Raw genomic sequence first — 144,179 nt, 5'->3', positions numbered from 1 at the left:
TATTTTGATACCATGGCTTGCTTATTTAAAACACGCAGACAACTAATGGAAAAACTTACCTGCTGCCTGAAGAAAGCCAGCTTTGTTCTTGCTGTTAGCACAGGCCCAGGTGACTCCGAAGGACTGAGGCTTCACTGAAGTTGTTAGCAGGTTGTTTCCTGCCCAGTTCTGCTGTATCTTGTGGGGAAAAAATGCTGCTTTTTTGTAAGTGAGAAGCAAAAGTGCAAATGCACAAAGCACTGCACCAACTTAGTAAGGAAACCGTGAGGCACAAATGAGACATTACTTCAGCTACAGCAGCAACGGAGCAAGGAGACAAAGCACAGCTGGGCTATGCTACACCATAAATAAATACCTCTGTGTTTCCATTTATTAACAAAAGGGGAATGCACATCTGTATTACCTGTCTTTTTTCCCCTGTTCCTTCTTCACTCAGATCCTTTCATTTTATGCCAGCTTCACAAGAAACAGTTACTCTGAAAGGCTACCAGATGCTCCAGTTAAGGGCAGCAGTGGTAAGAGAATGTTAATCCACCAGCTTTTTGGACTAGAATCACATTTCTACTTCAGTTTTTCCACCTTTAAAACAAGAGGCATGGCATGATGAAAAACACAAGGGGTTGGAATCCTTTTACTGAGAGATTAATCTTGTCATGTAAGTTTTGGTATTAACGACAGTGAAGTGTACGGATGAAATACTCCATAAGATAAATTCTAACAAGTAATCATCTCTTTTAGTTCTTGCCTAATTTACAAGAGATGAGAACTCTAACAGCTGCACATCTGGCTCTAGGTTGTGCCCATGCATTGATTAAACGACAAGAGATTTGGCTTTAATATTTGCAAAGCATTCTGAGGGTAAAAGACACCAACCACCTTCAAAGTACTATTCTGGAGGTGAATGGAAAAACTGAAGATACCAGCAGTACTAGTATGTTCAAACCATAACATTAAAAACCTGATTTCTCATTTTGAAAAGTATCTTCCTTACTGATGCCAACAGAGCCAAATGTTACCCTGTACGATAAATGCATATGAAAATTTTGGACTGCAAAACAGAGGATCACAGTGAGGTAGACTTCTTTATTTTCAGTTCTACCTTGCTTCACAAAGAGCTGACAGAACTGGACTGACTTAGGCTGTCTGAAGAGCAAGTTTCCATCTCGTCTAAAGAGAATTTGTCATTGCGTGGTTGAGTTTTATTTACAATTTGAGCTCTTTCTCACTCTAACATAGTCCCATAAAATAAACAAGCAACTACAGACTCTGAGTTCTTCTAGGCTTTTACTTGCATTTTTCCTTGAAACACAAAAGCCTCATTTTTATTTTTCTGAATTGCCAGCGTTTACTTGCACAACTCCCATTAATATTGATGGGAATTAAACATCTCAAAAATCCCAATGCACACAAGAGAGAATAGACTCCTAAGTGAATGCTTCTTACAAAATGACAAAGAACTGTAGTCTTTGCAAAAGCCGACAAAGAGTATTCTTCAGTTTAATGCTCTAATAAGTGTCCTATTATCCATTTAGTTCAATTACACTGAATGAGTCTGGCTTTTCCAAAGCTTTTTACTTTGTTACACAGAGTACAGAGAGGCTGACAAGAAAGATGAGCCATTGCTAGCTCTTGGGTAGTTATACTGATCTCTCTGTACCTCAGAAAGAAATAGGATCCACTCATTAGCAGAAAGGAAACAGGTATCACAATAGCTCCCAGTAGAGCCCTCAAGGCACAAATATGACAATGATCCCATTGTAAACCTCTTACCACCAAAATGTTTGTACTCTCATCCATTACCAAACCTTTAGGGACACAGACTTAGAAAACAAGGAAGAAATGTCTCCCATCTGAACTGTTCTGAAGAATATTAGACCACACTGAACAATTTAAGCCGAGAGCTACAAAATTTTTGATATGCTTTTGAATTCTGAGAAATTGGTTTTGTTGTTTTTAAGCTACAGTGACTTCTTCTAAAAGATATCTACTTTCTTTTCAGAAGAGGGCCTTCAAAAGGCTACAGAATGGGATGCAAACACACGTTACTTTCACGCGAAGAAAGTCCACAGAGATTTTTTAAGTGTAAGAGACACAATAATGAAACTATTTAAACTTATCAAAAGCGTCAGTATTTGAAAATATTGGATGGAAAATAACTACAGATGTTGAAGAGAATTTTGGATTTTCTTTTTTACATATGCTGTATATGTGTAAAGTTAGAGTATATGTAAATACTTCTGTATAATCTTTGTCTTTTAAAGTTCATTCTTAAGCAATTCATCCAGCTTGTAATGTCTGTAATTACTGTACAGATAGGTAACTACTTTATCTAGGCAGACAAGCAAACACTGCATAGCCAGTACCCAGGCCTCCAAGCTCCACTGTCATGTTAGATTACTAGCAGTTCTGAAGAAGCCAGTAGTCTTCATACTGGAAGTACAGATTTTAACAGTGACAGATGCAAATTTTCAGAGGAGACTAGTGGTAGATATATTGCATGTACGTAGTCAATTTAGTAAATACTCCAGTTTCTTTAATTACTTCAATAAGTATTTATGCAATGGAGTGCCACTACTTCACAGAAATCCCTATGGCATCTCGGGTAGTAACATGTTTTTTGAAAAGTCTCTTTTTTTTCTTTTTTTCTTTTTTTTTTTGTAATGAGGTGCATAACAACAGTAACTTGAGAGGCTTACAATTTATACAGCAAACCATAAAAAATTTGAAAAACTATATTGGTAAACAGACACACACAGAAAGATATATACATACATATGCACTACATATATATATATACGAACATACATGTACATGCAAGAAATTCATCCTTGATATGGTTATTTGAGTTTATAATAAGGACTGATTAAAATACCAGACAATTCTCTTTTTTTTAGCCATTCTTGATTGTGGGCATGTCAGATTACTGTTCGTTTCTATGTACTGAAAGAATCTAAGAGATACAGCAGTTGGATTCTTCATCCCTTCTATCTTTGACTTAGTTTTGAATGCTGCTGGGGTGATACAAACTATTACAGATTTACCAGTTTTACCACTTGCTTTCCAGTGTCTACTTGTTTAAATAGAACCAGACCGTGTAAGCAGGAACAACTTTATGATCACCTAAATATTTCAATCAGAAGAGTATTTCCACCATTATAATTACAAGGATACTGTGTCTACTATAGATGCAGTTATAGTTACACCATTTTGTCTTCTGTCAGTTACTACTCTATTGCCCCAAGGAATAAGCCTTGTTTGAGTTAAAATTTCTCTCATTATACATCGATACGTCAAAACCAAAACGACTTCTTTATGGAAATATTCCAAGCATGTAGATTTATTCCACATAATGGAGAAAGTTCATTTGTCCATGTATTCTCAAGTGCATTTCCCCCCAGCAAATATCCCACCTTGCAGCAGGAAAATATGATCCTTGCCTTTCCCCACGAGAAACACTGAACAGTCTCATCTACGCTATGGCATTTGCGTGTGAAGGAGAGGAATTGAACTGACTTTCAGCTTTTCATACTAAGAATGACCAAAATGTTGGAAATATTGGTCACTTCTGGTGCACAGAGGGATAAGGCACATGGCTGTCAATCACATCTGCGGGAAGTCAAGGCTGAAGGCATAATGTGCTCGAAAGAAATTCTCTTAGTAGCAGAAAATGTATTGCATGGTTTAAGGATGTTGTCATATGATAATATCTTTCAAATGTTTCATAAAATGTGCAGTGGCAATAAGCATTTGATGCTGCACTTGACCATCAGAAAGAGCTTTCCAGAAAAATGCTTTTTCTATTGAAGTCAATTCTTGTTTCCATTAAGTAGCAAACATGTTAACAAAAGAATGAACACGAGCAAATCATTCTCTCCATCTGTGATTATATAAAACACATCAGTTTTCAGAAATCTTGAGATGTAATTACTTATGGTCTCACTGATCTCAGCTCTTGAAGTTTTTTGCCTTTAAATTCTTTTTTGGTATATCTTCAGTGATTCAAACCAACTTCTTGTCTTTAGACAGACAATAATAATTTGAGAGTTAGATTCTAAAATAAAAGTTCTCTTTTCAGTAGAAGTGTTTATCTGTGAGAAATGAAATACCACATGGAACAATATCAAAAAGACCAAAAAGAACTGGAAAAAAAAAAAAAAAGCCTCTTTTATAATTTATAATACTATTTCAGGCTTGGAAAACCATAACATACTTTAAAGACAGCAGGAAATCTGTACTGGGAAGATGTGTCAGAAAGACGTTTTTATCAGTTAGACAAGTGTTGTTTAGTAGGTTCAACTCCCCAAATACTGAAATCAATACAAAAACTTCAACTGTCATTACCGAATATTGTTTTGATCTGAAGAAGAATTGCTGTCTCTCCATTTGTATTTAGAAGCTAATGCTTCACAATCTGTACTGGCCAAGTCAAAATCTTAATTTTTCAGAATAAATGTATTTACCAAGTTTCATGTCCCTTTCCTTTCCTTTCAGTAACTGGTAAGAAGAAAAAATGTCTTGTCATAACACATTCTCCATAATACTTTTAGCTGATTGTGGCTTACATACAATATACAAATGAAATTGAAAAACTGGAGGCTCGCTGCTCTTACCAACCTTATCCAGAAATAATTGAAAGAGCGAGTACTGAATTTATCTTTACACAGGACATATGTTTGGGCATAATCATTGAATTTACTTTTCTTTCACCCATCTTCCAAGTGTTCTTGTATTAGTAACTTGCTTATTATCAGTGAACTGTGAAGCGTATTTTAGGAGCACATTCATAAATTACAGTTTGTTTTGTTCCATTGAAATCTCGTTTTCTTACACCTTTCCATAAAAATTCGGCTAAGAGAGTAAAAATAATGTCATACTGATCTGGGCTTCTTTATGTATAGCATAAAAAGCAGTCAAGGATGCCAACGGAACAACCAATTTTCAAGTGATCTTTAATTTGCCATGAATTTGAGAGAAGGAGAGAAGCATTTCTGGTAAACATAAAAATATTCCAAAATATTTTTGATCAACATTCTGATCAACATTCTAACTGTAAATGGCCTGCCAAAAGAATTTTTCAAAGCTCTGCTTAACAAGGGTTTAGATACAGGCAAAATTGCTTTGAAAGAAATGAAATTTGTTTCCCTGCTTAACTTCAGTATCATTATTTGCTGAACGAAACAGAGATCTACAAATTAAATTCTTGCAATTTAGACTCAAATTAAAAACAAACAAAAAGGAATTGTGTAATGTTTTCAGAAATAGATGTAGTGTGTTTAGAGATAGATTTACTGATTTAACACCCCTGGTACTCCATGCCAATTTTTCAGGAGGCTTTAGAGGACAGGTAGAAATAAAAGCTTTCTAATACCCAGTCTGTGAACAAAGGCAATGCCAAATCCAATTTGCTATTCCCTAAAACATGTTTCAAATAACTGCAAAAGGCAAATTTAACTGTAGTTACTCAAGGGATGAGGCCAGTCCATTGGTTCCTTTTCTAGAGGCCATGACGCTGAGTAATTATTAGAATGTTTCTTATTGTTAATGTTTGAAGGGAATAAATGACTATGTACAAGTGTTTACCTGAGCACCGTTTATTGATTGGTTGACTTCCAAATCATCTGTGGCAGAAGATCACTTCTAGTCTCAGCAGTAAGCAGAACACGAGATATTTGGCAAATATATATCTCTATAAAGCCTCTCCTGGCCATGCCTATGGAATCTGGAGGCTTCACAACATCTGAAATGTATTTTCAGTAGTATTTTCAAGCTTGTATTTGGTATGATCAGAATTGTAACTGAGGATTCACAGAGTTTAGAGTTTAAACTCTGAGACTAAAAGTGACTATTAACCACATAAAGCCTGTCATTCTAGTCTCATGAAAATTTGATGTGCCATCAGTGCATAGGTGGAGAGACTGCATAAACTTTATGGCCTGTATTAGACTTTCTGACTGAATGGAATAATTTGGATAGCTTTTGAAAGGGATCTCACTGCTGAGAATTCAGGCTGTCTTTTAGAATCCAGTACATTTCTTGATTTTTATTCTAGAATAGTGGGTGCTAAAAGAAACAAGGAAATCAATATTATTTTCACCTTTAGAGCATTAATAGCATGTCTATTACCTCTATTTTCCCCTCAGTATCCCCTCTTTAATTCCACCATGGCACAATTTAATTACATTTTAAAAACTGTGGGCAGGAACTTCCTTTCCTGAACATGAGCACACTGTTGGCTCATGTTCAGCCGAGTGTCAACCAACACTCCCAGGTCCCTTTCCTCTTCACACTCATCCAGCCACTCATCCCCAAGCCTGTAGCGCTGCATGGCATGTTGTGCCCAAAGAGCAGGATCCGGCACTTGGCCTTGTTGAACCTCATCCCATTCACCTCAGCCCAGCGATCCAGCCTATCTAGATTGCTCTGAAGGGACTCCCTACCCTCAGGCAGATCAACACCACCTCTCAGCGCGGTGTCATCCACAAACTTACTGAGGATGCACTCAGTCCCCTCATCTAGGTCATCAATAAAGATATTAAACAAGATGGGCCCCAGTACCGACCCTTGGGGGACACCACTTGTAATGGGTCGCCAACTGGACTTAGCTCCATTCACCACTACCCATTGGGCACGGCCCTTAGCCAGTTCCTTACCCAAAGAAGGGTACACCTGTCCAGGCCATGGGCAGCCAGTTTCCACTGGAGAATACTGTGAGAGACTGCGTCAAAGGCTTTGCTGAAGTGTAGGTAGACTACATCAACAGCCTTTCCCTCATGTACCAGTCTGGTCACCCACACATTTTATGGAAATGGTAGATCTGATGACCAAGAGATCAGTATTCATGCCTATTTTCACATCTGTTTATTCTTCCCAGCCCTGTCTTCCCTACTTCTAAAGGTTATTACCACATGCAGTTTGAGACTGCACTTTAGGCCAGATCTGGAGAAAGATCTAGCTGAAAATAATTCCTAGGAAGAAAACAGTAACTACAGAAATGAGATCAAGCCCTGAGAGAGGAGTGGTATGTAATAATCTCCAGCCTCTATAGGCTGGATAGACTACAATGTTAGCACAATAGGTTTTGCCAGCTGGGAGAAAAGTGATCCAGAAGAAAAATAACAATTAAAAATGAAGATGTGGGCTAAAATAATCTCCCTTAAGAAATTCTGTAGAGAACAAAGTGCTTTGATTCAACTGTAGGATATGAAGAAGCAAAATCTCTGTGACTCTATACCATAGGGCAAAGGCCTTAAGGGTAAGACAGCAGGCATACAGCTCCTTCACTGCATTAAAATACCACTTTCTTATGTTATGTTCAAGCTATGCAGACTAAATATATTGGATGCTGAACTCAGAGAGGATGCGAATCTGTGTCCTCTAATCCTTCAAAGTCCTGAACCTCCTCAATACAGAGATGAGTGAAGGCAGTAATGCAAGTCAAAATGAAAATTTGCCTACAGAAAATTCAGTACATATTTCAGCTATGTTTAAACACAGACATCCCCCTCCTCCAGCAGTAATGATCCATTTGGTTTGGTATTAAAATATCATTTAATCCTCTCAAGTACATAGAGAATTCAAAGCATTTGCAACTTTGCTATTTCCAGTGCATTGCCCAGAACATTTTTAGCCAGGTTATTAAATTCACCACACTCTTTTAACAGGGATGACTTTCCAGATTCACCATGATGACCAAAATGCCTCAGCTGACTGAGTCATCTTCCTTGTGTCACAAAAAGCAGCTAGACATAGAAAAAATAGCTTTCTGCAGACAGGCACAGTTGGCTGCACAGTCAGCCATATGTGTCAGCTACTAATGTATAGATTAACATGCTCTCTGGAGGAAAAAGCATTATCAGGAGTCTTTTAGAAATAAGAATATTATAGGGACAATGTAGTTACATTACTAATGGACAATACTGCTAAGAAGAGGCTTTTTATTAAAGCCTATTATTTGGTTTAGTGAAAATTATAGCTTAACTGCTGCTCAGACTGCTTCCCCCCTGAAGAGCATATTATTTCAAGTATTTCTAGATGTGAAATGAGGGCTTTATTGTCTCAGATTTTGAAGAAGAAAAGATGAGAACAAATCATAATGTTTCCTGACATTTTTTCTATACTTGTATCACAAGGATTTAAAAAATACCTTATACAATAGCTCTGAGTACCATTTTCCTGTAATACTTGCTTCCAAATAAAGTGAATTGCTATTTCAATTGATTTGGATATTATGGGTAGCCCCCTTATATTTTGATCCCTTGAGAGTCTTCTCTTTAACATCGAGTTCAAAGTTGTTGCGTTATTGTTTTGTTTTGTTTTTTCAAAAATGCTTTTCCCCCCCCACAAATAACTTTGATCATTTGTCTCACTGTTGACATTCATTAATTATACACACTGGGACGAATCTACATCTAGCTCGGCTACCAGAAAAGCCTCTCTCTTCTCTCAGGGAATGGCAGTGGGACCACATCATATCATTGTACAGAAAAAGTGGGCTCATTGCTGTGGACAGACAAAAAAGTGAGAGGATTCACAGCCAACATTGTGTTAATTCAGGCTGTGAATTCAGGCAAAGTCTATTCATGCTATAACTCATGTTTATTAAGAAAAAAAAAAAAAAAAAAGGAATGGCTGCAAACTCAGAAAAATAGCTGGTGCTTTCTGGCTGTGTTAAATGAGCTCACTGCAGTGGAAAGATCCAGTTAGTCAACTATGTATTTAGGAGGCATGATAAAGCACATTTTATAAAGCTGCTTGATACAAATTCCCTCATATTTTTGCATCTAGCTTAATAATCTCTAATGGTAAGGAAAATGTTACTCTTTGGAGTATGGTAATTGCCAGTAACAAGGCCTGAGTTGGTATTGTTTTACATAATGATAGCGTGTCAAACTTTCTGTCATTTCTTCTCTGTAATGGAAATTCGCAATGGTAACATGGTAACATGCAGAGAAGTTAGCAAAGTAGTATTGAAATAGCTTTTACTTGCTAGGATAAGAGTCAAAACATGTATCTTATTAAATCCAGAATCAATGTTTCCCCATCCCATAAATATTTTAGAGATCTCAAGTCTAACTTCTTCACAAGAGCAAAAGGTGGGACTTCTGAACAAGAGAAAAAGCAAGAGATTGGCTTTTGAAGTCAGCACAGTGAAAACAAAGCAACAAAATAACAACAACTACAAAAAACAGATATAAATTGTGCACTTCAGGCATGATCCAACCAAGGTAACAAAATATACTGCCAACACTTAAAATATAAAGAAATAAAATTATTAACTTTTTCTTAACTATTTTATGGCCCCCTGAGCAGTCACAAAAATTAAGAAATGATCTTATGTTAATGGACTTAGGCAAGAGCAATGCACACTAAGGGGATAAAATACCCATGGTAATAAAAAATTATATGCCGCAATCACAGAGGTGAGTGTCTTGCAGGTAAATGTCTACTTAAGGCAGCCACAACTTGCTGCCTGCGTGGAAAGCATGAGCTCACTGAAGAAGAGCAGGGTGAGGTGAAGGAGGGCAGACTGCTTCCATCTGCTCCTTCCATTTCTGGGAAAGGAGAGGGAAGCAGGAGGTGCAATATGTGCTCATTCATCTTTGTCTTCTGTCTCTGGACTTAGAACTTGAACTGGATTAGAGTTTTAGCATAAGCAGGATGGAAAAAGTGGTAGAAAGAACAAAATATATATGCACATTCAGATTCTACATTAGAACACAAAGAGATGGCATGGCCTCTAAGTCAGTGAGATAGTCAAGGGGAGCAACTGGGGAAGAAGAACCTTAACATCAATCTGCTTCTCAGAGGATGGCCATGTACATCCAAAGGGCATGGACCGGAGACATATAAACATGATTGTTACCATGAAGTCATTCTAGAATCAAGTTGCAGCCCTCAGACTATAGTGGAAGGAAGAAGATTTTATTTCTACACACTTTCCCAATACTACTAGGATGACATTTCCCACTCTCACTTTTCCAAAACCCAAGTAACCTATTTCAGATACACCCATGACCACAGAAATGACCATTGCTACTACCAGTAATGAGATCACATAAGCTACTCTTCCTCTCATCCTGAGAGAGGCAGAACTTAATTTTGCTTATACTCCTCAGTAATTTTGAACTTGCTGCCTACTTGTGTAGCAGTATTTCCTCAAACTCTTATCAGTGTTAAGAAGCATTTTACCATTACCTGTTGGTAATATAAGAGAACCAGCCATGAAAAACTCTGTCTGCAGTATTGTGAGAATTGGTCTCTGTTTACTTACAATGAAAGGTAATACTAAAAACAAATCAAAACTTCTGTTTTCAGTATACGTAATAACCAGCAAGTAATTATTTGAATTGAGTTATTCATCCCTGTCCTTGGGAAGATGATGAATCAGCTTGTTATGAATGTCATCACCAAGCAAGTGGAAGAAAAGGAGGTTATCAGTAGTAGTCAACATGGATTCACCAAAGGAAAATCATGCTTTACCAATCCAGTAGCCTTCTATGATGTCATGACCAGCTGAGTAGATGAGTGGAAAGCAGTGAATGTTGCATACTTTGATTTCAGCAAAGCTGTTGATGAACTTCTATAACATCCTCATGGATAAGCTTAGGAAGTGTGAGATAGGTGAGTGGACAGTCAGGTGGGTTGAAAATCGGCTGACTGGCAAAGCTTGAAGACTTATGATCAGTGATGAAGAGCCTAGTTGGAAGCCTGTCATTACTGGAGTTCCCCAGGGATCAATACCATGTCCGTGCTGTTTAACATCTTCATCAAAGAATGAAGGGATAGAAAGCAAGCACCCTCAGCAAGTTTGCAGATGAAATTAAACTGGGAGGAGTGGCTGACACACCAGAAGGCTGTGCTGCCATTAAGTGAGACCTGGATAGGCTGGAGAGTTGGACAGAGGGGAACCTGATGAGGTTCAAAAAGGGCACATCCAGAGTCCTATGCTGGGGAGGAAATAACCACATACATCAACCAGTACAGATTAGGAAGTGATACGCTAGACAGGAGCTCTGCAGAGAAGGACCTGAGTGTCCAGGTGGACAACAGGTTGACCATGAGCCAGCACTGTGTTCTTGTGGCCAAAAATGCCAATGATATCCTGGGATGCGATAAAAGCGTTGGCCAGTAGATTGAGGGAGGTTGTCCTCTTCCTCTATTCTGCCCTGGTGGGACCACATCTGGAATACTGAGTCAGGTCTGGGCTCCTCATTTCAAGAAAGACAGGGAAGTTCTGGAGAGCGTCTAGTGAAGGGTCATAAAGATGATGAGGGACGTGGAACATTTCTCTGAGGAAAGGCTGAGCCTTGGGACTTTTCAGCCTGGAGAAGAGGACTGGGGGCGATCTTATCAATGCTTATAAATATCTCAAGTGTAGAATTCAAGAGGATGTAGCCAGGTGCTTTTCAGCAGTGTCCTGTGACAGAACATGGGCAATGGGCACAAACACTAGAACACAGGAAGTTCCATGCAGACATGAGGAAAAACTTATTTTGATAGTTATTTTATTTTGAAGGTTATGAAACATTTGAGAGCTACATAGCGCTGGAATAAACTGCCCGAAGAGGCTGCGGAGTTTTCTTCTCTGGAGATATTCAGAACCCACCTGGACTCTTTCCTTTGTAACCTACTGCAGGGAACCTGTTTTTGCAGGCAGTGGACTAGAACTGGCATACCCAACCCATGGCTGAGCACAGCCCATATGCAGGAGAGCTCAGCCCAACCTGTGGCTGCACCCTGCCCTGCACCATCATGGTGGCAGCTCTTCCCCATCAAGCAACCCAACCCAGCCCAGAGTGTGCACTCATCATTCAGCAACAACCAAACATCAGTATGCAACTGAAATTCTCTGGGCTGAAACCAAGGCATGGGGAGGGCACAGTGCAGTGCTAACTCAAGATATAGCAAATAATCACACGCATTTTGAAACACTGCCTGAGATAGAAGAGTCTTGCGCGCAAGGTGCCCTTGTGCAGGGGCTTGCAAATTCCTCTCCTCTTGATGTCAGTAGTTACTTTGTAAACTCTCACCAAATAAGGCGTTGGTTACAAAGGTCAATTGGCAACTTGAACTTATGAACTTTGGACTTACTGTAGAAACTTAATAACCAATTAATGTTAACGTCTCCACCCTAGGCAGCATAAAGTTGTAGGGAATTACGCATGCGATATGTGTTACGAAGGGAGTCACATACAAGGGGAAACACATATTTGGCAAACTGGAAAGTTTGTATCCTCCAAGTACTTCAGAAAATGAAGAAAGGGGAAGGGACAAGGCAGACAGAAAGTAAGGATAAGAGGAGTCAGTCCTCCAATACTTCAAGAGACCTTTGAGGGCGGTTCCCATGGAATCTCCCTTTATTCAAATAATGAAAACTAAAAACTTTCCTTTATCTCTTTTTGGGACAACTGAGCAAGCCTATTTGAGAAAAAGTTTTGCCCACAACTTGGAGACTTGTCCAGGATCCTTCCACTCTCTGGAATCAATGAGCATTTGGGTGAACTGATGGGCACCTTCACTGATTTATCACTCTGGGGACTGTCAGCACTAGGGGATTGATTGGGCTTTCTAGACTGTCCCAGAGACAGATGGGACAATGGACTGGGAAGTCCAGTGAAGAAAGAAAAAGAAGGTAAAGGAGGAGGTGAGGATTCCATGAAGAAATCTCACCGGTGAATTGATATGAGGAAGGATGCCTGAGGATGCAGCTCTAGGTCAAGTATGGATTTTCCATACCTGTGCTAAGGCCATACAAGCTCCAGAAAACTGGATCTTCAAGTTGAAAGAAGACAGAGGATTGTGGATAACTTTTAAATGAAGCCCATCGTCTAGTGGCCCTAAGCAACTAGTTTCCAGAAAGCTTGAGAGGATAGTGGCAAGGGGGCGCATGAACCGGAACCACCATATTTTGAGTTTGGATGTTAATTTCTTACAGATAGGAATTCAGAGCAATACTTCCAGGAAAGTATCTACCCCAGGGGAAAAACAGGTGTGTATGGTTAGCTTGGAAGGCTGTCAATACCTCAGCTTTTTGTTTAGCAGGACAGTCGGTGGATGACACAGTGACCACTTGCATGGTGGCCATATCAACCCAGCCCCAAATGATACAAACTTGATCTTTCACTGCATTTGACATTAACATCATGTATTGGATGATCAGTAACTGTGGGGGAGGTAGCTACCCAGTGGCATGCCAAAACATACAAATTTAGGTTAGCAAAAGTAACTTATGCATCATGTTGTTCGTAGGTAGTGAGTTGCACAAGCCCCAGTACAATTTAACTAATCCAGAAGTACGGTGTAATGAGATGATGAATGCAACCTTCATCTCGGTGTATGTAGCTTTGCCAATGGGATGGTTCTTTCTCTGCAGGGGGGGTCACATACTCCTGTTTTCCACTAATACTACAAGTGGCCCCTGCACTTCGGGAAGAATTATCACATCCATATCTCCTTATGATCATTCCTATATCTATAGAGGCTGGTGATTCAAATGGGTGAGACTCTGCAATTTGATGCAAAGTGTGATAGTAATGTAAACCTATTGTCAAAGGGGAAAGCAGTTGCCCTAGCCCTATCTTCAGTGAGCGTCCCAGGACTAACCATTCACAACCATTGACAGCTTACTGTAGTCACTTGTACCCTCACAAAAACAATTAATTTTACATCTCAGGCTCTTGCAGCCTCAAATAAGGAATTAGGAGAAGTCTGGCATGCCATCTAACAGTGCTACTCTTCCCATTCTGTCACTAAAACACAATCATGGGTGCCGGGAATTTGAGAGAATGAGTTGCTTTAATATTAGTGTTACTTTCTAGTTGAGAAAAGGGAAGACTGAAGAACTAGAACATGTAATGGAATAGTCATAAATAAGATGAGGGGGAATGGCTCTCCAGTCACTGGGATTAGCTGGCCTTTTTCATCACTCCTATTATCTAGATGGGGAGCTTGGCTGGCAAAGATCAGAACCATGTTGTTGACTGGGGTTTGCTTCAAGATATGGGCCTAGTGAGATGCATGATAATTCACATACTCTACTCCACTGAATAAACTGGGAGAGTACAGAAGGTAATGGCCCTAAGGCGTACCTCCACACCCAGAACTATACTATAAATAATAAAGGCTATGTTAGAAAAAGTTTGCAAGTACAATTTTTGGGATAAAGATGATTGAATTGGCTTCAAGCCGCACCAGGGGAGATTTAGGCTGGACATTAGGAAATGCTACTTTTCTGAAAGAGTGGTCAGGCACTGGAATGGGCTGCCCAGGGAGGTGGTGGAGTCACCAACCCCGGAGGTGCTCAAGGAACGTTTGGATTTTGTGTTGAGGGGCATGGTTTAGTGAGAACTATTGGTGATAGGTGGACTGGATGATCTTGTAGGTCTTTTCCAACCTTGCTGATTCTGTGAACAAGCCTATTTGAGAAATTTTATTTCCCAACATTGGCTAAACACTGTTCTGAAAATAGTGAAAAACAGGCATTTTCACTTCACATTTTTATAAGAGAATTTGAGAATAGGTTTCAAGATTAAAAAAAAAAAAAAAAAAAAAGTCTTTTTTTTTTTTTTTTTGTATATTTGTGATTCCATTTTCAGTCAACATCAAAACATTACCTGCACATTCTCAAATGGAATGCATAGAGTTGCAATCAGACATTCAACTCAAAAACTTGATCATGTCTCTTTACCTGGCTTTTATTAGACGTCTTTTGCCATGGAAAAATATCCCTCATTTCACCATCATGCCTTATTCATGTTATCACTTTCTGGCAGTACAAACTTGTGAAGAACTATTTTCAAGGATGAAGTACAGGAACGGTAAAGTTTCATCAAAAATCTCTGACACGCACCTTGAGAGCCCAGTAAGAATTGCATACTCTGATACTGAGCCAGTTTGATGCATTAGTCGTACAGAAACCACACCAGTTGTTCTCCAGTATTTTTAGGTCTTTGTTGTTCTCAGTTTCGTATTTTAATAAAAATATTAAAGAATACAATAAGTTTTGTTACTTATATACATACAAGGGCTGCTCTGAGTGTAATATTTCCTATTTTATTATGTTGGCTCACAACATCAGAAGCAGATGCTGGTATTACAGAAGTAAAGGTTGAACCTTCCTGCCAATATTCCATTATGTTGTATTGCTGTGATGACAGCAGAGGGGCAGTCCAAGAAATGGGTCTGACATGAAAGTGCATCTGAAGTAAAGGTGTGTCACTGAATTCCTCACTGTGGAAAAAATAGCACCCATTGATATCCATCAATGCTCGCTGAATGTTTATTGAGACCAAACAATAGATGTGAGCACAGTGAGGCAGTGGGTCTCAGCAAAAATGCCATCATAGCAGCAGTGGAACAGTGGGTCACCTCTGCTGGTGCAAATTTTGACAAGCACAACATGCAGGCCCTACTTCATGGCAGGTGAAAATGTATAGCTAATGGTGATGAGTATGCTGAAAAATAATGGTACCTTACTGAGAATATGCTCTATCAAATAGTGCTATTGTGCTCTTTGTATGGGTTGTAGTAACCAAGGAAATAAACAGGAGGCTTTACTGCATCCTATGTAGTCCAAGATAATTCCTCTTCATTCAGTGCAGCCCAGGCAAGCCAAAAGATTGGACAGTCATGGACTAGATGGTTTCCAGAGGTCCCTCCCAACCTCTGCAATTCTGCAAGTCTGTGACTAAAAAAAAAAAAAGGGATTAAAATGGAGAAAAGACCTACTAATCATATACAACTAATACAGCTGTACTCAATAGAAAATCTTCTGAAAGGACAAGCTATTCACCTGACTGGGGCATGAAAGATCATCTTCATCTACTAATTCAATGACTATTTGTATCTACTGGAAACACTGCAGGAAATACTGTCAAGTAGGAGCAGTAAGGAAAAATGGGGCAATGGAAAGATGTTTTGCTTCAAGACCATATTGTCTAGCTACAAAAAAAAAAATAAAAATGTTACGTAGGCCTTGTTACAGCTACGTGCAGTGTATGAAGAAGTCAAATGCTCAGATGCATTTAAAACTAAAATACATTCTCTACCAGGGTTGAGTATTGTTATCATTCATGTTTTCTACTTACAAAACAATGTATGCATATTTCTAGTAGACAAGGCCTGGGGGAAGAGAAAATTCAAATGAGATGTGCCATAGTTTGGCTGTCTGAGTCAGCCTGATTAGACTTTCATAAACTCAGGAAGATTTACAAATGGATTGTGTGCCTTTATTTTGAAAACATCCTTGTCTACATGACAATCAGCAAATCCAAAACAGCTGCCCTTTCAAGGACACTTGTCCTGAGCACAGGAAGGTGGAAAAAATATTGATAATGGAATTGAAAATGTTTCTAGCTTCCCTGAAGGAGGAAACAAAAGGCAGTCTGGAGGCTTTGAAGAACTGCAGCTTAATATTAAACATGTATTCTATTGGCTTTGAAAGTGGATTCAGTTGTAAATACACAAAGAGAAATTCATAGTTGCTTTTTTTTTTTTCTACAACTCCCTCAAAACATAATCTGTATTTTTCTTAAAATACAATTCAATGTCTTTTTGTAGCATTTACACTTCACGTAAATTTACATCCCTCCACAATAGCTGCCCCAGATAGATTCCAGTATCCTTAGGTCTGTCCTTAAGAGCAGCTATACAGCTGGTGTAGATGTAAGCAAAGCAGAAAGGACCCTTGACCAACCATATTCACTGCTACCCTCTCATGTCTTGAGAGCCTGGCACCAGCCCATGAAACTGCTGTCTGATTTCTTTTTGTTTTATGGACATCTGTCATCCTACTGACAGCTGAATTTCAAACCAAAAAATTTGGCCTTCAATGAGATTTCTAACTGTAACATTTATGCCTTACCTCATTACAGACTCTTCAAACCTTGCCAGAAAAATCTGTTGCCTTTCTTCTCACTTTTTTAATGACATCATTTTTATTTGTCCCTTCTTCAAGACTCATTCACCTGCCCTACCATTTGGGGTGTGTACTTCATACCCTGCACCTGAGCCCTGAGAGGTGCCAGATGTCAGGACACCGCACCAGCTGGCAGCTCTCTGGGAGCAGTGGAGCTCTCCATAGTGTAGCAGGGCAAGGGAAGACCTAGACCTAGAAATCAGTCTCCTCTGTGGGAGCAGTGATGGGACAGGACATCAACAGGGTTGCACGCTGGCACTGCTGAGGTGTGGCTGGGCAGGGACTGATGTCCCTGGGCTGGAGCTGAGGATAAAATGGGGTCCTGGGTGGGAGGGTGCCCCAGGTGGTGCTGGGCAAGGCCAATAAGACCTATTAGGCCCCCTAGCATCTGACATTGCCTCATAGACAGGTTACTTGTACTGTGAAGGTCAGTGAGACATAGAAAACCCTATATCGTGTTTAGACAGGCTAAAGCTGGCTAAAAATCCAGCTGCTTTTTTATGCTAATATTCCCTATATCTCACATCTGGTCACTGAGGCAGACAGGTTTACACTAGAGAAGCCTGTATAAATTACAAAGGCATTTATGAGATACCTTCAGAGCTACAGAGCACTGGCATCAGCATACAGGAAAGACATGACCTATCCATCCCAATCTATGCTGTGCTCTTTGCCCTGGAAGCCAGAGGGTGATCTTTCCTGCACCCACCAAATCAAATTAGACATAGGCTCTGTTATTCAACCCACTTTAATTTGTGGATTCATGAAGTCCCATGGCAACTAAAGCAGGATTGCCGCTGAACAAAAATAGCTTCAACGTAGGGTTTAATTCTGGTCTTTGTGCTGCTATTCTCTTGAGCTGGCAGAATTGTTTCTACAGCTGGATGGTGAAAATTGTTTCTACAGCTGGATGGTGAACCTGATCAGAAAGCTCACCTAAGTTGAAACCAACGTGGTAAGAAAATATAAATTAGCATTAATTCACACCAGTTCTCTAACCTCAGCTGCAGGAAACATCTGCCAACACAGCGGAAAGAATAGTTCAAACTGTGAATGGTAGTAAGACTACTTTCTTTTTCCTCTTTTTGGCAGCAATGCCAATTTAAGTTATTATAAAACCATAGTCTGCCCTATTCAGTAAGACCTGTGGAGCTAGCTGGAAATACAAGATGTTACATGTCTTGTGATAAACTCTCAGAAGAGAGTTACACCAGAGAAAGATCAGGATGAATGACCTACCCTCATTATTTTATGATCAATATTTTGTGTTTTATTTTTTTTAATAGAAGGACAACATTTCAGCCTGCTACCTAATGATTTAAAGGCTAAATCATTACTTTTCATGAAGAGACTCTAGGGAAAACTGGTGTTACAAAGGGTACAGTGATGATATGTAACTACTAAATCAGCTACAAAGTTCCTTTATGAAGTCCAGCTTTAACCGCCTTGCCTCCTGGGCTCGAAAGATTGACATGAACAGAAAAATACCATAGTTTCTGGAATGATAAAGGATAGTGCTTTTCCAAAGCCTGAAACCATGCTACTGATAAAATGATCAGTATTTTTTTTTTTTCCCTTTTCCATCAAGTTAGAAACATCTTGTTAGTGCTCCTTCCTAGCCCTCCCCCACCCCATATCAACGAAATCTCCTTAAAATCTCACCTGTCAGCTCTATTTGAAGACAATACAGAAAAACAAAACCATTATAGATTTTTTTTTCTGTGGACAATCAGAAACTCACAGTGATATCAAGATTTTTTTCACCATATTTTTTTCAGTGACTTCACTTAAAGAAGCATTTTGAGCTACTGCCACTATCCTCAAGTGTAAGTGAGGAGCATTTAGAGCAATGAACAGTAGATGGATGTGGGAATATGGTCTCCCATTACTTTAATATGACATTTACCACTAAGTGTGTGTGAAGTTGCTGTTAAGTGCAACTATTTAAACACAGAAGTATTCCTCTATGTTCAAACTGAAGAGACAGATATTCACTTGTTCTCTCCTAGCAAAAGAATAAAAAAAATTGAAAAATGGACTTCCAGTCCCATGGGTGATATGATTTCCATTATTTAACAAGTAGGGGAGCTATTATGAAGATTGTATGGGTATTCCAAGAACATATAGAGATCAAATAAGAACTCCAAACATCCAGCATGTATCTTCAAAACTGTGACAACTGGAGAGTGTTCTAAAAGTTTAATACCTTTCTAAGGTTGAAATATGTTCCTATAAGCCTTTTGTTATTAATCTATTGTGTCCTGTAGGTCTTCGATCATCTTTCTATTCACTGATATGGTGATTTACCACAACACAAAAGAGGGCTGCATCTTGATAACAATGCCTAGAGAACCTAGTTTCCCAAGTATGGATAAAATGATTTAAAACATACTCTGTACTTTGAAATTCATTAGAAGATATTTTTATCACAAATCTATAACTAAAATTAGTTTGCTTTTCAAGATTTAAAAGGAAAGAAATATCAAGATCTGATAAGAAAATTTATTCCTCCCTCCCTCTTTGGTATTTGAATGACTGGCCAAAAATATATCTACTGGAAGAAAATGCAGAGGTTATATACACTGTAATGCATTTACATTTGCCAAAAACTCTTTATTTATATAGACATGCAATAAAACAGGTTAGTAGCACAAGCAGACATTTTTCAAATGAATGGAGATATTTGCAGTGAGATTAAATGCAGATAAAAATATTACACCAAACTGCAAAGCACTGGTCTAGACACCTCCCTCATATCTGTGTGAACAATAGAGATATTTATCAACAAATTCAGAAAAGTCAAATACTTAAAAGCAAGAAAATGAGTATTTAAGTCTGCAGAAGTACTGGTATAAATAAATGTCTATTTCATCATAACAAAGCATCCTTAGCTATAGAATTCAGAATAAACACTACTATCTGCGTAAACATTGCACAAAAAGTCCTGGAAAAAAAGAACTGTGGAAGTATGCAATATAAAACATTGTTCAGTCTCAAAGACAAGACACATGTAAATATTTTTACTATAAAACAGAATTGGAGACTGTTCATCTCGGACTGTAAGTACATTATTATCAAGAAATAGTACATATAAATATTTTATCAAGTATTTGTTGACAAAGGACTTTTTTTATCAGCTGAAAGCATGCCCACACTAATTTATGTGGTGCACTGCATATCCATATAACAGCAGACACTATCCAGAAAGTGTATATCCCATAACGCCCTCTATACCACCTTCAAATTCGCTGCCTTGTAGAAAAGAGCTCTCATGCATCAAAGAATAGTTACTGTATATTGTAGATACCCCATATTTCCATTCAGAAAAAAATTGTAGTTTTCCTTACACTTGATAACATCTTTAGATTTACTACCAGCAGGAACCTGCTTCACTCCGCATACAGCATGATGATACTCTCATAACACTTCGTTTTTCCCTCAGTTAGTGAGAGACTCAAGCCTATTCAAATCCTGCTCTAAAAATAACAGTTAATTTTCTCCTTACCTTTTAATCACCTCAATATTTTTAGCAAGCGTGCACCTGATTGCCTCTTGAGTGGTGAACTTGTTCTCACAAATACCTAGCAGATACTGAGAATATTAGTGGCAGCTGAACTCCTGAAATCAGAAGAATCTACTAATTTTAAACATTGCAATTGAGGTATAACTTCCAACAGATGACAAGACTAGCAAGGAGAGCATCTTGTGGTGTATGCTTTCTAGAGGCTATGGTAGAACTAGGCAACTTCCTTGCAGCTTTTTCCTATCAGTTTTCAAATTTAAGGGACAAACTGCTATTTCTGTCAATCTGAAGTACCTCTGAATCCCATATCAGTGAATTTTACGCATTTTTATGAAAAAGTGTGTGGCTTTATGTCCATTTGAAAATTGTAAAGTCTTACTCAAAGTGCTAAATGCCTTTTTTTTTTTTTTTTTTTAAAACAAGTGATCGCTATTGACTTCTTCTCATTTTTCATTGCCAGATCATAGATTACGATTTGCAGATGTCTCAAAAACTTATGGCTGTAAATTCATTCTGTTCTCAATATGCCTAAATATATAAAGTACTCAGTAATACTAACAGCTGTAAAACAAATCAAACCCAAACCTGAAAAAAAAAAAAAGAAAAACACAGCTTCAAGATGTCTCTTTTATCAAACCGCCTATCTTCCTTCCAACCCCGTGTTTTCTAACTCATCATCAAAGTTGATGATTAGTTGATAATGTCATTAGAGAGCTCACTTCTGCACAGGGTAGAGTAACACAGGGGATGTGACACCTATATCAGTTAGATAATTGGAACACAGGGCAAAATGAAAATACCATAATATATTGCTTTTAGATGCAAGATGCCTCATAAGCTTGAGCACTGCACATCTGCAGTCTAGGATCCTGGATAATCCACCCATGGATAAATAAAAACAGATTGACTGTACACCATTGCAAAGATTATGTATGATACTGATGATTACTGAGAACCTTGAAGAACTCCAGAAGAAACCTTATCTCCAAACTCCTCAAATTCCTGAATTTTTCACCAATTCTCTCAGTTCGATTTGCTATCAACCCTAACAATAAGGGATGATAAGCAAGGTACTGATGATTATGCAGAAGTTTAGAATCAAGGCTTAGACATATGCATAAACACCTTGCTAAGATAATATCATTACTTTCGCAGAACAAAGCCAAATGAGGATAAAAATAACTATTTGTTTGTAAAAAGAAAATGAATAACTAATTTTTTTTAAAGCTTGTTATCTTCCCTTAAGCTATTTATTTTTGCTGTATCAGCTTTGCAAGACATTTTCCTCAGTAGTGACTTAAAATCTCAAATTAAGTGCTTAGATGTCCTGAAAGCTCAGTAATTCACTTCCCTTAGGTATTAACTCTTCTAACAGAATATTTTTTAATATATTAAGAGTAAAAATACAGCATCTTATGTAGAAATACCATTATGCCCCCTTTGATTTTTGCAAATAATACTGAAGTTCAGAGATGAATCAGAAACAATTATTTATATAACTGCTTGCTTTGTTTAACTTGTCTTCATCTTGCCTTTACCTCGTTGCCCTGGAGTAAATGATATTTTAAGTTTGTAAATTGATGAGATAAAATAACCTTTGACTTTCAATACATTTCAAAACCTGCAGGGATTTTTGCTGCTGTGGTCAATAATACACTAACAGTCCAAGGTTGAATGCAACCTGTAACAAAATCAGATTTGTTTTATAAGCCCCAGAAGAAGACAAAACCACAGATTTTCTGGAGTAGCCCAAAACTCTGTCTAGCAGTGCAGATGGTGTATAATTGATGGATATCAAGATGTTACAATCACAAAATAAACAAGAGAATTAGGCAAAGTGGACTATGATAATAAGAGAAAACAAATGGAAGGCTTACGCTTATGCTGAGCTCACCACAAAACACCAGAAGGAGGGATCTCCAGAAGAGATCCTTCCCCTCTGGTAGCCAGCCCTTAAATAGGTCTAGGAGGAGTGGAGCCTGGCTCCACCCCTTCTGGTAGCACAGGTGAATTGCCTTCAGCTGTGCTCCTCTAGCTGACTCACGGCTTGCCTCAGGTGATCAATCAGAGGTTCAGGCCGTGACTCAGTAGTTCCCATACAGTATGGTAAGTACCATTTTCTGTCTTACACTTCCTCTTACTACAGACTCTTCCATTATCTTGGGATAAACACACATACCTAAGTTAAGCAAGACAAAAGACAACACTTTGTGGATGCTGATAGTGTTTTCAGGCACATTACCTCTACACTGGAACAAAGGGAGACGAAGAAGAGCAAGTTTTTAAAACAGACAAGCAAGTTTGGTTTCTCTGTGAAAAAAATTCTATTGAAAATAGCAGAAGAACCACAAATTCCATTCTGCCCAAATTAGGTGGAGTATGACACTTCTCACTGTATCAAATTCCATACCTGCTATGTAAGAAGTTATGAAAGGAAGTAACAGAGAGACTAGGGACAGAGTTCAATTTTGAGATGAAGACACGTGATGTAGGTGACTACTTGCAGATGATTACGTATACCTTCTGTGTATATGTTTGCATTAGAGCAAATGGAGATACAGTTAGTATTATTACAGTAGCATCTAGAAAGCTTGTGGGCTGACCATACAATGTCTAATTTAAAGCAACCCAATGCTTCAATGAGAATTTAGAGCTGTCATGATATTATACACCTATAGCACACACAGAGTCTCAGACTTAACTGAGAGCTTTAGAGCAACAAGAGAGATTCCAGACATTAAGGAAATATCCTTCTTTGTCGACTTAAGTGATTAGCACCACTTACTTCTGCAGAACTGCTCATCTCCACACAAATTAGGTTTCATACCAGGTGAAACCCCTGGCCTATAGCATGGGATGGAGCAGAGGAACCCTCATCTTGCTGTACAAAGCAGGATATAATGACTTTCTACTAGCAGAGGCCCCCCCATGTGAACTAGGTTTGAAGAACAGGGAAATGCAATGTATTAGAACTGGACCTCTCTGATCAGTGAGTTTGCATCCCCTTAAAATGTACTTATCTTTGAGGAGGTCTATTAGGTTAAGGTCAAAATCATACATCTCCAAACTTTCATTGACACCAGCCTATGCAAGCAATACAGAAACAATGTAATTGGCCCGTTGTGAGTTTGGTTTCACCAGGAATCTTGCTAGGGAAATATATTTGTGTAGAGAGGAGCGAAGATGCAGAAGAGGAAAGAGCTTAAGAAGAAAAGACGCATGTCAGATTGTTTGGTGACTGTGTTAAAGATTTAGAGTTCTGGGAAATAAAGAACAAGATATAAACTCTGACAAATGCATTTTTGTTTGGGGTGTGAAATTGGAATGAATCCTCTCAGGTTCCCACTTGCTAAAATATCTCTAAGAACTCTATGAAAGGCATCAATGATTTATGGTAGTACAAAAACCACAAGGACATAAATTAACAGTGCTATCATTAGTAGGGTAATGATGAAGAAGGAAGATTTATGTAACACACAAAAAGTCATGCACCAGCAACAATTTTGACTTAGGTGTTTTATGAAGTCAGCCTCACAGACTGCTGCATTCACAGGAAGCTAGGAAAACATTAAGGACAAGCAAGGCTCAGCACAGAACTACCTATGTCACATAAATTGAGAGATCACGGTAGATATTAATGGGGAAATCTACTGACAAAAAGAATCACCACCATTCTTCTGCCTCAGAGTTTTGTGCTTCTACTCAAATGTGCACACAGAGTCCTGGATGCAAGGCCACAAATAATGGAAAGAAAAAGAGCATTCAACAACTTGCACTGAACTAATTGCAGAACACCTTGGGCTTCTGAAAGTTTGGCAATGCATGACAGCTAAGATATTTATATGTAGTGAGAAGCCTGGTCTTCTTTTAGCATGTTTTTTACCTAAGTGAGTATACAAAGTCTGATTTTCTTGAACGGTAAACTTGCTCCTTTTTTTAGAAAAAATATATACATACTACTTAGAAATCTTGTGCGTAAGAATTAGGACTTAGAACTTAAAAAAAAAAATATTATGAACTAATGATTCATAAATAAATGTGCATCTGCCTTGCTGTCCAGCAGGTGATGTCACCAGCTATCCAGAGCACTTCATGCAGAGTGTCTTGAGATTTTTGGCTTAGAACTGGCAACAAATGCTATTAAGCAAATGGGGTTTGCTGCTGATTTCTCCCCTCACCCCCAATATTCTTTCAGTCAATAACAGATGGAAATTTATTTTTCTAACAATTACTATAGGCTTAGAATAGGCCTCGAATAACAACTCTTATTTCCAAATGAGAAGATGGAAAGCAGCAAAAACAGCTTCAAAAAAAAAAAAAAAAAAAAAAAAATCCCACACAAGCATTCTAGCCATCTGGACACTGAAATGCAGCAATAATGTTTCTCTACAGATAGGCTCTTACAACATGCGTACTCACCGTCCCACTGTGGATAGAATTAGGCTCTGTATTTCTATAAACTGCCGTACGTAGATAAAAACATATCATGTTATCATAAAGAAACAGGTTTCTATAAATACAGAAAATGTTAATAAACCTGATGGTTTCCTAAAAATTCATGGAAGTCCAGCCAAAAATATGGCATCTGTTTGTAAAATGAGAAAAAACTTATATGTGAAAAATAGCTCAAGTAATTAGTATTTTTTAAATTAAGATCATTACTGTTACAAAGATCTGCAAAGTCGGTACAAACTAATCTTTCGTTTGAAGTCTGGTAGAGCAGAATTTGCATGACAGTCAGAGAATGACAAAAATTGACAGTCTTGACCTATTTTGCAGCTGAGATTGAAATGAAGAGTGCTTTAAGCACTCTTAGAGTGCTGAGATACATCACTATGACAAAATATTTCAGTGCTTTGTATTGTTTCACCTCAATGCTGGTATGTTCGTAAATATTAATTAGGACTAATGACCCCACTTTGAAGTAAGTAATTACTATTACAATGATAATAAAGTAGAGTTCTATTAACAGAATAATCTTGAAAATGGCATGAAAGAAATCTCTTTGAGAACAGGGGTAGCATTTCCACAAGCATTTTTATAACTGAGTTAGCAGAGGTCAACCGCTTCCCCCAGCAACACAGGGAAGAGCGCAGAGAAATCTTCCTCCCTTTCCCTATCTGTATCCCTTTCCTTGCCTTCCCCCTTCCCCTTATCTTCCATTCCCTTCCCCCTCCCCTTCCCCTTCCCCTTTCCCTTTCCCTTTTTTCTTTCTTTTTTCCTTCCTTTTTCCTCTTCTTTCCTCTCCTTTCTTTTTTCCTTATTTCTTTTCCCTTTTTCTTTTCTGCCCTTTTCTCCTAATTTCGAATTGTTAAACATACACAAAAAATGAACAGAAACATGTAATTCCATGTAACAGGAATATCTTGGGGAATGAACTATTCCTAATTACACTGCTCCTATAATATAATGACACTCCTTAAGATGTTGTAGAGCTCTGCATCCTTGGGGAAATGGGTGTTAAGCCTTCCAGAGGTGCTGTGATAAACATGCCTTACATTCAGACTCCCAAAAATACATATAATGTGCTAACTAGCCTACAGAGTGTTCTTTGGTACTTGGCAGCAGTGGGAATGAACACATCAGATATAGTTTCTAGCAAAGAAAATTCTACATTGAGACTACAGAAACAGCAGTTGTGCTCTCCCTCCAAAAGCACTGTGAGAAAGGTGAACTCTCATACATTCGCAAAGGTCTTCCTCACTAAGGAGGAGAGCTGTGTTTGGCACATTGGTTTTAGAAGAACTGCAAAAAATTGTTTTGAAAACACTCGCTAGTGGTAACTTTGGGTAAATTAAAAGGGAGATGACTAATAGCTGTAGTCAGCACACCTTATGAACCACTGGAAGAAATTTTGCAGTTTCTTAGCTATAGTAATGAAAAAAGTTTGGATATTCTTGTGGAAGTGCAGTTTATTTTTAATCTTTTTGTAAGAATTACATTTTATTCTCAATTTTTACATCAACTTGCACATTTCTAAATAAATCAATATTTTAAAATGCAGTTTCTCACATGACCCTTGACTTCCCAGTTATGTTTTTAGTTTTTCAGGAGTAGTACGAACTGCATTTCATTTCTACTTTCTCTCTGAAGACCAAGAGACAACGAGGTATTCTGAGAGGCTAATTATGAGATCAGTGGTGACACTTCAGCAAACCCAATTCACTGCTACAAGATATTTCTCTAATTTCCTCTTTACTATTTTGGACCAGAAATAAAGTCACGAAAGCCAAGTCTTTTCGTAGATAGCTTTGTTGATGTACCTGAAGGTTTAATGGATAAACGCTGCAAAATGGAGACAATGACAAGAAGAAATCATTGCAATTCTGGATCAACACTGAGTTTGTTACCTGCCAACAGAACAGTAAGTTATAACACCTGTATAATTACACAGCATTAGATATTTTCTAATCATCAAGTCTTTTACATAGTATAGAATAACACATACATTTCCAATTAAAATAGTTGTAAGAGATAACTCAGAAACCTTCTGGATAACAATGCCCAACCATACAAGCATGAAAAACAGAACCAGTAAATGCCTAGCATCCTTCTAAGTGACCCCAGAAAACTTCCTATTGAAGGAACATTTTATAAATGGACCTTTTCTTAAGCACTAGGGGTGCTTGAACTACAATGAATGAGAGTTGACAGACAAAGCAATCCAAAAAGCTACAATTCTGGAATAATAAAATGTGTAAACAGCGGATAAAACCTATATTTTAATAAAAATGTATTTAAAATTATGTTTTCTTTCTTTCCCGTTGGTTACTTTTTAGAATCACATCTATATTTGATGTTTGGGGTTTTTATCAGCAAACTACACCTGAACCCCCTCATCTTCTATAAAAACAGAGGACCTGTCAAAGCCTCAGACCATACTCTGACTTGGCATAGTGGATGATGCAATCATGTGGGCAGTGACCTTTTCAGTTTAAATAGAGTGTCTTTCAAGGGCAATGCTGGATTTGTCTTTCAGTTCCTCTTCACATGCTCTCTGCCCCCTACTGAGACAGAATTATAATCTTTATTTTCAGCTTTCAGGCCCAAGACAGAGTTGGACAGAAAGCCCTGCCTGCGGATGACTTTCGTCTTGTCTCATAAGGTTATTTCTCATTATTTTTGCTGCTAGAACAAGATGTTATTTAACATTTTCTATCATGGGACTTGAATTACACCTGTTTCCCCTGCAACTTGGCTCATATTTTCACAGTGCTCTGGAGTAGCTGCAGTCTCGAGTCTTGGCTCAATCTGGCTGAACAAAGATTTCAGCTAAAAATGTTGGAGTGAATCAGTATTTCTACAACATATTTGCAGTCAGTGTTTTAATTGGATCCATTCTGAATGTTTCACAAACAAATTCTCTGGGGAAATTTTCCCAGATCACTGTATCTGCTCCCCTGTACTTTTTGATGAGTTTTTTCGTACATTTAATGGGTCAGAATTTCTCCTGTGCCAAAATCTGCTAAGGGCAGGCTATGGTTCCCTGAGCCCTCAGTGTACACACGAATCATGGGATTGCTAGCGCTTGTGCCAGCTGGCAGAGGGAACCAGTGGGCCAGCTGGCAGCTAAGGCTAGCTGGAGGGCAGGCACACCCAAACAGCCCTCCTCTCACTTTCTGCTCACTGGAGGACCAGTGCCAGGGAGCAGTCAGATGCAATCTCTATCTGAATGTGCTGTGCTGCCTCTGAGGGGATATGCTGGAGGTAGACTCTGATCTTGAACTGTTACAATAAGGAAAGGAAAGGGTGTTGAAGCTTTTCTAGTGCAATATTCTGTATTTAAAAAGAACTGTGTGGACTGTATGGGTTTTAAACATCAAGTGTTCCCACGGGAATTTATGTGAAAATTCAGCCCGTTGAACAAGCAGAAAAGTATTTTCATTTACTGTATTTGGGTTTCCCACGGTGGAAACTAATCAGCCATTACAAAAGCACAGGAGTGATCTGTGGCTTACATCCAACCAGGATGGTTCAGATATCTTTCACTGTATGGGTAGGAATCTCTGGACAATTGTTCAAACCAATACACAGCTCTGCATTTCCATGAAAACCAAGGAGGCTGAATTTCCTGCATGAAGGATTGCAAGGTCTCTAAGGCATTTACTTTTTTACCCAAAAGCATATTATTTTTTGTACCCAATCTACTCATACCAAATTGTAACAAGACTGTTGTACTTTGCTGTAAGAGTAAAGGAGCTGTGATCAAACCCAACCAGTTTACTGAGCTTTCTCCTTTCCTTCATGAGAAAAGCAGATAAAGGAAAAGATACTGCCTATATGAGTAGTTTGGTTTTTTTTTTAATTTTTTTAAAATTTATTTAAAGTGGATTAAGTACTTAAGCTTTTAGTTTTTACTTTTACTTAAAAGCTTTAGTAAATTCTATCCACAGGTCTAACTCTATCTACAGCAGTAATTTTAGCAGACATTTTTGTCTGGGCATAAGTGACAACAATTACATAGCTCATTTCAGTTCAGTCTCCCAAAGTAAGACTCTGAGCCTCTTAAACACCCACACCTTTTACCAGGACTACTGAATTTAAGACTGTTCATGTGTCAGCACTGCAGATTCAAGACTTTAATATACTGCTACTGCATGCAGTGAAATTGCATTATGCACCCAGCGGCAGCATTGCAAGACTTGGTACAGAAAAGCACTCTGGGAAGAATGTATATAAATATATATGTATATTTATGCATATAAATGTATATATGGGTATATAAAATTTATGTACCGTAACATGTGCGTTACATAAAGCAGAGATGATTAAATTTATACTGAAAGTTATTTAGAAATAGGTAACTTTTTAATGTTATGTAATTGTCTATCAGACTGCTCTACAAAGTGAGTATATAAGCCAGATAAAATGCATTCATAAATGAATGTGTAAAAGCTGACTAGAGACATTAAATTACTTGTTTGGGACCAGGCCACTATATCTGTAAGTGTTCAAGATACTGGAAACTGGGAGACTTACACAAAACTATTCCTGAAAATTTTATCTAAATGACTGGTTTGCAGGAACACAAAAATACATTTTTACACAAATAGGCAAAAAATATCAGCCCTTCATTTCCCAGGTTACTTTATCTCCAATTTAAGCTCCAGTCTTTTAGACATACAAGTTCAGTAAGGCTAACTTCAACCTGTTGCATAACTTATTTATTAGAAAAATGGCATCTTATATAGTATCATATTAGCTGCATTAAAATTCTGCTCTGAAAAGTACGCATGGCAGACAATATTCCTATTGTGAGTACTGTTATGTGCATTTATTATGCAGGCATGTGTACTTCCTCTGTTTGGATTCCAATATGCTGGGTGCTGCACAAAGCTAAGAAAAAATAGAGTCTATCCTAAAAGCTTTATTATCAGAACTGATAATGCTTTAATATATTTAAGAGGCATCATGAACATCACTGAGAAACTGCACGTGTAAATAAGACATGCAGGTCCCTCTCTCAGAGAACACAAAGCGTAGCATTTTGACAGCATGCTGTAAGAAAATTGACAGGAAAAACAAAAAGAAGTAGGAAGACACATGGGAATTGTACTTGGAAATGCACTGATTTGTATTAAAAAAATGCTACATGTTCCCATGTATTTCTTAATGACTACATTATTTCTGAAACAGAAGTAGATATATTGTGGTGTAACTTTGTTCAAGATTCGCATATGCATTTTTCTTCCAAGCATCAAATCTGTCTCAGAAGTTGTTTTACTTTGCAGACAGGTTGGCCTGAAGCTGTGCCTGTGTATCCTTCACAGTACTTTGAGACGGCTTGAAGTACTTTTTAAAGATAATGCTGAACAAGGCTTCCAGAAATTATACAAAATTAACTGGAAAATATTTGGTATTAACCTGTAATCAAAATTTCTAGTGATGAACCTCTGGTGATCTTTCTCAGTAGCCTGTAATAGTACTCAAATATACTTAACAACTTTTGTTATTTCTTCTGCTGTCCTTTGCTACAAATAAAGCCTAATACTCATCCCTCAGCAGGATGTACAGGAGTTTTTTTTTCCATTTTCCTAACAACATATTGAAGAACTAATCATCCTTTATTCCCCAGCTCTTCAAATTTCTGCATCAAACAAACAATTATTTTGACTTTGCTTCACTGGCCATCTTTCCTGCACTTTTATAATTTTGTTATGATTCTGTGGGTATCTTGCATCCATCTGAAAGCTTAGTGTCCAAATCTGGATGAATCTGGATGACCCAAGGGCTCGTATTTGACTCTACTCAACAGTAAGCTTCTAGTCCTTAAACATCTCAGCTGCCAGCATCTGAAGAGGTAAAGCAGTGGTTGAATTAAATGGTTGTTCCTGCCAGATGCAAATGAGTTTTTCCCACATTTCAGAGAGATGGGGTAGAAAGCAAACAGGAAACACTAGCATCCAGACAGTATTTAAAAATGATAGAGGAAAAGCACACCAAAGAGGAACTCGAAAGAGCTTGCCTGCAGAAGGAAGCACCTTTTGTGTTTTGGGGGCTAAGCAAGCCAAACAAACAACATGAAGCTCAGAGAAAAAAAAAAAAAAATAACAAAACACCTCCACACTTGTAGTGACAAGTCCAGGAACAAAGATCTGAAAATCATAAAAATCAGATGATGGGGTCAGAGTTTGTTAGTAAGGGTTTTGCATATTTTGCTTTTTTTTTTTTTTTTTTTTCTTGCAAGTAGAAGGAAACTGCTGTTGTTTTTGAAATGCCTTTTAAAGACTCTATCTTCTGACTGTCTTTGCAGCTGTGATGGGGCAAACCAGAGTGCACCCAAACTCTGGGGAAGGATGTCCTTAAACTACTAGGAACCTGCAGGTGTGACATTTAATGCACAAATTATTATTATTATATTATTATTATTATATTATAATTATACATTATATTATATTACATATAATATATATATAATATTATATATATATCTATATATATTATAATTATAATATTATTATTATTTAGCACAAATAATAAGGATAGTTTAGGGATATCAGAGTCACATCATAGAATCATAGAATGGCTTGAGTTGAAAAGGATCACAATGATCATGTAGTTTCAACCCCCTGCTATGTGCAGGGCCACCAACCACCAGACCAGGCTGCCCAGAGCCACATCCAGCCTGGCCTTGAATGCCTCCAGGGATGGGGCATCCACGCCCTCCTTGGGCAACCTGTTCCAGTGTGTCACCACCCTCTGGGTGAAAAACTTCCTCCTAAAATGAGGTAAAATGAGTTTTCCAAGCTCAAAATATATATTTCTTTCTTTTTAGGAAGGAGAGCATTAATGTATGAAAATACGTTGTTTCAAGGTTGAAACTCAACTGAGGAACAGCTCTCAGCTTCAGGACTCACGGGTCCTGTACGATAAAAATCAGCGTTATCTACTGAGATTGTTTTTGTCTCTTTCTCTCCCATGCATTGAATCTGTAATAGAGGAGCACGTTCTGAATGCTTTCATTTGCAGTTGCTCTTTTAAGGTTACACAGTCGCTGTACGTGATGCAAACTCGTTTGGAGACATTGCTAAGCTACAGGAGAGGCTGTTACTTCACGCTGGATTTAATCCCAATTACTGTCATACCAAGGAGGCATACCATCATACCGCAAGCGAGGCAGTTATAGGTCAGCCAGGCACAGGGCCGGGCCACTGCCACTGTCCCAAACCCGACCTGAGTACAGCGACCGTGACTCGGCGGAGCTGCGCCAGGCGGGGTCCGTAGAACCTCTCCTCACCGCGGCAGCGCCAGCTCTGACCACCGGCACCAGCGGCAGAAAGAACGCGCCTACATCACGTGACAGCGAATTCGAAAGAGCGGCGCGAGACGCCGACCACACGCAGGAAGCAGCCGGTCGGCCGCCCGCGAGACGTGCCGGGGCGAGGCCGCCCATTGGACCGGGGCGGTCACGTGTCTCGCTTTCCAACGGCCGGCGGCGGGGCAGCGGCCCGCCCCGCCCCTCCGTCCCCCGAGCTGCGGCCGCGGGGCGGGAGGCGCATGCGTGTTGGGGCGACCGCCGGGCCGGTGCCTGTCTGGTTCCGAACGTCTGACGGCGGCACGAAATGGCGGCCTGACGCCGGGTTGCCGGACGGCGGGAAGACAGAACGGGCGGCTGAGGGCCCGGGCGGGGGATGGTGAGCTGGCTCCGGAGCCGGGCAACTCCGATCGCCAGCCGTAGCTTCGGCCACGCAGCGACAGTCATCGGGCCGGGCCGCCGCGCCGCGCGGGTGAGTGGCAGCTCCCCTCCGTCGCTGCCGGGCTTCCGGCCCCGCCGTGGCCACGCGAGCCCGCGGCGCTGCGGCAGAACGAGGCCGGGGCTGCGGGGGCCGTTGCCGGCGGGACGGTGCCCGATCGCCGCGGCTCCGGGCGGCCCTGCAGGCCCCGCCGCGTGGGAGCGAGCGGGGAGGGATCGCCTCCCCTCGGGGAGGGACTGCGGGCGGTGAGGGGTGACCCGGTTGGGCGTGTGTCACCCCGATAGGCGGCCGGCGGATGAAAAAGCAGATCGGCGTTTGCGGCGGGAGGCGGGCTGCGTAGGGAGCTCACCGTGTAAGGTGTGCGGGGCCGGGTAGGATCACGGCTTTGAAGGGCGGGTGGCGTTTTGAGGAATTGCGCTGGGGGATGGCAGGAATACGTTCCGCTGCACGGGAAGGGCAGAGTTCCCATTTAATCACCGTGGAGGGAAGAACCGACGGTGTTCTGCGAGACTGCTGCTAGCTCTTGCAGAGGAAGAAACGGGGCCGCGTGTTAAAGCGAAAGAAGCCGTGTTGAAAGGGCATGTCGTTTGAGGAAGCGAGAAGCCTGGCTCAGCTGCCCCGTGTGTGCCCTGTGACTTCCGGGCCTGATGGAAGGCTTAAGAGCGGGGGTGAAAAAAGCTCCATAATGCTGGTTGTGCAGCCCCACGCTAGCTGGCTTAAGGCTCTTGAGTACTGTTGGGATGTCGGTGCTTTCTGTCGCTCCCACATCTGAGGTTGTGAGTTGTGACAGTGCAAGATTTTAACCCCCTGTTGTAGAAATAATATTGTGAAATGTCAGAGAAGTTCTCGTAATACTATGTTAAATAATGCTATACGTATTAGGCGGGTTGTAGTAGCTGAACAAAACACGTGTTGAGCTTTTTAAATAAAAAGCTATTTCTCATAATTCTTCCATCTCAACCTGCACAAAGCACTTGTGACAGAAAACTCCTGAAGGTTGTGCTGCATCTAAAAAATAACATAGAGATCGTTTTGTGTTGCTTCCTGTTTCACAGGTTAGAAATGCCTAGAATCCTCATGCTGCTGTCTTCATATAGGTTAGATTCTCTTGTCAGCTCCTATTTTCAGACCTGACCTAGAGAAATCACATGAAGACAAGTAGGTATAAAGAACCTGGAGCCTGAGCCAATTAGTTTGCCACTTTTTCCTCACAGTGGAGAACAGGCTTTCTGGTTAATATCGTGCTTGTAATGCTTCAGTGGCTGTCATTAAGACTGGTAATGTGATCTTCTGTGGAATCCGATGGAGTAACTCTAGGTTAGTCTCATGAGCCTTTGAGCTGTGGCTGCTGCCAATGAGAGGCAGTCTTGCCTTCCTCTGGTGGCAAGTGTTTGTGTAGGCTGTATTCCCACAGGGAAACTGCACTGGGGAGCCAATTTTAAAATAAGTATTTTTAGTTTTTTTCATAGGGTTAATTTAACCAGTTACCTTGTCTGCAGAGAATCGTGTAGTGTGTGGTAGGACCTCTTTTTTTTTTTCCAGCAGAATGGGGCTTATGCCTTTTTAAAGCATTTACAGAGAACAGTTTTTTGTTTGTCCTTTTAAAAGGTCCTGTAGATAACTTGCCTTGTAAAATTCATGGCTTTCAGTTATGACCCCTGTAAGGCTGCTGCTATGCAGTTGGATTTACTGTTGTGCTTAAAAAATTAATAATAATTGGCTAAGTGAAATGTTCTGTAATCACGCATTATCATTTTTGGCTCTGTAATTCAATTCTTTGTGGAATTAGTTTTTTTCTGGACCAGCCTAAGAGGGCTTTTTGAGGAATTTTATATCTTTCACTTGCTTAACATTTATATTGCTACAGAACTATGTACTTGATAAGCTTTCATATCTAGTGCCAGATGAAATCATCATCAAAACTTCCTTCCATATCAAATTTGAATGTAATTACTTGCCAAATCTTTCAGATAAAATAACTTACCTGGATTCATTCTTTGTTTTTGAGCACAGATGATAAGTTTACAAAAAATGGAAGTCAGAAGTTAAAACTACAGATTTTAATTCTCCAAAGTTTACTTTGCGGTTCAAATAGCAAAATTACAGTTAGCTGCATACATTAATAGTTTTAAAACCCCTGATAACACCTAGGTGTCTTTTGGAAGAAAATTCATCTGATTCATTTGCAATAGATTTTTTTTCAGCATTTTAATCAGTAATGTCTTAGCAATGTGGCTCTTTGTGGGAGGGTATTATTTTCATCCTTACCCAAAGTGAACTGGCTGTCCAGCTTTGGTCGGTCATTATCAGTATTGATTTTAGGTGCTGTCAAGGAACTTTTCTCTTGCAAGGATGTTATTGTTTACTGGGTATCCTGAAGCAAGATGGACTGGGATGTGTAATCTTTTAACTAGATCCTTTTATGTGTTTTTGTTGTTTTTTTGCAGCCCATCAGCCTAATTGGTGACAAGGTATGGAATACAAGACTGAAAAGGAATTTTTCTAACTTGCTCCACTGCTGAAGAAAAATTACCCTGTGATTGAACTGCATGTTTCTATTGTTGCTTAAATTTAGTGTCAAGTATGGCTAATAACCACAACCCCAGTTTCATATGCTGTGTTGATTGTTGTTGCAACAAATGTTGAAAACACTTGGTTTTCAACTGTTGTTTCAATTTTGACTTAGTTCTGTGTGAACTCTGATTCCAATTACTTGTTCGGAATAACGAAAGTTGGAGATCCTTGCTGCTTAGAATGACTGGGCAATTGATCCTATGCATTTCTGATATATCCTACAGGCGTGGAAAAATGGCAAAGAGAATTGCAGAAAAGGAACTGACCGACAGAAACTGGGATCAGGAAGATGAAGCTGAGGAGGTAAGACTGTACATTAGATTCCTCAGATACATACTTATTTACATGTAGATTTTATTCATCTTGTGGGTAAAATCTTCAGTAAAATTTGTTAGAAGTGTAGGAGTTAAAGATGATTTTGTTTTGTTTTTAAAGCTTCCTCTATGTGCAGATAATATGGCAAAGCAGCTTTTAACAGTCACCACCAGCTTAGAGGAAAGGAATTTTACATTTCTAAAGGGAAACCTGGGCTTATTAGGATGTCTAAAATTTTTGAACTGTTCAACTGCATGATGGATATTTATGCAGTTCACAAGAAAATGCTTTTGATTTCTTGAAATAGTTGACTCTCTGAGTTTCACAGATATAATGTAGTCTAGATATTTTCTTCACATATTTCCTGGCCTTCTTATTTAAAGCATGTGTTTTATCTCTAAACAAACTGTTCTAGTTTCTGTGCTACTAAAAGAAAAAAAACAAGCTTAGGCTTTATAGAATGTAAGAAAGAGAACTGGTAGTACTTTTTCCTAAAACTGATAGAAGAAAGCTTCATCTCCTTATTCATTTTTGGGTAGTAATTAGTCATTAGCTAACTTTACCAATACTTGAACTTCTGTTTTTGTGGAATTTTTGTGGAAATTGTGGAAAACTGAAAGTATATCTCAACATACCTTCTCCAAACTGGATATTGTTTGTAACAGTGTAACTGTTACTGATACAGTACCTTCAGCAAAATTAGTTTCCTTGCTTAAAAAAAAAAAAAAAAATTGAATTATTTGCCATAAGAAAATTGAGATTGCAGTCTGTATAACAGAAAAATTGAATGCATGTTTCCACAAAACATGGAAAACAGAGTTGTGAAATATCAGCTAATCATCCAAGCACCTGACGAGCTAATGGTAGTACTGTAATATTCCTCATTTTTTAAATTTCTTCTTTTGCTCATTAGGCAGAATGTGTTCAAAGAGTACAGTTGTGTTCAAAAAGTATCTCAGGATTTCAGTCATCTCTTCAGGCTATGACAAACTGATAGATTCTGAGAATGCCACTAATAATTCCGTAACTTTATCTCCAAGGTGGGAACCTTCTCAGTGGCTAGTGAGGAAGTCCTGAAGAACAGAGCTATTAAAAAAGCAAAGCGTCAGAATGTTGGATCAGAGGTAATGTAATCACTGAGCATTAGTAGTATAATTTCAGTCAGTTGCAAAATAGGACATCTGTGTTCAAGACTTTACTTATCTGGGCTTGTAACAGTACTATATCAAGCTATTGTTTTAAAGGTATATGCGACTAGCCAACTGCTCCACTTCCAATCCTGGCAGTAGGCTTCTGGAAATCAAGCCTGGAAGCTACTAATTATTCATACTGGAGGCCTGGGGGATGTCCAAGGCAGTAAAAGCCAAATTATTAAGTTGGTCTAAGAGTGAAAGAAATGTCTGCTGTCAAAAACAATCGCACTTTCACCCCTTGAAGTGTGACGTACATTTTGCAGTAACAAATGGAATGTAAAGAAGAAGTTTCCTTCCTTAAAGGTTTAGTTCCTTTGAAATCGTTAACCAGTCTAACCATAATGGAGTCCTTTCAGAAGTTGTTGACAGATGCTTTGTCAATCATCTTTTTGTGAAACTGTCTTTCAAGATTGCACACCCCACGTTAGGAATTGGACAGTTTTTACCTGCCATCCAGATTGCTTTTAGATAGGACAAGACTAGGCTCAATTTTGAGCTATGTAGCTTTTTCTTATGCTCATCTTTTTCCCTCTGTCTAAGCACTATAAATGTGGCAGCTGTCCCATCTCACTTTTACCTGTGGTAGTTTTAGCCAGAGATGTGGTAGAGGATGCAGTTACTTTGATGACTCTATTAATAACAGGATTATAGTGATATTAAAACAAACAGACAAACAAAAAAACCCAAAAAAAACAACGAGCACCTTGGACAGGAAGGATTCAGGGGCAAAATAAAATGGATGGGACAGAATTAATTGAGAAAGGGGACCAGATGATTGCAGAAGAAATGATATTAAGGCTGGGATTCAGCTGTAAAATATCAGAACTCAAAGAAGTCTAATAGGCTAGCCTGAAGTCTAAAAAGCAGAAGAGATGTCAGGATAGCCAACTCTGCATGATAAACCTGTGAAACATTTACAAAAAGATAAACTCAGAGTTTACTGAAGTTCATAAATGGAACAAGCAGAATGCTGCAAAGACAAGAGTCTGCAGTTTTACTGGGTTGTCTGGAGAGAGGTAGGACTGATCAAAGGACAAGATAAAAATAGCCAGCTAGAAATGAGAAACAGAGGACTGAACTGGTAAAGGTGAAGCACAGAGGGAATCAGAGAGAGCCCAGGCCTGCAAGGCCAGATAGTGAAAGCAAACCTAAAATTGCTGAGTTCTGCTATTTCTCAGTGACAAAAGCAGATGAACCTCAGAAGACATTCTCCTTTTTCTGAACACTGAAAGAAGAGGAATTCTACTTCGGTAATAAGTGCTCATTACCTCAAAAGATATGTAGTAGATGAAAGTAGCAGTGCCTGTTTGGGTGTTAAATGTGCTATATGGCTATCTTACAAAAATGTGTAAGAAGCTACATCATAAAATACTATGGTAGTAGTGTTCAGAACTGGGTAATGAAAAGGTTGCAGAATGCAAATGCGTTACACTGTCACACACAGTTTGTGTTTCCCATCAGTCAGATTGGAACAATTTTGGTAAGTCTTAGATATTACTACAAAGTATGCTGTTTTGATGAGTCTGATGAGGGCTGGACTCTAATTGTGGTTGTTCCTGAAAATGACTCTGCAGTTATATATTGCTCCATGATTATTTGAAGAAAACAAGATGCTATGAATGTGCGAATAGGTAGACAAACACATCTGCTGCTCTGAACAATTTCTAGGCATCCATTTCCTGTAAATAGTTCATTTTCATTCCAATCCTCTGAGTCTTTTAAAAATAGTACCAGTAATGTGTCATAAGGAAACTATTAATCCTGTTTACATAGCTAACTTAGAATAAGGGACGTAAGGCATAAAATGACACATTGAAATTTAATATCTAGTGGCTTTAGAAGCACAGTGATGCATATATGACTGATTTTTATTTTATTTTTCTATCCAGCCTGAAAGTAGAGGAGCGTTTAAAGGTTTTAAAGGCTTTGTATTGCCTTCTGGAAAAGAAGGAGGTGGCTTCAGCGGATTTGGTAATGGTGCAGGAATAAAGCCTTTAGAAGGCCTGTCTAATGGAAACAGCAGTATCTTCAGTTCTCCTTTCAGCAGTTTAAAGACAACATCTGAAACAAAATCTGCTTTTGGTAAGCTTTAAATAAGTGTACATTCATCAAAATGTTCAGCCGTAAAATCTGTAGAGTTAATTTAGTAGTGAATAAACAAATTCCAATAATTCTGTAGCTCTGTTTCTTAAAGATTTTAGACTAGTGGAGAGATTTCATATCAAATAAATGCAGTTTTAAGAGGTGGAAACTACAGTTGGATCTGATACTGGACATAAAAAATTTAGAAACAAAGGGAGTGGAAGAAGTTTGCTACAGTACGCTCTGAATAGTATGAAAGAGCTGATGACACATTCCAGTTAAATCATCCCAATTATCTGAATCTTATTATTAAAAAAATACTGCTAATGGAAAATATCCTTTGAGTAGCGCTGACATCTTTATAGTTTTGTTTAGTTTTGCTTTTAAGGTCTTGTTTCTGTATTTTTTACTTTTTTTGAAGTCTTAACCTTTGATTCTTGTACATCTAGTAAGACTGACTGCAATATAAGAAGTTTATCTCTTACATTTTTACCTACATTTTAAGATGCTAAATATTTTGGTAAATCTAATTCTAGTCTTGTGCTTTGGTATTTAGTCCCTTAACTTTACAAGCCTTACTAAATACTTCTGTCAACGTAGCAAGTTTAGATCTGTTTCATAGCATTGCCTGGTTTACTCAGCCTGTGCCATCTGGCACTCAGCATTGTGATGCAGTGAACTGTACATAACTGAACCAGACTTAAATGATTTGATAATTTGATACAGAAACAAGGAATGTGTTTTTTTGTTTTGTTTGTTTTGTTTTAAAGAAGTCCTAATGCACATTTTTCTTTTAATAGGATCCCCCATGTCAAATGGTCCGACTACAACCACACTTACTGAGAAGGCAGCTGCAAGCCCAAAAGCTAATGGTGGCAGCCAACCATCATCATCTGGCTATACTCAGAGTAAAGTCTGTAGCTCTAGTGTTTATCACAAACAGCTAGCAGCTTTAAACTGTTCTGTGCGTGACTGGATAGTTAAGCATGTAAACACAAACCCGCTATGTGATCTGACTCCTATCTTTAGAGACTATGAGAAGTATTTAGCAACTATTGAACAGCAACATGGAAACAGTAGCGATAGTGGCTCTGAAAACGAAAGCAACAAGACACCTGGCACGCAGTCTGTCTCCACATTTGGGAATTCAAAGCTACAGCAAGGATCAACTTTTCTATTTAACAACAAAACTGAGGATGCCTCTGACAAAAAAACCGAAGTTGCATCAGAAAAAAGAGACCCATCAATAGGAGCCACGTCAACTGTCTCATTTAATATTGGCAAGAGTGGTCACAGTTCAGGTTTCAGTTCCTTTGGTTCAGGAACACATAGTAGTTTCTCATTTTCTCCTGGAAATTCAGGTTTGTTTGGAAAAGATGCAAATCAGACAAAGTCTGTCACTGCAGTATCCACCAATACGTTGGAAGCTCAGACAGAAAGTGGGAACAGTGATGATAAAGGTAAGTTGTATGTGTAAAAATCTTTTTAATGCTAGACTGTGAATGACTGTGACTTAAGAATACTGCAGAAATCACAGTTCCCGTGCGTGAAAGTTGCAGAATGATGCTACCCATGTGGGATTCTCAGTATTGCATACTGCTTAAGTAACACTGAAAATGTATGATTATCAAAGCCTATGCATGTCTGTCAGACTTGTTTCCTGTAATAAATTCTTAAGCTGAATGCAAGACTGAAGCCAATGAAATTTAAAGCAACTGGTATGTCTTTCTCTCATCTTTGAGCCTGTAGGACATCTCAATTCTATTGCTTTTTCCTGTAGCTTTATTACAGAATCACAGAATCACCCGGGTTGGAAGGGACCTTATTAAAAGATTACTCAATCTTTTAATATTACTCAATTACATAAGATATGAAACACTTACATCTTATTTGCAAGACTGCAAGAGACAAAGTTGCTTGCTATTGGGAAGTCTGTAGCTAACTTGAATATTGTTAGCTGATAGAAATGCTGTAGCAGCTGAAAGAACTGCAGTGGCATAATCCTGCCCTCTCGTCTGTCGTATCTGCAGCTGAGTACCCTTCTCCCAAATTAAACCTGGCCTTGTGCGCTTATTATTACTGAAGGGTACTCTTATGTTAGAATGATTTTTTCCCCTGAGAAAAGGTTGTGACTTAAATTTGACTCATTGAGCTCTATTTGCTGTGTTTAAATGTTTTTTGATTGGTTGGTGGGAGTTTGATATTTTCATCTAATTGAAATTGAAGATGAGCATAAAGTTGCTTGACTGGAGGGAAAAAAAAAAAGAAAAAGACTTTGCATAAGTGAAACCATCTAAGAGCCCACACTGAATTAAACATATTTTGGCAATCACTGACAGGCTATGCATGTTTATATGTATTATGTTATATGTTTATATAACGTCTATAGAATGAATAACTAATTCTAACACAAGCCTGACATTAACACGTGGGATGTATTGAAACTTTATTTAAAGGTGGAGAAGAAGAGGAAGAAGAGCCACCAAAAGTCATTGTTAATGAAATAAAAGAGGACGATGCTTTCTACTCAAAGAAGTAAGTGTCTTTGCCTTAGAATAATGAATCATAACTTTGGGAATAAAACATGAAGTTCTGCATGTAAAAACATAATTACGAAGACGTAGGATTTTACTGATATTTTTGTGTCTTAAACACAGCTATTTGTAATAAGGGTTTTTCTTCATAATTTTTTTTATTTTATAGTGATTGAAGGAATTTCTGCCTTTGTCTGTCTGTAGTGTTCTTATTATTGTTTGTTGAATAATGCCTTTATAATAATTGTTACTGCTTACTCTCTACAGATCCTGAATACAAGTCACTGTGTGTGTGTGTGTGTGTGTGTGTGTATATATATATATATATACATTATTTTTTTTTTCCCTGAAAGTAATGCTTGTCATTTCAGTACTGAAAGGAATAGCCTCCTTTTACTGAACTGATGTGTACCACTGTACTGTATTTCGGGGTGCATTACAAACAGCATAGGGCAAAAGAGGTGATTCTCCTGTTACGTCTAGCATAGGAGCAGCCTTGTGTTGAGTATTGTGTGCAGATCTGGGCTCCACAGTACAAAAAAGATCTGTGAGTGCTTACACAGGAGGGCATCAAAGCCACTAAGAGCACAGAAGGGCATATCCTATGTAGGAGAAGCTGAGGACCAATGGGCTATTCTGTCTGGAGGAGAGGAGGCCAAGAGGTGATCTCCCTGCTCTCTGCAGCTCCGTAGGAGTGGAAGCAGAAAGAGGTGCCAGACTCCACTCCTGTGAACTGATTACAGGATGGGGATGGCACAGAGCTGCACCAGGGGATGGTCGGACTGGACATAATTATTTACTGTGGATACATTTATTTACTGTGGTATTTATTTCCAGCCATCAGGCATTGGAGCAGGCTTCCTAGGGAGGTGGTTGATGCTTCGTGTCCGTCAGCGTTGAAGAGGTGTTTGTATACCACCCTCAGTAATATCCTACAGCTTTTGGTTAGCTCTGAAGTGTTCAGGACTCAATGATCCTTGAAGGTCTCTTCCAAATGAACTGTTCTATCTGTTAGAAAATAAATCAAGCAAAGTCAGGAAGAATAAGGATTTATTACTCCTAGCCCAGAAAGTTAACTGATTATTGTTAAACTGCTGGCTTACTGGGAGTCAGACATGGCCATACATATCTACACGTATATTTGGGGAAACTGCTATTTTTTCTCTATACAAACTATGTTTGCTTTTCTTGTGCACAGATGTAAACTGTTCTACAAAAAAGATAATGAATTTAAAGAAAAAGGTGTAGGAACATTGCACTTAAAACCAGCAGGAAATGAAAAAACTCAACTCCTAGTCCGAGCAGATACCAATTTAGGTAAGTACATTTCTTCTAACAAGTCTTGATGTAAGATTCTCTGCAAAGCATTAGGATTTTATACATAGTATAAATGATGAGATTCCTGATTTTTTTTCTTCCCCTCTTGGATAATTTCAAGCAATTGGAACCTCTAACAAGTATTCTGAAATAATACACTTTAAGTAGTGCAAGGAAGTAAAAAGTTACGGTGTATGATGGGGTACTTTTTTCCCTAATTTTGTTTTAGTAGCTATTTGCCACCTCTGACTTGCTGAATGGCTGTGAAGCTCGGCTTTAGGACTCCACAATCAAGTATATTTGTATCAGAGGTGTGATGAATGTAGGTGATTGTAATTTCTGCTATGATGTAGGCCATGCATCACCTGTTTTGATATTAATTGTTGAACAGCTTTGCTACATCTTCAGTACCTCATTTCAACAAATGTGAAATGGAGTTCATATTAAGTTGGCAACTTCCATAAAATACAGTAAATTATGCTTATAAAGATGTGAGAACTGAAGCCATGCTGTGCCTGCAAAGCCACTGGTAAACCTTATCTCAGTTTCACTTTATTAAATGCTCTGGCAAGTCTGTAAAAAGCCCCCACAGACCTATTAGACAAAGTTTTCAAATATATGGTGAGGCTGTAACTCCTATGTTGGTCACTTCCAAATCAATGACTTCTTTTGATGGAAACGGGCAAGGTTTGCCTGATAAAAGGCCGTTCTTTTATGCTGAATGGAGCAGGCGAAAACTTGCTTTCTCCAACTTACATACCCCATAACAGAAGTCTTAGTTTTTAATTCAGCTGATGCTAATTTTCATTATGTTGATTTACATTCCCTCTAACATCATCTGAGGTGATATTAGGAATTTTTTTTTCTAGCTCATACACTTCAGCTTAATGACTCCAAGCACTGGTTTGTACAAGCAGCTACACTCATAGTGATGCCCACTTTCCTTTTTGCTATCTTCACACAGTGCTGTATTACTTTCCTTAAATCTCACTGTGTTTGAAAAACTGAACTGGAAAGGAAGGCGAAGACTGACTTTTCCATAAACACTACTACCGTGTTGTGAGCTATTCACCAGGTTTACAAAACGTGTGCATCTTCTGTTGAAGCAGATCTGAGTTTGTTTGCAACCCTTTTAATAGACCACTAATACCGTGCATCTCCAACTCACTACAGAGTGACATGGAACCACTATTAGTAAGAGGTAGACCACAACAGCTGTGGGATATGATTTACAGAATAAATACTCCGTATTTATACAATAGTTTGTCCATTTTTAGATTAATATGTCTGTATGTGTGTTAAAGCTAACTTTTTTTGCTTTTGCTTACGAGCTGTGCTTCTGAATGAGTAACTTGCATAAGCATAAACTAAGTAGTGACTCAGTTCCTTATTTGCTGATTCTCCCACGTTCCTTTTTCACTGTATGTCTCTACTGTCATTTGCTACACCTCGGCTCCCTCCCTTCAGAGCAGGAGGGCGTAGTGTTTTTCAGATTCCTCCTTTCTACTGAGTAAATAAATTAGGAACAGGGGCTGTGAGCAGATGCTTAAAGAATAAGACAAGTATATACGACACTTTGGAAGGAAGTGTCTTTCCTTCTTTCCAAGCAGACTTAAATCCCTATTTAATAAATATACTAACATCCATACTGTAAAAAAAGCTGGAAAATGGCTAATTTTTTTTTCTCCCTTTACATGCAGGAAATATACTGTTGAATGTTCTAATTCCACCCAAGATGCCGTGTACAAGAACCGGAAAAAACAACGTTCTTATAGTTTGTGTTCCTAATCCACCAATTGATGAGAACAATCCAGCTGTTCCTGTCACTATGTTAATAAGAGTGAAAACAAGTGAGGATGCAGATGAATTGCACAAAATCTTACTCGAGAAGAAGGAGGCTTAAGTATGTTGCAGTCAGTGATTTGAGAAAATATTGCCAAACTGCTGCTGCTCTATTTTTTTTTCCTTCCATATCTTCACTTGAACACTTAACTCTTTATTCTAAGAACTACTATAGAAATTCTGGAAAAATCTGTGAGGAAAAGGTAAACTAGCTAATAAAAATTTTAACAGAACAAGTTTTTGGACTGTGCTCCCTCATTTTTCAACGTTGAAATGCAGGACCTCTTCTGGATAAACTACACTGACTTAAATTAAAGCATGTTTTTAACACTGGTCAATTTGACTGAATGGACTGAAATCAGAGTATAAAATATGGTACCAGAGATTCCTCACAGACTACAGTGCAATGCAACAGCCTCCTATTTTGAGAGGATATTCAAATGTAATCGTTGAAACTGTTTCTGTACTCAAGATTTTTATTTTTAATTGGTCTATCATGCTGGTGAGACTAATTTTTCAAACTGTCAATAACGACAATGTACCCAAACAATGATGATGTATATTGTACTGTGTTTTAACTCTTACAAACTTGTGTGATTCTGGGACTTGGAGACTGCATCTCCAGCTATTTAATACAAAGTTAGCTTGCATAGTCCTGTTGACCATAGTGTTTCTTAAAGAAGAACTGTCATTTCTGTTCTTACTGTAGCAACAAGCTAATGATGTGCAATAGTATAAGCAGACAACTGGAAGACTGTTTATCTTGGACCACAACCATAGCTGGCATTTACTGCCTTCTGACAAGTCAGAGGCAAAGGTTCCAATGTATTCTTCCCTAATCTGTTGGGCTAACACTGCAATTCAGCAGGGGCAGAGGGTACTTATCTTGCTAGTTGCTAGTACTCCACTGAAGATAGCTTTTTCACAAAGTTCAGGATTTGTAAAAATCCTTGTACTCTCTCTGGCCATTACCAAGAATGCATGCACAAATGTATGTCAGTAATTATCTTTCCTACGTGCTCAAACTACAGTGCATTGCTGCACTCCCTAAAGCAGTAGTTCACAGCTTTGGGATGAGCTTTCTGTCACAACGAGGGAGCACTTATTTAATCTGTAACAGGTTTTAGCAGAGTTGAAATAAACCATATGGCAGTGATTCACAGCCACAGAACAGAACATTGTTTTGTCCTAGGTTTCCATCAGACTTTGTTCAGTTAGTTAATCCTTTTCTTTTTCAAATCTTGTCCTGGTTGGCTGGCAACTCCCTCATAAATATTTTTCTGCTTCACTTCCATCTCTGAGAACTATGAGAGAGCTGGATGCTGATGTTCAATTTGACCTCTGATTTGCTACAGTGACCAGCTCTGGGGATCTGGAAGAAACGTGCCACCCTGCTTCTGGCTAATAAGGCACAGAGGGAAAAACCAAATATTCACTAATGCAGCAGCACGATGCAATTCTCACAGGGGATGATACAATCTGTGACAGTGGCAGCCTGTGGTGGGGAAAAAGCAGCGCCATTTGAGTAGATTTCTTCTGTCTGCTTTCCATGAGGGAACAAATGGCTGTCTTTAGTCCTAGTTTACTGCACAATTCAGGTTAAGGCCTTTCCCCCCTCCCCCCGTTAACCACAAAGGAGAAAAACTTTACAGCATCTACAGCCCTCCTGACCAAAGTTCAAAAACAAAGGCCTTTGTTCAACATGTCAGCTTCATGAGATCACTGGAATTGCATTTTTAACACTCAAGTGTAAAGGGAGCATAGATAATGTTTCAAGTATTATTCAATAAATACAAAGCTGTGCCTTTTTTTTTTCTTGCACCCAGCTTAGTGTTTAACTGTTAAAAATAATTGACATTACTTTCCTCAATTTTGATTTTTCCTAAACTGGAGGCCAAAAGTTGAAGGCTTTCACAGGAACTGTGTGAATGAAAAATAAAACTAATGCCTGAAACTTTATTTATAGGCTCAGGTGTTATCACCCAAGGGCTCAGTAAATCTTGCATTTGTCTTTAGTTTGTAGTGTCTTAACCTGTTGCCATGAAGCAGCATTTATAGGTTAAACTGCTGGATGGGGTGAGCAGATTTTTGTTACGCATCTCACTTTAAGAGTAATTCAGTACAGATGGTTTCAGGGGTCTTAGTTTTATGTTTATTTCCTAAATCTCATGGGTTTATAATTTACTGCATATCCATTTAAGCGTGGACCAATTAAAACAGTTAATTAAGAGACAAACTGAACTTCCTAGGTATCCTTAATGATTTACCTCCAAAGCAAGGCAGTCGCAGGGTTTTTTTTTGCACATGCCTCTGGCCCAATTCTAAAACTGCCTAATGCATCTTTGTTGTGTTTTCAAGGGTGGCCATTCCGAGGATGAGCAGAGAGTCTAAGAAAAAGGTAAACAGAGTAATAGAATACGCTGATACTCTGGAGAACAGTGTTCATGGTAGCAAGCAATATCTTCTGTTAGCTGTGGGAAAGACTATTAGAGATGAAACATCCAAATTCTTTAGCAGTGTACGTATTTATCAGTAAAGTGTAGGGAAAGGTGATAGAAATCTTGTGTTAATCACAAAGTCAGATATCTAGCTTTAAAAACATGGTTTTAAAAGTGGGAAAGATAACTGCAAATTAGAGATTTAATCAACATTCTCAGTGACCCTGCAATTATCTGACTATGAAGCAGTAGAAGTCAGTCAAACGTTTCACGTGGTGTTCAATTATAAAGCACAATCCTTCACAGTACTGTTACTAAAACAAATCTGTGATAAACCTTCAGTTTCTATCTAAATATTAAAATAAAATGATAGTTATAAAAAGCTAGGCATCATTACATAGAAAACTAAAATGAGCTAAAAGCAACTTAGCGGGGAGAACGGAAATCAATTTATGCCTTCATAACTAAGTGGCTACACAGGGGAGGACTTTGATCAGAATTCCTGTTCAATGAGGCATTCCTGTATCGTGGTTAATATCAAGGTAGATATCAGACAGCTGATATTAAAAAATCTTAAGTTTCCTCCTGTAATTTGAGTTAATGCCTAGACTGTTAAAGCTGTACATAGGTGTTGGAGTGTCTAATAGATGATATGCATTCTTCCTTTTGTTGCAATTTTGAAATTTCAGCAGCTTGAAAGCCTTTTCCCTCCCACCTTTTTGCTCCTCCAAAAGAAGAAAGTGAAGATCTCAGCTTCTTTTCACTTCTCCGAACCATCTCTAAGAGAGATTATTACAGTTGTTGTGAATTTTATTTTAAAATACTAAGTTGCTATTTGCAAGTCCTTTGTAATGTACTTAAATGATCTATTTGGGAACACAACACAATCTTCCTATAATCTCTTTTTGCTGATGGACATGAAAACTCAAATCTGTAGTTTAAATGAAGATGTTGCAGAACACAAACCAATTAAGAGGTAAGGCTTTAGTAGCAGGAACTTTAGTTCAGCTCCCTTTGCAGCACTGTAACACTTACAATGTTCTTAAAGACCTACTTTCCGATGCCTTAACTTATTTGCATCTGCTAAAATTTTGTAGCTGGTGCCTGCGTGCAAAAATTTACTGTCATTAAACAATTTTCAGTGGCATGAGGTAGTATAAATTCAATGAAAATGCTGAATGTGATTATCTCTTAATAGACTTCAAACTGCTCTGAGTTTTTCAATGGATACTTACTTTTCACATAACTTGTAACAATGTTTTCATTAGTTCTCATGCATTGAGGAAGTGTACAAAAATCCTTGGAAAATGTGAATAAATGAATGAGAGAGATGTCTTGTGTGTATCCCTTTCACTTGGACTGTAAGCACTATGAACAGAAGGAATTCTACACTCAGCTGCTTGCAGGTGAGCTGCCTAAGCTGCTATCACATCACCAAAGGCTTGGTCAGCAAAATACTGACCTGACGTGAGGTAAGAAAGAACCAGGGTGGCCTTTCACTTGGCAGAGAAATGTTAGTTCTTGCATATTAAGAGAATTACTGTGGGGACTGAAATCTAAAAATCTCTCCAGCTTGAACATTAAAAGATGAAAAGCAGTCATCTCTGTTTGCCTGACAGTATCCAGTGAGTGACATTTTTAGGTCAAGCCTAAAAGCTCTACCCAAAAGCCAGGCCATAAAGTGATTCTTAGCTGTCTTGTGACAGTATGCTAAACATCAAAAGCAAATTTAAAAACATAGATCAGACTTGTAAAGAAAAGCCATGAACTGAGACCGTGAGAGTTACACATATCATACAACTGTGCTTTCTTCCGTTAGCCACTGTTGTTCTGTTCAGCCCTACCTCAGTTCTCTCTTTAGTTCTGGATCTGTCCATTCCCACAAACAGGAGCTACTTTTTGCATGAGGGAATAACAACTGTTGAGCAAACATTACATTGATTTTAACCTGGATAACTTAGTCCCTAACCTGACACAAAATTTCATGCTCATTTGTACAAGTCAGTGTCCAAACCTGACAAGTTCATAAAATACTGATAACTTCCTGCATTTTCCATCACCCTGCAACCCTAGATGTTGCTGAAAACTTGAGTTAAGATGTTATACTATACTGAATATAATACTGCAGTGTATCCACGGTGAAAAATAGCAACAGCAACCACATTTTAGATGATTTAACATTAAGAAAGCGAAAGTAGTATTGGCTGAGGGTGAAAGGATTAGGTTTCTACTGATACGTCTCCATTTGAAAGCGTGTAATATCAAGAAAAGTTGCACAAAAAATACAAAGAGCAAACTGAACACTACCACAGTGCAAATTACTAAGTGTAACACAAATAGCAAGATGGCAGTATCCTCCCATCTTCTAGAGAACTTGTGGCTGCAGTTCTAAACCAAAGATTTTACCATTTGCAAACCAGAAAACAGCAAAAGTGAGCGCAGATGACTGCAACTTCTGAATATCCAGACTCAAAGAGCATGCACTTCAAAACAGTCTGTATTATCAAAATCAATCTCTTTCCTCGTCTAGTAAACACCTCTCAGAGCAGACTGGCCACACAACTGAGTCATACAGAAGAACAGATCCACCCAAAAAGCACGTTAAGCCCAAGCTAAAGGCTACGCACACACTGCATGCTATTAAAACAAGTGAATCAGACAAGTAAACTTTATCGCAATACAAACAACACATCCCCAGACAGATTATGGGTTCTAATCACTCTAGTGCTAAAGACAAACTGAAAGCCAAAGTAAGAGCAACAGCCAATTGAGCAGTTTTGAGTAACACAGCCTTCCAGATGACACAACATTTGAAACTGTGAAAAAGGTCAGACAGAAGAGCAACAAACTTCCTTGGCTATTCAGTAGGTGGCGAGTGGATTATAAGCTCTACACCACTCCACAAGATACGGTATGGAGCTGCACAAAACAGAGCACATGAGAGCCAACAGAAGGATGGTGATGCCACAACATAAGAATACAGCTAGAAGAAAATTACACTATTTGACAGTCACTGATACACCTTTCCAAGTTTCCGGCAGGATTCTGCTCAGATAAAACATGCTGTTCATTTTTCAAAGATAGAAGATACAAATCCTTCTATTCGTACCCAAACATCCTGAATATTAGTAAGCATTATAATCAAAATAAGTATTCACTGCCGCCAGTTTTGTGGGAATTATAATTAGGGACAATCTTCAACTGAGAGGTCGTGCAGAAACTGGTCATCTCCGGATATCAGCACAAGCTTTGAAGACACTAGAATTCACGAGCTCTGGTAATTAACTGCATGTAGAAGTTTCTGACTCTGGTTTGCTGTCTTCCATCATAAATGACATAAGATTTTGTTTCAGTTATGGTTTTTGAATTCCACCTAAACCAGTGGGCACTTCACACATTCCTCTGACCTGCAATGGCAATTCTGTTGAGTACGGTCTCACAGAAAACCTGCAGACGGTTTCTCCACTGTAAAAAGCAAATATCCAATACTGAAGAGAAAACCATAGGTCACACACCAAATATAACACCACTGACAATTTACAAAATCAAGTGTTTTCTTACCATTAAAATGAAGTCAGAATGATTACAGTGAATTATTATCTATGCCTGGTACATACGGAGAAGATGAACAGGTTATCTATGGATATACTATGGAATTCAAAATTTCTCATGGGGAACCAAGCTTGAACAACACCCCTTCTTGTTCCTTGATCATCTATCTTTTTTTTTTTTTTTTTTCTCCCCCCCCAACCACAGTATAACGCCAGACTTGCAGGGAAATGCAGGGATAGAGGAGTGGGCTCTACCAACCTCCTCATCTTCAAGAGCAAAGCAACACGTCCAGACTTAGTGCAGGCACTCTGTTTCTACGTGGCATCAGATGTTGATGAACACACTGATTTGCATATAAATTAAAGTTTGCATCAGTGCTACCACTTTAAATTTATAATTGGTTTGTGTTTCATTTTAACTGTTTTTATGCAGAAGCCTACCCCCTGAAGCTGCCTACTATGAAACATTAGTCACAAAAGTCAGCTAGAGAGGTAAGATGCAGTGCCTTGTAATTCTTCAAATAAAAAAATGACTCAATGTCATGAAGTGCAACTTAAGATAGCAAAAGCAAGCAAGAGCTAAAGAACAATTTTAACAATACTGTATAGGCCCAAATTGAAGCTCTTCCTAAACTTATCAGGAAGGAATCCCTGTAGCCAACCAGTATTAAACTCTAGTCAAGCCTAAGCCTAAGCCAGCTACCCTGGCTTAGTTTAAAAGAAAACAACTGTTTAGAAGAACTGATTTTCTATTGTTTGGTTTTTGATTCATTGTTGGGGTTTTTTGTTTGTTTTCTGTAGGCTTTTTTTTTTTGCTTGTTTAATTTTGCTTTTATTGTGTCTAATGGAGAACTCAGACGTTTAAAACAGATTTGCGAGCAGTGATTTGAACCCTCTTTCCCTTCATACAATGTGATTCAGCAAGCAGAGTTAAGTTAGGCTTTGCCCAAAGCGGAATAAAAATGAAGAGTAAATAGGCTATCTTTTCTCACAGGTGTCTATTTGGCAAGTATTACTTGTTAGAAGTGCCACAGAGTGCTACCAGTAAAGAATACATTCAAACTCGAAAAACAGCAGACATGGTTGAGAGAAAACACTTAAAGGTTCACGGTCGTTTAAGAGGTCTGTTTATTGGCTGCAGGGTCCAACACCTTCTTTGCTGCTGCCATATGCAAAATCAACTCTGTTTTTGGTGCACAAAGGTTCTCCTTGCACTTTGTTTCTAGGGCTCAATACAGTACCAGCAAGATTTCCAATCCAGCATCTTTTAATCAACACTGATGATCAATGAGGCAAAAAACAAACCATGCAACGCGTTTGTTTGATAAAATTAAGCTGAGAGTATTTTTATATATATTTATATATATACAAACACACACACACACACACAGAACATTCAACACTGTAACCTTCTTGCAGCCTTACATTTTCTTGACCAAGCATCCAAACACCTAAGTTCTGGTGTAAAATACTGTTTCATAACGTTTGGTGTAAAAGCTACTTATTTAACAATGCCTTTCACTGGATTCTACTGCACCTATTTTTGACACAGAATTTTTGTTACATACCAACGCCATACACTTTCAGTCATATCACACAGGACAAAATAAGGCATTCACAGACATCCAACTGCTCTGATTGCAAGATTTCAATTTTCCAGAGCTTTCAGCCATGACTTCTGAAGACGATGAGAACCTAACAGGAAGGATGAGTCTGTAGGAGATGGAGAGCTCTTCTAAGAACTATAAACTTATTTCCTGACACTGCTATACACCATACAGAATTTAAGCATATTCTGTTCGTAAATAAAAAATCATTCTTAAACCTCATTGGGTAACGACAGGACTTAGGCACTTTTAAAGATTTTACATCTTTAATAAGGGGAAGCTTTAGACTACAGGGCAAGCAATCATCTGGGAAGTGGAACATTCGTGATTGGCAAGAAACAGCTGAATAGCTTAAACATGTAGACTCTTTATGCAGACTTCATGTCTATTGAGAACCTCAGTGACTAGCACAGGACTCTGCACATGACGGTCTGCCAGAAGAAATCTGTTTGCAAAACCAAGGACCCAACTGTTAAATTAAAACATGGTAAAATAACACACTTCAGGCTAAACACTGTGTGCTGAAAAAATCACTCTTGCAAACAACTCTCTTTCCAGGAAAGCACACTGTGCCCAGAAATGGAAAACTGGGTAACACGGATTCACATCCCAACATGCTCAAGCCTTGTAAACAACAAAGCCTAAGAGAACAAAAAAGAAGGAACGTGAACCTACACAAACTGGATTTGCCAAGACAGCTGAAAGATCTGTTGAATTTCTAGAAATGGCTTCTTTTCAGAGGAGACTTGGATCCCATCCTGCGCTGGCTGGCACTAAGAGAATGTGATTTTACATACACTGTGGTCTCTAAGGCAAAGCAATAATCTGCTAATGTAAAACAAGTAATTTAAGAGCTTTCTTTACAACTCAAAGGCTTTCTACATGCTAAATTTATAAGAGTGAAAAATCTGTGCAGGCTGAAAAAATATACAACCTTGTATATTGTCAGATGTCAAACGCAACATCAGTGAAGAGTTGAAGCGGTAAGCCTCAGGTCCCCAGAGAGAGTGAATGGACAGGATGAGGGAAGCTAACTCGGTATTGAGGGATGGTGAGATTCTGTAAATAAATAAAGCGATTTTGCAAAGCAACACCGGTTTGTTAACAGTGCTGCCCTCTCAGATAGAGCTGTTGTCAAGCATCAACATAAATACAATGAAACCGCCACACTGTAACAGTCAGGACATCAACAGCCATATATGGCTGCAGTCCTTACAGCATGCAGAACATTCCAGATCATTTATCCGCAATTTAAGTGGCCAACACAGGCCCGAATCTATTGGCTTAGTGCTTCAGAGCATAGAATTTACCTCCCTCCCCCCAAAATAAAAGGGTGAGAGGTTTCTAACTAACATTCCCTTTTCTTTTTGGTATAGTGCAATAGCAAGCTAAAAGCCCAGCTGTGCCACCCTGACCCAGACAAAACTTGTATCATCTTCCCTGTCAGTGTGTCTGTATGAGGATTATACATCACAAATTTTTAGGGATTACTTAAAAGCAAAATAAAATACATAACTTTTCCCCCTCTCACCTGATAACAAAGTAAGGAAATTCATCACACACAAGAAATGTAAATCGGTTGTTCAAAGATTGAATAGGTGAGAACGGAGTAAATCTAGTTTGCTCCCAAAAGTATCAGACATTCAATACATTTTTTGATCTCTGTTTACCAGCAATATCCATCTGGGCATACCTGTAGCCCTTTTGTACTAAAAAAGTTGAGTCTTCAATGCATATACTGCACATCTGCTAGCAGGATAAAATACATCAATTAACTCTTCTACAGGACTTTCACATTCAGCCCTTCAAAAACCAGACATCAGATTCATCCACATACACATAACAAAGCAAACACTACTTCTTGCTTAGTAGGCTTGAGGTTTGCACTGTCCTTTCTCTAACATTGCCTTTCTGCTACTTCAGAATCTTTCCTCATTTGCCATTTGCCTAAAATCTCATGCAAGTTCTGCTCAAGTCTTTCAGACCACATGAAATCAAGCTGTCCAAACTTAACACTCTGGTATCAAAATGCATTAAAAGTTACTTTTGACTAGGCAGTACTCAAGCACCTACCACTCAGGTTGCAATCAGTGTTCATTGTTTCTGTTTGACCAAACTGTTATCAATTATCAGCAGCAGTACAAATACTAACCCTCTCTCCCCTCCCTCCCTAGTGTTTATTTGAAAGAAACAGCACTGCCTTTCAATCCAATATGACAATGCAGAATACAAAACATCTTCAGAGGCTTCTGAGTAGGACAGGCCTCCTAGCTGAAGACCTCTTGGCATGGACATAAGGAAGGAGAGTATTTGAGCTGTCGGGCATTAGGTGCACTGCCAGGATCTCAAGCAAGCACCTGGGCTGCCTATGAAGTTCCCTGAGAGAACATTTCAGTTGCTCTTTCAGGAGTCCACTTCTCTGGTAAGACTGCCCAGATATCTCACCTACATGCCTCAAGTTAGACTGCATGAACAGCCTCACACAAAGTGCACACTCCTACAGAGTAAAACTCAGTCTGCAACAGGCAAAGTGGCCGTGCTGGCAATGAAAGTAATTTTTTTTTCTAATGCTGTCATAAAACATCTGCAGCAAGCAGCAAATGGTCAGATGTCCCTGTTATGCACTCACGCTGCCAGTTTCAGAAATGCCATCACTTTGGACAAAGGTGACTGCTCTCAGGTCTAGCCTCAAACAAGAAAAGACCACCTTACCACGCTGGATTCATTGCGCTGGACTGAATGACAGTTAATCTATCTTTAGTGCTGAAGTGGAGCTATTCCCGTGGAACTTGGTCTGAGGAAAAAAGCAGAAAGTTCTATCTGACAGGTTAAATCATCAGATGCTATTGAGAGAATAACACAGCACTTTGGGAAAGGTTGAGTTTGAGGGAGACAAAAGGCCCAGGCTCAGAGCACAACATCATATTGGTAAGTACTGCACCAGCATTAGAGTTCAGGTGCTCAGTGTCCAAAAAGTGAGAAAAATGGCACCTCCACTCTCTACAGATCTTTGTGCGTATATCAGAGTGCCTCATGCTCTGAGTGACATGCTATCCCATGCTTTGCTTCACCAGTTAGGCAGCTATAAATAAAGTGACCTATGGCTAGCTCCCACATCGATGTGGTGAATCCAGCTGCAGTAGACTCAACATCTCATTACTTAGATTTCACGTGTCAAGGACAGCAGTTGTGCTGTTTTGAGAAAGCTGCATTTTACCTGTAAACATAAGGCGTTTTTCCTGAGAGCTGCTGACACAACTTTCAAACCTCCCACTATGACATTTTTAGTCACTTTTCAGAGCAGGATCACATTTAAACCTTCTGCCTCGAAAGAAAACTCCTTGTGCTTCAGCACGTAACAGTACAGCAGAACGCGACCAGGAAAAGAAGAATCTGGAAAAGCTGCCCAGACATTAATTAGCTCTCACACCCTCCTTGGCCACAGACACTACCACAAGGACAACTTTTTGTACTATGGTCCAGTGCATGCAGGAGGATGTTGGTTATCAATAAGATTTTAAGTTTCTGGAGTTCACGTGAGGTTTCCAGTTTTTCCACATTAGCCTCTGACTTGTATGGACTCAGCTAAAAGAGATAAGCAGCATTAGTAGTGGATATGAACCTTAGCTTTACTGTAGCAGCACATTTTAGCCTTCTCTTCCCTGGCTCAGTTTCTTCACTGGTTCTTGAGGATGAAAATGTTGCTGTTCTTTGGTAGATACAAGAATTTGTCAGCAGAGTTCTCCTGTCCTAACACTGACACATGAACAAATGGGAACATTTTAAGCCTCTTTCAATCTCTAACGTAACCCACTGCACATAACCAAATGGCAATGTGTTTTTATAGCATCTTTTCCCTTTTCCTCCCTTAGCAGGAATTCGTCTTATCCCTTCAGTCTCAACACATACACACGCTCACACACAGGAAGCCAATCCAACAAGGAGAGTATGGGCAAGAGTCAATGGAACAACGCTCATTAGTACATCATTATGAAATTGTTTCTTTCAAAGAATATAAAGTTTAACACATTCTGTACATGTTGTTGGTTTCTTAGTTATAAAGTAAACATAGTAATAAACTGTTCATAAAGCAATGACACGTTTCAGACACAGCCCCTTCTTTTGTTTTGTTGAAAGTCCTCTTCCAGTCGGAAACACTCAAGTGATGTACTGCAAGTGTGCATATGGTGTATGACAGCAGAGGAAGGAAGAAAGAGGCACTTTTGATCGGCTGGTATTCTTTGACTTCCCTTTTTCTGCGGAGGTTTATGTTCCTGACACTAGATGGTAGTGTTAGCACAGAAAACTGCTGAGGTTAGGCACTTGGCAACAAGGCTCCAAGGCTGTGCCCGCTCTCTGCTATGTCATCAGAATTGGTTTCTGCCGCACTTCCAGGATATCTGGGAGAGAAATAAAAAGAAACAGCACACTTAGGAGGACCTGGAAGTAGCCACCACACAAGCAATTCTGGACTGCAGCATACATCCCTTGTTACATCACAGAATTCAAAACACAACTACCATGAAATTTTTCCTATAAATGAAGTCTGATCCAATTTCTCCCTACCTGAAAGATGCTAAGTCTCAAGTACGTCCCCTCACACAGACATGATATATCTGACCTAAATATCACTGATAGCGGCATGAAACAACATGTGTCTCCACATGGAGAGAGTGGCAATCTTCCAAAGAAAAAAAGTTTAAGCATGAAAGGATATACCAATCATTATTATTATTTTTTTCTTGAAAGGAGAAATGCACCATCCTCAAAAACCTTAAGATGACTTTTGGCTCTGAAGATGTGCATACAAGCAATTTAACAGTCTCATCTATTTTATAGCCTGAAGTCTACATTCCTGCACTCTAAAGGCTGATCCCATTTGTTGGCTCCTCAGTTCTATACTGTCTAAGTGTGACAGAATATTAACCTTCAAGATACTTGTCTAATCATAGTCATCTTCCCAAATAATAAAACTGAAGTGTTGGCATGGAAATATGTAGAAACATCTGGAAACTGGGCTGCTAGGTCTTTTTCCAGGCTACATGGAGGAAAAAAAAGAATGTGGAAAAAGGGAACGCATGCTTAATTTAGAGGCAGGTCACACACATCTGCACACAGAAGGTGACGTGAGAAAAAAAACTGATCCATGGCTCCAGAGGGTTTGAGTCACACTTATTAAAAAAAAAAAAAAAAAAAAAAATGAGATGTAGCGGAGTAATCCAGTAAAGAGTCACAAAGGCAATTAAGGGATTGGATCCTCTGACATGCAAGGAAAGGCTGAGAGTTGGGTTGTTTAGCATGAAGGCACAGAAGGCCCAGAGCAGAGGAAGTCTTATTAATACACAAAGTCCAGATATTTTTGACTTGGATCCCTATCCCTAGGATTTTAATTTTGCAATACAGGCTTCCCTAGGCTACCCAGGGGAGATCAACATCTCTCTGTAATGCTCCCCTCCTGTAGGAAAGCTAGCATGACACTAATGCATTCACTACACGAAGGACTGCAAATAGGCTCTACCTGATGTGCCACGCTAAAGTAAACACTGACAGTGAAGAACTGCAGATTAAAATCCTGCCTTATAACCCAGACATTTTACGTCCTATTTCTGTGTGTCTCGATATATGCACTGACTCCTGCAACCATATGTCAAAGAAATTAAGTCTCAGAAAGTACATTCAAGCTAAAAGCGAATATTTGAGCATGGAGGCATTTGTGCCATCACTTGAGCAAGTATTACGTGCCAACAGGAACAATGCATTTTGTATGAACTCTAAAATGCCTCTGGCAAGAGAGAGAGCAAGCTTGATAACACCAGCTAATCAGCTATAACAATGCCAACACAATTGTTGTAACTAATAATTATATATTTTGCTGAAACAAATCAAAATCCACTTTTAATTATAGGAGGATCAATTCTTACTGGAAATTTTTAAATTCTTCTCAGTTGAAATCAACTCCTATCCTATATGCAGTGAAATGGCAAATAATGTAGAAGCATCTGTAAGTATAATTTTCTACCTTATCAGCTACAGTTTATTTACAGAGAAGAGAATGCTTAAAAAAAAATTGAGAAAGCGATAGTGTTAAAGTATCCCAGAGTCCCAGGAGCTCCCTCATACTGCTAGCTATATCCCAGAGAGGCTAGCACACCTGCTGAAATAGTTTTCCTTGGTTCATCTGCAATTTTAGGCATACAAGGATTATTTGGGTAAAAAACTGAAACCTCAGTTACCTGCCTTCAGGTTGAAAACTACAACTGATTGTGATACCTTAGTCATAGAATTATAGAATAGCTTAGGTTGGATGGGACCTTAAAGAACATGGAGCTCCAACCCTTCTACTGTGTGCAGGGTTGCCACCCACCAGCTCAGGCTGCTCAGGGCCCCATTCAACCTGGCCTTAAACACTTCCAGGGATGGCGCATCCACAGCTTCTCTGGGCAACTTGTGCATCACCGCCCTCTGAGTGAAGAACTTTTTCCTAACACCCAAATTAAGTGTTCCTCCTTTTAATTTAAAGCCATTTCCCCTTGTCCTATCACTATTAGGCCATGTAAAAAGTTGCTCCCCTTCCTGCTTACAAGCTTCTTTCAGGAACTGGAAGGACCACGATGATGTCTCCCTAGAGCCTTCTCTTCTCCAGCCTGAACAAGATCAGCTCCGTCAATTCATCTTCCCAGGAGAGATAAATCCTCCAGCTCTTTGTAACCTTTCTAATAACCCTCCTCTGGACCTGCTTCAATAGCTCTGCATCCTTCCTGTGCTGGGGGTCCCAGGCCTGGATTGCAGCACTCCAGATGGGGCTTCATGAGGGCACAGATAATCATCTCCCTCATCCTGATGGCCACACCTCTTCTGATGAAGCCCAGGATACAGCTGGCCTTCTGGGTTGCAAATGCACTCTGAAAATCCTGAGCAAACATAGACTTGACTATCATCAATATAGTAATTGGCAGCGCTAGACCATCAACACAGGACTGATTGTTCATGGTGTGACACACAAAAAAATCATTTAGTCCTGTTAAAGAAATCGGGTGCCTAGAAGACTTACAGGCACTGTGGACTCCTGGATCAATCCAAGAAACTCAATTAGAAAACAAATCTAGGACTCAGCATTGGCAGAGGAGGTCACTAAATTCCGAAGCTACCTTTCCATAGCCCTTTCAGTCAGAGGTCTCTGCTGTATACATCTATTGCTCAGTGGACAGGCACAGAATGAATTGCCTTGCATTCAGGAAGTAGATGAACTTTATATCTCAGTATTAAAGCCACTAACATTCCTCTGGAAGTAAAAACTACCATCTTGTTTGAACCCTCACAAAGGAAAATCAGCTCAAAGCCTGAGAACAATTTGACACCATTCTGCTTGTTCACACTGATTTGCTGCTACAGTCAGCAAATGGGGTTTGTTGCTACATTTCCTTTCATAAAAAAGCTTGTTCCTCTATCTTAGTATTAAAATCCCACAACACAGGGGCAATCTTGGAGAACCAAACAATTCTGTTTATAGGTAATGCATCTTAAAATTCACCTGTTAAAATTCGATGCAATGGCAAAGTGATGTAAGTTAAGTGTGCATAGAGTAGAAAATTTTCATCTGTTCTGTTCAGTTTCAGCCACGAGCCCACCAGAGACCGTCCTGTTCCAGATAAGGAACGTGACCTCAGATTTGTTGCATTGTGCAGATCTGTAAAGGTAGAAGACAGCAAATTTTAAAGCGATTGTACTTTCTGTAATTCACTGTAAGACTCAAAGAAAGCTTGTGAAAGCCAAAGAAAAGAAAGGAAACCCAACTGTTCACCTTCAAGAGGTGAATCACACAGGCATGCCACTTATTTTTAAATTAGTTAGAACATGCCCAATACAGGACTCACTATTTACATTGAAGCTAATGAACTACAGCAACCAGCTAGAAAGGGAGGAGGAGGGAAGAACCTGCACAGGCAAAATCCTATGCAAGCCCTCCTTCGTATATAAAATAATAGAATATCCTTACAAAGTAGTTGTTCATGTTGAAGTGTAACAGAAACAAAATTCCATCTTATGAAAAATATTGTAATTTACAAGATGCAGGGAGAGTCAGTATTAGTAAGCAATTTCACTGTGGTCTCCGTGCATTCCCCAAACCTTCTGCCAAGGTTAGTTTCCCCTAAAGTTAGTTTAGAGATCCACAAAGATACTTTAAAACAAAAAAAATACTGAAACCCCTGTAAGCTCAAGAAGATTTTTATAGCTGTAAACACAAATGCATGAGTTACATCTTCCCAGTGTTCTTAAGTGTACTCTCCATTCCTCTGTCGAACTTAGCCCTAACCCACAGCACTAAAAAGCACATGAAGTAAACATATTCCTGAACCAGTCTGATCCAAGCTCTGAGAAGCACTTGCTTAAAAAATAGGTTCTGATCAACCAGAGGCCTTACTAAAGAAAAAAGCAGCAGCACATAACATAGGATTAGAAAATGTTGATTTCTTTCCCTATAAATACATATGGCCAGTCTATTCCCTCTTCCCACATATTAGAACTACGTCAACAGCACCACAGTGATCAGGTCAGAATGACCTAATTCTGGTAGCTATAATAGGATCAACTCTCCTGCTGTGTCATGCTTGCACACAGCAAAATCAAGTGAAGTCTCTCGGGCTGTTCATGTGCACATCAGGTCTGTCTGTACTGGGGTCAGATCTGCAGCAGCAGATCCAGAACACTACTGACCTTCAAACAAGCCAGTTATTCTCCACCAACAAGGCCAAGAGATAGCAGAATTTCCCTACAATAATCCCAACTTTGGGTGAAATAAGGTCAACTTTTTCCCTTCTGGGTAAAAAAATAAATAAAATAGTAATAACAATAATGAAATTTTATTACTGCAGTGCCTGATTAAACACTGGTAAGACATTCAGGTTTCTACAATTTATTAAGAAAACTAATGTAGGTATTGCTTCTTTCGGAAAGCCCATTCTAGAGTAAATTAAACTTCCTAGCATAAGTCTTTAAAATACTCATTTTAAAAGCTATATATATGTATTTTTAAATAAGGCCCAGGAACAGTAAGGTCAAAACATCCACAACTGTAAACAAAAGCACACATCTCAATATTTTATACGTACACTCTAATTTTTGCATGCTATAAAATGTTTGGAAAAATCAGTCATTTTTCCACTCAAACATTTTTAAAGGAATTGAAAATGAAAATAATAAGAATGTTCATCATTATGACCATTACCATTCTAGGATCAGACCTAGTATATTGAGCAGGCACCATCACCTGGATGGAAAGCTGCTGGATAAAAGCTTTGAACCCCAGCCTATCTTCTGCAGCCTCCAGGAAAAAAAAATTGGGACAGCAGGACTCCACATGGGAAAGCTGCTTTTCCCATCATACTACATAGTAACTGATCCACACTGTAGCCTTTACATAATTAAACATGGAGACAAATTGGTTTTCTTCTGCCTTCATATAGATGCTAAATCTGTGAACCCAGTTTTGGAGTGGCACCAGAGTTGGACTTTCCGTGGAGCTGTTTTTCATGCTGCAAACCTTTTGAAAAATCCAGCATTGGGATCCCTTTCCACAGATGTGTTTTTCCCTTCTCTCTGAAAGTCTGTTTAGCTGATGTTACTTGTCTCACCTCCACCATCATCATCTCTGAAGAACTCCTCACTGTCATTCGCTGAGTGGGATTTTTTCATCTCAGCAATTCGATTTCGTGGCACTTTTCTCTTAAGAGATGGGGAGAAAAAGGATGGGCGATTGTTGCGTTCTGGGGTTGGTGGTGTGCTGAAAGACGTGAGCTGAAAGAGAGTAGAAGAAATGCTGGAGAAAATTTTGCTCATGTCTTATTAGAAGCATAGAACGTTTTAGTCTGAAATGTGCCACAAGGCAGTCACGTTTAAAACTAAATCACAACTGGCATCTAGCTGCAAGTTTTAGCATAGTGGTCAGAGAATGTCAACTGCAGAGTCACCTCAGCTTCAAGCTGCTCATCGAAATAAGATATTTTGATGCATCAGCACCCTTAACTGTCATGTGAAAAATAATGAAAAAACCCTTTCTCTTCAAAGCTGTCATGTGATCACTTTACACAAAAATTTGTAATCACAAAGGATTAATAACTTATTTAGGCACCAACAATGTCAATCTTATTTTTGCGTGTTGAAATGCAGAAGACTTAATAAGCTAAGAACGTGCGTAGTGAACACAAAACTGTGCATCATCATTTCCTTGGTAAGCACAAGGTAAGTTGTTTCCCAGGTTAAATGGATGCCACATGAGATCACCATAAACGTCACTGTGAAGCAGGGTCACCAGGCAATTACCTAACCCAAGAGCATGACACAAAAGCCCAATCAATGCTCAACTGTATGTGTATTATTTCTCTATAGAAATAATTTCTTTCATCTCAGCCTTCCTTTCTCACACTGTTGATTTAACAATCCCATAACGTTTCCTAAAATGAGATCTGATACTGCTTGTATTTGTCCTTGTAAATATGGAGGGAAGTGATATGCAGTGGAGAATGATAGCTAAACCACATTGGTGTTGCACTGAAGAAGCCCTTATGTTATCCCTCTGTCATTAACATATATTTAAAAAAAAAAAAAAAAAAAAAAAAGGCATTCGATCACCCAAATGATCTTCCCATAATTGCACTTGATCTTTAATCTATGCTTGTCTCAATTTCTTTTTAATTCCATAGTCATTTCTTATCACACCTGGAGGGTAAACCAGAAACAGACAAAAGGCCATCAAAACCATCAGCAAAGAGTAACAACAATACATCAACAGAGACAGTGGAAGCCTGGTAGCTATCAGCTCAGGAAGTTCCACCAGGCATGGTTTCCACAGACTGTATCTCTACAGTACAGAAGAGACACATTCAATTAATGTGTTCAGTGTGACTGCTCAGCTGGCCTTTTAAGAATCCAGAAGTCATACTCTTCCATGGGCACATCTGAAAGCAGCTCTGTGGGTCTATCAAATACAGGCTTAGTGATGTTACGTAGGAATCAGTAATCACACAGCCTGGGGTTAGGACACACCTGTACAGATATTTTGAAGGCAAACGCTGTCTAATCCCCATTAACTAGGTTAAATATCATTACTAAAAACAACGCGTAGGATTGATTAAGGGCCAAATCAGAATCTCTGGATACTTCATTGGTATTTTACTGCGCTTGCTTTAGAATTCTGCATATGCATAATCACAGTTCTGCATCTAGATGTATAGGCCTTGCTGCAATATTACAATCTTCCTGCTGCTGGCAAAATCTCTCCATAAAACTCCTCAAAAGTTACCTGGGAGGTTTAGTAAGAAAGCTACACCATACACAAATTCCATGTTTCTAGGTAAACCCCATCTTGTACAGAAATGGAATTAATTTTCATAGAAAATAGGCAGCTCCATCATTTTCAGCATCAACACTGCTGCTGTTTCAACAAAACACTCCTCCAGAAATATGAATCATGCACTCTTCTCTGTATTCAGTATTTGCTCAAGGAAAACTGTGACTAAAATCCATCTGCACATGGGGAGTGTATAAATAGGAGGGAGAACATCTGTTTAGATGGGTTGATAGTGATAGGACAAGGAGGAATGGTTTTAAACAAAGACAAGGGAGGCTTAAGGCTGGATATTAGGAGGAAGCTTGTCACTCAGAGGGTGGTGGCACACTGGAACAGGCTGCCCAAGGAGACTGTGGATGCCCCATCCCTGGAGGCATTCAAAGCCAGGCTGGACCTGGCTCTGGGCAGCATGGTCTAGTAACCACTAGACCCTGCACATAGTAGGGGGGTTGAGACTTGATGGTCTTTGAGGTCCTTGTCAACCCAGGCCATTCCGTGATTCTGTGATACGTTGAATATATTCAAAATATACTCATGTAAAACTAAGTTCAGAACCATCATGTCAGACAATTCCAGCTTTAGTCCCTCAACTGACTTTGAAGTAAAACATATGCTTAACCTCAGCCTACTTACTCTCTCATGAACTGGGGAGTCTGGATTTGAATCTTCTTCTGTTCCATAAGGTGAAGTGTCGCCAGTAGGAACTCTACTCACTGCCATCTCTGCATGTCCTTTCCCTTGGGGCCCTTTCATTCGGACAAACTCCATGTTGTTATATTTATAAAAGCCAAAGGACATTCTTTGAGCCATCTTTGCTGCAACACTCACCTACAGTGCATGAGATAAGAAAGAAATACACACAATTTAATTCCCAGATACAAAACATGATTTTATTTAAGTACAAGTAAAAACCTTGCGATTAATGGTTAATATCTTGCTTCTTAGGAAGCATTTTAAGCCCCAATATGAAGCAAATTCTAAAGGGAAAGCAATGTTACAGATACAAGAACAGTGGCTCAGAGAAGAATCAACTCCTTCAGCTATCCCAAAAGCAGAGTTATCCAATGACACATTGAGATAACAAGTCTTTTCCCAAACCAACACACCATGGCACATTGGAACACAGACTGGAACACGCACAGCTCCTCACAGGTGTGCAGGAATGTTTGCTTGAGTCAAAACATCACAGACAACTAAACTTGAGCAGAATGGGCTTGTGTGCCTATCTTACGGGAAGCATAATTCTGACATTTTTATATTCACATTGTCAAGCACAAAGCATAATGACAGAGTGCTGATGCACAATTAACACCTGCACGACAACATCACCTGCCACCAAACCCTGACAGCTTTTGAACTCATAGCAGAGAGAAGGGTTCTGTTTCCACTCAACACAACTGAACCAAAAACTGAACTGAGAAATGGAAGAGAGAACAGAACAATATGAAAATGGTCAGGGTTTAGTCAAGTAAAATAAGAAGGATCTATCCACAAACTTCAGTGGTTTATCACAACTTTCAGCACTTTAGCCCCTTAAGGAGCCAAGTTTGTTCATAATATAACAATCCATACTGCACTAAGAATTAAAGCAGACAACTAAAACCCAAGTAACCTTCAAAATACACATAGCTTACTGCTGCTTTCTTCTGACAGTACAAAGAAGTCAGAAGATTTACCTTTACCTGTAATCAAATATTAAAACAAACCATTCAATTTTTCATCGAATAGTACTGCAGCATGGTCAAGCAAAGTCAACATGGCCAATTTCTCAGCTATAACACAACACTAACACATCAAATGCCGTCTCTCTGCTGCAAGACTTTCTTATTTAGTCCTTAGAGACTCTGCAGTCTCATCTGCTGATAATTTCAGACAGTAAGATGATAGCAGGACAGAGAGAACTTTAGTTTCATGTTCTTTGGAAGAAAAACTACAAAACAACTCTCGTTTCAAATTGGGAGAAGAGAAATTGTTCAGAATCTCTATTGAAAGGGGTAAAAACAAAGAAAAGTGAAGAAGTTTACAGTCACAGTGGGTACTGATTGGCTTTCTTTTCTTTTTAATCCTTCAGTACTGTCTTCGCAGCAAATCTTTGGTGAAATTTATTGGCGCTTGCCAATTCAACTTCAAAAACTAAGTTCTCAACTTCAAAACTAAGTACTGAATTTGAAGCTGGGAGAGATGGCATTTCAAATTCCTATCCAAAAACAATGAAAACTTATTTTGCAGGAATGAAACTCAGCATAGTGTCCTCTGTACTTGTGTATAGAAATATTTTAAATATAACAGATATCAGAGTTCAAGATCTCCCTGTAAAACATGCCTTTTCACAGTTAAGTAGAAAAAACTCATGAGGTTTCAGAAAAATGGAAGGGCTCACAGAAGTGTGCTATTCACATCTATTTTGGTGTCACATCCTGCCACGCTTACCACCTTTACTCCTTTTGGCAAACACAAGACTAATATATCCTGATCTGAGAAACTTCAGCCATTTGAGACAAAAAGCACCAACTATGGAGCAGCTTTCAAAGCCAAATAGGATAAATTATGATGAAGATGATCTAACAGGACAAAAAGCCAACAATCTCAGTACCAAAACTATGGTTAACATCACTGCTACAAGATGTTGTTGTTCAGATCACCTTACCCGGTTGTCATAGACCTTCTTGAGTGCTTCATAACGGATGGATCCCTGGAAAATCACCCCTTGGAAAGTGTTGCTTTTGTCACTGGCCACCAGCTCCACACAGACCATTTCTCCTTCTCCCACAGTCATGTCACTGAAAACCTGGATGATGCAAGACAAAACACTTAAAGGAAAATTGCAGCTGTCGAAGTTCAAACACTTTCAGGTTCCCTCTCCTTATGTCTAATGCAGATTCATTGTTAATGGGAAAATGCAAGGAATCTGCAGGCTCCATCCCAGCCTTTCCAAAGATCACAGACTCTAGACTCACTGCACATCATGCATTAGGATAGGCATCTCTTAAAATCATCCTCTCTTGCTTCAATCCTTCATGAAAGACTTATACCAAAGCTCTAAATCCAGATTTCAGAGATATTAAATAATGAGGAAGGTCTCATATATATATATAGTGTATATATACACACACACACTATGTATACTATATATAATAACCATGACTTGCACAATATTCAAATAGCCAAAAGTATTTCTTCAAAAGTGCCAGAAAACAACTCCTTAGGATATTAGACCAGTATAGGACAAAACCCCACTGCAGCAAGTAACTCACCTCTTCAAAACTGTCAATCATGAAGAATATGTTGGGATAGCTGATCTTTGACTCTTCTCCTTTGCTATCCATTGGGTGTTTACTAGGAGATGCAAACACTTGCTGAGAAAGATATTGAAAAAGAAAATTACATCTTCTCAGTTAAATGTGCCCAGGAACAGGCACATCAATTTCCAAGCAAGCAATGCCTAAACACCATGGTCAACACTGCACAATCAGCCAGCACCTGCACTTGGGTTGGACATCCTGAAAGCAAAGCTCACCTTACAATAATGACAGAACCTTCCACTCATGAAATTCATGAGTTTTCATGTGCAAACAATCAATTAATTCACGGTAGATGTTTCTGTACGCATCTGAGCTCTCACCAACCTCTCATGCTTGCATCAGAAACAGCACTGCCAGCAGGAGCAGGGAAGTGATTGTCCCCCTGTACTCAGCTTTGGCACCTCAAGTACTGCGTCCAGTTTTGGGCCCCTCACTGCAAGAAAGACATTGAGGCCCTGGAGCAGATTCAAAACAGGGCGACAAAGCTGGTGAGGGGTCTGGAGCACAGGGATTATGAGGAGCTGCTGAAGGAGCTGGGAATGTTCAGTCTGGAGAAGAGGAGGCTCAAGGGAGACCTGATTGCTCTGTACAACTACCTGAAGGGAGGTTGTAGTGAGCCGGGGTCAGCCTCTTCTCTCGTGTAACTGGTGATAGAAGTAGAGGGAATGGCTTTGAGCTGCACCAGAGGAGATTTAGGCTGGTTGTTAGGAAATACTACTTTTCTGAAAGAGTGGTCAGGCACTGGAATGGGCTGCCCAGGGAGGTGGTAGAGTCACCGACCCTGGAGGTGTTCAAGGAACGTTTGGATTTTGTGTTGAGGGACATGGTTTAGTGAGAACTATTGGTGATAGTGGATGGTTGGACTGGATGATCTTGTAGGTCTTTTCCAACCTTGGTGTCTCTGTGATTCTGTGATTCTATGGCAATGCTTTTCATTAACCAAAAACCATCCTGAGTTGTCGTTAAGTTAATGCACAAACACAGCAAGAGAGTTACTGTGAAGCTGCTGACCTGACACTGTACAATGAATGTTGTTGTTTGCTCAGTCTCACAATAAGACCAGTATTACTCAGTAATGAGACATGAGAGCTCTCAAGAAGACAAGAACTCAATTTCCTCATCCCCACCTTCCACTTCTGTTTCTTTCCCTCGCCACCGTGCTTCCTGTAGTACAGTCTTCCCCCTCTGAAGCAATTCCTCATCCCCTCTTTGTTCATTTCCTCTCCAAAACTACTAACATTTTAAAAGCTGTCAGCTTTAGATTTCAGCAGTCCAACAGGACTACAAACAGCTTAAAAAGGAGACGAATTTATACTAAGTAGCTTTCTTTGCTTCCACTTCTGTTTACAAAGCTTTGAATTAACGAAACACACCAATTTTCCTCAACGCATTCACCATGGGCTAAAAGATCTGAATTCACCCAAGCTGTCAAGCTTGGGACATCCTCATTCCAAGCCATTCAACCAAATACATGATTTACACATAGATTACTAAAAAGAAATTCTGCTGCTTCTTGGACTGATGCCTGAAACAAGGACATCTTCAAGGCATCTTTGTTCCTATGCCATACAATGTAAAGAAAACAAAACAAAACAAAAAACCCATAATATATACTTTCTAAAGCCACAACAATCAGAACAGTAATATAGATCTTAAGAAGTTGATTCATGCATGTTTCAATATAATGTCCTAATGCAAACATGCTTTCTACAGTATACAGAATTGCCCTTTCTCCTCTCTCTATACAACAGCTTCACAATATTAGGATGTCCAGGTAAATTTTAATGTTCCTAGTTTCTCCTAGATAGGAAGAAACAAAGCAAAATTTGTAAGCAGCCTCACATTATGAGCCTCAAGAAATGAGGAAGAGAAAACCTCACTCTTCCACAGAACATTGCCCAAGTGCTTTGGGCAGGCCTCTTATTCTCATCTTCCTAGTTTTCAAAGGCACTCTCAATATTTACAGATTTGTTTTTCTCAAAAGAATTTTGCAGAAGTTAACTCAGGGTGAAATCTGAACTTGTATAAAGCAGAAACAGTAATGAGAAATAAAAGACTTGCCTTAACAGCATCACGTTACAACATTGACTAGGGATCCCTCCTTAAACTAGGAGGGATTTTTGTGCCTGACGTGCAAATTGTAAATGAAATAATCAGCAGTGCTAGTTTTCTTTGTAGGCAAAACAATTTATTTTAATGAAGTAAAACTGGTTAAAGGATTTTAAAACACTGACTTATTTTAGCTAAAGCCACACAAGCAGCTGAGAGAAAAAAAGAAGTTGAAATCTCTGGGACAAACAGTTTATGCAACAGAAACCTTTTAGAGTAGAATTTCTGTCAACCAGGAAAAAGTATTGCAAGAACTGCTGTAAAAAGTGAAAAAGTCTAGGGTTTCTTATTCCCATCCACTTCATGCTTATCATTCAGTCTCCTCCCTTACGTTAAACCCTGGATTAACTGTATGCTGCACACATCAGTGATGAAAGTCCTCTGTGGGCTGATGTAAGGAATAAGCAATTTAAGGAAGAAAATAAGAACTGCATAAAAAGCAATAAAAAGATAAGATGCTAATCAGTAAATTGCCTACTGTTTAATATAGCTACATCACAAATGTATCCTGCAGGATTTTTTTTTTTAAAAACTCACGACTTGTACAAACTGGGTGAACCTCTGATTTCACCCTAACAGTCAGACATACTCCTCTCAGCTCACTTTTTACGAATCCACTAAGCAAAGATACAAATCTTGAGAGTGCAGAGAGGTCTTTATGGCTTTTTGAGATGGGCTATAAAGCACATTTAGATCCCACATTTAGCAGACTGGTAAGATTTATCAGCAGGCAGACCTGAGCTGTTTCAGAAGGATGAACCTGTGACAGAGCACAGCATGAGAACTGCTGTGCTGGTGTTGATACAGTTTTTAGGATTAGCAAATACTGGATGCCAACCTCTTATCCACAGTAAGAATAGGGTAATCTCACCTGAGATTTCTTTTTGTGAATGTGAATATCTCCTCCATCGGAGCGTGTGCACACAGCACATGTCACCACATAATCCAGCTAAAACAAGGACACCAGATAGAAAAATGAAGTTTTAAAGTCAGAAAAACAAAGTGTACATAGCAGAACACATTCCATCTTCATCTCTTTCAGCTCTCTGGCTAAGTAGTAAAATGTTTTGCTATTGCTATTCTCTTTATCATCCTGAAACCCCTACAGTTTTCTTGATAATAAAAAACCATAAATTTGTGGGCTAACTCAGCAACGCTGAAAAAATATTCTATGAAGATGCTTGCTAGAGTGCACAACCTATGGGTAAAGAAACATCTGTCAGTATTGTTTAACACTAAAGCCAACTGGTCAAGTGGAGAACGAGCATAACACACAGAACACTTTACAGTAGAAATGGAAAATATTTCCTCCTTTCAAAAACGGGATAATGAAAACAATAATCAACATAAGCAAAAATGAAAAAGATCAGAATGCATTGATGCAGCCTGCCAAACAACCCAAGAACACTTAGAAGGTGCATGTGCAACAGCTCTGGAGAGCAGTGTTCAGCTCTAGCAGCATCTCCAAATTCTGACTGTAGTGCTTCTGACAGATTATGTTTTAAATCAACACCAAATACATACAGAAAACACTCTTTGCAGTGAACTTCTGCAATTTGAGTTCTGGGAGGAAGGGGAGAAAGAGGGGGAGAGAATAAAAAATTTATTCTCCAGGATGTGCGCAATGAGGCAGCAGCCTCATTTTAAAACCATAATCAACAAAACTTCTCAGAGATCTGGAAAGACTCCAACAGCATTCACCTTCTCAAAGCAACAACATGACACACAGTAACTGAACAACACAAGATAATTTAAAAAAAAAAAATAGGATGTGCTAGTTTCATCTTTCCACCAACAGAAAGAAAAGGCTTAATAAAGCTCTGATGTATACAGCAGAAAAATCCCACTGCGGTTTCATTTAGCAGTTCCCTCTCTCGGCTGTACTGCGAACTAACGAAATCACTGCTGGTCAAATAGTTATTCACACTCAAAAACTATTATACTTGACAAAGCCTTCCATTCTGCAGAGCTTTCAGATAATATTCAGCTCAGCTTTACAGGATACATTCAAAGATTTTGAAGAAAGCTCTTATGACTCTACTAGAAAAGAACAATTATTCCTGGTTTTGTTCATTCAGACTCTAACAAAAGCAAAAAACACGTTTTGTTTCCATTTTCCAGAAATGTTCAAATCCTCCCAATAGTAGAGAGGAATGTGGACAGACTAAAGCTTTCCCTTAAACCTTTGCACCATTAACAACATGTGAAAATTAAGTAAGCATCACTGTTACCTTCTGTAGAATGAGGTTCAAGTAGACACTCTCTTCCCAGTCAATGTCAGGATCTCCCAGCCCAGGAAGCTTCTTGGAATCTCTTCGATAAACTTCAACTTCAACCTGCTAAGAAAATAACAAATCTCTTTGAAAAATACTACCCAAAGGTACCAAATGCATATTTAATATTGACTCCAGAAACTACACATTGCCAATAAAGATTCCTGACATGTTTTTGTAAGGATCAGATTTTGCTGCCCAAGACCCTTCATGGAAGCAAAGCTTCATTTATTCCTTATGTGTGGGTATGTTTTAGCTACAGTGAAGTCAAGATTGCTGCCCGTACCCTGACATGCATTTCTCTTAACATAATCCCTTGGAATACAAACACATTAGATGAATGCACACATTAATCCATCTGGTAGCTGTTTGCAGAAAAATACCATGCAGCAGGAACTGGAACTCAAAGCCATCACACCAGCAATGAGAAACCTTCATCCCATGAAGCCTACAAATGCTCTGTGAAAAATCCCATGAAGGCAGAATATCACCAGGGATAAAAAGAGAACACAACACATCTGCATGTCACTGTGGAGGCAGAAAGAAAGAATTAAGCTTGTTCCCAAGTGTAGTGGGAGACTCTACGATTAAGCTCACAAGTTAGTCCCCCAGAAAGCACATTCTGGTAACCCTCTTCTACACGTTCACACTGACAGTACTAGGCTGGACCAGTACTTACATACGACATTTTCATGTATTGAAAAAAGAAAATACAAAAAGTCTAAGAAATCCCAGGAAGTAGAAACAACTCTGCAAAGGCTATCAAACTGAAGCAGCTGAAATAACAAAAAACCTGACTTGATGTAGTGCACATGGTTAAACAGAAGTCCAGTGTTTCACAAAAAATAAAATATCTATAGAACAGCTTTATCTCTGAAGTTGTACATAAAACAGAGACACAGGTAGCGTACTTTGATATCAAAGCTATGCACTATCTTGATATACCTGGAAAAGTATTTGTTCTTCTTTGAGAAATATTTTTAGTTAACATTACTGTTTCCTAAACATCTGTTGAGATTCCTGGAATACGGTGACTAGTTAACACAGTTACAAACAGGTTAATTCCTGAACCTGTTTTGGATAGCCCAAAGAAAAGAGGTAGAGCCAGCTTATTAGATAACAGATTATCATAAAACATTGACTACATGAACAAAATCAAACAGAGTAACATTAAGCCCCATAGTAAATGCATTTTTGTTTCAAGTCCTCCAAGAAGGACAAAGCTACAAGACTGAAAAATACCAAAGATGAACAAAATACTGCATGACACCATCATGCAGATACCATGAAAGCTGAATGCATTATTTTGTTGTTAATTTTTTTTTCCTTACAAATATCTTCTAAAAATACTAGACACATATGTACTCCTCTGGTTTTTATTTCCAAAGCTCCTGTGTTACTAATGAAAAAGATCATAGCTGCACAGATCAGGTTACTGTGAAAACCTGAGACCAAGCTGTGAGCAGCTGAGGGCAATAATCTCATAAAAATTCCTCTCAAAATAAACTAAGGTGATATTTGCACTTTTATGCCTAACAGCACGGAACCACCATAGTAACAAGATGCCAGAAATACCTTGTGAAACAAAGTTGGGCTGCCTAGAAAGGAAGAAGGACTGGATGAAGGTAAGCGTAACCGAGTACAACTCAACAATTAAAGGGTAAAAGTCCAGGTACAGCTAACAACAGGTCAAGGGTGATGAAGCACACAGCAGACACCTCAGGCCATTCCGCCTCTGTGTCCACAAAACCTTTATTTTAACCCAGGCAGAATCATCTCTTCATGATGAAGTCCAAATCTTTCTCTACAGAAGCTGATCACCAATGTTCTCTACTCATAAAATTAATTCACACGCTGGTAGGGAGAAGTAGATCAAGAGACATTTGGCTACAACTTTCTCACATAACACCATTCCCACCCTGTGATAGATAATGACAGGCAGTGGCCTCTCTCTCATCAGCTGTGACTTCTTTTTCTCCCAAGCTGGGAAGAAGACTTTTCCCTACTCATTTAGCATCTGACTCCCAAGCAGCACAGCTTCTGGGTCAGAGCACTGCAGCTCACTGCAAATCCTTTCCACAGGTGCTAAGCCCTTGAGCTTCACTGTAACGCAATGGGAAACTTATTCAAGTAAGATGAACTAAAACTTCTTTTTTTTTTTTTGCCAGACAATAAGCCACATGGGTCACAGACAGGTGACACCACCTAGGACATGGGCAGTGTCTTCCAGAGCTCACAAATTAACCTCCTTCTTTCACCACAGTGCCAGAGGGTAACAGCAGCCACTTGATTCAAGCCTGTTGATTTATTTCCCATAACATCAATTTGTATGATGCAATCCCAATGCTACTGGCACATTGGAAGGATGACTGGAGCTGAATCCACCTGCAGCGATTTGTTCAGCATCAGTCACTATGAAAGGATACATTCAAAACAAATAAATAAATCACTTTAAGAAAAGCAAAAAAAAAAAACAACCAACAACAAAACTTCAAACATGAATTCTCAGTGTTTCATACACATTATTAGCTACTGTTTAGAATCAGCTATCAAAATTCCTTCACAGGTTGATCTGATTTGTTCAGTTCCTTAAAAAAATTCACTCAAGCATTCCTATACTCGTCTTCCTGGTACTACACAGCAGCAGCATACATGCCAAACTCATAAAATAAAAGCCAGAAGTACCCGAAAAGTCCCATTTTTCTATAAGGTTACTTATGTGCAAAAGAGTTGCAGTTATGCTACCTCAAATATTGTAGAAGTGACTATCTATTAATTGGCATTAAGAGATTTCTTAATTTAATGAGAAAATATGAAAACCAGAGGGTAAGTACTAATCTTTTGTATTTAGATGAACTATTTTAAGTGACTGCAGTGCTGCTAGGAGATACTTGGGATTGAAAGTATGGTAAACAGAAGATCAACACGTTCGCTGTTCTGACCTTTAAGTCTTCTAACAAGTAGGAGAGATATCAAAATCCCAAGAGGTCCCCAGTAATAGAAGCCAGTAGTGTAGTTTAGATAAACTGCTGCTGCCAGTGCTGAGCACAGTGTTCTATGACTGAAGAGAAACACTTGCCTTACAAAAGCATTTTCTTAGATTCACATAGAAGTTGTATGGCAAAACCCTTGTTTTGTTGTTGTTTGGTTTAATATACGTATTTATAAATGTGTAAATGTATGTATGGATATACACAGCATATATAAAATCTATGGGGGTGTGTGCACATGCACAAAATTTCTCAGGATCCCATGGCTCTCAGTGAACAGTTTTGTGACTTTCTGGCCTTAATTTATATTGCCACCTTCAGCTTTCCAGAGTTAGGAAATGATAACGTGTTATCATTTCCTAAGAGTGGAAAGCACGCTGGTTTTCAGGGGACAGACGAGTTTCTCTCAAGAAAACATCTACCTAAGCCTGGGATCCAGGTCTGCTGCTGATTCACTTGGCTGGCTTTACATTAGGCGTGCTTTGTTGCACGTGAGAAAAACTAATAAACTGCATTAAGTACTAATTACCTACTCTCAGCAATCCTAAAGCCAACCTGAATTTCCTTATTGAAGTCAAAATGCAAATGCACTCTTCTACAGTTGGAGCAAGCTGAAAACCATTATGCCATCCATAGAAAGTTTTCAGCTAGCGAGTTAAGGCTAGAAAGAATTATGTCAGCTAGGATGACCACCTATGCATCACAGACATTTCACCCTGGTACTTTTTTATAATACCCAGTCAACCATATTTGACTAGGCAGCACCCAGGGGAATACCATGCTTTGAGAACAACTTCTTGGCTAAAAATATGCAACTTCATTTAATTCATCTACTATCCTTTTTCCATCCTCTGGTTCTTGACATGCCTGCTTCTACTACTCTTTAATACTTAGTATATGTATATAAGTTGTTTGCATCAAAAAATCGACACACTTTAAATTTGTCATTCATTAACCTTTCACACACAACTGAGCAGAATAATTCCTTTAGGAGGTCTCTGTGCCTCCCACAGTTGGACAACTGCAAACTGTGTCTTTTTTTTTTTTTTTGTCCCCTCCCACTCTCTCAGTATTTCACCAGTACTGGAGTTCCCTGGCACTGGCACAGCACTGGTACTCACACTCTTACTACTCCACTGTTCACACACATCAGGCCTGCGCTTTTTCTGCGCAGCAGCTCCACGATCTCATGCTAAATTACTTATGCTTCAAGACTTGTACATTCTTCTCAGAGCCTGCATGCACTCCTGGAACTGAAGTACTGACCTACATCAGTAACTAAGAGTTCCACGCTTCTCAGGGAGCATACTGTGCAGTGACAGTCTTCCCCTCACTAACACATGCACCACCAATCTGTATCATCTACAAATCTGCATCTGCTCTGATGCTACCATCCCAGTCAGCAATCTCTGTTGAGCCTCTTCACCAGTATCTCCATTTGGTGTCTGCTCCCCGACTTTACTGACTCCATTTAGGAGTCTCCCATTGCCCCATTTCTTTGTCAATCCTGGCAAATTCTTGCACATTTCTCGCACACTAGCCAAGCTATGGTCCATCTCTAGGATTTCTTTTAACTGAAGACTTATCCAACATCAAAACTCAGTAGCAACCCTCATGACACATCAGGAACACTGAGTCTGTACAAAGTAGGGTATGAAGATCATAGAAGATGACAGAGTTTTTCAGTTTTCAGATCAGGAAGCAAATACTTCCTTGCTTGCTTTTTTTCTTGCTTTCACCCTCTCTCAGACTTCATAAATTCTGTCTTCCATTTAGAATAATAGAATCATTTAGTTCATTCTTGCAGCCAGTTCCAGCCTTTCCAAATTTCAATCTTCAAAGTTCAGATCATTTGTGGTGATGAAAAAAAAAAAAAAAAAAAAAAAAAAAAAATTTTGGATTACTTGCTACAGCTACACTAAATCTTTTCACAGTGAAAATCTTCAGAAAATGAAGCTCTAAAGAGAGCCTAGAATGTAATTTTCAAAATAATGTAATTTGATTAAATTTTAGTTTGTTTTGCTGGATTCTTTTTAGCAGACCTGTGAAAGGTACATCTTTGCATTAGATTGCTTTCTTGCCAGGTGTCACAACTTTAAACTAACAGTGGGGATGGACTGATGGTTGGACTAGGTGATCTTAGTGGTCTCTTCCAACCTTAATGACTCTATGATTCTGTGATTCATGCAATGCCTGTAACTATGCTGCTGTGACACCAGAGGCACTGGAAAGAGCCTGGCAGGGCCATCAGTAGGTTATTGCAGAAGGGAACATACAGTATTACTGGAACTGCTGGAATTGATGATCTGCACAAAAGAACATTCTAATGAGAAGGAGCAAAGCATCTACTACAGTTTTATCCACAGAAACATGACTTTCAGAAATGTAATACAATTGGATATGTTTGCAGAACAACTCAAGTGACAAAAAAACCACAGATCTTATGCTGGAAACACTGAATATGACAGACACATTAATTATACACATACAGACAGCTGAAGCACTTCACCATAAAACCCACCTGAACCCCAGCTTTGAAAATCTTTGAGATATACTGTATACTTCTCCTCACCATGTCCACTTATTCCCCAAATAATGGAATGCTATAATATTTAGACATGCTCCCCCTACTTTTCACACAGGACAGCATGAATTCTACATGGTTGCCAATGCTATGCTATTTGTTCAGTTCATACAGGTGTTGTCATTGCCTCACTTGCACGGCTTAACTCATAAGCCTTTGAAAAACTCCTGAAAAGAAATCTAATCAAAATCAATACAAGCTGTTAGTTGGGCAGCAGGGGAAGGATGACTTATAAGACTTACTATTTTGTTGATATTCAAAAGCCATCTCTAAAACAAAACAACAAATAGATTCTTATTCTCCTTTAAATGAAATCCAATGGGATTACAGGCATATCTCATAGTAGCACCTCTTTTCAGTTTCCCAGATCACATTCATCAGAAAACAGTTCAGGGGAAGTAAGCTTGAAGAAAGAGAGGAGGAAGAGACTGAACAGCATCCAAGAATTTTTCACAGAACAGCTTAAAAATTCAGTTAGGAGCTCCTCCTACCATCTCCAGACCCAGCTGCCATTCAGCCGTTTAGTAATAAAGGCCAGTTTTAAAGAATTTACACTGACAAGTTTGGGGTTCAAAGGATCAAGAAAGACACTAAAAGCTGTTCCCCAACCCCCCCACCCCTTCTTCTTCACTCCTCCTTCTTGTACAAAACCAGAATAACACCAAACATATACACTAGAGTACAGTCGTTTTAAAACTGTTTCGTCACACAGTGCATTCAACTTTTGAGAAGCCCAACAGTTTCCAACAGTGGAACTTTTTCCTCTTGCATTTATCACATTGCTAGTTGTCTCTTTACTAGCTTCCCCTGCACCAGGCAGGTATAATTCCAAAGTGGAGCCTTAGAAGCACTCATGATGAATGTTATGTTTTTCTAAATTCACTGACTTCAGGAACTTATGCCCTTCTCACTCTACAAACACAGTCCCAGTTTGTTCTGCTCTCTCATGCTTTACTTAAAATTTTTTACTTAACAGAATGAAAGATCCCTAAAAAGAAAAGATCAGCTAAAATAAAGAATAAAGAAGTAGTGCTAAATGCTTAGAACCAGTTATCAAGCAAAGTTTAGAAAAAAAATTACATCAATGTTGCAGTTAATCATAAGTTTAGTTACATTCCTAAGCTGGGAAGGATGTTAAAACTCCTTCTGCTTCATGACCCTTTGAACATGTGTGTTAGACATAAATTGAAATACTTCATACAGCACAGAAGAGCTATTATAGCAAGTTTTATGGCAGTTTATGGATGTGAGGGAGACGGAATTTGTTGCTCTAGCAGTTTCTTAATTGAACAAATTGGTCAGACAGCAAGAACAAGCTTTGGGGTACCAACAGCCATCTTTAGCTCCTTCCACCACAAAAAGCAATTTCCTTTTCCTCCACTTTTGCAAAGATAACAATTCTCACTACCACTACTTCAGTGTCTTTCCAAAAACCTATATAGTTTTAAACCTCTGTATCGTCTGCATGACTAACTCCACCAAGGCTATCATTGATATTTTTATCATGGATATTTATCATTGGTACGAATATACTTCATAGACAGCTGTAATAAGCTGCTTGAATTAATTTTAAAAAGGCATTGAGAGCAAACTCCAAGCACAAGTCCTCTTATAGAGGTTAATGACGCTATGCTGTAAGAAAATGCTGAGGATCTCCAGGAAAATTTTTAATTTTACTTTCACCGTACCTCTGAAGTACTTCAAATCCCAGTAAAAACTTCCTCTTAACTGTTTTAACTACAAGAACAAAACACACGTGCATCCTCTAAATATTAATATTATAAAAGCTAAAGATGTTAGAACCCTAAATTTTGAATCAGCATTACAAAAAGTGTCAAGCTAATGTAATGTACTGGTGATGGGAAGAGAAAAGGTTTATATTGATTTCTGTATCTAAAAACCAAACAAACACCACAACAACAATCAATAAGCTGCAAGTTCCTGATTTAATGCAAAGCACTCTACCCCGTTTCATGGAATTTTTACTAGTACGTATCATGACTGAAATTAGCAGATACTAGGTTGTAAACTCAGCCCAAGTCAAAGCTCAGTACCAGGAAAGGGTGCGAAGTAATGTCTGTTCATCTTGCTCTTAGAAAGGTGGTAGAGTGCCAAAATCTTGCAATGACTCTGGCTCCAGCAACTAGTCCAGCTCCTCAGACCCAAGGCTGGCTACACAGATCTGCCAAAAATCTGCCAAAAATCTGCCAAAACACATCCAAGCTTACCCTACTGCCTGAAGCTAGCTGCCCTTAGGGCAATGCTCTCTCTCTGAGCACTTTCTCCCCTCCAAAGCACAGAGATGCAGGATAGTCCACACTTCTTTGCCAGCATGCAACAACAAATCAACATGACAATTCAGAAGGAAAACATAGCATCCCATGAGCTGTCAGGACTTTCTGACACAGAAATATGGGATTTTTGCAGAAAAAGAAATCTTGGAAGTGTAGCATAGAGGTCACTACTCCAATTTCTGAAGATTTTTATTTCATATGTATTTAACAGGCAAGCAAAAGTTGCAGACGTATGTGAGACAAACATTTATGTTTTTAACGGGCTGCCAAGCATCACTGTAGAGTATATATCCAGTAAGACAACATGAGCTGATCTGACCAAGTCAACCATGAAAATCCATCTGCTCATTCATCCGCTCAGCGCTGACAGACCTGTCTCTATTAAATGGAAAGCAAATCAAAGCAGTCTGGCATTTTCTTGAGCATACAGAGAAGCCCTATGGGAATGGTGCATCCCCAGTCCTGTCAAATAGAGTAGCCAAGAAAGGACAATGACATTAACAACAAATTACATTCTATCCCTTGCCTAGAATATTTACAGCCAAGACAATATTTAAAAGGGGACAAGCGTATGCAATCATACTAAAATGAAAAAGATTCTTTCAAATGCAATGAGTTTTCATCTTAGGTTTATCAGTTACCTTAACATTCATCGGCAGTAACTCTAGAAGGCAAGGAGAAGGCCTTCCAAAACAAGATTCCAATTCCCTTTTCCCACATACTATTAATTTTTTAGAATTTGCACCTGAGGCTCCTGGAACATATCCTGGAGTCTACATAAAAGGCAGCATAACGCCCAGTAGTTATGGCAGCCAGACACACCTAAACTGAAACAAACTAAAAGCTGAAACAAAGACCACTGCAATAAAAGGCTTGTGAACTGCTTTGTGTAAGATGTGTTCAGCTGTAGGCAAACAGTTTTTTAATCTAACTTGTTTCAGTACTACTTTTGCCACAACCATCTCAGTACAGTCAAAAAGCCAGATCTACAGAAAGAGCAGTAAATAATCTAAAAAGTTGATTTTACGCTGGCTCTAAAGAAATCAAAACAGCAGAAAGGTTTCAGTCTCCAGTATCTTTCAGAGGTCCAAATGGGACAAGCTGCTTGCTCAACAGCAGTTCTTATTTTTTCCATAACACAAGCACCCAGGAGAATCTGTTCACAGCTTTGGACTCATTCATTTGCTGGCCTAAGAAATGCTGGGCGATTAACTTCTGCTATTTATTCAAGACCTGCAGGTGAGAAACTCAGCAACCCACATCACAATCCCAAAGTGAAGGCTTATGACCTTCCACTGCCGCCACCAAGTTGACATTTAACTTTAACATCAACTTGACTGACTTATTTCAAATGCTAAATGAATGTACAGGTACGGATTGGGGAGGGTACTTGCAGATGGAATAGAAGCCTTAGAGAAGGGTAGCGGATTACCCTTTTCATCATCCAAGTTTGGTATGGCTGATAACAGACACTGCTGTAATACTGTTCCTATTCCAGACTGCGCTCATAAGGAACACAGGACTCACAGAAGGCTACTAGCAAAGATAACTTTAAAATGAAAATGCAAACAAAAGTTTTGGCACATTTATCAGTAAATGGGAGACCCCCTTAAGTCTTCATTTAACTTCTCAGTCACAGCAGACAAGAGAACAAGCAAGTGTAGCTGGGGAGATTTATTTATTTATTTATTTATTTTTTACTAGGGATCACAGAGATTTGGCTATATTATTCTGCAACTCACTGAACAGTTTTAGAACTTTCATTTAATGGGAATGAAAGCCTTGTCCACTGAAGTCAAAAGCAAAATGATCACTAGTTATAGAAGAGCTGGGACTTCCGTTCAAGATCTTCCAGATATTCACAAGTTCTACCCACTTACCTCAAGTATATTTGACAATGCTGTATCCACAATCATCTTTGTGGATTCAAACAGATTGAAGTGTTTAAAAAGCAGGCTAGTCACTAAAACTATGATCAGATTTCAAAGAGGAATAGCTACATATGATGTTCATTAATAACAGATTCACCAAATACGACCTTTTCTTTTGGACCAAAGTTGATTTGCTAGATTTATCATCCTACTCACAGTCCTGGCCCTAAAAGCTGCAGACCTTGCAAGATCTATTAGTCTTCACATAAGAAATATATAAAGCAACAGTAAGTAAATACGGTAAGTGCGTGCCAGGGAAGTTGAAAAAAACATCTGATTGCATAGTATATTTCTATTTGGTATAAAAGTGTCAATAAAATATTGCACTGTAAAATTAACTTATATCTTGATATCACTTAAAGACTCCACTTGTTGCTATGGAACTGGAAAGATATGTTTGGGAAACTCTTTACAAGAGGAAACACTTGTACGATGTTTGGGGTTTTTTTTATTCCTAAGGATTGATATCAGTTAAGAAGGTTAATACCCACTTGGTGATTTCACCACATCTGATCAGGTTCAGCATGGCTCCTAATCACCCAAGTTTACATTTAATCAGGCAAAGAGAAGAGTATTTTTCTTTTTTCCATAGCTAACTTGGGATTTTCAAGAAAGCAAAATGACTAGGATTATTGTTCCCTCTTTTAACATAGAAACAGGATTTAAATACTTCAGGTAATACCATGACTATAAACCAGGTGGCTTGGGAATTTTTTCTTGGACTTAACAAACAACTTTTTAGGATAAAGCCTCATACATCTGTGAACAGCAAAGAAAGGCTTTGCACTCTGCCATATTAGTGTTTTGCCTGCACTGCTGAAGTGCTTTTTAACACAGGCTAAAGAGTAAAGGCAGGGTATACAAAACCATTATAGTTCATTTATTTAATTCCTAAGATGAATGTTTCTTCTCCTTCCTGTCTGAACAATGAGGTATCTCATATTTTCATACTTATGTTCAAAATGTTTCCACAAATAAAGCCCTGATGATGTGTTGTGGTTTAACCCAGCAGCAGCTCAGATCTACACAGCTGTTCGCTTACTCCCTCCTCCCAGTGGGAGGGGAGAGGGAATGAGGGGAAAAAAAAAAAAAAAAAAAAAAGAACTTGTGGGCTGAAATTAAAAAAAAAAAAAGATTTAATAAAACAGAAAAGGAGAAGAAAATGAAAACAGTAATGATAACAATATTGTATATACCTACAAAACAAGTGATGCACAACACAACTGCTCACCACCCACCAAATGATACCCAGTCAGTCACTGAGCAGCACCTGTCCCCCAGCCAAATTGCCTCAGTTTTTAAAAGCTTTTTTGCATGATGTCACATCATGTGGAATATTCCTTAGGCCAGTTCAGGCTATCTGTCCTGGTTCTGTCCCCTCCCAGATCCTTGTGCTCCATCAGTCCTCTCCACTGGCAGGACAGCACAAGAAGCACAAACGTCCCTGGATTTGTGCAGCACTGCTCAGCAAGAACCAAAACAGGGGCCTGTTATCAACACTGTTTCTATCCAAAAGCCAAAACATAGTATCATACCAGACACTATGAAGAAAACAGACCTAACTCTATCCCAGCTGAAAACAAGGGTAGCAAGATCTGCTGAAATCCTACTCTTGTACCATTCAACTACACAACGTTCAGATATTTTTCACTGATTAAAGTGCAGTGACACAGAAAGACTGAGTCTGGAGGATAGTAAAGGTAGCTGTATCTGCAGATGCATTCACTCATCACAGTCCTTCACTGGATAAGCTCAGTTGCAGTCTGAGCCTAAAAACAACAAAGTCAATCTACATGTAAGCCTTCATTCTCTTCTACTTCCTTTCTTCCTGATACTCAGTTCTGCATAGCTATTCTCACTACTCAGGTCAGTGTTAGTGCAGCTATAATTCCTTACAGCCTAATAATTCCCCTGTCACATATTGATCTGGTTGCAAATGACAACTTAATGGCACAAGACTGCATTAGAGTCCACATTTTAGCATCCGTTAGAGTGAGAAATGCTCTGATTTGAGAAGTCTGACCCCCTGAAATTCAAGGTTAATTACACTGCTCGTTACTCCAAACTCATTCAGAAAAGACAAAGCATCACTGCAAATGTTGCCCAACTTCGATCTGTTTGCATCATCTCCTTCCAAGCAACAGCACATCTGGGGCAGGAACTGAATTTGTTCTATGATTGGTTCTGAATTGAATAGTGAAGTTAAAGTCAGACCTCACCTCCCATGAGACAACAGTAGAAGGCACAGAGGATACTTTCTCAATGGATTCTTATCGCCACTCTTCATCATTGGGATAACTAATATACCAGTAGGAAAGGAAGCACCTTTGAAACTGACTATAGCCCTCGTAACAAATAATTCCTCATCACAAATAACTCCTACCAGATATATTACATAATATTAAATAATATTAAAGTAATTCTAGCTGCTACCTAACACTTGTACTCTGCGAATTGCATTGTTAATTCCCAAATTCAAATTCCCTATAAATTTTCTAAACCAACACTCAAGAGCTTAAAGGATATGTGTCACTATTTCAGCAATATCAAGTGTGGCCACAGACTACAAAGTAAGCAATATTTTGGGATGAAACAGGCTGCTTACCACCGCCTCATTACCGTGTTTGACAACCTCTTTGAAGTCCTCCACAGAGAAGCACAAGTACCTGAAGCAACATATAGTGTGCTGACTGCAGATTCCAGTAAGCAAAAAAAAGAGAAGGTATGTCTCATCATGAACTCAAGCAGCAGGCAGACATAGGAAAAATAAGGTTACGGAACATTAATAAAGTATCACATTTAAAACCACTTCTCTTGGATGTAGAAATGTATAAACTGTATTACTGAACAGAAAAGATGAAAAAACTAGTAGGTAAATTAAACCTTTAAGTCCTAATTACTAGTGTCATTAGAGACCTGATTACAATATTCCAGAGCTTGCACAATAGTGCAAGTTTCAACACAGAACACAGGCATTTTCATAACCATAATGAGCAAGCTGACACCGCCTGCATAACCCTCAGATCAAGGCTACGTGCTATGCTGAAGCAGCAGTCTGATGAGGTTTTCAGAGAGCTCCAAGCAGACACTGCACCTTTTCCAGGCTGAGCAGCCCAACCAAGCAGTGCTCAGCTGTCCCTCAACCTCATGGTGACTTAGACACACAGCATTTGAGATTTGAATTATTAATTCTCTTTAATGGGTAAGGTAAAGTGGGGTTGGGCTTCTGCTCTTCCAGATGAAGTTCCTCTGTCACAGAGAGCTTGATAAAAATACAGCAAAAGCAGAGGTTACCAAGCAGCAGTTTTTTCATGTTCATGTATTTAGACAACCAAATAGCAGCAGAATAACACTGGAAAAACAGAAATATGAGAGGGTTAATTGTAAAAGAAAAGCCGAATCTTTACATTTTAAATGTTGAGATCCCTACAAGAAATCATAATACTAATCTGATAACGCCAGTGCTCCTCTTTCACATTTCATTACCCTCTCCTTTTCTGCAGAAGCCCCTGTTCCTACTCACTGTAACATCTTCATAAGCTTAGCAAAGCAAGAGAGTTGAAACAGAACAGTAGCCTTCCTGCTGACTTGCATATGTCATAATCATTCTTTGTTCCCACAAAACTGTTCACGTACAAGAAAACAATTTATCTGGCAAACAATATTCAGAATTTGGCCATTTCTTTCTCTGTCGTATTCAGATGGTGATGTGGACCTGTCAGCACATCAAGTATCTCTACAGGAGACATTCTATTTATTTACAGTGTTAAAAAGCATGAGTCTGAAGAGTTCCAAGAGGGACAGAAAAGTAAGAGAATCTAGCAGAAATGCAGTGTTATAAATTATAAGTTCAGGTTGTCAAATCTTCCAGCCAGGCAGATGGTTAATGTGAATTAGATATTCAGCTAAGAAATACTGTGAATTTCAGTGGGAGTCATGTGCCTGAAGTCATTTGGAAACTAACTAGTCTCCCACTCCAGCCAATATTTGTTGTGTCACAAGTCCAGATGTACGTAAGTAAGTAAACCATTGCTCCTGCACAGATCTGTTTCTGAAACCACAGAAAAATCAGTAGCTTAAGCTTAGTGAAGAATTAGCAGCCTGAGTGACTACCACATGCATTTGGCATCAAATCCACTAGCTCACAACTGTAGGATGCTGTAGAAAACAGGACCTACTCCAAAACCCAGGCAAGCTCACTTGTACTTATATCTCTGCCGTATAAATTCAGCATCCTTGCCAGATAACAATGCCAGAAGGCATACCCTGCTCTGCTGATACACTGTTCTTACAGGTTTTACCTTATTTTCCCTACTACACAGTTATCCCTGCTAACACCATTCTAGTATTTTTCTTAATCCCTAAGAGAAGGTAAAGCTGCTTTCTATAGAACGATCAGAAGCTTGCAACTGTAACAAAGTGTAATCCTTTATAAATGGCTACTGGGTTGGAAAGATTAAGAAATATTAAATTTTGATCTAATGCCATTTTAAAGTCAGAATCCCAAGTGCAACCACTGTAACCTTAAAGGTTTTGGCAACACAAAGGACTCTTTTTAAGTGAGGATCAGAGCTTGTATTTTCCAGTTGGTCATATTAGATACAGTGTAAGGCAGCGGCAAAAGGATTTTTCTACTCTTGACTTAATTGGCACATAAAGAGCCATGGGCTAAAGGGATTTTACCTTAAAAGCATAGTAAATCAACTTTGAGAAGAGCTACATTCCACACTGCCCTGCTGTCACTGATCCTACAGGGAATCTATAATTTTGCTTAAAGACATAGGGGAAAAAAAAAAAAAGCATCTTCAAAACTTGGCACGGAGAACTGAAAGATTGTTACTGCAAAGTGCCAAGAAAAGAAAACATTCAAAGGCACTTACCTGGGATCCAAGAATCTGTAACACATATAGTATAGAATTAGATATGGCAGTTCTGCCCTGGCAGAGACCATATTAAGAGCTTAATTGCTGCTTCACTTGTATACACAGAGCTTAGAAATTGGTGAAGTGGAAAGGAGAAGCAAATTGAAAATTCCTTACACTATGAGGTCTATGAAGCAGGTCATTTAAAAGGCTGTTCAAAATGAAATTTCAGATACCAGGGAAGTTTACCATCAGCATCTACTGATAAAGGATTATGAAATCTATTACTTCAAATTGTTGTTAATATTAAAGCTGAATTCAAAACCCTTCTCACTGAGCCTCAAAAATGAACCTCCAACTGACGTCAACCCTAACAGTTTTTCTCTGCTTTTCATTTATTACACTAACTTCACTTCAAATACTTTCACCAACTGTCTTCAGCTACAGTAAGTATTAAAGAAAAAAAAAAAAAAAAAAAAAAAAAAGCATGAGCAGGAATGACCTAAAACACAGAGGACAACTATCAAAACATGTAATGTGTGTGCTAAGTCATCACTTGTTTCTTGCTGACATGAATCATCTTTATAGCATGCAATATGAGCATGCTGCATGAGCTCATGTCAGAAAACAAACAACCCTACTGCTGCTATCCAAAGCAGCCTATAGGAGACTACTGTGCTCAAAGCTGTGCAGGTATTATTCTCATGAATATAACTAATACTCTGAGATATCACAGGGCAATTCATCTCCCAGGCCTCTACCAGCATTCTTCAGTCAAAACTGGCAGTTGCCAGATAAGTGCAGAGCAATTGTTTAGCTTGGAGAAGAGAAGGCTCCAGGGAGACCTCACTGTGGCCTTCCAATACTTGAAGGGAGCTTATACAGTGATAAGACAAGGGGGAATGGTTTTAAACTAAGACAGGGGAGGTTTAGGTTAGATATTAGGAGGAAGTTTTTCCACACAGAGGGTAATGACACACTGGAACTGGTTGCCCAAGGAGGGCGTGGATGCCCCATCCCTGGAGGCATTCAAGGCCAGGCTGGATGTGGCTCTGGACAGCCTGGTCTGGTGGTTGGTGACCCTGCACATAGCAGGGGGGTTGAAACTGGATGATCATTGCGGTCCTTTTCAACCCAAGCCATTCTATGATTCTATGATTCAAATAAATGCCTACAGAAAAACTACAGTGAGTTTGCTTTATCATATACCCAAGCTACATAGACCCAATTCTACAAATACCCGATGTTCAGGCTTTTGCATAACCAACAGAGAAGTCACCATTACAGACAGCAACCATTAGTGACAGCTTGACACCACTTAATCACAAGGCACGTGCCTGCAGGGCAGCTCTGATTCTACCTCTGGGGTCCCAGGCGAGCCAAAACATCTCCCATTCCCCACTTGTGCAATATAGCTCTGGGGATATAAATGAGAGCACACAACTGGGTGGATGACAGGGATGTCTGAGGTCAGTGGGAGACAAAAAAAAAACCACTGGTCTCCAGCTTTTTCCTCTTTTAATGATATTACTCCAGTATTTTGATACCATCTTTCAAGAAAGAAATGCCAAAAAGTCAAATCAAAAGCTGTTTATTTATAATTCAAAGATCTCGGGAAGTCCAGTTTATCACTGAACAGGACAGGTGCAAAACAGTATTTTATAAACCTCCACTGACTACGAGCTACATATAACGTATGCTCTCCATGTCAGTTGTTATAGCAAGCAGTTCACTAAAGCAATTCACTAATGCTGATTCTGCAGTAACTACCACTTACAATAGTGCTCACAAATCAAAATTATCTATGAGGTTTTTAATGAGGCTTAAAAAAAACTCTGATAGCAAATGCAAGGGTTATTTCACTTTCCTCTCTGAGGGAGGTTCATACAGTCTGAACTTATTAAATAAGTTAAACAGAGATTGATTGCAGTCCATAAAATAATTTTAAGCCATCAGAATTCCTCTAGGGTCCACCTCCTGTGCTGGGAAAGAATAAGAGGTTAAATGGACGCATCTTTTTATTATGCTAAACAAAGCCACAGTGTTGTTTGATGTGAAAGACAAATGTATTTGTAATCATTCGAGCGATTTAGGATCAAAGTTTCCTCCAAGTCTTAAACAAGCAAATATGTTATCCTGAATTCTTTGCTGAAAAGTAAGGAAGTACCAGCCAGACAGGAAAAGGTCAATATTCTATCATCCTTTCCTTACTGGCTGGCACGATAGAACTTGCAGGCATATTGGAAAGAGAAGATAACCCTTTGCATTTCCCGTGTGTCCAGCAACAACAACAAAGCAGCAACCAAAAACACACCTTTGGAAAGTGTCTTTTAGGAAATTGACAACTGTAGATATGTGACCATATTTTCACCCAAACAACTCACTCAATTTAAAATAAACAAACAACTCACACTATATACATAAATCTGTGATTCAACAGTATTTATTTACATAAGTAAGGAAATTAACCCCAGTTTCTTCCTATCACAATGACCTTCCCTCTTTTGACCACCCTATAAGTCATATTCTTCATCTGCACTAAAACTATCATCTCTCTTGCTTCTGCTTCCCTCAACTAAGGTGAAAACTGCCACGACACGCTGAGAAGTTTCTCTTACCAGTAACTGCAAAGTGCCTCTGCAGCAACATTAAGCTACCTGATTACATGTTTTCAAGAAATAGTACTTCTACAGGAATGCAAATTGTCTTAAGTATACCTAAAAACAGTTTCTCCACTTCTTTCACTCGTATTCCAGCTCTAGCAGTCTGCATGTATTTTGCCAGCAGTAGGTATACACATTACAGTACAAAGTAGGTGTTTATTCCAGATACTCTGGTATCTTAGGAAGCCTTTTTCTAGAAAAATTTCAGTGATGATCTTCCTCTTCTTTTTCCTACCTTCCCACAGATTTAAATTCTCAATTCATTAAATATTATCAATGAAAAGGAAAACAATAGTTTGGATACCCTCCCTTTCCCATAAATGCAGGCAGACCACTACAAAAAACTTCCCAAAAGACGTACAAACTCACTTATCTCTCCAAGCCCATGATAGCGAAGCTCATTTAAAACTTCACAATGTTAACCCTACGGATCGGCTTTGCTCATGGTAGGCAAATCTGGAAGTTCCTCATCATTGGTCTGCAGTTCTTCAGATGCATTAGGTTCTCCAGAACAACAAACACCACGTTCACTCGAATTTCCCAAATTAAAGTACATATCATTACTCACTCACCTTTTTCCCATCTGTATTATCACCACTAACATAGGACAGTTTTCGACGGACATAGAAGAGCATATCATCTTGCCGGGGGGCCCATTTCTCCATAAAATATGTAGAAAACATCCAAGTCCAGAATACAATACGGTCATCTTTGAAACACCCTAAGAGAGACACAAATAAAAGGGGAAATAAGAGTCATTAAACATCCTATTTGATTGAGCCTAATGTGACACACAGTCTTTGCTAGGCATGGCACAGTCAAGCCCAACAGCCCCAAGTAGTATCTTCTCTGTTGCACAACACAGTCACTACTTGGCACAAACTCAGAGCCCATCTTTGGCCATGGTCAACCAAAATCATCCTCTTCAAATCTGTCTGCTCCCCTACATGACAAACACAAACCAAGGCCAACAAGCATGCCCTGCCTATGCCTGTACTATTGAGAAGTACAGGACCAGTAAAGAGAGCCAGAATTTCTCAGAAGCACTAAAGGAATAGTTTCAAATACACATATTGCCAATATATGCCCAGGATAACGACATGAATCCATCAGCAGATGGATTGTACGCTCTCAAGGAGTGCTGCTAATCCCTCAGAAGCTAGCAGCTGTCATCCCTTAAATCAATACACAGCAACAAGAACATACTTATGCAGGAGCTACTGTACCTTCATTAATCAGGAACAAAAATCAGTTCTACATCAACAAAACAAGGTGCTTTGAAGACATGAATCCCAGTCAGGGAGGAGAAGGGGAACATTGGGAAAGAAATATAACAATATGTCTTATTCAAGGAGAGGAAAAAATTACAGCACCAAGAACATGGCAGTTGGTTTCTCACCAGGAAAATGGGGTACAGCAAAGGTGACCTCACCTTTCATGAAACTCTTCAGCATGGTTGACTATAATAAAAACAGCTAAAGTGTTGCAACACTGCAATGTCTGCACATTCACCAACATTCACACAGAGAGAGAAATCTCAGATCTACATCTGGTGACACGGAGCTGAAATTCTTCAGCACTGCTTAGCCCAGTCACAGACTCCCTCAGGAGTCTTGGTAAGTGGGAACTGCAGCTGTTAGCCACTCACTGGCTGCTTCAAAATCTGTAAGAATGGCAATGAAAATCCTACATGGCTAAGAAACAGAAAAACTTGAAATTGGCTACATATAAGACATGTGCACACATGTCCACATGTGACTCTCAGCACAGCCTCCAGACCAACTATCCCTTACAGCAACTTACTTCCCCAAAAACTCTGCACTGGCTGATGCTCCCCAGCCCAGCAACTATTCCCACTTGTGTGTTCCACTCCCAGAGGTACACAGAGCATATTAAATGCTGCTGCAGAGAGATGAGCCTTGCATAAGCTACATTTATTTACAGTGATACATGAATTAAGCTTTAAAAGATTTTCCAGTCAATTGCAAAAGAAAGCTGACATACCACAACAATGAACATGATTTTTCTTAGGCACTGGTGGCTAACTTCAGGGCTTTATGAAGCAAATCAATCAACCTTCTCATCCACAAGCATAACTCAGCACATTTTCTTCATTATGAGCGCGGTATTCATAAGCCAAATCTTTCCTCCAATCTTTAATGACTTTGGTGGGCAGGAGATTAGACTTTCAAATTTTTTAGCAAACAAATGAGTGACTGAAGTATTTTATTTTATTTTTTTTTAACATCTTTTCAACTAAATCCAAAAGCAATATTGAAAACAAAACTTCACTGATGAAACATACAAAGACTATATTAATCAACATCATGAAGGATAATTTTCAAAAGTATGTATATAGTTGATTATATCTAAGTATTAATAAAAAGGCTATGAAAGAACAGCAAAAGACCAAGTCCCCATTAAAAAGTTCCCAGTAAAGGCTACTTTCAGGCCAAGCTGCAGTTGCTTTATCTGCATAGCTGTGCTGAAGTCACTGCGATTACTTAAGCCAGCATAGAGCATAACGTGCAATTGTGAAATAAAGTCTACACTGTATTTCAGTTTTTCCAGTAGAGGTGAATCTTGCACAATTCCAAGGTTCTGTGCTCCTTCTCCATCTGAAGCCTTCCTCTGGGTGCAAGTGAACAGGACTGCATGGCAAACAGCTGCCTACCTACCAATCCAGAGCAGTCTCAGATGTGTTTGAGATTCTCACAGCTAGGCTGAGAAAAGATAGGCTTAACGATATACTGCTGACACAAGGACAAGCAGCTCTGAAATACCCACCGATATATCTGTAGGTTGGAGGAGTATATTCCAAATATTCAGCCTACTCCAAAGCATTCAGGCCATGAGCGTCAGGAACAGACTCCTCAGTACTAACAGGGAAGGCAAAAATCCCTACAGCTGTAAAGATAGAGCTAACCTTATTTAAGAAGATTGATGTGATACCAGTGACACCAGAGGACATTGTGACCCAGTCCTGCCTCTATATTTAGCAAAGAGTAGGAAACAGGGCATGCATCAGCATGATTCATTAATGGTCTCAAAAAAACGTACTAAATCTCATGGGTTTTGAGTACCCGAATTCAGAACCTTAATTAAAGGGGAGGGATGTGAGGTAGGAGGAGGGAGTAGAGAAAAAAGTTGCCCTGAATTCATATGGAGTTTTAGGAAAAAATGGAGATAAAAAGAAGCCTATGGAATTTAAACAAACAAGTGAAGACAACCTAATGCCTAGTACAATACTTCAGTTTTGGTTTACACATAGGCAAACAAAGTAAGCCTAAGCAAGACACTGATAAATTTACAATGAAAAGTCTTTCTATCAGTGAGGAAATTTTGCTTTCCCCTTAGACAAGAAGAATCACGTTATTTAAATTCAATAGTATAAATGAGGGTCAAATAAATTTTAGATTCTGGTAGTACTTGCACAACTCTAAGTGGCTGTATGAGTTGCTGGTAGCATCATTAATAGCAGGACATTAATATACACAGGGGAACGGCAGAACAGAGCAAAAATACTTTATGTGCCTTCCTACCCTTGCTGGAGAACAAAGAAGAAACCAATTCAATGTATTTTATTAGTGTAAACAGAAAACAAGGGGACAGAAGTGCTGTGGCAGTGAAGTTATTTCTGCACTGCAGCATAATGCAGGGGAAAATCCCAACAGGAATGTTGGACAGCCATCAGTTCAAAATTCTACCTGCAAAAGATTGGAGAAAGCTGTCCTCCAAACTTCAGAAACATTTCCAGACATTACTGTATCATTAAAAGTGGCCTGAAGATGTTCTAGTGATTCTGACTGCAGTGGCTGGAGGACAAGAAGAGTCAAACCACAGCAGTACAGCTGCTTTTATTTAATTTTAGTAGAAACAGGAAGGATAGGGAGCAGCACATGAAGAATTAGCCTTTACAATCTTCTATTAAATGGCATTAACTTTGAAAAGGAAGAAAATTTGTCATTGCAATCCTAGCTTCCTAAAGCTCAACAGAGGGGGGGAAAAAAAAAAGAAAAATCAATTCCAATATCAAGCCATGAACTGACAGATCAAATAAATCCATTCAGTCTTGCCTTCAACAATTAGATCTTCAAAGCAAGTCACATCCTTACAAATGTGTCATTAATTTTCAGTGTACCACTTGAAGCCTTCCATCTCTGCTAAGGAGAAACTTTGAAACTGCTTTTTAAATTGTTTTACATAATGGCATTGAGATGGCCAAAGAAAATTTTTCTTTTCAATAAAGAGAACAGGGAAGAGGCCTTAATTTTTCAGACTGTCACAGTTATCTGTCAAGGAGCCTCAGCTGTACTCGAGATACAAGGGCTCAGAGTAGTGTTGGCCCCATCAAGTGCCAGCCACTAAAGAAACAGACAGACTCAGCCCTCAGTTGGTTTGCTGACCTTAGCCCTCCACTACTGTATTCAATACTACTTCTACGCACTTGGTAAGGACTGAAATAAAAAGGAGAGAGAATTTTTAATAGTCCAGACAATCCTGAGTTGGCAACAGCTTTCTATTGCATTGCTCTGCCACTGGTTTGATGATGTACACATACACATGTACAGCACTGTCAAGCTGATGGGTGGAAGCTATGACTCCAGCTAGTTGAAGAGTCCTTTTAAAATGGTAAGGTTTATTTTTGCTGGAGAATTTGAGCCTTCTGCAACACCAGAATTAGGCAGTATTTGAAAAGGAACCAACTTCCATTTCTAATTGAGATCAAGTAGCTTCTCAAAACACTCCTCCCCCAACAAATTCTGTTCCTGAATAAAATGGAATTAAGAGTTGAGACTATAAATCTTAATACACTAGAAGTTGATTATACAATTATGAGACCTTTGAAATGAATAAATCCTAATTAAAACCATTTACTGTAATGATTAATTTACATGGATTTTATCCTCACTAGAAACAAGATTTATGCCAGCTGCTATGAAATAAATCATTTTTACCTATTAAGATTTTTATATTGAGCATTTATTCCAGGGAACTGACTCCAGACTGACATAAGCTGGGGACTGCAATTTTTTTTTTTCTTAAATTAATGCTTTCCAAAAAGTCAGTGGATAAAGAGATGCGCCAGCATATTGTTTTGCTTCAAAGGAATAGAAGATAGTTTCTCATTTGGTGAATAATCATCTTTTTTTTTGTTCAGCATGTACCACTCTGAGCTTAGCAAAGCAATTATTTCAAGGCAGACAGGGTTTACTGTACTTTACTCCAGACTGCTATGAGCTACTTTTGACTGTGAAATAGCATAAAACTCATTTCATCTAACTTTGTCACAGTCAAAGTGACAAAGGACATTGCAGACCCAGAATGAGTTCTGAGCAATTCACACTAATTTTGTTTTGAGTTTGGTGAAGTATTCTGTAAGGACAATATGAGAAGTGCTTCGCATAGATTAAAGCTACCTTTCGATATGCTAAACTACAACTGCATAAAACAAGAACAGATGTCCCCTGTCTTGTGTTAATTGCCAGCACCCCAGATCATCACTAAATCAGAAGTCTTCTACTAATGCAGACATGAAAAGCCAATGTCTATACCCTTGAGTCTGACCTCACACAGACTTCAGCAAGCATTCAAAAGCTTGCTAGTACCCAACTGTTCCCAGTCAGGCAACACAGAAGGAACACACTACAAACTGAGGTTCCCAGACCAAATCCTTGCAGCATATTCCTCTCAGAAGCAGTTGCATCGTGAAATGAGCACTTCCATGAATACCAGCTGCAATGACAGAGCATAGCAAGAAGCACGCTTCTGCAAACACTAATCACGCTTCTGCAAATCCTAAATCTGTCAGAAAAGACAACATACTTTCAATGTTAAGTTTCTCTGGCATAACTCCAGCTAGAAAAGGAAGGCAGCACAGTAACAGCAGTGACAGGGACAAGATAGACACCATAGCTTACCTTCCTTCTCTGCCACAGACAGCATGCCTCTTTTCTTACCTCAAAATAGAGATAACTGTTCCCCTACTCTACCACATGTTGCACAAATACATCCATTAAGGTAATATGGAGAGTATAAACAGAACATTTTTTTTTTCGTCTGTAATTAACACATGCTCCTCTACTAACATAGAACAAGTAAAGAGAAGAAAAGATCAAGCCTAGTTTGAAGCTGAATGAAGACAGTCTAGATTAAATAGAAGCGTTGCTGCTTTTCCCTTTCTTTTCAAGTACTTTTAAAGAACATACTACCATACATTCAAATACACATCTACTTAAGCCTCTTACAATAATACTTATTTTGTGCTTGGTTTACAGTATCTCTATGGGAGATTATAGCAGCTGACAAAACTTAAGCTTTGAGCATTGGGTCATCAATGTTAGAAAGCAAAGAAAGAAAATTAGGCCAATTGATTTTGCAGCTGCTGTACCCTATTTGCCAAGAGATTGTACTACAACTCTCATTTTTCACCTTCATGAAACACAAATAAACTGCAGACACCCACTATGAGCCTCAGGATCAATACACAGTTTCAGTATATTGAAATTTAAGTACCTTAAATTCAAAGCCTGTTGCTACAGGTAGTTAGCTGAAAGGCTAAAAGGAGACAAGCAGCCACTTGGATGAAATGCAAATGTGGTCCTTTGTGTGAAGAGGGAGAGAAACACATCACATTTTACTGCTGAACCATAAAGTCTTCCATGAAGGCACGTGAAAAATACCATGAAATAACAAGACCAAAATGATTATGACTGGGAGAAACTGAGCTTATTTTCAATTGATAACTTCAATTCCCTAAAGCAAAGGAATGACTCAGAGCTGACTAGACAAATTACGCTGAACAAAAATGACGCAATTATATTCCAAAAACCAAACACAGTTAGTTTACCTCTCTCAGTGAAAGCTTCGTTCCCCACCAGAAATTTAACTTTGAAACATTCTATGAAGTCAAACCATGACTGTAGCAATTCAACTTCATGGCTCATAACCATGAAATATCTGACAACTAAATCACATACCTATCTTATCGTCCACTTGCAAAGTGATGGAATTATCACCTTGGAGAAAAAAAAGAATAAAATGCCAAAAAAATAAAACTTTTTTATTCCCAGTATGAAAATACAACCTTAAAACATATTTGACATTCCATAGCAATGGTCGTTCACTGCTCCCTTGCTTCTCTTGACAGCCTAGACTCTGAAAATACTTCTATTCATATAATTAAATACGGAGTTCATCCAAAGAGTCTGTATAATCAAAGCAATGCCTCCCAGTATCCAGGGACATTTGTTGCAGATGGTTTTTAGGAGTTATAGACCCCCCGCCCTCTAACCACACCACACCATTACCTAGCCACTGGTTCTTTCATTGGGTGGGATAGATTTGTGCCATAAAAGTTAAAATAAAAGGTTATGGTTACAATACAGCACAGTTTCCATACACAAACAGACAGAAACTTCAGATATCTCATCTTCATAATCATGATTCAGTACTTTCTTCAGCACAGCACACATGCCAACTACAACTGGCCACTTACTTCCCCAGAAAACAAGAAATACAATATTTTTTTACTGCAGCATCATTTTTTTCATCATAAGGAAGCTCCTCATTTCTGCCTAGTGCAAAAATTAATTCATGCAAATTAAACTTTCCAAATATCTCTGTGTTTTCCAGAGTACACATTCTTTTCAACTATGAATCATCCATGAATAATCACGCTCCCACATAATACTCCTTATCAAAGTATCCAACAGAACTGAGAGGGGTAATCTGACTTCTGACTCTCATCTATCATTTAGTAAGAAGTTCCTTTTCCCCTCTTCGCTGATTTTATATAACACATACAGCTAGTCTTGATGAGGGAATACGAGAAAAGGGGAGGATGCTTATTTTAAAAGTTAACTTTTACAGTGTCTTCTGCCAAATCAGCAAAGAGCTACCTAGAGTAGGAATGTTCCTGGAGGAAGTCAAAACTCCCCTTGCAGCTCACAGGAAATTAGCTTATAATCATAGGAATTGATTAGCAATACCAGCCAACAGTAAACTGACAATTTTATTTCAGAGTACCACCAAAATATTGTTCAGACTGCTTTGTGACAGATAACTATTTGCATATTGACACAAACAGGTACAAACCAAGCACATATTAGGCTACTCAAAGACAACAAAAGAGACTTAAGAATTTGAGACAAAACTTTTTTTTTAATATAAAATACATCTAAGCTTAAAGCCTAATTCCAATTACCAAGCAATCACAAGCACATGCAGTATAATTACCATGGAAAAACAAAGAACGTGGGTTTTTAAAGTGTCACATTTTCATATGGTATTATTACTATTATACACAATTATAATATCTTATTTTCTTCTGCTCTACTAATTGGCTAACTACCAATTCCCATTCTTCCCTGAAGAAGAAACAAAAAAGAGAACAAAATCAGGGTATCAAAACAACTAAGATAGTAGCTAAATGGAAAGCATCTTTTAATACCTGAATACATCCATTCAGGGAAGGTAGTACTTCCTCCCTCCCTCAAAGGCTTGAGTTTCTCCATTAAAAATGATTTTACAGATTTTTTACCATAAATTAAATGAATGATTGTTCACTTTTTTTAATGCAAAGAAAAATAGCTTGGATAAAAAGTACTTAATCATGATAAGGGGAAAGGCTAATGGAAATGCTAAAGATCTACTGAGTAGAGACAAAGACTATCACAGATGATGTCAGGTTTTGTAAGCTGCCATCATTATCTGAATTGGTCTAAATTCAAGTCCCATTCTAGTAACTGTGTACTTATAATAATCTGCCACATAAGAATGAGATAATAGCAGGTGCAAAAAATAACTTTTTCCAATGTATTATATTTAATATACTCCCTGTGGCTACAAAACAGGAACTTCAAATAGATTACAATTTGTATAAATACACATTGAGCTCAGGAGTGGTAACAGAACAGTAAATACCTACATCACAAGGTTAAACTAAGTGTTAGGAAATCTTGACTATATGATAAGATGCAGTGCAAAAAAATCTATAAGAAACTTTCAGCAAACGTGCAATGTTTTAGAAAACATTTAGTTACACCAGCAGTAAAAACAAAGATGTAGAACATTTATCTTCTGCCACAGTGTTTATGAATCCTTAATATTCACACACTTCAAAAAGGAAAGAAAAAGGTTAGATTTAAAGCAAATAGCTAGCTGAAGGTAGCAACTATACGTTCATTCTCCAGTGCTAATAAAAACCCACACTGATCCAGTTTCAGGTGCTAACATTCAAATCTTACTTTCCATTATAACTAGGCAGGCAAAAAGAAGGAAGCAGGAGCACCTCAAAACAATACATGACAGAAAGCAGAGCTAACATCACAGGAAAGGCAGCTTCCTCACCAATGCTTTGCTTTTGGTCACATGCAACTCTGGCTACCTCAGGAAAAAAGGATAAGGGGTACTTTTCTCCCATGGTCTGCATTCCTTATGAAAGTTATAAACATACAGGTGGGATTTTTTGTTCTTTTTTTTTTTTTTTTTTTTTTTTCCTCCTCCTTTTCAAGGCTCTGAAATTCCCTAATGGTTTCTAAATTCTCTTCTGGTGTAACACATACAGCAAAAGTTATTTTAACTGCAAAACTAAGACAAAACAGAGATGCATGCCATCCCTACTTCAGTCTCATTCTGTAAATGTTAAGATATCATTTCAAGGCCTTACTCAGCCTTTTGTCACTTACCTATACATCAGTAGCCATGCCAGGTTAAGGCTTACATAACATGGGGCTGATTGTACATCCTGTCCCCAGTTGCTGGAGCATACTAATTACTGTTTCCCATTCATAGCACAACACTGATACCAGAAGGACATGCCAGCTCTCCAGTCTGTGTAAAATTCCTTCCACTCAGGCTGCAAAAAAAATCAAAATATAATCTTCCTGGATTTTCTTTTTCCCTCCTCCCTTTTTAGCTTTCTGGCTATGAGACTGGGCCAGAAACAAGCTTTCTTTGCAAGTTTAGTCTATGTAAGTGCCCCAACATCTAACCCTTACTGAGATTTGTGTGAATACTGATTGAACTTTACCCAGGCACACAAAATCTGAAAAGACAAAGCAGAGCACAAGGAAAACAGAAACTAGTTATGTCATCAGCAATTAGGGGATTGACACAGGAAAGCCTTGAACACAAGTTTGTTTGCCAGGCAGCCAAAATGCAGATTAAAGAGCTCAGAGCAACATCTACTTAGGTAAACCGTACTACAGCAAGTGTAACATAAGGGAGAAAAGTTGGGTGGAGCAGAACAGAAACAATAAAAAGGGCAAAACGATTCATTCTGTGTTTTCTAACTTCAATTTGTTGGCTTTGTCAACATAAAGCCCAGATTCATGATGTCACTGCAAAGTGAAAACTAAATCCATTTATATTCCATGCATTTTAGCATCCAGTTTCCTCACCAGATACCAAATCATGGGTGTTCCCACATATTTTGGAAGAATATGGAATCTGTCATCAGGCTTTTAGCTCTATTTTGATACAGCTACTCCTGGCTATGTGGAACAAACGCATTCCTTGAGTCAATTATTTTCAGCCAAAATTTGAAAAAAAAAATCATAACATGAAAAATAATTTAAGGAGGGGGGGAAATTAAAAGCCATAAACACATAACAATTACTCTGTAGTCCTTTGACATACATACACTAAGCAGACAAAAGAAAAAAAAAAAAAGAAAAGAAATACTTCTCTTTTTTAGTAACAAGGAACCTAACCTTTCCAGCTTCCAGTGAAAGAAGAACCTCAGTACATTACAATACAAATAAGCAGATGTAACAAAATGAGTGGCTGGTGTTTTGGGTACACAGGGCTACTGGAAGAAAGATAATGAGTAGGACAGAGTAGGAATACCCAGCTCCCCATTTGCTAAAATGGGAAGTGGAAAGAATAACCACTTAGACACAAAAATTTGTGCTTCACAGATAGAACATCTCGATTCACAACTGCCACCCCATCCAGTTCTTTTATGTAGGAAATGTGACATCTTGATACCTTTGACATATGCTCTTTCCTGCAGGAAAAGAAACAATAATACAACCACCACCACAACTGAGCTTTCTTCACAGTGTATCAGTTGTCAAGCTGTCAAGATGCCTAACCTTCACATCACTACTCCATTGCTACTGTTGCCCTTTTTAACGTCTGAAAGCATTTGTCAGAAATTTTCTGTCAAATTAAAATATGGAAAAGAAAATAGCAGAAATGATTATGAAAGAGGATTCCCAGCTGGAGAGTGAAAAGTCAAATCACGAGCAAAACACAAAATTATCTCTCCAGTATTAGCATGGACAACTATAATACCTGGAATAAAGACAAATTATTCGTATACTTGATGTGTCAGAATGATAAATTGCAAAATAGAAGATACTTCCATGCATCAGACAATAGCACAGCTAGATCAGTTGACTGAAACATGTAAAAATGAAAATTTGGAGTTTTTCTCTAACACAGCACCTACTGAAAATAGCCTAGGGCAGTATTTGGATCACAGATTTTCCTCTGAGATGGTGCTAGTATTTAGGATTTGAACAGGTAACCTGAAGACAAAAAGGAACATGTGCAAGAAGCTCTTCTCACTATAGATATACGCAAGCGTGACTCCAAATACAGACAACTGCTGTTGGAAAAAAATCAAAAGCTGTTGTCTGTAGTTGATAGTTCCTTCTTCCACTGTAAAGTACAGCCTTGGGAGCAGGGACAGCAAAACAGGTGTTGAATGTGTGCCTCAACTGTCAAAGGTTCAGAGTATTAATGCATCACTGATTATTTTTTTTTTGTTAGTGTGCCAGGCTACGAGCTCCTTATGAACAGACCAAGAGACCGTGCCTTGACCTGTGCTATGTAGGCAGCCACCCCCAGCAGGTAGCAGGGTGGATACAGCTGGGGATGGCAACTTCCCAAATCTTCTCAGCATGAGGCTGCTGATTATTTACTAGAGGTCTTTTCACATCAGTTCTTAGTACCTGCTCCCTAAAAGCCCAAAGTAGTACCAACATAGATAAGTAGTACATACAGAATAAAGCTTTATTCTAGAGTTAATAGCAAATTAAAAGCACTAAATTAGTAAGTCTGATTTGATATTTTTCCAGCAGCCAAACCTGAGATAGGTATCTTAATGCTCATCCAGAAAACAGATGGAGAGAAGAAATCCAAAACGGGATGCATCTGTCTGCAGCCAAACAAGTACTAATTTCAAGGAAATCCCTGTCTAGACACCATTCTATAAATCTGTGTTACTACAAATTCACAAAGCCAGCCCACAGCATCAGTGTCTATTAACCAAGTCTGCGATTAGATACCAAAATAATGAATCAACTAGAACGGGAAAGATGCTGAAAGAGTAGGATCAGCCTAATGCAAATTAATATTAAAAAAATAAAAGTTACTTGTCTTTTCTTCAGCCTACAGATCACGCTGCTGGGTTCATGGACACCAGGAACACCATCAGGCCCAGCTGCACCAGCACTGAAGGCTGAACGTAGAGAAGTACTGAGAGCTTGCTGGACTTTGTAAAGGGAGCCACGTGAAACAGATCAAATCCATGTAAACAGCCCAGGAATGCTCCTTGTGGCTCCACCAAATTAGAGCTACATTAGACTAGTCTTATATTTCCCAACAAGCTAAAGGGTAAGAATTTGTGAGACATGGGCATTCGGATGGTGTTGGTGAAGTCAGTACCTATTTCTCTCCAGATGTGTTGCCTTAGCCAACACCATGTGAATGGATTCTATCTGTGCACTGAAGGAACTGCCTTTATGCTGGACAAGAATTCACATCACACCTGTGTCAAAGACTCGTTACAATAATTTTCCTTACAAAAAGATACAGCAAGGGGAAAAAAAGGACCAGAACAATTAAAATCATGGAAAAGCTGAAAACAAACAAAAAAGTATTACCAAGAGTACTCCAACTTCCCCTCTGGCCAGTAATAATAGTTCAGCTTTTAAGGCTCTAACACTACCACAGCAGGTCTGTCCAGACACATCAAAGTGCATGTACAGAAGACAATACAGAATTTAGAGATCCTCCTCAAGAAGCACAACTACTTTGCACATCCTTGGGATTAGGGTTACTGAGAAATTACAACACATTCAACATTGGCAAAACTAACATTAATTCACGAAGCTAAAAAACAAACTCCAAAATCTATTTTTTTCTGAACATCCAAAGTTTCCAGTGTAAAGGGAGAATTCATCCACAAATAGTAGATTTGGGGTTGACTTCTGATGTGGAGGAATCATCTTTCACCAGATAGGTGTTATTATTTGTCATACACAAGCTGTCCCTCACAACACAGGGATAACAGAATCATAGAATGGCCAGGGTTGGAAGGGACCTCAAGGATCATGAATCTCCAACCCCCTGCCACATGCAGGACCACCAACCTCTCCATTTGATACTAGACCAGGCTGCCAAGGGCCCCATCCAACCTGGCCTTGAACATCTCCACGGACAGGGCATTCACAACCTCTCTGGGCAGCCTGTTCCAGCACCTCACCACTCTCTCTGTAAAGAACTTTCCCCTGACATCCAGCCTAAATCTTCCTTCCCTCAACTTAAAACCATTTCCCCTTGTCCTGCTGTTATCCATCCTTTCAGAGAGTTGATTCCCCTCCTAACTGGAAGGACAAGCCACTCACCAGGTTTCCCTGGCATTGATGCCTCCAGGGATGGGCCAGTGCTAATCTAATACAGAGATGCTAATAAAAGCAATCACAGTATTCTGTGATCTGTTTTGTGTCCTTCTCTCCACCTCCTAATCAGATACTGGACAACAGGAAAAGCAATGACAGAATCAGTGCTTCAATCTGGTCACTATTTCTCACTTTCGTCCGTCTCTGTACCACATCAGCAGCCAGTGGACATTTAGCTTGCTTAATTATTTCTGATGCATTTACAGTATCAGAAGAAACACTTGGAGCAAACAACAGAAAGAATGGTGGTAGATTTGTCCCGTTTGTTTTATCTAAAAGTGTTTCAACATGGTTCTGAGACCTAGTCCTACCTACATAATGGATAACTAGGCATTGCCCTCATTCCCAGAGAAAGTTTGTCCTAATTGTTCCTTTAGTTTATTATTAGAAAAAAAATCTCACACAAATTTCATACATTAGATACTGCCTTGAAGGTTACTCTTTATTTTCAAATGTTTCTGTTGAAGTAGATGATCTTGCTATCCTACTACCGTACTTAATGCCTACAATTTCTTTACCTACCTTTTCCTGTCAGCGCCTACTGTTTAAACTTGTAACAAACTGCTTCCTTTCCATGAACCTCGACAGAAAAATACCAAACTACAGCTTCCAGACTTATCATCATACCACCATGCACTCTCCTTAACACATAAATAGTGGTACAAGAAAATAGCAACCATTACTGTAAGTCTTTCCTACTGTACTGAAAGACTTAATTTAGCTCCAATATGACTGCTGGACTCAAAGACTTTTGGAAGGGGAAAGAAAAAAAGGAAAAAAAATCCTCAGACAAGGGAAAATCCCACAGCATTCAGTTTGAGAAAAGAAAGGTCTCAGCAGGTGTTCAACAACCAAATAATGCAGTACTTGAGGATAGCTCTTACTTACCTGGCAAAGGCTGAAAGGAAGACAGAAGCAATGAGAGAGGTTCTGCCTTTTGAAAACTTATACAAGGCAAAGCAAAGAGAGGGGCTTAATTACCCAAATGGTCTTTTAGCAACATTTAATTTAGTACAAGTAGCAAAATGGAGAGGGCACACCTAAATCATGAGAGAAGCCTCCAGCCAAAAGGAGATAAAACTTTGGGGGAAAGAATGAGATCACAACAGCTATAGCACCTGACCATTTCAGAGGAATTCATTCATACACTTAGTATCTAAGTGTTCCCAAATGGCCCTGTTTTATATGGAATGCATGAAATCTGATATTTGCTCACAGTATTCCTTGCATAACATTACTCAAAATGCACCTTTTGCAGGGGAAAAAAAAAAAAAAAAAGTGTTTGGCAAAAAAAAAAAAAAAAAAAAAAAAACGATTAAAATGAACCTCATAAACATGTTAACAAAGAAACTGAATGCAATACATTGCCCTTCAAGTGAATCAGAGATTCACTCAAAAAAGCTAACATTCCAGAAAAAAAACTTAGGTCAAAAACCCCCAGAAGAGGTTTGTCTCCTCCTCTGCCACTCACTGTGATTTGAGGATTGTCATCAGCTGTCTAGAACTACTACTTTGTAAAATGTGACAAGTTACAGCATTGACTCTCACTCAGAGTCATGAGCAATGATTAAGATTTCAAATTTGTTCTTACACAACTTTAGATGAGAGTGAAATGTAGCTCTCACAAGCAAAACTTCAAGTACAACTACAGTATGAAGCCACACAACTTTGTAATGTGGAAATTCAGTCCAACTGTAGGACTATCTCTCATTAGTAAGACATAACACAGGGGGGAAAGATAGTCCAAAGCAAGAGGCAAGAAAATGAAAACAATAAATGTTGAGCTGTACTCAGAATTCATAAAAGACAACTGGCAATAACTTAAATAATTCCATCCAACTGAGGAACATCCACAGAGGTGAAGAGCAATCTACCAACACATTTCTCAGTTGCACTGTTACTCTTCAGGCCATATACAACTGATTGCTTCTGGATTCAGACCATTCTTCTTGGCTATTTTCTGTTTTATTGAATTTCACCCAAGAGAAAAGCAATTCGCAGAAGCTATCTTGAGTATACATTACAGATGCACCTGAAGCAAACACAAAAGGAGAACAATACACAAGAAGAAAATTTCTTCACAGACTTCACTGCCATTTCTAGGTCAAATTACTACAGGGAGGACTGTAGAACAGGAGAACAACTCCTATGAAGAGATGTTACTAAAAAATAAATAAATAAGAAAGAAAGAAAGAAAACCCCACCAGAAAAACATGCTTCTTTGTTACTTCATTTCAAGAAAGTAATGATAGTAACAGAAGAAAACCACTGTTATCCACACAAAAGCATTAAAGAAATCTTAGAGTTTGGATCCCAGGCACTGTAGTTCTCTCCTTTATTTTCCTTGTGATGGTTTATAGATTATTCAGGAGGGAGTCTTCCTCTCACCCACATTTCTTATTTCTTAGTTTTCTATTTCCATGTGCATATTCTCCATATTCTCTAGCTGCAGAATACTGCTGCATATGATGATGGCTGAGAATACAAACACAACCTCTTCTAAAAAAGCCCAAAACACCTGTAAATGGTATTTCTGAAGCTCATACCCTTTTCTTACTGTCTTCTCTCTTCTATTACTGCATCCACTGCAAAAAACATTTTAGTTAATGTGGAATCAAAGGTCTTAGAATTTCCAAGTACAAACTACTCCACAGCACTTACAGAATTCCCTTTGAAAGTGTGGAATTCAAACTGAACTGTAAGCTATTTGAGAAATACTGAGACACAGCAATCTTAGAAGTTAAATTTGGAAAGAAATAATGTCATTATTAATCATCAAAGGAAGGCAGCCTGTTAGATCTACTAGCTTACTTTAAATACATAATCACAGCAGATGTCAACACCACTGGTAGGGTACAGTTATCTGCTAGTAAACTTCAATGCACAGAGGTAACAAATGTCTTTTCATCCAATAGTCATCATACGCATCATGTAATAGTTCAGTCTCCAACGTACAGCTAAGATTTATCCGACCTACTCCAACTGGCAACAATCAGATGCTCTGAAGTCACTGGAAGTAACCTGAACCTTCTTCAGAAACTGCATACAAACCTCACTCACTTCAGAATACAACTCAGCTCTAGCAGGGACTGAAGCATTGCTCCCACAGTTTGCTCTCATTTAATTTACTCATTAGGATAACATCAGAGGATTCAATTACTTTATCTTTTCACATAAGAAACTAATGGAGAATGCATTTCCATGTCTCAACTGACATAGCTGCAGAAAATTTGTGTAAGTGTAGCTCTCTTCCTTAAGCAGAAGCAATCTGAACTCCACTGAATGCAATCACTTCAATCCCAGCAGAAGAGGTACAAGTGGCTACATGTGTCCTATTGCTACTTCCAGTATCTATCAACAAAGACCCAAACCTCCCAAGACTCCCACTCCAGGGCACCATTTGATGACTTAGAAAGCATGTTGGCGGAAGCCTGTCTACAGCAGGACAAACAAAATCTATGTTGTATATACACAGCAGCCTTCTTGTTCTCTGCCAACTCAATCATGCCAGCTAGCTGAATGTTGCCAGTCCTGCAAATTTATGGCATCTAACATCTCTATTTTTGTAATTAATAAATATTACCGTCAGAACACTAACAGACTATTGTTGTTGATGTGATAAGATCAGGAAATTAGTTTTCAGCAGAACTCTAGCCTTACAAAACTACCTACAGTTTGCATGTACGTATATTCTCTCACATCATCTCCCTACTGCATACTTCTAGCTAGCATCACATTGGAGACGAACAAGCAAAGAGCAATTGCTACAACAGCAATTTGTAGGGAAACAGATTTCCTACACTGATCATGCACTGGTAGCAGCTGAGTGACTGTTTAGCAGTTTCACAGCGGAAGCTGCAATTCTCACTCCCATTCTCAACCACAAGCCTATATGCTTCCAGAAGCCGATGATCAACACTTTTATCCATCTTGTGGTCAAGAAATAAAAACAGAAAGAAAAAAAAAAAAAACCAACCTGTTTGACATACATATAAGACGACCAGTTTAAAGAAGGAAGAGATTTTGCATTTCTGAAAAACAGTTGTTATTGGCTAAAAGATAGAAAAGGGAAGTAAAAAAAACAAGAGGAATTTTAGTAACCTCATACTACCCTTGGTCAGAAAGAGCTCAAAACATTAACTGCCCTAAAGACAGCACCCTACAATAAGACAAACAGCAACTATTACAAAGATACCATTAGGTTGAACCTACCATCAACATATGAGCTGCTGAAAACATCCTTTTCCATTGCTAACCAGCATTACCCTGATTTCTCCTTCAAGGATGACACTTCTGTTCAGCTACAAACTCCTATGAATCTAGAAGGCCTGCACAAGTGTACAAACGTGGGGTCTGGAGAATAGGGTACTGGACTACACATTTAAGAGACTTACTAATTTTCCTTCTGACCCCATTTCACATATATGGTTAGATGCTTTTGCCCTGTTTCTCCTGCCCTCTCCCCCTCCCCGGGTCCCTCTTCCATCCATCACATTTGTCTCCAAACATACATAGCCAGTCTCTCCAGACTGACAATGGTTAAAAAATTATTTTTAATTAAGTTTATAAAACCAAGAGCAGCTGCAACACTTACCTGTTAAGAAATCACCACCTCCATCTTATGACAGTTGCAAGGTCTCTAGTATATACATGTAAATTGAGAAAGAAAGATCTTATCTAGAGAATTCCCCAGCACAAGATGGAATGTCATTTTCTGCTTTTTCCTATGATTGGCCAATGGCTACTTTACAAACACCCTGATATGGTATTTCAATTACACAGTTCACTACCTGTCTAAACTGCTATTAGTAAAGGATATGCACCTTAATAGCCCTTCATCCATTCAATCGTAGCACTGCAGCATAGGCAGTACTTTTGAAGAGATGCATGAAGATTCCAGATACAGTTCCAGAAACTCAGATTTCCCTCCTGCCCTTTCTGTAAGTTTTAGATAATGTCATCAACTTCAAGCTTAAGAGAGGGTGGCAACCAAATACAAGATGAGCATTACACTAACTGCTGCATTTGCCACAGCAATTTGCTGAAAAAACATTTGTGATGCACTTTAAATGTTCCTTGCCAGGAGACTAGAAAGAAGAGCATGTTTACAATTCATTTCATGCTCGATCTTTCTGCCTAACAAGCCACTCAGAATCAAAGAGGATCATTCGTGCTGTGTGATCCACGCTTTCCCTGGTGCGCTCCACTGTTGGTACACTATTCCACTCCTCTGGCATAATGCACAGAGCTCAGCTGCCACCCATCCTTTGACTGTAAGAAATTAGAAAAGTTCTTAATCATAGGAAAGTTTTCCCTCTGAGGAAATGCCTTGTTATTACCCAATAACAAGCACAAGGAGTGTCACCAACTTGCCCAAAATGACATGAAATCTATAGAAACACCGACACTGAATACAGATCTCTGAAGTTCTGTATTAATTGTTGGTATATTTTTTCTCTGGGCATACCTTTTGAGTTAGATTTCAACTGGGTTCTAGTTTAGAGAATGACTCACTCCTCCACCTCCTTACATAGTGTTGGAAATATCTGGTAAAAACAAAGGTAATAGAAAATCTTCTGTTGCTTTAGGACTCAAAGCCTCAAGTAAGTATCAAATACATGACAATCTTCTGTTCCCCAGGAATGCTTGAAAAACTTTTCCAATAGTAAAATATTGCTCATTGAAGACTCTGCTCCTGTCCACCCTACTATGTAGGGCAGGCTGCCCTTCAGAGGGGAGCACAGTTTACAGAAATGCACACAAATCTAAGAGTGCATTGCCTACATTTCCAGTACCACCTACAAACTCAAATCACGAGGTCTTTGAGCAAAACAGGAGTGAGCCTACCAGAAGGAAGGCCTAGCAAGTCCAAATCTTTCAACCCAGAAACCTTATTTCATTACGCAAAACAACAAAATTTTAAAATTTACTTTGGATCACAAATTCTGCTCATCCTCTTTTATTTTAGGCTTAGAACCATTTATTCCAGCAGCTTCTTGGAGCAGTTGCAAACAGCCAAACATGAAACAAGTAGTAAATGCATCATCCTTCCACATTCATCCTATGACTGTCACAGTCAATATTTTGAATTAAATTCTTATATAATCAATATTATAGCTGTTGAACAGAAGTGAAAACATTACAATTGTTATTCTAATCCTAGAACATTGAGAAACTCCAAGCACATCATGCATGTCTTTACATCTATTATAATTTTAACTGAAAGGAAAAAAATCTGCCTATGAAACACAATCTAGTATGAATATTTGGCAAGTCATGCCAAAAGCAAGAAAACAAAGTAATCTATGCCATTAGTATCAAATGATCAAAGAGGATGAAATTAGTTCCCCTTCATTCACATAAGACATGGCCTACTAACAATTCACATGATGCTTTGACTACAGAGAATTTAGTCACCCCTGTTATGAAAAACTCAGGTCATCCATTCACATCACTGCATAGGGAGAAATTAACCTTCTCATTAAAACCAAGCAAAAAAAAATATTAAGCATTCCTACAAAACGCATAAAGCTGGATTATGCTTATTTAGGAAGCTAGCTGGGTTTACAGAGCTTTATCTCCAGACATACCATGATAAGCTTGTTCCTTTGTTTTGGAAAATGTGTGTTCAGGCAATAGTCAAGCAGGAGTGACGCTTAGGAAGTATTAAACTCATCTCCTTAAGACTGATTACTTAAATCACACTGACCGCCCTGCATTCTACGGAACAATGAGATTTATGGTAACTTAAAACTCCCAAGATCCTTTAAGGTGGTAAGCAAACTACTCTTTATTGAAAATACAACATTGCTAGACACTCAACAATTCCTGTATTTAGTCTCTGAACAGCGAGACAAGGAGAGGAGTAAGCTTCTGGTTGAAACCTTCCATGTATCTTAGCAGAATATACCATAAATACATTTCAAACCATTTCCCTCACTGTGAGGATGTTTCAGCATCTACAGGAAACTTCATAGTGGAGACAGCTCCAGTTTCATCATTGTTTTAATCCGTCTCCCAAATTCCAGGTGACCACATGGAGCCCTGGAAGACAGGCCAAAGAAGCCCCAACACACTTTTCCTTCCATTTTCTTGAAAGTTAGATATACAGAGATGACAGCTAAAACTATCTATGTTACTTCCCAATAGACTAAATTGGAAAAACAGCCTCTTCCACATTTGTTACCTCCTAACAGAGATAACTGAAAATACCACCTCTTCCACAACCATGTGATCAAGAGAAGTACCACTCAGCACCCAAAGGCTGAGTGCAGCCCATCCCCCAGACAACTCAACACACCATAGGCACAGTTGTCTGTGGAAGCACTGGCTTAATGCAAACCTCCCGAAATTCAGAATCCAGACATGGAGGAAGCCTCTGGCAATTACTGATATATGACCTCTCCCCTCCATATGGTAGCTGACAAAAAGCTAGGTCTTGATTGAGCTGTAAAGATTTTCATCCCCCACACATCAACACCAATGCCAGGAGCAGTCTCAGTCAGTCTGACTGAGCACATTATGATTAAAGGGGAAAGGCTCAAGCCCAGTGATGTAATCTCCCATGAAGGGCACCTGACAGTGCAACAGATGAGGTGGCTTCAAACCTATCTGTCAAGGTTCAACCTGGTTTGGCCTAGTTCTGTGACAGGGGATGAAGGGATCCACAGTCCCATGTCCCAGGAAAAGGGGAAGGAAAAAAAAGTTTTACAAGGAGACTCCCCATCATGCTTTGAAATTGTTCCTAATATGAGGGACAATTCCACAGTGGAACGAAATACATAGCTCCAAAATTAATTTATTTTAATGGCAGAACACGCTATCTGCCCACAAAGCAAGGCATTCACTTCAAAGATTTGACTTCAAAAACCATAATGAAATGCTTAAGGAAAACCCAAAAATATTATAGTTCTATTGCTTTCATTCCATCTTCATGTCTGAAGAAGATAAAACTATCGTTACTTACAGAGTTCAAATTCTGTTTAATTACCAGGACTCCTATAAAGAAGCAGTATGATGATTTATCTGGCCTTTCTGAATCCTGACTGCATGAAGGAAAGTAATTAATTCATTATTTGGAGTCCTGCAAAGAAAGTACAACCCTACTTCTTCACACTGCTTAACTTCCCATTTACAAGAATAACTAGACGCAACATGTATTAACTAGTCAACTGCAGGGAACTGCTCATCCAGAGATGCACATTAAGGCAATAAAGTCTATTTCAATTGCTGGAAAGTTTGCATCCTCTCAAGTTTTTCTACTGATGAGTTCATTCCAAACACAGAAGATGAGTGGGGAGAACCACATATTTCATCCACCAGGAAATTTAATTTTCATTTCTTTGGAAAGAATCCAAGCAGATACACTGTTAAACGCTTTGATCCATCCTGAACAGTAATGATAGAATGTATTTTAATCCAAGACCTCCTATCCATCTTACAAGAACAAAATAGAATGCAGACTTCAAAATGGATTTGTAACCAGTAACACCCTTTAAAAGATTAATACCTATATTGCTGGAACAACAAAACCAAACAGCAAGAACTACACCTATAAAAGATGGATACTTTAAAACTTCCCTTCAGAGTTCATAGACTGATGGTCCAACTGTAAGCGACTCATTTACCAAATAAAAACAAAAACACAGCAGCAGCCAACAAACAGCAGCATGTCTTGTTTTAAGAACTAAACCACTTATTTCATTGAGGCAACACTGACCTAGAGGGTAGTTTGAGTACTGCTGTTTTATTTTGTTGTTTGTTTTTTAAAAATCTGCCTCCATATTTCAGCATCTCTGGCCTGTCTCTTATGATTCAAAGATGTATAGCAATCTGCAGGACACAGAAATCCCATAAACCATCTCCATTAAATAGAACGAATAAACAAATAATCCAACTGCTCAAAAATACGTAAAAGCTATAATAAAAAGATTGCATTATATTATCGATCTGGGATGATGTCTGTCAAGCTCCTGCCAGAAGCTAGCTTCCATAACCAAATTACAAATCCCCTAAAAACACTGGTGTCTAATGGAAAGCCTGAAAGGCTGTTAGCTACAATAGTGTGAGCAGGGCTCTATATATAAAAAAAAAAAAAAAGCATATTTAATGAATGATAGTAAAAAAAAAAAAAATTGATCCATAAAAAAGGTACTTACCTTGGGGGATCACAGCCCTGGGGTCGTACCCTAGACTACCATTTTCCACAGCACAGTAGTTGGTAACAACAAATAGAAGCAATTAGCACTCAGACTCCAGGAGCTATTTTATATTACTGTCCTAAGGTGACATATTAAAAAGCAGATCAGGAAACACATGTTACTGACTTGATCCTAAGCTGTTATTTCTAAACATTCCAGCATTGATCATGTGGCAGGACTGATCATGAGGCACAAGATCTCTGCGTTTGTTCTGGAAACAGATATTTTCTCTCCAGCCTTCAATATTCAATATTACTTGCCTCTGCCCATAATTTCACATAAGCCTGTCCCAATATCACAAGGTTTCCCACTTCCAATGCTCAAATCTCATTTGTCCCTCCTCAGACCCTACCAGCACTACATAGAAGCACACCACAGCAAAAATCACAGCCTATTGCTCTGTAATAGCAACAGAACACAATCTCAACAAAAAGTAAGCAACGTGGCACAGCCCTGCCAGAAAGGACCTTTCTCTGCAGCCACGTTCTGCTGCTTCTCCGCTGCGCTTTGCTGGGACAAAAGCAAGAAAATCTCACGCAGGAGCTATTGAGCAAATCCCTCACTTCATTGGTCCTGTGCGCAGGGCTGCTGGACAAACCCTTTCCCACTCCAGGGCTGAAGCCAGGAGGTCTCAGAGCCAGATCCAGCACAGGTTCCTGCACCATACTGTACAAGCACTCAACTGCACATCAGATGTATACAGGCATGCTTGACTTCAAAGGTTTAATCCAGAAGTTTTCCATATAAGACTAAGAAGGGGAAAAAAAAAAGAAACATTAAAATTACCACAAAAATCATATACCATAGATTGAGAGGGATCCACAAAGATCTCCGAGTCCAACTCCTTACTCCACACAGGGCCACACAAAATCAAACTGTGTGTATGAGAGTGTTGCCCAAATGTTTCTAGAACTCCAGCAGCTTGGGGCCATGACCACTGCCCTGGGAAGACCATTCCAGTGCCCAATCACCCTCCTAGCTACCCTGTATTTCTCCTGAAGAAAAAAATAAATTCTTGGAATTTATTTGCAGCTTGCTCAACTTTCTTCAAAGTAAACCTGAGATTCAATACCCAAAGGAAGCTGGTTAAGTCAAACCACCTACCCTTAGCACAAATTCAAATTACCTATTTTAATTTTGCTTTGCATTTTACTTTCTAGAACCTTTCCTAGAAGGAAATACACATTCTCCCTGGCTAGAACACTGTCTTATTTTTACTCATTAAGAAGCTGCTCTTTTTTTAATTGTACTATTTATAAATTACTTACATAAGCATCCTTTTTCAGAATTTGAATATTCATCCTTTCTTGAACATTTCACACGTATTAGCTGCAAAATGTTTTATAAATAGGACAAAGAAATTTGTACAAATATTGAGGTACTATAAAAGATGACTTCAAACTCAAAAAAAAAAAAATCTAGATGTGTTGAATGAAAATCAATTTAGAAACACTGGTATATTAAACTCATTACAGAGGATTGTATCCATTGGAATTGATGGATATAAGCTCTTCAGAAGGAACAGGCAAGGAAGGACGGACAGTGGCGTGGATCTCTACGTTAGAGAGTGTTTTGATGTTGTTGAGCTTGGGGCTGCAAATGATAAGGTTGAATCTTTATGGGTAAGGATCAGGGGGAGGGTAAACAACGTGGACATCCTGGTGGGGGCTGTTACAGACCATCTAATCAGGATGAAGAAACAGATGAGGTGTTCTACAAACAGCTGGCAGAAGTTGTGTGACTGCCAGCCCTTGTTCCAATGGGAGACATCAACTTCCCTGATATATGCTGGACATACAACACAATGCAGAAGCAGCAGTCTGAAAGACTTCTAGAGTCTATGGAAGATCAATTCCTGACGCAGCTGGTAAGACCTGCTGTTCCCAGAGAAGGACCAGTGGGAGATATGGAGGACAGGATCTGTCTTAGAGAGACCACAAAATGATAGAGTTCTCAATCCTTAGTGAAGTCTGGAGGAAGGTCAGCAAAACTGCTACCTTGGACTTCCAGAGAACAAACTTTGGGTTGTTCACAACACTGGCAGGGAGAGTCCACTTGGGATTCAGTCCTGAAGAGAAAAGAGCCCAGGAAGGTTGGTTGTTCCTCAAGAAAGAAGTTCTGAAGGTACAGAACATGCTATCCCTTTGTGCCACAAGATGAGCTGATGGGGAAAAAGACCAGCACGGATGAACAGGGAGCACTTACTGATGCTCCAGGAGAAAAAGAGAATCTACTTTCTGTGGATGAAGGGCCAGGCAACATGGGAGAGTACAAAGTTGATAGGATGTGCAAGGAAAAAAATCAGAAAGGCAAAAACCCAGCTTGGCCAATGGGATAAAAGAGAACAAAAAACCCATTTCTACAAATACATTAAGCATACAGTAAGAGGGGGCTAAGGAGAATCTCCGTCCTTTACTGGATGTTGTAGGGAATGTGATCACTGAGGATAAGACAAAGGCTGAGGTTCTCAATGCCTTCTTTAGGTCTGTCTTTAAAAGTCAGACCAGTTGTTCTTGGGGTACTCTACCCCCTGACTTGGAAGTCTGGGATAAGGAGCAAAATAAACCCCCCCACAATTTAGGTTAGAGACCTGCTATGCACCTGGACTGCCACAAGTCCACAGGGCCAGATGGAATCCACCCAAGGGTGCAGGTGAAACCGACTACCAAGCCCCTTTCAATCATCCAACAGTATTCCTGGTCAACCAGAGAGGTCCCAGAGGATTGAAGGCTTGCCAACATGACTCCCATCTACAAGCAGAGTCATAAGGAGGATCTGGTAACTACAAGCCCATCAATCTGACCTCGGTGCCAGGTAAGGTTATAGAGCAGATCATCCTGAGGGAGATCACATGGTATGTGCAGGACAACCAGGGGATCAGGCCTCGCTAGCATGGGCTCATGAAAGGCAGGTCCTGCTTGACCAACCTGATCTCCTTCTAGGATTGAATGACCCATCAGGTGGATGAAGGAAAGGCTGTTGACATAGTCAACCTAAACTTCAACAAAGCCTTCAACATTACCTACCACAGTATTCTCCTGGAGCAGCTGACAGCTTCAGGATGTGGTGAGATGCAGGTCAGCGTCTTCTCCCACGTAACCAGCAATAGGACTAGAAGGAATGGCTTCAAGTTGCAGTGGGGGAGATTCAGGTTGGACAATACTGAATAGTTTTTCTCCAAAGAGAGCAGTGAGGCACTGGAACAAGCCGCCCAGGGAGATGGTAGAGTCACCAACTCTGGAGGTGCTCAAGAAACATTCAGACATTGTACTGAGGGACATGGTTTAGCAGACAACATTGGTGATAGGTGGACAGTTGGACAGGATGATCTTTGAGATCTTTTCCAACCTACTCAATTCTACAATTTTTTCTGTAAGGTAGTGAATTTGACTGCTTGTATATGTTCCTCAAGCTCTCAGAAAAGCAAAAGTGATTTACAGACCTTCTTGTTACTCACAGTTCAAGAGAAAACAAAGCTTTCCAGCTTTTCTAGTCCCTCACCTTTGACTGGTCTAATCACTGAGCCAACTCCACAAACACACATGAACAAAGAATATATTTTCTTTCTACATCCAAGTTACTCCTGTCAAACTAGCTTAGCAAAACCCTCAGTAAATCCTCCCACCTACTCAGTGGTTATATTTTCTTCAGAGCTTCAGAAGCAAATATATACTTTGTGAATATTATAATTTAATTAACATTATTACCACTCTACGCAGGTCTGATTTTAATGCATTCAAGTCCTAATTATTTGTAGTTCTCCTCAATTCTTATTTTAACATTTCCAAACATTTGTTTTGCTGTCCTTAACTTTCTTTCCCCGCATTTTCCCACTCAAGCCTTCCCATTCCCATCATATCTTCACAATGTCCACAAACACTTAGTAACACCACCTCACCTTCCCTTCTCTCAAGAAGGTTTGAGACCTACTTATTTCCAAGATTTATTTATTCATCACGATCATTTGGCACATGAATCATCCCCTTGCCTTTATTCACACGACAGGCTCTGAAGATCACTGCTGCACAAACAAGTTCACACAGTCCCGTGAGGAAAAAGGTTCCTTTTTCTGCTGACCCTCTGCCAAGCGTGCATTCAGAATCACAGAATTGTAGGGGTTGGAAGGGACCTCCCCTTGCCCTCCACTTATCAAGGGTCAGAGGAACAAAAGAGCATTTCCTCCCCAAACAAGAAGCCAAAGGGAACGTTTAATTAGTGATAAAACTATCAGGACTTCTGAAGGGCCTAGCCTCTCAGCCAGCACCTGTAACCACTGCAGCTGCTGTCACCAGCGCCTAGTGACAGCAATTTTTGACAGCTGGTTTAGTCCCGAGCCAGCTGCCTCAAGACTTTTGCTTGGCTACATGTCTGTCAGTCAGCTATGGTTCAAGATGGTATTCAGACCTAATTTTTCCTTTTTTTACTAATTATAAGGTAGCAAGTCATACCTCCAACCGAGAACATTAGGCTGCACTGAAGACAGGGCAACTCATCCCTGAAGTGATAAAAGACAGAGAAGTTAAGCATCTGACAACACTACATACCTAGTTTGAGATTTAACCTAAACTCTATCAGGCCAGGGCTTTGGCCAAAAATTAACTTCAGAGCTTTCTACACAGCACTGTTGAGGAGAGCAAGCACAACACAGCAAGGGATTCTCAACAGAAAAGCAGCGCTTGACAAGTCCCCAGCTCATATTATTTATATTTTATCAACTAGGTCCTAAAATGAAGAACACAGTACTCACAGCCACCCAATTAACATTATATAGAAACTGTAGGCATCTAAAACTTTCTTGTGAAGGACATAAAGCAATCCTGTCATTCCCTAAGAAAGAACTACTTTGACAGTGTCATGTAGTACCAAACTGCACTTCAGAGCTAGCTTTGAGTGCAATGCCCTGCACAGCTGGATGACACTGACATGCAGCTGAGATGTCTCATAGTGGCATCATCATTCCCATTAATCAGCCTGGCACAGAGTCATAGATGAGTTATTATTCTGAAGTGTGATGTCAGACGGCTTGATGTATTTTCTTACATTACACAAAGAGGAAAATTAGGAAAATCCCTTATGAGGGGATTTACATTTTTGGACAACACTTGCCTAACTGCTGATGTGATGCTCTTGAAGTGTTCTTGCTCACAGAAATCCAGCATCAGCAAAAATAGCAGTCTCCTGCTTAAACTGGGGAGCAAACTTAAAGAAAACACGCAACGGGGAAAAAAGCTTCACAAATTTGACCTATTGAGTTCCATTTACCACAAAGGGGTTAAGAACAGTCAGAAAAACCTACAGTTTAACAGGATCAAAGCTGATTTTAAGAGCACTCAAGCCAAACGCACAACAGATTGAGTCTACTATGACTCCTGACACCACTGGAAAGAATTTGTCCATTATGAGAAGACAAAACACCATCTTAAAACCAGATACAGCTATATTTGTCCCGCAGCCAGGCATGGGACTTGCCCAAGGTCAGCATTACCATCCTCAAAGCTGGTTGTTTCAAATGTGACAATTTAAATGTTCATATTGTGACCTGACAGCAGTCCCACTTGGTATGTTGGCACTCCTCTGCCAGCAGGACACATTGGTGGGCAAGGTATACCAGCTACAGATTGGCAAACAGCAGCATTTGCAGCTGGAGCTCAGCTAGATGCAAAAACTAAACACCCAAGGCACTCCTATGCTGACATATGACCCAGTTTCAAACAGGCACAGCCACACACAGGAGACCCTTCACAGCCAGAATTAACCTCAGTGTAAGGAGCTCAGTCATTTCCCTGGAGCTTTATTTATATATCTCTGTCAGGGGTTGGGAGGAGGGATGGGGGTTGAAAGATGCAATACTGCCCCATGGCTTGCATGGTCATCCCAAAGCCATGCTGAAGCATGACCTGTTTCAGTTATACCTTCAATTACAAGCAGCAAGGAAGCAGTCTTACATTATCACCAGCCAATTTCACTAAAGGAAAGTAGTGATAATATTTCTATTCCTGCAAGCTTTTATTTTCACTCAAACTTGATATGGCCAAAAACAAGGCAGCAACAAGTTTTCCACAAATGCAATCTCACAGACAGTTGGCTTCTTTGCTGCTGTTGTTTGTACTGTTTTCCCCCTTTCATTCACATGTTCTTTGCCACAAGGCTTTATTTGACCATAAGAGGCGTTTTGTTTTGTTTTTTATTTGGCCATAACACTTCTATATTCCAGTTCAATTCAAAGACACAAAGCCATTAGAAAAAGCATGAAGAAACAAGAAAGACTCATTTCTTTTTATCTGAAGAAGCTTTCATTAAATGCAAGGTAGAGACAAGGAGAGAGCCCGTTCCTCCCTGTGGAGACCCCAGTGAGCACTGGGGGCTGACCTGGTACGCAGGGGACAGAAGGAGAACAGGGCTTCCTACACCAAGTTGCACCACAGAAACCAGTAAAATCCAAGTAAAACTCAGTTTTTACAAAAGACCCGGAGACAGAAACATCTGGGAAGTTGTAAGCGAGGAGTGGAAGGATGAGCCACACTGAAGTAACAACAACAAATTTCACTTAAGTGCTCCTAATTTCAAGCCCCGACCCTGCAGGGACTCCTATGCACGCACCCCTTCCAGCACAGTGCATACTGCAGCTCTGCAGAATGCAAAAACCAGCGCTCACATCAGAGCTTTCTATGCCCACGATCTCACAGTTGCACATAACGAGCGATTTCTATTCATTACCCTGGCTGGCAGAGTTTCCCGGCCCAAAGGCTCTCAGCTAAAGCAGCTGTAGGACCATCGCCACCTCAAGTCAACTGGAGCACAACTCCCAGCTCCCGTTTTGCAACAGGGGCTTAGAAAACACCTGAGCAGACGTCACCCGCGACGCACGTTAAGCCCACCAGAGTGCCGGGAGGATCCGTCGCCGCTCCGCTGCCCGAGCTCCCGGTACAAGCCCCGAGTCGCAGAGCAGCGCGGGGCAGCTCGCTGGGCGCAGGGAAAAACCCACCGGGACCACCCGGTCCGCGAGAGTGCCGAGCGTCCGTACTCCAAACACGCGACACACACTTTCTGCTCGCAGTAATTCCGGCCGCTGGCCCAATAACGCCAAACAACAGAGGAGCGGGAGCCGAGGCGCGGCCCCGCGGCGTTCGCAGCCCTCCGGCCCGCCTCCGCCGCCGCCGCCCGCTCCCGCCCCGGCCGCCGCCGCCCCTCACCGAGGCCGCTGATCTCGTGGCGGAGGCCGGTGCGGCTGCGCTCCTCCGCTATCGCCCGCAGCATCAGCTGCAAGGAGCGGTCCGGCTCGCCGTTGGCCTCCCCGTCCCGCGATGCGGCGCGGCCGCCGCTCCCGGCAGAGGCCATGCTGCTGCCGCCGCCGGCGATGATCTCATGTCAGGCCGCCCCCGCCGCCCGCACGGCTCTCCCCGGTGGCGGCGGCGGGCGGAGCCGGGGGCCGCTCTGTGACAGCGACAAGAGCGCCGAACCCAGCCGCTCCTCTCCACTCGCGCAGCCCGACGTTCCCCGGGCTCTGCCCTACTCAGCGCAGCCCCCGACCGAAGCAGCCGCGGGCACCGCCCTGCCTGGTACGGCCCGGCCCGGCCCCACCGCTTCCTGCATCAGCAATCGCCAGCACCGCCCCCCAACCCCCCGCATCAACCAATGGTGCGGCGGAGGACGGGGAGGAGGGCGGGATGTATGTCAGGTCCCCGCCTCCTGTGCCGACGGTGTTGGCAGGTACAGCTGAGCAGTGCAAGGTTAAGGAGCCGGACCAGGTCGAGGGCCACCTGAGTACCCGAAGGAGCGGCCTCGAGTCCCCCCTGCTCCTTCCATCAGGTGCTGCAGTTGTTAAGGGCGCTGTCCCGCAGAACTGAGGTCCCTTGTGGCTGCTAGCAACCCCAGGGACTATTTCACCCTCTGATAACAGACCGTTGGGGTTTCTTGCATTGTTGTACGCGAGATAGATAGCTAAAAGCATTGCTGCATTAGAGTGTATGTGTTGTACAGCAGAAATCTCAAGTAATGTAATACTTAAGCTGAGTAAGTACCAGCTGAGTTAACATTGTCTTTTGAATTAGTCAATAATGGTCAAGCTTTGCTACGCCTACATAAATAACTTGTTCCAGCTATGTGCAAGTCTGCATTTTTCTTGCTGTGCTTGTTTTAGTAGCAGCTAATAGGGAGAGCTTGCAGTGCACGTTAACGAAATCACCAGAGAGTACCTAGCAATTAAAAGGGGGTTGGAAGTCAGTAGATGTGGGCTTATTTAATGTATCTGAATGTATTTTTAATAGATGAGACAATAATATATATGCTTTGCATTGCTGATGCTGTCAAGGCTTGTTTACATACTTGCAGCCTGTTAGAGATCTGAATTACTTAAATACATCAAGCTATGCACTTTTGAAAAAAAGCATGTTCCTTTGTAATTCTGACATTTTCGAAGTCTCATTTAACCTGCTATGAACATGAAAAGTACCTTCACTTTTAAATATTCTAGATTTATTATTTTTGGTAAAGCTTTATAACAGTTGCTTGCAGCAAATGAATGTTAGATAAACTCTACAGATACAAGACATGAGAAGCAGCTTTCTTCTGAAGAAAAAAAATGCTCAAAAATCCTAATCATATCCTGGTTATGTTTTTGTTTTGTTTTGTTTTGTTTTTGCTGCTTTCTGCTGAAGGCATGCACATTGTTCAGTGGGCCTTTAAGAGAGTGTGCATTCAAGGATTAATTCTGCCATTTTTACTTAATTGCCTACCTAACTACATCAAGACATTTAGACTTAGTAAAGAACAGCTTTGGGCCCCCCATTATGAAACGTGTTACATTGGGCAGGTTGGAATATGCTCCAAAATTACTTTTGGAACCTTACCGTGTACAGCACAGAATTAATTCTGCTCCCAAGATGAAGTATGCAATTAAAGCTTGTGAAAATACTATTTTTAGAATGTTACAGAATTTTTAGCTAAAATTATCCTTACGAATACTCCCCTGAATGCAGTACAGACCATTATAAGGTCACGTATTTCAGAAATTAGAGGTGTTTCACTTGTTCAGCTTTCTTCAGCCCTTCTGCCCCCTCTCTGTACTATTCTTGTCATACCTGTCTCTAATTCTATTAGTTAACTGCCTTGGGTTATGCTGAATGGAAACCAGAGGTGCTCAGCTTTGCACTGTGGAAGTGGAAACAAGTCTGAACTCATACAAACAGCTTTTGAACTCCACTGATCCCTCTCTATTTATCAAAAACAATTGTGCATTCTGTGCCTTTTATTCTAAGTTGCTCCTGTGCTGTTCCTGAGAATGCAATTATCTTAACTGGATTGAGATGTGAACCACAGCCTTTGTGATAAGAGGCTTCCGGGTTTTGTAAGCTACTTGCACGTAATCCTTGTTTCATTGTTTTACTTTATCTATATTGTATCCAGAAACACTTCACTACTTACAAACCCTCCTCAAACCCTCCATCAGTTCTGCAAATTTGAAGTCCAGGAAGAAATTCATTAAGTTTTGGGTTTATACGGCTTTTTATTTCATGAGAAGAAATGGGCAGTCCCTCAATTAACCTAAAGCACAGGAATGCACTTCCTGCCAATCTGAAGATGGCTTTGCAGTCAGATGACAGGGATTTGCTGAAAGAGCTAAAGTAACTGGGAAGCTGCTTTAGACAGCAGAGATAAGATGGAGCTTTGCACAGACCAAGTATCTATTAAGATATAGAATGCCAAGTTGGAAAGGACCTACAGGGATCACTGAGTTCAATTCCTGCCTCCACAAAGGATCACTCAAAATCCAAATGCCATGTATAAGAGCACTGTCTAAGAGCTCCTTGAACTCTGGCAGCTTGGGGCTGTTATCCAAAGTCCAAGAAGAAAACTCTCTTAACTCCATTGTGGTGTTAGAAAGCAGCATGTAGTTTATCCTTTCATCCCCCAACTTGTATTGATAGTGGGGTTTGCCATGACTCAGGTGCAAGACTTTGCACTTGGCCTTGTTGAACCTCATGATGTTTACCCAAGCCAACTGCTTGAGCCTTTCTAGGTCTCTTTGAATGGCATTCTGTCCCTCAAACATGTTTACTGCACCATACAGCTTGGTGCCATCTGCAAGCTGGCTGAGAGTGTGCTCAATCCCACTGTCAATGTCATTAGTGAAGATGTTAAGGGGTACCTGTCCCAGTACTGACCACTGATTTCCATCTAGATACTGAGCCATTGGCAACCACTCTTTGGGTATGACCTCAGAACCAGTTCCTCATCCATCAAATGGTCCACTGTTCAAATCCCTATCATTCCAATTTGGAGAGATGGATGTTACGGGGAACTGTGTCAAAGGCCTTATTGAAGTCCAGATAGATAACATCTATGGCTCTTCCCTTGTCCACAGTCTCAGTTAATGCCATCATACGAAGCCACTAGGTTAGTCAGTCAGGATCTGCCTTTGATGAAGTCATGCTGATTATCCCAAGTCACCTCTTTCTGTTCCATGTGCCTTGGCACAGCTTCCAGAATCTGCTTCATGATCTTCCCTGGCAGAGATGAGGCTGACAGGTCGGTAGTTTCCCAGGTCATCCTTTTCTGCATTTTTAAAAAATGAGTGTGACATCATGTTTGTTCCAGTCTCCAGGGACTTCAGCTGACTGCCATGACTTTTCAAATACCATTGAGAGTGGCTTGGTGACTATGTCAGCCCATTCCCTCAGGACTCTGGGATTAATCTCATTGAAACCTACATATTTATGATGTTTGGGTTCCTCAGGCAATCATAAACCCGATCTGCACTTACAGCAGGAGGGGCATTGCTCCCCTGTTTCCCACCTTCTGAACCATCCACTCAAGGGCTGCGTGTATAGCAGTCAGTAGTAAAGACAGAGGAAAAAAGTTGTTGAATACCTCCTTGTCTGTTGTTACTAGATGACAGGTCTGGTTAAGGAGAACCAATGGTACATCCACAGTGGCTCAGAAATATGAGTCAGAGCTGTGAACTGACCTTGTGTAACACCTGCACCTATGCAGTTACCACTGCTGGGATCTCCTGTCTATTGTCAACATCTGTTAATGGCAGGGGTGAAATCTCTGTAACAGCAGAGAGTTTCAACCCACTCTAAAAAGGAAGTTAAATCTCATCAGGCAGCAATAGAGAGTTTTAAAGAATTACTTGCTTGTAGAAGAGATCAGTCTTGCACAGTTTACAGAGGATGTAATGGTTAACTTACGGTTAAACTGTGCAATAACTTCATAAAAAAAGTGAATTTTCAGCAGGAAATCCAAAGTAATATTTTAATTAGAAACTGGTGTTTTAAAATCTTGGCAAATTTGTGAACAATTCTACAAATGGAAGAGCAAATTAAAATTTGAAAATGGGAGATGTTTGTATGAATGCAAGTTATTATGGTTGAATTTTTAATTTCATTTTTAGAATTCCATAACAGGGGCTATTTTTAAAGTTGGTTGCTGTTTTGGGGGTTTTTTTTGCATTTTTTTTTCTGTTTTATTCTAATAAGTTATCTTAATTATGCTATATTTTACAGTTACATTAGCTTTTCAGTATTTCAGTGGACATTAACTAATATTTTAAATAACATACAAAAGGGAGCATGTGAGTGGAGAGTAAAAGATTGTTATTTGTAGACTTGCTTTCATGGGAACTACTCTAATTAATGTCATAAACAATAGCCACAGTGGGTTTCCTTTGGATTCGTTTATTTAAGTAAACATTCTAATTGATTCAACTACATTCAAGACACTTCATGTAGTTTTCTATATTTTTACCAGTAAGACAAAGTTTCTCTCCAGATCACATGGCTGATCTCTGCTCAGACCCTCTTTTCCTGATATCTAATCAGGCTATTTAATCACCTTGGCAAAATATGCTGGTACTCAAATAGGTGTAAGGTGAAATATTAAGTAAATAATAAATATATAAAGGAAGTCAAGTTTCCAAATTAGATAAATGCTTTCCTGCTTAAAGAAGAAAGAACTCTAAAGCCAGGTGACTGCATGTGAACAGATGATCTTTGGGTAAAACTTGAACTCAAGTTTGTAAAAGGAAAGTACCAATGGGGTCAGAACATAAGTGTAATATTTAGTCATTTAGTGCTTGAATTTCTGTAGGCCTCTGAAGAATATAGATGGTTAATATTTTTCAGAAAGACATGAAGTAATTCATGTATAAGGAGAGCTCAATCTCTAATTTTCTGACACAGAATTTTATTTGCAAAGCAAAACAAGAACTGAAGACTCATGTCAGTTAAGGATAAATATGTTTAGAATAAACCATATGAAGTGTTGACTTTTCTCTCAAATCAAAACATAATTACCTGTATTCTGGTCAACAGGGTGTGGGAGTGGGAGAAGGGAAGGAAACAAGTTAAAACACTAGAAGTTTCCTTTTGAACATGGAACATCAACTGTTTTAGTAAATTGGTGCTTCTGACTGACGTATTCATGAGAACATCATATTTTTGTCCGGAGTTGCTTGAAGTTTTGATGGTAAAATATTAAGCCAGCTCAGTTTTCTGTATGATACCTTTGTTCCCAACAGAGTTAATTGCACTAGTGGTGAACAAGGTGAACAGTAAAAATGTGATTAGCTGGAGTAGCTATAGACTTAAGCTGTGAAAATGATCTCATCTGTTACTCAGTGCCTTGTACAGCATTTCTTGGCCAGAGCCATTATTACTTCTGAGAAGTCTTATCAATACGATACCCCTTTTAATAAGTGTTTAAAAATCCTGGGATTTGCTATTCTTGGAGAAGCTTAAGAAACTATACCTGTATATATTTTTACACTGGTACTCATCTAGCGTATTCACAGCAATTTATGGTAATTTCAGAACCTCATACTTTCGTTTAACCAGTATGTTTGTAAACAGCTGCCTTACGAGTTTCAATCTATTTTTTTTCTATGGCAGTTGCATATGGCAATTGTGCTTTTATTGTATTACAATGTGTTTTATGTGCAGCACTGCCTGGAAAATGATAATTATTATTTAAATGTACACCACACCTCCATGAAAATGAGTTTGTATTTAAAAAAATTAAGCAAGTTCATCCTTAAGAGTTGAAGCACAAGAAAATATAAAAATAAAATATTAATCCTCTTAATGCCTGGAGGCTTCAATAGGTTTGGAACCTCATTTATTCAAGCAGCAAAAAGTTGGTCCTTTCTCTCACTTCCTGCACTTCTCAAGCCCCCATTGAAATAATCTTATGATGTACGTTTTACTACTTTTGTCCCATTATTTCCTCTTACTCTTTGGTAATGTTGCTACTTCTTGAAAGCCACATGCTTCCAGCTCCTCAAAGCACACATCCTCTAGCATTATCACTTGTTGCTTTCAAGGCTCTCTTCTTTTCTCACTCCCTATCTTGAACATTATTTTCTTAGGTGCCTTTGCTCTAGGCCTCTGTTGTGAATACACTTGCCTATATGCTTAAATTTCAAATATTAAACAGTGATCAGGTTCAGGCAGCTTATTTAATCTAATTCTATACATCATAGGCCATCATACCTCAAGAAACAAATCCTACACTAAGCTGAACGCAACTAAAGGAGGATATTAGCCATTTCAGTAGGCTTTTTCTGAAAAGCATATCAATAAAATATAATAATGGAATATATAAGGTTCAACAATAAGAGCAGTAGTGACATTGTTTTTCATTTTTCTATAGATGCAGTGGTAGTTTACATAAACAAAAATAATTTGAGATACTGAAGAGCATCTTTATGTGGCTGAATGTTAAGGCTTCACTTCTGAAGTGTCTACTGTTTTCTCTACATTGTTTAGATATTGTTCCGTGGTAGAGGCAATTTACATACACATAAACTTATTTATTAATCTTAACTTCATGTGTAGCTTCTTGTTACGATGCATAAGGAATTCCCTAACAGGTATTTTGGAGGGATCGTGTGTCTCAGAGAAATGAATTTCGTTACTGTTCATACACAAGATTACCCTCATTTGTAATGGATCTGGATCACATTAGGAAAAAAGAGTTGAAAAGTGAGGAACTGAGGTGTCTACTGATCTTCTTGAGTTAGATGCAAATTGTTCACTGGCCAGTTGTACAAAACATCATACAACGCTAATCTTGAATGCTAAGATTTTTTAATTTTTTTTATTTTTTGGCCAGGATTAATAGTAAAAGCAAAGCAAGTGCATGTTAATTTATTATCTGAATTTAGATACCCTGCTTCTGCGCAGCTGTGACTATTTGCCCATCTCTACCTTCTGGAAAAGTTGAGGAATGAGGCTCATGTCAGGCTGAAGGAGAGAATGAGAAGAGATGGTTGACGTAGGCAGTCTAAGGCAATCCGTAGTTTCTGTGTTTTTCCCCTGCAATGCACACTTTCATGCAATGTTTTTATTCCATAGATAAATATTTTAGACAAAGAAAAATGCTCCTCCAATTAGCTTGAATGCAGTGACATATTTTAAATTTAGGGAGCTTATGTGCTTACCTTGAAAACAGATGGCAATGGGATTTCTTTTCCTGATACACTGCAACAGAAAGACAGGCAGCAAGGGTAACTTCAGGAAGTGAAATGCCTTTTCACGCTGGAGGAGATAAAAGACTTTTTGGTGCATTAGGACAAACTGAAGAGCATCAATTTGAATTTCACAGTTCTAATTATTCATAGTGTTATCAGTGATTACTTGAGGTCATAAAGGCAGGAAGAAGCTTTTCCCTCTTGAAACCTTAATTTGACTCTTAAGGCCAAAACCAACAGTATGTTATAAATGTCTCCTGTTACAGATATCTTTTCAATCCTTCCAACAGATACTGTGGTTGTCAGCTTCTCTATTGGAAAATCCTTGATATAATCAGAGATCAGGAATGCCAAGGAGCGCTGCCATGGCTGCTCTGGGTGGAGAACTTTGTTGCACCTGCCAACTCCTACATCTAGCCCTAGCTGCTTTAGTGACTGCTGAAGTTTCATGAGTATCAAGTGCCAAATGCACAGAAGTATTTCCTGCACTTTACTAGGTTTTTTTTTGTTTTGTTTTGTTTGTGTGGAAACATTACGAGAGAAAAGTAGTTTCCTGTGAGGAAGAACTAATGTCTCTAAATGAAAGTGCTATGTCCCTGTAGAATGGTAAATTTGCATGCTGAATCTGCTTGCCAAAGTCAATCAAGTCAATGGAAAGACTTGGTAGGTAATTAGCTAATGCTTCACTGTCTGTTCATGGATGCCTGGCTGTATGTTAGCTCTGACAAATGGTTTGTTTCAGCAGTGTAATTGATAACTGACAGAGTTTCTCTTAACAAGCTGCTCTGATGTCACATGCTGTATTACAGTGCCTTTTTTGCACCTTTGCAGGTAAGCTTAGGTCAACATTTGCCCTATAAGGCCCATATGATCAGAAATGTGAATGCAGCTGTAGATGTTTGCAATAGGCAAACTACTCCACTTTGGAAGACAATATTATTTTGTTGGGCAGTATATAACAAATATTAAAAGTAATTTTTTTTCTCAAGTTAGACAGAAAAAACCCACCAGACACGTTGCTTTGAATGTTCCAGTCTCACGTGTAACACCTACAGGCTCTACTTGATGCAGAGGTATTATTATTATGCATACACAAAGGAAAAGTTTGTTTTCTGAAGGGATTAAGCAATAGTTTTATTATGTACGCATAAAGCTTTGGAAATCAGATGTCAAAAGTCTTTCAAAGTCCCTCAAAGATTAAAGTTGGCAGCAATCAAGATAAAAATATTGTCGTAATGAAGGCATCTTTGGGATGCTCTGCTGTAACTTGGATGTGACCTGACATTTCATCCACCACAGTCTGCCTGTCTACATAGCTGACTGCAGATTTCATTCTCATTTCATTTTTGCTTTTAATTTCCATTCTCTCTGAACTTTTTTTGTCAAACCTGAATCCTGCAGCCAATGAGAGAAAGAAAACCCATTTACATTTCAGACTGCTCACTTCAGACATGTTTCACTACATCTGTACCAGCAAACCAAGCAGACACACCGCTGGCCCTGAACACAATTCCATACTTGTTGCAGTGCCAAGTGCTGCTTGATTCTGGGGAAATTATTTCCTTCTATGGCTTGGGGAATTGCAAGATTTGGTGACTTGTCAGCCATATCTGTTTGTCTTGTGGACAGAGAAGGGTATCTGGCCTGTTTGATGCACTAGTCCATGGGTGCACAAACTTTTGGCTTGCTTGGGCTGCACTGAGTAAAGAGGAATCGTCTTGGGCTACATATAAAATATGTAGGCCTCTCCAAAAATAATGCCTCCTATTTATTTCTGTGAAAACTAGAACAGATATAAACGGCACGATAACAGGTTGACACTTGTTCATCACTCGCAAAAATGCATAGCTAATGTGTTGAAAAATAGTGTTTTATGGCTAAGAATTTACTCTAACAAATAGAGTTATTGTGTTCTTTGTAGGAGGCATTACTTTCAGAGTGACCTACATAGATCATGCTGTTAACAAGCACCGATATTTTCCTTACAACTCCTAAGTAAAAAGAAGTACTTAGCAGTACTTGCCATGTCTATTAAACATATTCTTAAATTGAAATGTTACACAAGTCCTTGTGATGCTCTTTACTGCATGCTTTTATTACCATCTAATCATATTTTAGACTTCTAATGTCAAGAAAATGAATACCATATTGACAAACATTCCAGGTTCTAATAATTTTTCTTCAACTTTCAATTATCCTGTTATTCCAAAGAGAAGTAAAAATGTCCCCTATCCTTTTCCAATTGTTCTACTCCACTAATAACTTGTTGAATTTTTTAAAAGAGAATATTTATAATTTCTTCATTTCTTATTTCTGCTGTTAGGAAAAAAAAACAAAACATTCAAAGCTATTTGAAAATGTTAAAACTTATACTTTATTTTCATAGAATCATAGAATGGCTTGTGTTGGAAGGGACCTGAAAGATCATCTAATTGCAACCTCCGTTTGCAGGTAGGCTTAACAACCACTAAATGAGGCACTAGAGCAGAACCCCATCCAACCTGGCCCTGAGTGCCTTCAGGGATGGGGCATCTGCAGTTTCTCTGGGCAACTTGTTCCAGTGCCTTACCACTCTCTGAAAAATTTCCTCCTGACATCTAATTTAGATCTACCCTTCTTTAGTTTAAAACCACCCCCCTTTGTCCTATCACTATCTACCCATATTATAAGTTTATTTCACTCTTTTTCATAAGATCCCTTTAAGTACCAGAATGTTGCAATGATGTCTCCCTGGATCTTTACCTTATCTGGACTTTCTTTCTTTTTTCTTTTCAGAGAATCATAGAATGGCTTGGGCTGGAAAGGACCCCAAGGATCACCAAGTTCCAACCTCCCGCAGAGTCACCAACCTCCATATCCCTCCATATCTTCTCCTGGACCAGGCTGCCCAGGGCCCCATCCGATCTGGTTTTGAACACCTGCAGGGATGGGGCATCGACAATCACTCTGGGCAGCCTGTTCCAGCATCTCAGCACTCTCTTGGTAACAAACTTCTCCCTGACATCCAATCTAAACCTTCCCTCCTTGAGCTTAAAACCATTCCCCCCTTGTCCTATAACTATCTTTTTACTTACCCAAGTAAAAAGTTGATTCCCCTCTTTTTTATAGCTCCCTTTTAAATACTGGAAGACTGCAATGAGGTCTACTTGCAGACTTCTCCAGGCGCAACTCCCACAGCCTGGCCTTGCAGGGGAGGTGATTATCATCTTCGTGGCCCTCCTCTGGACCCTCTCCAATAGCTCCACCAAAGAGATAAGGCTGTTTGGCCCTTGCCCCTCGCTCCTTGACTCATTGTTCTTTTTTTTTTTTTTTTTCTTTTTATTTCTTCTTTTTCTTTTTTCTTTTTCTTTTTCTTCTTTTTCTGGCAAGTTCATAAACATAGATTGCTTTCCCATTTAAATGCATTTTTTTTTCATAACAAGTGTTTTGACTTGATTTTTAACCATAACGTTTGAAGAAAATACATTGCCAATTTTGTTCTGGAAGAATGTATGAGTTAAATATATATACATACACATATATATATCCGTGGCCACTTGGAACATTTCTTCAGAGATATGTATCCTATACATTTTTAAAAGCTTGATTCTTTATACAGCTGTCAGCTGATCTTTTTCAATTAAAGTCCTTTGATCACTACGACCTGTCCACAGATTTTGTTTATCTGGAAAGCTCGGTTTCAGACACACAGAATGTAATTAAGAAACTTTACATGATCCGTTTGGCAGGAAAAGAAAAGGACAGATCATTATTTCAAGAACTTTTTTTTCTAAGAACTTTTTAACAGACAATAGCAGGGTTCTAAAATAATATCTTTATCCAGTTTAAAGATCTGTGAGACAATTAAGTAGAATTCTGATAACACTGGAAAGCTGCTAATCTGTAGGATGCGCGTCTGGTTCTACCTGTGTGCACTTTAAAGGAAAAGATGGGAATAAGGGAAAAGTTCATCTGGAATCTGTGGGATTTAAACCTTATGCTCTTTCTTTTATAGAGCACTGCAAAATAAAAGTTTAAACTCTCAATAATACCAGCTAATGGCAATGGCTCTGAACCAAAGAAATATATGTGGAGAAACTTAACAGAGAAAGTTTTATTACTTTTAAGTAAGTATTCTTATTGGCAGCTCTGGATGCACGGGAGTAATCCTCCTATCATGCATAGCTTATGCAAAAAGATCCTCAGTTTATATACGTAACTGGTGTTACATATGCAGAAGTTTTCCAAGAGGTACATTACATATTCAGAAGTTTTCTCAGAGTTATGTTACACATTCAGGTTTTCCCAGAAGTATGTTATATATTCAATAACCCATTCCAAGCTGGACTTCCTTGGTACAAAGACTCAGCAGGACTTCCTTATCTCCTTGGTTCAGAGACACAGCTCTTTCTGTTATCTGAGCAAATTGCAGGGCAGCAGTATCAGCAAACATTAGCAAGCTTAACTGTACTGTCACTACTTGTATCATTTTAAAGCAGAACTGTCTTAGAACATGCCTCTCCATTTACAAAAACATCTAGATTAGGGAGGGAAAAACAAACAAACTGAAAACACAACAAACAATATAAACAAAAAACACTCATGGGGACAGTCAGAGGTTGAAGGTCTATGCTGAAAACCTGGAAGTTTTTCAGTGGATGCAGTGGATGCCAGACTAAACAGAAGCCAGCATCACGCTTTCCTCATGAATAAGGAAAACTGTAAGCTTGGCTTCTTGGTACTGGTAAGGCTGCCTTTGGATTTCTGTGTTCACTTTCATGACCTCCCGCTTCAGAATGGTTTCTGAGAAACTAGTGTGGATCTAGCAGATTGTTGCCAAGATAATAACAGATGGGATACGGAGCTAGTCTGGTTTAGTCCAGCAAAGAGGAGGATGAGGGCAGTCTCATAGCATCCACAGCTGCTGTTGGAGAGCAAAACAGAGATGCAAAGTAGTGTAAGATGATGTAGCCCAAGGCAACAGCTGCAAATAAAGGCTTGGCAGGTTCAGACTGCAACAGACTTAACAGCGTGAGGGACTGAAGTGAGGTTCAGCAGAACCTTGAAAAAAGGCAGAGAGCTGACTTGGCAAGAAAATGTTGAGAAGCTGCTCCAAAAGAGTCTAGGGGCTTGGGTGCCCGGGCTCAAGGCCAGGCTAGGGTTTATGTAGGTGGCAGCCTTGAAAGAAAGCAGCCTCAACAGAGACTTCCCCAAACATCTCTGCCAAGAAGCTTCATCAAGATTTCTCCTTACTTCTCTTTGTAACTGCTTTTAAGCTGAAACTCTTGCATTTAGTAATCTGAGCTTTGCTGCAGCCCTGTGGCAGCTGTGCTTGGCCATGTATCCTGTTGATCCTGGCCCAGTCATGTGGTCTTGACCTCCCATTCTGCCACCATGAACTTGACTGACACCCTGTTTCAATGGCTGCCCTGGGCATTCCCTGAGCCTCCTTTGCTCTCTGCATGGTTGGCGTGCCAGGCTCTTCCCCATGGGGTGCCCCACAGCTTTTCTCCTCATGTGGAGCAGCCAGCCATCTCAGGGCTGCGCAACAGCTACTTGTGGGGATCCTTCACCAGCGCATGATCCTGGAGAGGTTTTCAACCGTGAAAAACATCAGCCAGGGTGAAGAAGTTCTGATGCAATGCTGGAGTGTTCTATTAGAGCCTTTAAGAGCAAAAGGGGCTGATGTCATTGCAGCATATATCATTATTTTGCATGATAAGAGCTATCACTGCAAGTAGTAGCTATCTGTAAAAATTTAGTATAGCTGATTGATAACTGCAAGTGGTTAGCACAGTAAATATTGTTTCCTCGATGCTAAAATACCTCAGTACAAAAGTAGCATACTTTGGTTTGGAATTGACAGCATGGTATGGAGGTGTGCAAATCTGATGCTCAAGTGGTTCAGCACTGAGGGGGTGCCATGACCAAGTGGCCTAATTGAAATACTTGTTACTGATTCCACAGAAGTCTTTGTTTTTAAATTAATAAATTTCCTTTTAGGTACTAAGTGATTTTGTTTTTTAAAAAATAAAATATGGTTGCACGGGACTGTTCTGGACAGCTGACATGTCACAGAAACTCCCTTATTTCTTCCCCCCTCCCCACTTTCATCAGCAGGAGGGAGATCCAAAATATTAACGTTCTCTCAGAGAACTATTCAACATTTTCTACCATGGTGATAGCTCCATAACATGGCTTTTGACACATTCTGAAAGTCTGCATCCTGAAGAACTGTGAGGAACGCTCTGAAAATGTTTTCATTTCACAGTCCATCCTCATGTCACAGATAGAGATAATTTTTGAGATAATTAGATGAGAGAGATCCTGAGCTCTTTTATAAGCAACCAAATGAGCACATATGTAAGGAAAATGACATGGTGAAGGAAAGGAAAAAGGAAGAACAAGAAGAGGGTTTCGTGAGAGACACTTGTCAATTCACTAGCTATAAGGGAAAAAGTTGTTATTGATGCTGTACTAGTAGTTATTCCCAGAATAGAACAGAGATACAATATCTTCCTCAAAGAATGTACAGTCTAGCTGTAGCACAAGAGAAAATGAACAAGTACAAAACAATAGCATGGACACAAGAAAACACAGTGCATCCAGAAATGTCTACATAAGAATTTGCAGTTGCTATTAGGTTACCTTTGGTCATTAGCATAGCCTGGACAAATATTCAGGGCAGATATATTCACAGATTGCAGATCTAATGTGGAACAGAAAAAACAGAAATTACACCTTCTATCCAACTGCACCTGATGCTGGCACTCATTGCAGCAATACAACTGAGGTAACTGGCACTGTTTAATCTGGAGAAGAGGAGGCTCAGAGGAGACCTTATAGCTCTCTACAGCTGCCTGAAAGGAGGTTGTAGCAAGGTGGGGGTCGACCTCTTCTGGTTAACAGCAATAGGATAAGATGGAAAGACCTCAAGCTGTGCCAGAGGAGATTCATGTTGGATATTAGGAAAAACTTACCCAAAAGAGTGGTCAAGTGCTGGAACGGGCTGCCCAGGGAGGTGGTTGAGTCACTATGCCTGTAGATGTTTAAGAGATGTATACTAAGGAACATGGTTTATTGGACAGCATTGGTGGTAGATGGATGGTTGGACTAGCTGATTTTAGAGGTCTTTTCTAACCTTAATTATTCCATGAATAAAGAATTTTCTAGTCCTCACAAGGTATTGCTGGCTGCCCAGCAGCAATCATTGTTCTGCTGGGCATTTTAGGATCATTATTTTTTGCATCACAACAAAGTCAAGAGGATCTGCAGACCATGTGCAACAAAGGTCAGAAGACATATTCTCAAGGCAGGAATGCAGAAAAACTGGAATACATATCCTGGCTGTGCTCCTGACCTGTTGATCAGTCCTGAATGAGTCAGTTCACAGCAGTATGCCTCTCTCTGTTTCCTGTCCAGTCTCTTCTATTTCAAGCTTTTATTGAAAGTAAGTAGTAACATTTTTTCACATATGTGTATGTGGGTATGATGGGTCTTTTAGCATGATAGAGCCTGTGGGCATTGTTGTGATAACAATACTAAAAAGAAGAAAGTTCTTTATTTAGGAAGTGAATTATATATACTTTTATATATTATATATATTTTTATATATTATATATATATTTTTATATATTTTATATTATATATATATATATACTTTTGTTACGGGCTTTCCCACACTAGTCTTACCAATATATCTCTATTTTGGTCTTTAAGGATAAATCTAGTAATGAGAAAATAATCTGACTTCTCAACCATGATGAGCAATAGAGTGGGAGTTGGCTTCTTCCATTGCTAAAAGGAGTGTGATTTGAAAGTGTACTTTCAAAAGCATACAGAAAGTAGGTCTGCCTTATATTAGACTTTCATGATGAGTTCAAAATGACAAGTGATGTTAATGGTATTAGTCAAGCAACAGCAACCATATGTCTCATCGCTTTTCTAGAGTTAAGAATCCATCACATTAATACTTTCCACTTGGTTTCAAAACACCAAAACAGTTGACAGAAGAAGTACTGTTCTGAGGTGGAAGAAGAACTTAGATGCACTTCTGCAATGAGGAAGAAATTTTACTGAATGCTATAGACAGGTATCCAAGGACAATCTATGGTGTATGACTATTCATATTTCCCATGTTGGCTTGCTAATGTGGCACAAGTTATTTTAAAACAAAGGAAGTATAGAAAATTCTAGCGTGGTTATGTTCAGAAAATATCTCAGTAGTGAAATTAATTTGTCCCAGAAGGCCTATGAAGATGCAGCATTATCCCACAGTATCTAATGTGTTTAAGATAGTAAGCCAGTTGGAGGACTTCTTTAAAGCTGAGATTAAGCAAGTGAGAATTTCATGTGGAACCTGAGTTTGCATATAATCTTTTCCTTAGTCTCTATGACATAATATATTCACTTACTGCTTTACTGTAATGAAGTAATTTGGAAAGATGATAGTAACTGCTGTTAAGTGAATCTAATGCAAAGATTATTGCAAACCTAATTGAAGTAAAGGAATATACGAAAAGGGAAAGAAAAAGAAAAAAATATTTCCCTCTTCATGATAGAGAGTTGCAAACCCTGAAAGGTCTGCTGAAACCAGTCTTGAGTGGTGTAAATTATAGAAAATGTTAATATGTTTTGTAGTACAGTGTGTATAAAAGATGGTATGAAAATCAGCACTAAGCTTGGGAAAGTATTGATAAAAGCATGAGAAAACATGTAAAAGCACATTTGATATTCTTCCTGATCAAAGAAATAGATCAAAGAAAACTACTTTTCCTTTTACAGACTTTTGGTTTGATGTTTGTGAATAAACAAAATTCCTCACAAATATACATTTCTTATTACATCATACAATACTTGACTCAGACGGAAATGAACCTGGGACTCTGAATTTTGTCTGTCTGGGAAACAGTAATTTCATATAAGTTGAGAAAAAAATGCATGAAGATTTTAGGATTACAACAGCTAAAAGAAACCAAAGCATGGTTAATCATTCCTGTGCATAATTTTTCATTATGGAAGGTTGACAGAAAGTAACAACAAATCAGAAATATCTGTTAGACATTCAATCTGAACTAGTCAAGAACAGAGCTGAATCTGGCTTACAGTTCTAGTTCCAAGAATTTAATAGTATGTCTACAATGTAAAATGGTGCACAGAGATACCACAAGTAGTTAGAAATAAGTTAGTCCAGACTCAACTGCATTAGCAGGACACTCTGCCTATGGAAGTTCACTCAAAATTTACTAGAATGGAAATTGCTCTACCATGTATTTCTTTGGGAAAAAAATATCACCAGATCTGTATAACCAATAATAGTTCTGATTCAGACAGGTCTTATTTTGTTCAAGAGGATGATGGTTCTACACACTTTCACTTATTAGCTGCCTTTACAATCAGAACTTAAAGTATAAAAAAGCCAACAAGAAATGAGGCCAGGCTTTGACCAGACATTCTCTGGATAAAAATATTTGAAAAGGATAATGTGCATCTTTCCTACTTTTACAAAGAAAACTGAAATTTAACGTGCTTTGATGGCACTGAATTTGAAGTCAACTGTAGCCAGTTTCAAGTCATGGCTGCCTTCTAATGATGTTTCAGCATTTGTCTCTCATTCTAACAGGATATTGTTAAACCCAGACTATGGGCAGTGCAGGAAGTTCTTCTTCCTGCTCTAATACCACTGCTATAATAAGCGGCTCAGAGCAGTATATAATTGCCAAATGTCACCCATGCTGCGTTGTAGGCATAGCTTGGAAGGAATTACAGTTTATAGCTCTGCAGCTTGGATATTACACCCTGTCATAATTAAGGTAGAAAATTAATAATTCTGGGCTTTTTGTCCATGCAACACAATGAACCTTGAAAAAAAAAAAAAAAAGCCAGAGCTTTTCACTTTAGAAGTATTAAAATTTTTCATTGACAAATTTCACATGTATCCCTGTACCACCTCTTTATTGACATTGGTTTTAATTTTAGAACAGTCAGTATCTTAGTTGGACAACAGAGAAAAGAGGTTAATTTAATGAAGCATCAGAATGTCTTTGAAATGGTTGCTGTAAAGTTAGTGTAATCTGCAAAATAATTTTTAGGAAAAGTCAATGAGAAGTTACCAAGATCTGTCTTAAGTGTACACACACATGTACACACACATACATAGTCATGCTTCTTCCTGTGCCTTATCCTTCCAATGGTAAAGTGAATACTTATTATCATCTCGCTTGAAAATTGTATGAAAATGTAGTCATTACTGTTTTTGAAGCAATCAGATACAATTATAATTAAACCTAGAATGCCTTTGAGAATATTTATTATTACATATAGAATGAATTTGAATGATTGTAGTATGACAGAGGATCAGGCAGTGATCACTGATGATACAAGAAGGTACCAATATCTTCTATTTACTGTTCATAATTCAGCTCAGAATACAAATGAATTTAAGGGCCAAAGAAAAAATGAAAATGCATGATGTAATGCAAGACTTTGCAACTTCTGCATTTTTTGGAATTCAAGTACACTTTCCTGTTATTCAGAGACTTGAGAATGCCACTATAATAAAATAATAAAATGAAAAACATCACATATATCCACCGCATACTTTTGTTTCATGCAAAGGCACGTAAAATAAGGACTTTCTCTTTGATAAAAATTCGACAAAAAGTAACAGAATGAAGAAAAAAATGCTACTTAGAATGACAGTGACTGTACTGTGACTATCCTTGGGACATGACTTTGAAGGCTGGCTTCTCACCTGGGATGTATTGGCTATGTACCAATGGAGCTGTGCCAATCTAGAAGTGCTAAGGATCTGCTCGTGGGTTAATAACCACTATAAATCTTTAATGTAACTATCTTGGATAGGCTATCTGCTTTTTATAGCATGCTGTATACTTGGATTTGGTTGTTAATGAAATTGGAGTGAAATTTCACATCTGATTATCTAAGAGGCTTATGAAAATAAAAACAGAAAGGATAGCTATAAAACAATATGACATTGTTTCAGAAACAAAGCTTGTGTTCCACTGTAGTTACCATTTTGTTTTGGGGCTTTTCTGAGCTATGTCATTCCTAGTATGTACATTGTTCCTGTGCTATTGGAGCTCCTTACAATTGTCACCCTGTGTGGTGACATTACTTCTGTTTGTGACTGAGAGGTGTCATCCAGCCTCAAGCTATTAAGCACCAGAGTAGGACTTCTTTCCCTATTATTGCAAGCAATGACCCTTAACACCTAACAGGAGACTGGTGATAACGCCTCTTAGGGATTTTTCACTAAGATGCTGTTTCTCCCTTGCCAGTCAAAGCTACAGCATATATAGTCAGTAAAAGACAAACCTCTCAACGGATTCAGTTTTTGCATGAAGCTATTAAAGCTTTGCTAAAATTAGAAACCACAAGAAAAACCAACCCTAGTGTGACTTGCTCTGAGCAACACAAGGTATGGAACAGTTGGAAACAGAGTGACGTCACTCAGCTTTCAAAACATATGGTTAAATGTAGGCATTGCTTTGATTTATGGATACACCTGCAGTACGCTAATTTCAGAGTAGGTTTTTTAAGTTTTCATGTGGTACAAGCCAGGACTGCAGACATGACCTATGATATCAGTTCCCGCTGCTATTACAGGAATCCCACTTGTGTCTCTGCCTGGCCACACTTGACCCAGTCATGACTCAGGCAGCGTATGTCTGTGTTTGTGTCTGTACACGTGTCTGTCTGTGTGCTTGCAGGGCTGTGAGGTCTTTCTTACAAACAACACTCACTCCTTTTTCTTATGTGCCCTCTGATAACGAACAGTATTAGGGTGGAGTGTTCTCTTACTTGGGTTTTATTGTTTTATCTCCTTATCTAGCAATAGTTCCAGAACTGCAACAGATAATTCCTTTCTGAGATGAGACTCAAACCGTTATCAGCGTTTCTCAGTTATACCCAGTGGAATTAGAAAAACTTGTGTTTTTTTTTCTATCATGGCTGCCTGGATGGAATTAAATGACTGCAGAAGTAATAACATAAAAGCAGCTATGCTCTCAGTTCTCTCTGAGAAACAGAGGCAGGATTTAGGAGTCACACTTCAAAGTAAGTTCTAGCTGGATATGTGTTCCTTTTTCATGTGGAAAAAAATTCCCAGATAGCGTTCTTTCCATGCAGCTTGAGAAAAGCACTCAGCCTGCTGCTGTGGAGCGTCTGGATGATTTCATTTTCTAAAAAAAGAAAATGATCTCATCCTCAGTACTTAAAGATATATCACCCCATCATTTTCCCTTGCCTAGTACAAAGGGGAATTTGAATTCATGAAGCTTGAAGCCTGACGACTATAGAAGTACTGACCTGAATGGCACAAAAGCATTACCTTTAACCCCTTCCCCACTGCTAGCCTGCACATGCTGGTGTTCTGGCAGGAAGAACAGCCTGAGCAGGCAGGAGAGAAGGCTGATGAGGGCTTTGTATGGTGGGTGGCAGAGACACTGTGTTGCTTGGTTGCCAGTAACCTTCAAGCTACTGACTCGAGGCCACAGCATGCATGGACTGTCAGGGGACTGACAGCCTCCCAGAGGAGAGAGATTATCTTAGTTTCAGGTGGGATGGAATTGTTTTCTTCTTTACTTGGTATGATGACGTCTTGGTTCAAGGAGATAAGCAATGGTGATAACTCACTGGCGTTTACAGTCACTACTAAGTGTTGTTGTACAGAGTCAAGGCCAGTCACAGTGAAGGGCCCAAGGAGCTGGGAGAGAACAGAGTTAGGACAGCTGACTTAAATTGGCCAAAGGATATTCCATACCATATGACATCAAGTGGAAGGAGTTTTGAGGGGGGTGGGAGTTCATCTCACTGTCTTTCACTGCTCGAGGACTAAGCTGGACATCATTTGGGGGTAGTGAGCAATTGCTTGTGCATCACTTGTAGTATCCAGATATATATTTATTTTTATATATAAATAATATATAACTATTGTCCTCTTCTTTTTCTCTATGTTAGTAAATAGTTTTATGTTAACCCACGAGTTCCAATATTTTTTTTTTCTGATTCTCTCCCTCATCCCACTGGGAAGTAGGGGGTGAGAGAATGACTGTGTGTGCTGAGCTACCAGGTTAAAACAGAACAGAGATTCTGTATTTCAGGGTTTTATCAATGATGTCTTTAAAACTGGGAAAGAGTGCCTTGAACTCTGAAGTTTTTTTGTATTGACTGTGATCTATTTTCAAAGGACCTTTGGCATGTAATTAAGTCAGTGAGAAACACGTAAAGTACTTTGCTTTTTGAGTACCAAGATACTTATTTAGGGACAGATACTAAAATTTTTAGGCTCCAGATACCTCTTGACGCAGGATACCTACGTTTGAATTGAGGTTTTAGGAACCGAATTCAAAATGTTTTAAGTCTGGCCTTAGGTTCCTTTGGCCGGTCTGTATGCAGCAAGGGTAACTGCAGAGTGGCCATTTCCTCTTAGCTCCCCCTTGCATTTTCATACCATGTGAGTGCTTCTCTGTGGTATCATTTAGTAAGCTTAGTCTAACTCTGGCATGAATCAAACAAAACCACAGAAGGGCAATATAACTGTGATGAGAAAAGTATTGTGTCCCATGCTTCTTACTTGCTACATTCAGACTGTTATGTATTCTACAGTAGATTCCCATGAATACAAGAACTAAGAGGATGCAGACTACAATGCAGAAATTGTAACCAGTGTTTTACTAATTGCATTTCTAGATAAATACTCAACTCCTTATTACCACTTTGTTCCAGGCTACAACTGACAGCACATACCCTAGACTGTGCTTACATTGCTTACATTTTCATTCTCTCTATTGCACTGCTTCTTGAAGAAAAACTGTAATAACTTCACTAAGCAGTTCTTAAATGGTCAAAAGAGATACTCTGAACACAACAGGTGTACTAACAAGAAAAGAAGTTCCCAATATTTCAAATTGTCTTTTTCTCCCCAAAAGCATGCTGCTTTCAAACAGATTCTATCCAATACAGTTGAGTTATTTCAGTTTACCTCAGCCAGCACCATATTCAGAGGTTCTGCAAAGATGTTCTATGAAGACAGTGATGCTCTGTACCAAAATTCGCGTTCTACTGCCTTCAAGTTGAGTCTCAGTTCTCACTGCCACTTGCAGCACCTCTCATGAGGAGTAGGATAGTTATTCTATTACTGCAGCAGAAGACACAGCTTGCACAGAAGCCACAGAGGCACTGTACAAAAGGGTGATTTCAAAATAAATTATTTTATACTGAAAGCAGTAGCTGAGTTGATGTTATGATGCCCATAGATTTTGTTTGGAGGGGAAATCGGGTTGCTCTTGCACAAAGCTCATTTTCCTCTATTTTTTCATTATGCTTTCCTCAATCCTGTCACAAACAACTCAGAAGCTTCCCAAGCACTCTGAAAATGACTGAATTTAACAAGTTAGAGAAATATACAGAAGAATAAAAAAGGACAAATAACAACAATTATGAGTAAAAGCATTTTGCCTGTGTGTTATGTCTTTCAACAAGACATTTCAAAAAATTTTTTAAAGTGTTAATGAAACCTCAAACATCTCTTAAAGGAAGATGTTTGTGTGTGGTTTACTGCTAAACCTTTATTGCTGTCACGGTTTAAAAAACAGACACATAATAATGTACTGCAGTGTTACAGTTCAGAACGAAAGATGTAAGGATTACACAGCTGAAAACATAGGGTGACTTAGTAGGAGTAAAATGCACAATGTTATCTGCAAGTTGACCAGAACTTAAGGAATTTTAGCTCTATGAGGTCTCTCATGGCTGACAACTGGCATCACATATAATGTGCAGATGTGATCTCCCTAAAATGTCAGTAAACCAGAGGGCAACAGAAAGTGGTGTATACTAAAAATACTTATACTAAAAATACTTTTATCATGAGATTTTTAATACACATTTATTTAAAAGGATGGTTCAGAAGGTGGGAAACAGGAGAGCAATGCCCCTCCTGCTGTAATTGAAGATCAGGTTTGTGACTGCCTGGGGAACCCAAATATCCATAAATCTATGAGTCCCAGTGAGATGCAACCCAGATTCCTGAAGGAACTTGAAGCAGTCACCAAGCCAGTCTCAATGGTATTTGAAAAGTCATGGCAATTAAATGAAGTCCTGGAGACTGGAACAAACACGATGACACACTCATTTTTAAGAAACACAGAGAGGATGACCTTGGAACTACCGACCTGTCAGCCTCATCTCTGCCAGGGTCCCTTCCAACTTCAACAACGCTGTGATACCATGATATTATAGCTATTAATGAAAAGTCTTCCTAAAATAAAAGATAAACATGTGGAGAGGAAGATGCTTCCTGAAGTGTCCTTCTACCCTTCAGCCATTCTCAGGCAATCTTGAAGGGCATCTTGTAAGCTGTCTCACAGATGCCTTAGGCTGCCCTCAGGGAAGATCCTCTGAAATAAAGGATTTCTGTGATGGACTTGGAAGCATTGCTGACATTCAAGAGCAATCTGAAGGCCTGGGAATAAAGCAGAGACAATGAGCCCTGGGCAGCACCCTTGAGGCTTAGTTCTGTTCAGTCAAGCCGTGGTGACTGCTGCAGTGGCGCACCTCAGACAACTCAGATGAAAGCCTAAGGCTAAGCCTATTGAAACTCTCTCTTGCTTTCATGCTTTCATTTTTAATTTTGAATGACGATTTAACCATCTTGTTTGAATAAACTGCATTGCTTTCATTTTCTTTTAAAATGAACTCCAGTGAGTCTGGTAAATGAGGAATGCCTTCGATTTTTCAAATGAGCCACAGCAGTGTTGCAGAGAAACCAGGTGAGTCTTGGATGAAGTGGAGTAAATCTTCACCAAAGCTGAAATGGCAGCGTGTAGCATTGCTCAGGGCTAGAAGGGGAAAAGCCTCAGCAACTCAGAGAAAGACAATCATCAGCTTCAGAAAATCCCAGATCACTTAATGTAGTTTGCAGTTTGAGTTCATCTCAGTAATGTATTGGTGTTATGTCAGCAGGCCTGGAATCAGCACTATTATTATCAGCAGAAAAAAAACCCGAACATATATATATATATATTATTTTCCCCCTTTTTTCCATGCTTTTTGTCTTTGTCACTAAGAATGACATTGATGGTGCATTTTTCAAACTCATTACTGCATTGAGAACTGGAGTTCCCAGATGGGACTGCTGAAAGTACGTAGCCTAAGGATCAATGATCCAAAGTGAAAAGTGCTAATATAGCGTTATTCAAATGACATTTTAGTGCTAGCAATTTTCTCTAATTGCAGAATTTACAGGGTACATTATGGTGCATTACCTGAATAATGACTTTTTAAATAATTGTGAATCACACCATAGACGTATGACTATATAATGAATCTGCTCTATTGCCAATTGTACAGGGAGTATGAGATGATAAAATACATCCGAGTTTTAAAGAGAATGATTTGTTTAAATCCACAAGAAACATATTTTTAGTAGTCATTCTCTCCCACTTACATTAACTGGAAATGCAGGTACCAGTTCTGAGAAATACTTCCTAGTCATCTAGTTCTAATAGAAAACAAGCGGAAGTAATCCATTACAAAAATAATATTTGAAAATCTTGGTTTTGAGTTCCCAAAAGAAGTCTTTTACCACAAATGCGATAGAAAGGAGAGTACCTTTATTATTGTAATAAGTCTAGCATCTCTGTGCTAGTGTTGGGCAGAAAGTTTTCTTATTCTCTCACATTTCAAGTGCAGTGACCAGTAGTAGTTAATCCCACAAATCCTACAGAACTGATTCCTTGTTTGTGGGCTGTCTGGGTTCATTCTGGATGGCCAGGAGAATTAGGGGAAATCATTCTGAGTTTGTCTTCTAGGGAGAAAATATGGGACAACCATTTCTCAAAAACTGAATGCAAATCCTTTGTTTATTCTCTACCAGTACAAAATCAAAGTTTACACTGATGTTGATAAAAAACATTAGTTGACTTTCATTTCAAATTCAAAGTTGTTTTTCTTTTTAAAATCTTGCTACAAAATTGGAGGCAATGAGCACAAGTACCCTGGTCTGTCATGGTGTCCAGCTGTGCAGTTACCCACACCATCTGCATGTGAGTACATGGACTGACCACAGAACACCCTGTAGGGGAGGGGCCCTATAGGTTTGGCACTTACTAGTGCAAATGCAAATTCATCATTTACAATGCAATATACGTATCATAGCTGTTAACCAAGGAGAAAATATTTTATTGAACAGACAGAGCTCTGGATGCATGCTGGTTTTTATATGCCTTCAAGGCCAAGCTGCAATAAACTGTGTTTCAGCTGTGGAAGGCTGTTGTTCTCTCACCTAATTAAATCCCTTTTGAATCACCTTTATTACTGCTAATGACACCTCTCAGAACATATATTGAAATTTGTTAAGTTCCCAATAAATTTTTTCACTGCTGTTTAGTAAGGCTAGTTTTTCTAATGTTGGTCAAACTCTCTTATAACTACATCAGTAAGGTAGTCACATTATCATCTACAAAATGTAAATCTCAAGTGTACTAGTGTTGAGCTGTCCGGTGTATTAAACAAACGTTAAACCATTTTGTATATAATCACTATAATGTGATGGAGAACACAGCAATAATAGCAGGGTAGCAAAGTCTTTAGCTACAACAAACAAGGACAAACCCAAATTCAGCAGTCACGGATGCAGAAATTAAAAGAAAAGAAAAGAAAAAAAGTTGCTTATCCACAGAAGGCCTCAGATAGGAAAGCACCTCCAGTGAGATACCCTCACCTCCACTGCCAACCCTTAAATGAAATCAGGGGAGGGGTGGATCCTGTCTCCACCCTTTCTGGTGACTCAGGTACATTGCATGCACCTGAGCTCCCCTGGGTTGGCCCTGCCTTCCCACCAGGTGATTAATCACTGGTTCAAGCCATGACTTAGCATTTCCACTACAATTACCCATTCTGAAAATACAAAAGCAATGCTGTATAGTTAAAATGAAAGGATGTTTCCGTTTGACTATGAGTTCTATTCTATGTCATTCACCAAATCTATGTTAAACTAAAAATATTGTCTTAGTTTCAGGTGGGATGGAATTGTTTTCTTCAGAGTGTCTGGTATGATGCTGTGTCTTGGTTCTAGGAGAAGAACAATGTAAACGTGCTGATGTTTACGGTTACTACTAAGCAGCATTGTACAGAGTCAAGGCCATCCACAGTGAAGGGCCCATGAAGTTGGGAGGAAACAGAATTAGGACAGCTGACTTAAACTGGCCAAAGGGATATTCTGTACCATATGACATCAAGTGGAAGGAGTTCTGAAGGGAGTGGGAGTTCATCTCACTCTCTTTCACTGCTCAGAGGCTGAGCTGAGCACTGTTTAGGAGATGGTGAGCAATTGCTTGTGTATCACATGCCCTTTTTTTTTGGTGTTGTTGT

At 39.2% G+C, this 144,179-nt stretch overlaps 2 protein-coding genes and 2 long non-coding RNA genes across 9 annotated transcripts; 2 read left to right on the top strand and 2 right to left on the bottom strand.

Moving 5' to 3' along the window:
- Positions 1–32,425: 32,425 nt before the first annotated feature.
- NUP50 (nucleoporin 50) lies at positions 32,426–48,258 on the top strand. 2 transcript variants are annotated; one of them, XM_052690703.1, is made up of 8 exons: positions 32,426–32,665; positions 35,431–35,509; positions 36,562–36,645; positions 38,604–38,796; positions 39,597–40,256; positions 41,253–41,331; positions 42,529–42,647; positions 44,348–48,258. In XM_052690703.1, the coding sequence occupies exons 2-8, from the start codon at positions 35,441–35,443 to the stop codon at positions 44,548–44,550; spliced, it is 1,407 nt and encodes a 468-aa protein (XP_052546663.1). In that variant the 5' UTR covers positions 32,426–32,665; positions 35,431–35,440; the 3' UTR covers positions 44,551–48,258. The 2 variants fall into 2 exon arrangements, with proteins under 2 accessions (XP_052546663.1, XP_052546664.1); XM_052690704.1 differs by lacking the exon at positions 32,426–32,665 and adding an exon at positions 35,080–35,103.
- Positions 48,259–51,588: 3,330 nt separating this feature from the next.
- On the bottom strand, positions 51,589–118,910 carry KIAA0930 (KIAA0930 ortholog). Of its 4 annotated transcripts, none has more exons than XM_052690712.1 (10): positions 118,528–118,909; positions 89,013–89,161; positions 71,075–71,179; positions 69,715–69,792; positions 66,687–66,788; positions 66,080–66,220; positions 64,066–64,260; positions 61,718–61,880; positions 59,617–59,772; positions 51,589–56,485 (listed from the first exon to the last, which is right to left on the bottom strand). In XM_052690712.1, exons 1-10 carry the CDS (start codon positions 118,670–118,672, stop codon positions 56,445–56,447), a joined length of 1,275 nt encoding a protein of 424 aa, XP_052546672.1. In that variant the 5' UTR covers positions 118,673–118,909; the 3' UTR covers positions 51,589–56,444. The 4 variants fall into 4 exon arrangements, with proteins under 4 accessions (XP_052546672.1, XP_052546671.1, XP_052546674.1 ...); XM_052690711.1 differs by having other exon boundaries at positions 71,075–71,182; positions 118,528–118,908; XM_052690714.1 differs by lacking the exon at positions 118,528–118,909 and adding an exon at positions 98,130–98,402 and having other exon boundaries at positions 71,075–71,182.
- Positions 118,911–119,070: 160 nt separating this feature from the next.
- Positions 119,071–128,710, top strand: LOC128084548 (uncharacterized). 2 transcript variants are annotated; one of them, XR_008208582.1, is made up of 3 exons: positions 119,071–119,258; positions 128,191–128,255; positions 128,580–128,710. It is a non-coding gene; the product is annotated as an uncharacterized LOC128084548 (long non-coding RNA). The 2 variants fall into 2 exon arrangements; XR_008208583.1 differs by lacking the exon at positions 119,071–119,258 and adding an exon at positions 121,735–121,861.
- LOC128084547 (uncharacterized) lies at positions 121,862–128,982 on the bottom strand. Its single transcript, XR_008208581.1, has 3 exons — positions 128,879–128,982; positions 125,775–125,814; positions 121,862–121,888 (listed from the first exon to the last, which is right to left on the bottom strand). It is a non-coding gene; the product is annotated as an uncharacterized LOC128084547 (long non-coding RNA).
- Between the last annotated feature and the right edge of the window lie 15,197 nt (positions 128,983–144,179).

The sequence above is a fragment of the Tympanuchus pallidicinctus genome, unplaced genomic scaffold (assembly GCF_026119805.1).
Source record: "Tympanuchus pallidicinctus isolate F22 unplaced genomic scaffold, pur_lepc_1.0 scaffold27, whole genome shotgun sequence".
NCBI classification, from domain to species: Eukaryota; Metazoa; Chordata; class Aves; order Galliformes; family Phasianidae; genus Tympanuchus; species Tympanuchus pallidicinctus.
The sequence above is the reverse complement of the archived record's forward strand: the minus strand, read 5'-3'. Positions and strand labels throughout refer to the sequence as shown.

Excerpts from the sequence above, each read along its gene's own strand:
- NUP50 (XM_052690703.1), top strand. The coding sequence starts at position 35,441 with ATGGCAAAGAGAATTGCAGAAAAGGAACTGACCGACAGAAACTGGGAT. Across the intron at positions 40,257-41,252 it reads TGGGAACAGTGATGATAAAG|GTGGAGAAGAAGAGGAAGAA; the intron begins GTAAGTTGTATG and ends CTTTATTTAAAG. Across the intron at positions 41,332-42,528 it reads GATGCTTTCTACTCAAAGAA|ATGTAAACTGTTCTACAAAA; the intron begins GTAAGTGTCTTT and ends TCTTGTGCACAG.
- KIAA0930 (XM_052690711.1), bottom strand. The coding sequence starts at position 118,672 with ATGGCCTCTGCCGGGAGCGGCGGCCGCGCCGCATCGCGGGACGGGGAG. Across the intron at positions 89,162-118,527 it reads CCACGAGATCAGCGGCCTCG|GGTGTTTCAAAGATGACCGT; the intron begins GTGAGGGGCGGC and ends TGTCTCTCTTAG. Across the intron at positions 71,183-89,012 it reads ATAATACAGATGGGAAAAAG|CAGGTTGAAGTTGAAGTTTA; the intron begins GTGAGTGAGTAA and ends TTATTTTCTTAG.